Source organism: Panthera pardus, unplaced genomic scaffold, assembly GCF_024362965.1.
Source record: "Panthera pardus isolate Hobbes unplaced genomic scaffold, ASM2436296v1 HiC_scaffold_19, whole genome shotgun sequence".
Lineage (NCBI taxonomy): Eukaryota > Metazoa > Chordata > Mammalia > Carnivora > Felidae > Panthera > Panthera pardus.
The window spans coordinates 22051496-22157782 of NW_026526754.1; the positions used below are offsets into that span (position 1 = coordinate 22051496).

General features: G+C 59.1%; 1 protein-coding gene and 1 non-coding gene across 2 annotated transcripts; one reads left to right on the top strand and one right to left on the bottom strand.

The window, feature by feature from the left end:
• The first annotated feature begins 622 nt into the window (after positions 1-622).
• On the top strand, positions 623-58906 carry CRISPLD2 (cysteine rich secretory protein LCCL domain containing 2). The gene is made up of 15 exons (XM_053906715.1): positions 623-756; positions 14730-15044; positions 20303-20421; positions 23034-23166; positions 23504-23619; positions 25143-25243; positions 29297-29440; positions 30955-31015; positions 33637-33703; positions 34142-34272; positions 36017-36060; positions 38476-38548; positions 40161-40236; positions 45661-45794; positions 56454-58906. Exons 2-15 carry the CDS (start codon positions 14805-14807, stop codon positions 56506-56508), a joined length of 1494 nt encoding a protein of 497 aa, XP_053762690.1. The 5' UTR covers positions 623-756; positions 14730-14804; the 3' UTR covers positions 56509-58906.
• Positions 58907-89038: 30132 nt separating this feature from the next.
• LOC128778222 (U6 spliceosomal RNA) lies at positions 89039-89140 on the bottom strand. The gene has a single exon (XR_008423637.1). It is a non-coding gene; the product is annotated as a U6 spliceosomal RNA (small nuclear RNA).
• Between the last annotated feature and the right edge of the window lie 17147 nt (positions 89141-106287).

The following is a 106287-nucleotide window of genomic DNA, read 5'->3' on the forward strand; positions in this document are numbered from 1 at the left end:
CCAGTCTGGACCATCGCTTAACTGCCCCCATCCGGGACCATCTCTTGAGGCTTCCTTCCTTTCTTTATCTGCACACTGGGAATGTGCTTGTGTACGTGTGTGTGCGTGTGTGTGTCTGTGCGTGTGATGAGTGGAGTTTTCTACCACCGTGTGGAGGATGGGAGTAAATTCAGCAAATGTGTATTCTGTGCCACAGTTTACGGAGCCCACACCCTTCCCGGTTTTATTTGCTGCAAACCCGGGAGGTCACTTCCCTGTTCCCATTTTCCACTTGAACCACAGGGAGATGGGATTTGGTAAGTTTGCAAACTCCTGGTGGAAAGTGCTTGGCGCCTCGCCGGGCGCATAGTAAGCGCTCAGTGGAAACGGTACTTTCATGGTCGCAGTGAAGAAACTGCGCGCGTCCGCGTCCTGTCCTCCTCCGGCCAAGATCTCTGGTCGCCTGCTCCGGCCCCCCCACCCCGCCCGCCGGGATCGGCGCCTGCGGCTCTCTCCGGGAGGGACGGGCGGGGCCGGGGCGGGGCCGGGGCGGGGCCTCGGCTCCACGGCCCTATCAGCGCCGCTGGCCGCCGGGGGGGCGTGGCGCGAGGAGCCTACAAGAGGCGGCGCGCGGGGTCTCCGCGTCCACTACATCCCTCCGCTGCCCCCGGTGCGCGGCCTCTGCGACCAGCCCGCCGCGCCCACCGTGCCCGCCGTGTCCGCGCTGCTGCCGCTGCACGACACGGGAGACGCCGGTGATTGGGGAGCCCTGCGGAGGTAAGTGTGACTTCGCTTCCTCTCCTCTCCAAGCTGCGATCCGCTCCCGCCATCTCCGAGGAGGTGAAGGGGGCCCAGGGCAGACGCCGTCTCTTGGGGCTCACTCTGCGCAGGCACTGTGCTGCCTGCGGCTCGGAACCGGGCTCGGCCGGCCGAGTGGCCTTTCGCAGGTGGAGAAACTGAGGCTCAGCGAGGACAAGACGTTTGCCCCAGACCTCGCAGCCAGGAGGCGAGGGAGTCGGAGTCGGGACTCAAAGCCGGTCTGACGGTCTGACCGCATATTCGTGCTCCGGGACCCCCCCGGGTATTTAGTCTTGCCTCCCTTACGCAGTTCGCCAGCATCTGTTGCGTTCCTGTGTGCAGTGTGGGCGTCAGTAAACGCAAAGCTGATGGCGTGGATGCTGCAGGGGGTTGAATGTGTCGACCCACACGTGGATGGCCACGGTCATCCACCCGCCTGTGCGTTCTGCCCCGGTTTACAGGGCCACGCCCCTTTACGGTTTTATTTGCAACAAACCTGCCAGGTAGCCTTTCTCTTCCCGTATTTCAGATGAGGACACCGAGGGTCACAGGGGAAGTGGGTTTGTCCAGCTCCAGCCAGGGCTGGATGGAGCCCAGCTCTCCCTGCCTCCAAAGCTCCAGATGGAGGTGTCCAGGCGCGGGGCGCGTCAGAGTGCCTGCGGGTTTGGGAACACATGCGGGTGTCTCTTGGCCAGAGTGGGCATCTGCATACACTCCTGCTGGGGGAAGAGGCTCCTGACCTGAGCGCTGAGGGCTCGGCTCTGCGGTCCTGGGGAGACCCCCAGAGGGACAGTCAGAGCCTCCCTTGCCCAGGGCTCGGCTGGTGGACAAGCCAGAAAAGGCTTAGCTGGTGCCCACCCACTGAAGTCTAACTTGAGCTGGACGTCTTTTGGGCAAAAGGTGAGTTACTGCTCCGGACGAGAGAAGCGCCTGGGAGCCTGTGCAAATGCCCAGCTTGTCCTGCAAAGTGGGTTTGTGGACTTCCACCTTGAGCACTTGGGTGCCGTGTTCTGGCAGAATGACGTGACCCTGCCTTACCCCAGTGGGGTCTTCTAGGGTCACAATTGGCCAGGTTGAGAGCCGAGGGTCCAGCAGCACGCGGTGAGGGACACGCCTTCTCCAGATAGACCGAGAGGCCTCCTAAGACTCTTGGTATTTTGTGCACCTGATTTTCTGTTTCTGCCTCTGATCTGGCTGCTTCCACACGGGTGTGGCAGGTGGCAGGCCATGCCACCTCCCTGCATTTTCACCCCTGGCACACACCTGGGCAGGAGGCCTCTTGGTCCCCATTTCACAGATGAGTAAACCAAGGCTCGGAGAGGTAAAGGTTGTGCATCAGGACCCTTGGCTGGCTGGCTGGCTGGTTGGTTGGTTGCAGACGCTGTGCTCTTAACTGCTGGGTCCTGCCTCCTTGAAGACAGTTCTCTGCCCAGCCTCTAACTCTCCCTCTGGACCTGACCCAAGATGTCGTATTGTCCGAGAGGGTTCCAGGTGAAAACTGTCGGCAGAGTTAAGCCCAAGCCCCAAGTTCCCAGCGACACGCGCCCTGGGAGGAGAAAGAAGTCGATTTTGATTTTTTATTTTTTTTAACGGAGTCTCTCAAGATGTAGAAGTGGAACAGCAATGATGACATTTATAAGAATACCAGCAGCTGGTACCGAAACTTAGAATGAGCCAGATGTGCCCGGGGTTTTACATGGATGATCTCACTGCCTTCTTTATGAGGTGGGCACTGTCTTCCTTTTTACAAGAAGGAGACTGAGTCTCGGATGATTAAGGCATGTATACGACATGACGCAGCCAGGGCAGGGGACAGCTGGCCCCCCTCCTCCCCTCCCCCCCCCCCCCCCCCCGGCTGGGCCCCCCTCCAGATCCTGGAGGAAGGTGTTCATCCAGTGGCTAGCCTGCTTGCTGCGGCTGGTCAGGGCCTCTCATGCCGTGTGGGGTCGGGATCCCTGCCCGGGTTAAGGGTGGGCCTGGAGAGGGGCCGTCCTGACCCAGGGCTCGGGCTCCACTCTGCTGACGGGTACCGGTGTCGACGTGCGGAGAGCCCTGCTCTGAGACCCAGATCCGTGCTGGCTCCCAGAGCCCCCTCTCTGGACTTGGTAGCAGAGGGCCTGGAGCCTTGGCTCAAGTCCCACACTCCGCCCCTCCCTCAAAGACCCCTCGTTGGGTCTCTGGCCTTTTGTAGGCTGCGTTTGAAAACCGTCTCCCGGAGGCAGGACCCTCAAATGCTGACCTCTTCGGCCTGTGGGAGCTGGAACATTTCTTTTCTCTGTCACCAGTGTAATTTGCTACGTATGGGAGGTGCCTCTGCGTCTGCTTGCTCCAGACCTAGGAAGCTTTTTATTTTTTATTTTTTGTCAACTCACTGGTCTTTGATCAGTCCCAGATGTGCAAGCCCAGCATCACTCAACGGGGCTGATGGCTTGTCAAGCAAGGAAAATACAACACAGGCCCCATTTCATTTTACCTTCCGTTAACGGCGTTGAGTAGATGGTCAGACCTTCAGGGGACGGGGATTCCAAGCCTCTCATAAAGTCCTAAATGAAGCACGCTCTGTTCTGGAACAGGCAGGGTAGGACAGATCTGGGTGGTTGTTGGTAGGACTAGCCGTAACCTTTTTGTTTTTCTTTCTTTTTTTGAGAGGCAGAGAGACAGAGCACAAGCAGGGGAGGGGCAGAGAGAGAGAGGGAGACACAGAATCCAAAGCAGGCTCGCGGCTCTGAGCTGTCAGCAAAAAGCCCGACGCGGGGCTCGAACCCATGAGCTATGAGATCATGACCTGAGCTGAAGTCGGACGCTTAACCGACCGAGCCACCTAAGCACCCCTAAAATTTTTTAAAAACGTTTATTTATTTTTGAGAGAGAGAGAGAGAGACAGAGCGTGAGTGGGGGAGGGGCAGAGAGAGAGAGGGAGACACAGAATCGGAAGCGGGCTCCAGGCTCCGAGCCGTCAGCACAGAGCCCGACGCGGGGCTTGAACTCGGGAATGGCGAGATCATGACCTGAGCTGAAGTCGGATGCTTAACCGACTGAGCCACCCAGGCGCCCCCCCCCCCCCCATTTTAACCGTTTTAAAGTATACAGTCTAGCACGTTCAGCACATTCACGACCTTCTGCAGCCCCCACCTCTGTCCACTCCCAGAACGTTGTCATCAGCCCTGAAGGCGACCCCATAGCCACCATTAGCAGCTTCTCTCCATTTTCTGCTCCCGTGCCCCTGGCAGCCACCAATGTACTTTGTGTCTACGGATCTGCTTATTCTGGACATCTCCTGTAAACAGAACGATTTAACGTGTGGCGTTTCGTGACTGGCTTCATGCACTTAGCGTGATGCTTTCAAAGCTCGTCCATCTCACGGTGTGTGTCAGGCTCCATTCCTCTTAGTGGCTGAGTAATATTCCACTGCGTGGATGGACCACGTTTCATTTACCCATTCTCCCTTCTTGGCTTCCTTCTTGAAGAAGCGTCGACATAGGTCGTGTCGTTCCAGAATAGATCAGCGCCCTCCACGGTGGACACAGGGGAATCTGGCGTCTGGGTGTTTGGGGGGGACGTGTTGACATTCCACCCGGGGTCACAGCAGCAACTGGCAGAGAATCCTGTCTGAGACTTTGTGCCCCAGCCTGTGCAACTGTGGGTGTTTGTGGGCAGGCACCCCTTGTCAAGGCTGCAAGGACAGACGGTTTCTTGTGGTTCAGCCCCAAGGAGATTTCTCTTCTCGGATTGTCTCGGGTGCTGTGTCAGCTTAGACAAAACCACGGGATCCGGGGGAAAAAGAAATTCCTAATGCACATCATGCAACCTCTGGACCATCACTTAAAAAATATTATAAATGATGAAATCCCACATTTTCAATCCAGATTTCTGGACCGCGTCCCGTTGTGAGTGCAGAGAGGCGGTATCCCAGAAGGAAAAAAGAACAGAGCTTTCCAGTTCCTTTTTTTTTTTTTTTTTAAATGTTTATTTATTTTTGAGAGAGACAGAGACAGAATGCGAGTGGGTTAGGGGCAGAGAGAGAGGGAGACACAGAATCGGAAGCAGGCTCCAGGCTCTGAGCTGTGAGCACAGAGCCCGATGCCGGGCTGGAACTCACGAGCTGTGAGATCGTGACCTGAGCCCAAGTCGGACGCTCTACCGACTGAGCCCCCCAGGCGCCCCTAGACCTTTCCATTCTGTTTGTAGTCAGGTGGTCCTAGAAGCATTGAGCCTGCTCTGAAGTTCTCCTGGACTGGAAAGAGCCTTCTCTGATCTCTCTGGGATTGGGACCTTGCTGGCATCTGCTGGGACTGACTTGATCAGAGAGATCCTTCTGGAACAGACACAGGGAAAAGTGATAGCACCCCCGGCAGAGGGACCGTGTGTCTGTGGAAAGGCCTGGGGATGGGGAAGGCCAGGCACCTAGGGAAAATGGTGAGAGGTCTGGTGTGGCTTGAGAATCTAAGCATCAGGCCGGGTGGCCCGGTGTCTCCCTGCAGGCGGCCTGAGCTGTACTGAGTTTGGACTTCCTGCCACAGGCTGCAGGGCGTGCAGTTCGGAGCAGATCACTGTGAAATGGACAGTGTTCCCCAAAGTGGGGGGTGCCGTCCCTTCTGGTCCTCGAGGTGACTCAGCCTGTGCACAGACCCAGCAGCCAAGGCCGCCCATCCAGGAGCTGTCCTTTGCAGTCAGGGCGAATGTGGGTGATGCTGTCTGCCCCTAACGTCTGCCCAGCACCCTGCTCCCCTTTACGGCAAAGACAGAGCACCCCGGGCATCAACGCTTGGGGCTGGCGTTCATGCCCAGCTGGGAGGACCTTATTTTGTTCTGATTACGTTTTACTCCTCCCCTCCAGTCAAGGCAGAATTGATCGTGTTCTTTGGAGATGGTGGCGATCGAAAATTCCCTTTTACTGGTACATTTCTGCGAACCCTCCATGCGGGCCATCTCGAGGAAAAATACAAGATACGGCCCAGCGCGGGTAGCCGGTGGGAAGGTGGGCAGAGCTGGGGAACGGGGTTTGCCGAGGATTGGAGTTTGGGGAATGCTGAATTCGTTTAGGGTGGGGCACGGGATTGGAGACCGTTACAGTCTGGGGCAGCGGCTGTCAAAGTGGGGTCCCCCTCCAAGGCGGGGGAGCAGCCGTCCCTGGGAACTTGTTAGAAATGCAGATTCTCAGGCCCCACCCCGGGCTTCCTGCGTCAGCGGCTGGGGGGCGTGGGGCCAGCAATCTGTGTCTTAACGGTGCTCTCTGGTGCAGGCCTGAACGCGGGACCTCCCGCCCTAGAAAGCGGGTGAAGCCTGGCTCTGGGGCGCCAGCACAGAGGCCGGGTGGGGATGGCCGGCTAGTGGGGGTGGGTGGGGTGGAGCTGCGTGGAAGCTTCTGTTTCGGGGCCCGGTGCGACCGGAGGGAGCTCACAGGGCCAGACGGGAGGAAGAGCCCTTGGGGGCCAGTGCGGCCACCTCCCTGCAGGGTCCAGAGGCCCCCTTGGCAAGTTCTCGGCAGACTCCTAGCTTTTCTTCCGGAAGAAGGCTCGGCTTGGTGGCACTCATTGCTCTGGGGCCGGAGCTTCTGGCACCTTCCTTCAGGGCACATGTGGGGCCCTGTGTGCCCCGGAGCTTTCGAAGCACGGCTGGGTGTGAGCCCCACACGCCCCCTCTGAAACAATGAGCCGTTCCCTGGACGGCACTGAAAACGTGTCTGCATGTGTGTGTATCAGCCGCTGCCCTTCCCGCCCCCAGACCGGCTCCGACACAGCCCGTCTGTTCTCCTGGGGGGAAGCGCCTGGCCGCTGAAAACCCTGTTTATTCCCGGGAACCTTCAAGGCTCGGGCGTCACTGGCACCGAAGGTATTTTCAGCTTTGGCGTCGCTGGACAAAGTGCCCTCTCAGACTTGGGATGAACTGCGCCCTGTCTGTGAGAGTCTGTGTCTGGTCCAAGTGGGAGGCCCCGGCCGGCCGCCGGGTTTCATCCGGGCTCCACTCTGAAGGGCTGTCAGAGGCCAGGCCCTGGAGCGGCCCCTGCCCTGCGACCTCCCCCCCACCCCCCCACCCCGCCCTGCCCCGGGGGCAGCTGCCTCTCAGGCTTCCCTTGATCCATTCTTCAAACAGAAGCCAGAGCGATTTCAAACTTAAAAAAAAAAAAAGTTTCCTTAAAGTTTCACATAGCAGAGAGGAATGCACACCCCTTCGTGGGCTGTGCTGGGTGGGGGAGACTTTTCCCAGAGTGCTTGGGCTCGCCGCCCGCCCCAGGGCACAGCCTGACCAGCCCCAGGCCCCTCCCACGACCCCGCCCCCAGGGGCCACCGTTTCCGGACTTCTGATGCCTTAGGTTGGTCTTGCCTGGTTTTGAACTTGACGTGAACAGCACCGCTCCGCGACCCCCGTTTCCCCCCAGCTCCTCGGGCTTTGTGCCTGTCCTCGGTCATGCCGAGACGGTGACCGTCGCTGAGGCTTTGTCCCTGTGGTCCCTGCTGTGTGGCGTTCCCTTGTCTTGAGAGTTCAGCGGGACCTTGTCGTCCACCGCAGCCAGAGTGGCCCCGTCCCCTCCTGTGCCGAACGTTACCATCCCCATTTTCCAAGCTGTGTCCTCACGCCTTTCTTATCTGTCTGTTGTGATGTCTCCTCTGGTTCTCGAGGGCAGACTGCCTTGTGTGCCTCGACTATCCCAAGGACTCTGTGGCCACCTGAGGGCCTGCCCTGGGCCTTTCATCCGCAGGGCAGTGGGGAGATTCCACAGCCTGCTGCTGTAAGATTCTCGTGCCCGGTGTCTTTGAGCTTGGTCCAGAGCCGGGGGCTGTGACTCGCCCTCACAGATGTCACCCGACAGCAGTGAATCGTGTATGTCGGGCAGGAGGCTGGGCAGGTGCCCCGTAGCCTGCAGCAGAAATGATCTGAGATGCCTGAATTCACCCGGGAGGAGAAAGGAAAGACACGGTCAGATACCCCGGAGCCACTATTTTTCTCCTGTTCTTACCCTCTATCCTCTCTCCCTGGGAGAAATTCAGGGCCTCATTGTCCCCCGAGGAATCGAGACTCAGAGGTTGAGGGACCTTTTGGGCAGCACGGGGCTCTGCAGGGTGGAGTCACCATTCGAACCCGGGTCTCACCCCACGTCCACGCTTTTCCACGCTGCCCTCGGACGGTCCTTGCCTGCTTGTCCTTGGGGGCCGGAGGTTCCCTGCCGTTTATCTGAGGCTTTGCTAAATATTCGCGTGTGTACAAGAAGGCAGACGAGGGGCCCCAGGAGTCAAGGACAGGGGATTTTGAGAATATAGCATTTTATTGTCTACTCGCTTTAAAATGGCTCTTGGTTGACATTGAACACAACTGATTTTTAGTTCCTTTTTGCAAAATGAGTCCTCTCTTTGCCCAGGATTTTGTGTGTTCTCGGCATAGTGTTAAAAAGATGGAATGGGGTTTCTTGTAGGATCCTGTTGGCCCCTGGGTTGTGGACAGCCCAGGGCTGGGGGCAGGGCGGCTGCAGGGGACGGCACGGGCCTGCTCCCGCTGTGTCCAGCCCTGATCCTGTGGAGAAGAGTTTAAGAAAAACTGACTGGATCCTGCAGAGGACGAGACCCCCCCCCCCCCCCCGCTTTCCCCCCTCCACGGCCCGGGGTGTCTGGTACTCACCCAGACGCTCTTCCCTGGAGGTTCTGGCCAGTTCTGGGATTTGCCCCAGACACACCGGGGCATCCCTCCTCCCCACTCCCAGCCACCGCTCCATTCCTAGAATTTTGGGTGGTTTGTGGGTATGACTGGGACCTGCCCTTGGCCTTAGTCACATTTTGAGTTCTTTGTGCTTCTGAGAAAGAGCAGAGCCTGGGGGCCCCCGGGCCTGTCGGGTTAGCTGCTGTCCCGTTGGGCCGGTATGTCACTGAGTGAGTCCGGCTGGCACGGGGCCGGAGGCTAGAGGTGCCCTGCCGGGCGGGAGAGCCGCCCCCACGGCCAGGGTGGGCCAGAGACCAGGGCGCCACGGACGTTCTGTGTTGACTGCGAAGCAAGTTGCTCGTGTTGGAGCCTCCGGCCCCTCGCACATCAGACGGGGCCGACGACCGCGGTGATCCCATCGGCCTGGGGAGTACGGGGAGTGGGGGACCCGCCACCCTGCGCCGCCCCGTGCGCGCCCCCCAGCTGTTGGCTGCGGTACTTGGGATAACTGTTGGTGGGACAGTTAAGACCTGCTGGGGTGTGAGGGGGAACGAGGCTCAGCGCCAGCCGGCATCGTGCTGGAACCGGCTCGTGACGTTTTGTTAAATTTCCAGAAAGGTCGTGAGCCAGTTAAACACAGCCATCGTCAAACATCAAATTACGTAAACTTACAGTTAAATGAGTCCTATTGAAACGAGGCTAATCTTTACTGCACATCCCTGTTCCCTCTGCCCGTGAGGTTCTTGGTATCTGTCCCGTCTCTTTGATGGAAAGACCACGTGATGCTGTGCTAGCTTGAGACTTTCCAGAAATCCCATGTTCAGTGACCTCACACGGGCTGCTTGAAATTGGCCACAGTGGGAATGTTTATACCAAGGGAACTGGCAAACACTACTTATCAGGGTGAATTCTAAGAAAATGTTTTTTGATGTTTATTTTTGAGGGGGGGGGAGGGACAGAGCATGAATGGGGGAGGGGCAGAGAGGGAGGGAGACAGAGAATTCGAAGCGGGATCCAGGCTCCGAGCCGTCAGCACAGAGCCCGACGCGGGGCTTGAACCCACAGGCCGCGAGATCATGACCTGAGCCGAAGTCGGACGCTCAACCGACGGAGCCCCCAGGCGCCCCTGATTTTTTTTTTTTTTTTTTTTTTGAATGTTGGTTGTTAGACATTTATCCACACACGCTGGTTCCAGCCCTCAAGAAGCACACGGTCCAGCTGGAGAGGCAAATGGTACGAGCAGGCACAACACGACCACACGGGGTGATGAGGTCTAGGGCTCCCGCCGCTTCTTAACTCAGCGAAGGCTGGGCCCTGGAAGGGGGTGGAGCTTCGTGGCACTCCGGGCAACGTGACTGGGTCGTTGTCAATGGGAATGACCGTGTACCTATGTACAGGCAGTTCCCGGCCAGATAGTCAACATTAATGCCCCAGGCTGGGCTCATTTTAATTTTTAAAAGTTTAAAGTAGGCTCCACACCCAGCCCGGGGCCCGAACTCATGACCCCAGGATCAAGGGTCGCGGGCTCTACCGACTGAGCCAGCCAGGCCCCAGACCTGGCTCGTGATGGCTTGGAACCTGCTTACCCAGAAAGCCGGGAGAAAGTGGCCACGGCTCAAGGCACGTACTGAGTAAAGCGTGTTTCAAACTCGGGGGAGAGTTTTTGACCCCCACAAGCATCACATATGTAATGCAGTTTTCCAAAATCAGGTTTCGCGCATCAAGGCAGAGGCGGGGCTTTGAAATAGTGCAGTGAAGTCACGAAGAGAGAACAGTCTTACTCCATTCCCCATTATTAATCCCATCCTTCTAGAAACTTCCCCAAGCGATGCTCTGTGGCACATTGAGCATCATCGTCGTCATGATGATAGGGAACGGGTACGAGGCGCTCAGGTTCGTTGTCTCGTTCGTTGCTCAGCACACGGCTCGTCCCATGGCCCCAACCAGGCCAGGGGGGTGAAGCCCTGCTCATCAGCGAGCACTCAGGTGAGAGGCCGCCGCCTTCTGGAAGCCTCCTGGCGCGTCAGCACGTCCGCAGACCTGTCCGGCTTGCTCACCGCTGACTCGCCAGTGTCAGACAAGCCCCGTCGTTCCCCTCTGCCCCGTGGACGTGGCCTCTGGGGCCCCGAGAAGCTACATGCCCGGGCTGCGGGGGACGACCGAGAAGCCAGCGCCACGCGGAGTCCTTATACGGCTCTTCTGATCTCGTCGGGAGGAGGAGACCCACACATTCACTCCACAAATATTTATGGAGCTCCGACCTGTCTGATGTCGGCGGCTCAGCGGCGAATGAGCCCGACGGGTCCCGGGGTGTGTGATTCAGCAGTGACCCCTCAGCTGAGTCTTTACCGAAAGGGCAGACGTGAATGTGCCTGGCCTGGGCCAGGCGGGGCGGGGGGGGGGGGGGCAGGTCGGGGCCTTGGGATGAGTTGTGGGAACAGCATGTGCAGGAGGGAAGAGCTTGGCGCCTCTCGCGGCTGACTGCTGACAAGCCCAGCGCGGAGATTCATCTTCCTGGCAGGCTTTCCCAAACACGGCGGAGGCAGCGCCCGAGGGTGACGCACGGAATCCGGAGCAAGCCCTCTTTCTCTCACTGGCTCCCGAGAGGCGGGTTTGGGGGGGGCGGCCTTGCCCGGGAGGTGACCGTGAGGGCACCCCGTTGCTGGGTCGGGAACACAAGGGTCTGCTGATCCCCGACAGGTGCACAGAGCCCTGGCGGGGTGGCGTGTGGGTTTCAGGGCCCCTACCGCGGCCGCAGCCGTGTGTTGGGCCTGGGCCAGGCGGGGCGGGCCGCTTCTGACTTCAGCTCTGGTCACGATCTCGCGGTTCGCGAGTTCGAGCCCCAAGTGGGGCTCTGGGCTGACGGCTCTGAGCCTGGAGCCCGCTTCGGATTCTGTGTCTCCCTCTCTCTCTCTGCTCCTCCCCCACTCGCCCTCTGTCTCTCTCAAAAATAAATAAAAACATTAAGGGAAAAAAAAGGAAGTTCCCCCAAGCTTTCAGAAAGCTGGTTGTCACGGCTTGGCTCCCTCCCTAACTGGCTGCCTCACAGACACCCGGCAGGGTCTCCCGGACTCGGTTTTGCTTGCTGTAAAGGGGGGTGGGAAACCGCCACCTCCCTGACGGACTCCAGATGCATTTAAGAGCTCCGGGCAGTGTTGTGGGAATTTGATCCCTGCGACTTCCCTCTGCCAGGCTGGGGTCTTGCCGTCCGTCTCCCTCCCCACCTCCCCGCTGGCCTGACATCCGGTATGTTCTCGTGAGACCTCGGTGCCACTCTTACTTGTACCCTCACGGGCTTGGTTCTGTGACTGCGGCAAGGGAGAGCCGTAGCTTCCGGAGGGTGCTTCTGCTGGGCTGGGCAGCCGTCCCCAACGCGTGGCTCAAGCCGTGGGAACAGGCCAGGGATGACAGAATGGAGCAGAACTTTTCTAGAAACAAGGTTTGCCCTTAGCAACCCCAGGAGAATCAGGGGTCCGGATCAGAGAGCATCTGTCCGTGCCAGGGGGTCGGAGGTCAGCTTGGCACGGGGCCATCAAGGGCACATTGGCAGATGGGGCTTGGCTGGCCACCAGAGCTGGTGATGGAGGTGCATTTTGGTGAAGGGTCACCGTGATGTAAAGGTTTTAGTCCCCTGGGGGGTGACACATGGGCGCCTTCTCATGGCCAGGAACCACCGTCAGACCCAGAGGCCAGTGGAAAGAGGGTTGTGAGTTGAGGCTGGGCTGTCACGGGGCCTGTCCCTGGCAGGGTGGGGCCGGAAACTCCTCCAGGAAGCCCACCCTCGGGGGGAGGCAGGGCAGGGCAAGGGAAGGGCTGTGTCCCAAGCCCACGGTGTCTGCTCCCCTGTTGTATGACTTTGGGTACTTCCTGAAACCGCAGAGGCCTCAGTCTCCTCCCCTGTGAAATGGGCGCAGTAGAGCCCAAACCCCTGGCTCATCGGGTGGGTAAGACGAGTCGTCGAGGGGTAGGTCTCATCAGCGTCAGCCTCCTGGGTCGGTCGGGGAGCGCGCCTGTCACCGGGAAGCCGCAAGCAGCCTTGGACAGCGCATGTGTCTCGTTTGAAAAACCGGTTTAATTTTTTGATTGTGGGTGGGAGAGGGGCAGAAGCGTCGCGGCCCTCCCGTTGTGATTTGAGCTGTTGGGGCCGCGGAGGCCGGAGGCCGCGCACGGGCCCCGGGAAGTGGGGCTCGGCCTCCTGATTTACCGTGCCCCCCTTGCCTCCTTCCGTGCAGCGGCCGGCGGGAAATCAGGAACGGAATCCCCTTCATCCATTTATTGCCTGGTGCACACGTGCGAGGTTGCCACAGCGGCCGTGACCAGGCCTCACCGGCCAGCGGCTCCGACAACAGTTCTCGCGTTCTGGAGGCTCGGGGTCCGAGGCCCCGGTGTGGGCCGGGCGGGTTTCTCCCGAGGCCTCTCTCCGTGGCTGTCTGCTTCCTCATTCCTTCTCTTACGATGACAGCAGTCAGATTGGGTCAGGGTCCGCCTAGTGACCTCGTCTTAACTTCACGACCTCTTTAAAGCCCTGCCTCCAAGCACAGCCACACTCTGAGGTGCTGGGGGCCTCAGCCTGTGGGTCTGGGGACAGCGCCACAGCCCTGCTGTCCCTGTGGTTCCCCTGCAGCACAGGCTTTGCTGGAGCATCAGGACCCGGGCCTTGCCCCTCCCCAGTGGGGACCCCCAGGCCCCCCAGGCCCCCCGAGCTCCGGCAAGGCCCAAACACCTTCAGAACCAACAGTGCCCTGGGCATGCTGCCCACGAGGTGCTGTGAGTGGCCCAACCTGGGGCAAGTCTGCGTCTCCCGGGCACGGATTCTCATGGGGGCCAGGCAGAGAAGGACCAGCCTATGAGCTCTGGGCACAGGAGGCCCCATTCTTTTTTTTTTTTTTCTTTTTCTTTAACGTGTATTTATTTTTGAGAGATAGAGTGTCAGCAGGGGAGGGGCAGAGAGAGAGGGAGACACCGAATGCGAAGCGGGCTCCGGGCTGCGAGCTGTCAGCGCAGAGCCTGATGCAGGGGTTGAGGTCATGAACCGTGAGATCCTGACCTGAGCCAAAGTCGGACGCTCCACCGACTGAGCCACCCAGGCGCCCCGCTACAACTTACTTATCTAACCCAACGTCATATTTGGGATTTGTTTATGCTGACGCTCACACGGCCCTGGGTCGTTCCTTTTGCCCTGCTGTGTGATCCTGGGGCCCAGTGCCCCACGGTGTGTTTACCTGTCCCCGTGCGGGAGTCATTTGAGTGGGGCCCCCGGGTGATTTGACCCTACCCGGGGCTTCGGGCGAGTCACGGTTGATTCATACGAGAGATTCACGCCTCGCGCCTGCGGGGGCGCCCTGGCCCTCGAGCTGCTGGGGCGCACAGACCCTGTGCGGTCGTGATGCTCGGTGGGCCCTCTGTGACGTCAGTCTCTGCTCTCACTCCGTCTTCGATGGCAGTTCAGGGTCAGCATCTTGGCATCTCTGTCAGCCGGCCTTCTGCAGCTGGGAAATGTTCATATATGGTGACGCCACTAACCCGGGAGAGAGGTCGGGACCCCGGGGGTCTACGTTACTGGACTGACGTGCCATCCGGTCTCCGGGGCTCTGCCCCAGAGGGAACTCCCCGGGAGGGAAAGATCCAGAGAGAGCCGGGCCTCCCTGCCGGATGGCGGCTATTTCTGTCTGCAGCAAGGCTCGGTCAGGACCCTGGAGAGTTTCCAGGGTCAGAGTGGGAACTGCCCCGTTCCCATGGCTCCTGGGTTCCAGGCTGTGCCTCCCGTCCCTCCCTGCCCCCTGCGTCGTGCCCCTGGCAGACCCAGCCAACCCGATGGGTGAGAACTGGTTACTGCTCATGTCGGGGGAGACCAGAGGAGGTTTGAGGCAAGGGCGGAGCCTCTCGGGGCCCGGGGCGGGTCGGCGTCCCTCATGCTGTCCGCCCCGCCGGGGGCGACTGTGGGTTTCCTCGCCTCTGTCCCCAGCCCGAGTGGGAGCTCCCTGAGGCGACGCACAGGGTCCTCTCCATCTTTGCGTCCCGGGGTCTGGCGCAGAGATAGATGCCCAGTAAAGGTCCCGGTCACTGACCGACTCTGCCCGGTGAGCGAACACACACCCTCCAGCCCTGCCTTGTCCTCTCGGACCCGACGACAAGCCAGGACGAGGATCACGGTCTGTGGGGGGGCGGGGATCCTTGGCTACTGAGCCTCCGCGAGCCTCGGTTTTCACGTCTGCAGGGTGGGGCGAGCGATGGCCGTCCCGCTCTCTGCCCCGTTCGAGCCCGCGCTGTCGCCGGTCTCATACTGACTGATGTCCCTGTCGCCCTCCGCTTCCCTTCAGAGCTCTCGCGCCCCAGCACCGCCTCGGGAGCCCAGCCCGCCTCGTCGCCCCGGTGCCCGCGGCCTGCCTGGCGCCATGAGCTGCGTCCTGAACGGCGTCGTGCCCTTGGGGCTGCTGCTGCTGGTCTGCGGGGCCCAGGGCTTCCTCCTGCCCAACGTCACCCACTTGAAGGAGCTGCTCGGTAAATACCAGCAGGACAAGCCCCACTCCCGGGTCCGGAGGGCCATTCCCAGGTCGGACAAGGAGGAGATCCTCATGCTTCACAACAAGCTGCGGGGCCAGGTGCACCCCCCGGCCTCCAACATGGAGTACATGGTAAGCGCCGCACTCCCGCGGGGGGGCCTGGGCTGCACCTGCTCTTGTCCCGAGGGCGGGGGCGGGGACAGGCTCGGGGTCTCCTGGCGAGAGAGCTCCCCCCCCACCCCCCGCCTCCATCCTTCGCACCCAGACAGCGCTCGTGAGTTCCCCGTGAAGCAGCCCGGCCTGGGTCCCGCCCGTGGCTCCCCGCTGGCCCGTCCTCGAGGCCGTCTAAGGGCTGGGCTTTGGTGAGCCCAGTCCCAGCTCCACTGCCTCCTTGCGTGTGGCCGTGATGTGTCCCCAGCCAGTGGGAGCCTCGGCCTCCACTTCGAGAGTCCCTCCTCTCACGGCTCTGGGACGGCGTGATGACGTCACGTAAAGTGCGGGCCACAGGTGCTCACCCCGGGGCCCTGGTCACTGGTGTCACGCCGCAGCTTGGTCCCCGGCCGGTCTCGGGCCACCCTGCTCTGTCAGAGCAGCAGCGGGGGGCCGAGTCCGTGAGGGATGGGGTGTCTGTTGGTGAGGGGCTGGCAGACGGGGGACAGTGGAGGGTCCCCCGTGACCCTGGGGAAATCCGACACGGAGGAGTAGAAGGTTAGCCGGCTCTCCCGAGTCCGTGCCTCCAGCCCTGCCTCCCCGCCCGCCTCTCCATTCCTGCCCGCACCGCTTCCGGTCGCCCCAGCCCCATCAAGTAGCTGCTGCTGTCCTCCCATTTCACAGAGTAGGAAACTGAGGCCCCAGGTCAGAGCTGGTCGTGGCAGAACCGACTGCGGGACCCAGGCTCAAAGCCACCTCTCCGCACTCCGTTTAAACCCTGGCACCCGCACGGCCCCTGCCGGCATCCACGGCCTCTCCAGCATTTTCCATCCTCTGTGCCTGTCCCCTGACACCTCAACTAGCCCTGGGGCTTTTCACCTCCCATGTGGCCCCCGCTGGCCCATCCTGAACCCTGCTTCCTTTTACCTTCCTGACTTTCACGAGGTTTGTCTCCTGCCCAGAAGCCTCCAGGCCCCTGTGTGCCCAGGGTGGAGCCCACGTGCTCAGGCCTGGCACTCGGGGCCTCTGATCAGGAGCTCCTCTGTCCTGAGAGGCCATTCGGGGTCCCCCGAAGATGCTGCAGGCCCTCCGTCCCCCAGGAGTCTGGTCCCCACCTCATGCCTTATCCCGTCGTAAGCAACTGTCGCTCAGTACCCGGCTCGTCTCCCTCCCCTGGACTTCACCGTCCCTTTTCATGGTGCCTTGTGCCGTGACGTAGGAGGCCCTCGTGGTCAGGGATCATCCCGTGTGCCTGCAAACCCCTCATCGTCACCGTCTGTGCCCTCCCGAGGTGGCCCAACCCCGGCTAGAGGGCACATGAAAGGCTAGCCGTGTGGGCAGAGCACCCCCGAGCACGGCTGTCCTCTGGGAGTTTGTTACGAAACCATTTCTGTCTTCCCTCAAGAAAACCACCCAGGCATTTACTCGGAAGGGGTTGTGCTAATCTTTGTTTTGTTTTGTTTTGAGAGAGAGGGAGTGAGCCAGGGAGGGGCAGAGAGAGGGAGAGAGAGAATCCCAAGCAGACTCCACGCCGTCGGCACAGAGGCCGACACAGGGCTCGAACTCACAAACTGAGATCACGAGCTGAGCCAAAGCCAACAGTCGGACACTTGAACGGCTGAGCCGCCCGGGCGCCCCGGGGTTTGTGCTAATCTTAGGAGGAAGAGTGGGCACCCTTTCAAAATGCCGATGTATGAGACAGCTGATGCAGACCTTTTTAGGGTTAAAGCCGTCGAGAATTAGAGCGGATTTCTTTGTGGCTTTGGGTGTGGACTCTTCCCCCATCCTTCCCAGGACCTGGTGGTTTGGCCTTGGTCCCTGTGGGGAAGGGACACTCTCTACCTCTCTGGATAGGTCCGTCTTCCTCCCGTGCCCCTCCCCACCCCAGGGCCCTGTGTGGTGCCCGCCAGGGAGCAGAGAATTTTCCTTGGCCTGAAGCTTGACTGAGCCCCAAACCCCCGGGATCCCGTCTGCTTCCTGCCTCCTTTTGGGAATAGGCTAGGTTTATGCTGGTCTTTTCGTCACTGCCCCGTGCTTGCCCAGGGGCCTTGTGGGAGATTCGGCGCAAGTGAGCAGGGCTTAGCTACACAGCAGGGAGGGTCCCAGTGCAGCCTGGAACGGGCCTGCGTGTTTTCGTGTTTGTTTACTCGCATGACTTCAGGATTGGAGCTGGGGTCTGGGTCCTTGGGTCTACACGGCCTTTCAGGGAAGCTGAGCCTTCACGGGTGTGGTCGGGGCCACCTCTGAGCAGGGCCACGAGGCAGGGAAGGAGGCACGAGTCCCAGTCTCTCCCCGGTGCTGCCCCTCTGTGCATCCTGCTTCCACACAAGCAAGAGGCAATAATTCGAGAAAACGTCTTGAAAATCTAGCTTCTGGCTCAGCCTTGCCTGCCGGGGCTTTGAGCTGCGGTCCCTTGAAATAGCCTCAGCATTGAAAGGTGGTTTTGTTTTTATTTATTTATTTTGAGAGAGAGAGAGAGAGAGAGAGAGCGGGTTGGGGGGAGGGGCAGAGATGGGATCGGGGGAGGAGAGAACCCCAAGCAGGCTCCATGCTGTCAGCACAGAGCCTGACGCGGGGCTCACGAACTGTGAGACCTTGACCTGAGCCGAGATCCAGAGTCCGATGCTTAACCGACTGAGCCAACCAGGTGCCCCGGAAGGTGGATTTTCAATCTCCAAAGAGTTCAGGCACCCTCTTTTGAGGTTTTATAAGTGGACAGGCTCCGGAGCCAGCCTTCCTGGCTTGGTAGCTGTGTGACTTCAGGCAGATTAGTTAGCCTCTCTGTGTGAACGTTTCCTGGCCTGCACTACGGGGACAGTAAAAGTCCCCTTTTCCTAGGGTGGTTGAGAAGAGTCAATGAGATGATGCACGAGTACTAAATATGTGTTGACATATCGTTGCTGTTATCAATTTAGTAGCTATTATTACTTTAGTGGAGCAGGACTGGCACTTGGTGACAGTGTGCAGAGCAAGTGTGAGACCCCCCATCCCCAACCTTGGACGCCAGTTAAAGCTGGGCTGGTAAAGTTGTAACTTCCCGCTGTGTGACCTTAGGCAAGTTACCTAACCTCTCTTAGCGTCAAGGTTTTTTTTTTTTTTTTGGTCTGCAGCAATGGGAAAATCAAACCTACCCCAAGGGCTACTGGTGACAATCAAATAAGAAAATGGTGCTGATACTGTTCCCTGGCAAGTGCACTGCCCCGGGCGGGGGCAGGGTAGGTGCCTGAGAAAGTGAATTTCCTTAATGCTCCTGTAGTGTTTACTGAGAGCCACCTCGCACCTCACCTGGGGGCTGGATGCCTGCTCGTTCAGCCTCCCCCCAAATCCTATACCAGCAGGCACCACCAGCCCCCCTACGAGATGGGGAAACAGAGGCACAGAGAGGTGAAGCCACTCGTCCACGGTCACACAGCCAGCAAGGGGCGGCGCGGGGCCCCACACCCAGGTTCACGCAACACGAACACTCTCCCCGGTGCCCTCACGGCCCTGTTCCTTCCGTCTTTCTTCTGCCAGTCACCCCTTTGGGGGGTAAAGAGTATTCACCTGTGTCCTTCCTTCGGCGAGACGTGGACTGGTCGTCGGGGCTCGTCTTCAGCTGGGAAAGCACAGGCTGAGCGGGGGGTGAGGGGCAAGGTGGGGACTGGAGGGGACCCGTGAGGGCTGGAGTGAGCGGGGGGCCGGGCCCGCCCTGCCTGCGTTCACCCAGGCACGCGTGCATCATGCCGGGGCGACAGTCGTGGCCTGCGACACCGCCGTGGCAGGGGGGCACTGAGCAGTAGAGGGTGTCGCACACGGTCACAGCCTTGACTGCCAGCCCTGCGCCCCTCTGTTCGGGAAGCATCGTTCTGAGGCCCTACTACGTGCCGGGCACGGCCGGAGCCGAGGGGCGGTTGGGAGGTGAAGGGCAGGCCCCGGGAGGAGGCCTCGGATGCAGGGGCGGGGAGGGCTGGGTCCCCGTTTGGCCGCGGCCTGCTGCAGACCACGTGTGGAGTCTGCCTGTCTGCAGCCAGAATTTCAGACGCCTTTGACCCCCGAGGTCTGCCAGGCATGGCCTCGCCCTCCCCGCACGCCTCCCCGCTGAGTTGTAGAAGATGTTATGGCCCCGGACCAAAGGCACACAGGGTTCACGCTGCTCAGAATAAACAGCTTCTGAGAAGCTTCTGAGAAACCCCTCAGGGCGGGGTCCGCGCCTGCACAGGCTCTGCCCTGCCCCCCTGGGCTCCGGGAAGGACCTTAGCCAGCCGGCCGCTTCCAGAGAGGTCTCGGTGCGAGCTGCCACCCGTCCCCACTGTGTCCCCCCCCCCCCCACCCGGCGCATGGTGTCTGTTCCTTCCCGGAGCATTGGGTGGTCCACTGCTTGGAGAAGGAGTCACCACCTTGGTTCCGTAGTGTGTTTGGGGGGGGGTGACCCGTAAATCCAGACATCATGGTACGCTACACGGGGCGTCTCATGGTGGGAGCGGGGGCTCAGATCTGCTAAGGAAAGGGCATCAGCAGGCAGGTCACCCGCCCGAAGGCGGGCCCGTCCCCTGTTGACTGCGTGTGGCCTCTGCGATGTCAGCTCCCGTCCCCCTTCGGGCCGTGCCTGGGCGTTGGAGAAGGACCCCAGGCAGAAGTGGCACAGCGCTCGGTGGGCACTAAAGGCAGGGCGCTGTCGGCAACAGAGGAGTCTGACGTCTGAATGCCCCTGGCTGTTCGGGACTCTGTGTCACTGAGGCTGGAAAGAGGTGGCAGGGCGGGAGGCCGGGGAGGCGCTCAGCTTGGCGGGGGTTCCGTACCGGGGTCCCGCAGCCTCGCGTTCCCGGCCACGTCCCGGGGCTCTGGCCGACGGTCTTTCAGTGATCACCTCTGTGTGCCAGGGGCTGGGGCTCTGCAGAGAGGGGACAGCCCCTGCCTGCCCCGCAGGCCGCTGTATCTGCCCGATGGCGGGGACGAGGCCAACGGCAGTTGGCAGAGGCCGGGAGGCCGTGCCACGGGCTTGCCCAGCGTCCCCGGCAAGTCCGAGCCCGGGCGGGAGCTGTGAGGACGGCTGGAGGCCCAGCTTCTCTGGGCTCCTGGCTGACCTGCTGCTCTCCCCTTGCCGGCTCAGGAACCCGTCCGACGTGTGCACAGAACCCGGTGTCCAAGGGGCTGAGCCCCGGCCCGCGGCTCCACCTGGGGCCCAAGTGGGGGTGTCGCCGCAGGCTCGGTCCTGACACCGTGCCTGACCCTGGCCTCCCCCGTGCCCCCTCCCCCTGCAGACCTGGGACGAGGAGCTGGAGAGGTCGGCCGCGGCGTGGGCTCACGAGTGCATCTGGGAGCACGGGCCCACCGGTCTGCTGGTGTCCCTTGGGCAGAACCTGGCCGTCCACTGGGGCAGGTAAGAGCCGCCGCGGTCCCGCCCTCACTTGTGAACTGGCCGCCACGGTCCATTGTCACGTCCAGCCTGCTCGGCGGTCCAGACGCCGATCGCCAGGCTCGGGCTTTCTGGAGCCGGACTCTTCCGTTCCGTGTCCTTGAAAGGATTCCTGAGGGAGCCGGCTGGGTGAGCTGGGAACGTGGGGACGTTGCTTGCAGGGACAGGCCAGAGTGTCTTCTCCGCCCTCGGATGTCTGAGTCCTGCTCATTCTCCAGGGCCAGCCAGGCTCCACCTCGCGAGCGGCTGCCCTCCTCCTCCCCTCCTCGTCCGGGGCAGACCGGGTCTCACGGCCAAGGCCCCCTTGCCTGGAGGAGGCTCTTGACAGTGGTCTGTTACGTGTCGCCCCTGGCCTCCCCAGGGTCAGCTGGGCGCACGGCCGAGCCCCTGCCCGGCTGATGGCTGGTTTCCTTAGAGGACGGGGCGGGGGTGGGGGGGCGGGGGACGTGTCTTCTGGGCCAGCGCAGACCCGCTGCCCAGCCGGGCGATGTCCTCCAGGCCCGGACCCAGAGCCAGCCAGGGGCTCAGGGCCCCCTTGGGCTTTGCCTCTACCGTTGACAAGTTGGACTGGACTTGAAGCGTCCCCTCGAAGGACGGGTCGGGGTTGGCCCGACTTGCAGCCCAGATGGCTCCCGGCTCTCGCGTTCAGCGTGGCCACGAGCAGTACCCTTCCCTTAAGCCACGCGCTCTCCTGGGACGGAATCGGAGCAGGTGTCATGAGGGGCCCAGACACGTGACTTCACGGAAGCGAATTCACACTTTTTTTTTTTGTCCTTGGGTGAATTCTGCTTTTGATAAAATCTGTCCTCCGATCGCACGAAAAGACAACGTCGACAGGGAGGAAGCCCTTCATCCCACGGCCCCGGCTCAGCCGCCCGCACTTGACTCTGGCGTAGCATCTGGCTGTGGGCCGGCATATTTTTACACAGTCGAGGCGGTGGCCAGGACAGCCTTTCATCCTTTTTCCTCCCTCCTCAGACGACGTCAGGCAGGTTTTCTCTTCCGTAGCCGTCCCGGCTGTCGTCGCAAAGGCTGCCTTCGGGCCGCCCAGCGGACAGGCCCAGAGTGAGCCCCTCCATCCTGGGACCTAGCCTCCGCCGTAGCTGCATCAGGCCCCCTGGGAGGTGTGACAGTGCAGAGGGCGCAAAGGTCTCGCCCCTCCTGGGTGCGTCGTGCCCACCTGCCTTCCCAAAGAGCCCCTCGTTCTCCGGGACCCCGCGGCAGCCCGGCCGTGGCGCTCCGGGGAAACGGGCGGGCCAGAGTGTCCCTTCGCTCCGTGGCTGTGTGGCCGCGGGCGTCTTTTCCTACGCGGGCCCTCGGGAGAGAGGCCGTTTCCCCGGCCACGTCGCTGACCGCCACCATTCGCTGTGGGTTCTGACAGTGTTCCAAGACCTCCAACTGCCCGCTCACCGCGGCGCTCGTGGACGCGGCCAGACCCCTCTTGCCTTTCCTCTTTATCGAACCCGCTTTGTTTACAGTTGCTGGTGACGGTGACTGGGGATTTACATCCAGTTTATTTTCTCTCCCGGTCAGGAGAAAATGATGCCAACCCAGCGGACGGAGCAGTGGCCAGCAAGGGTGATGACCGGGTGGGGACAGGCGTGCCCTCCCCCCGGGGGCAAGGGAGGGCTCGGGTGATAAAACCCTAAACAGGAAGTTCCCCAAAGGGTCTGCCCACGTGACTGCAGAGCTCTACCTGCCGGTTCCTGCGTCTTGAATTCCTCTTCCGCCTCGTATCTGACTCCTGGGGTCCCCGGCAGGAGTGCGGCCAGCCGTGACCGCGTGGAAACGAGAGCCTCCGGGCTCTTGTTTGGGGGTGTCAGGGACCCGCGCCCCCCCCGGAGCCAGCCATCTCCCGGCTTTCAGACCTTCCCCGCCGCTGCGGAGGTCCTATCTGGGCCTTACCCGTACAGTTACCCACTGTTGTTCTCTGCCCTGACCTTAAACGGACTCAGCGCCTGAAATCAACTTGTGTTGTTGCTTTACTTTTTTAATTTTTATTTTTTAAGTTTATTTATTTTTGACAAAGACAGAGTGCGAGCATGTGCGGGCGAGGGGCAGAGAACGAGGGAGACACAGAACGGGAAGCAGGCTCCAGGCTCCGTGCCGTCAGCCCCAGAGCCCGACGCGGGGCCCGAACTCACGAACTGTGAGATCATGACCCCGGGCCGAAGTCGGAGGCTTAACCGGCTGAGCCACCCCGGCGCCCCGTCAACCTTTGTTTTAAGCGGCATCTGGGACATGTGGGGCTCATGTGGGGCCACGTATATTTTCCCAAATGGTACACTTGATTGTAACGTAAAGAATGGCTCGCTGGGGGCCGGGCGGACGTTTCCTGCACACATAGGTGGCATGTGGGCCCCCCAGGGACTCTCCTGGCGCCCAGGGGGACCCCGGGGGTACCCTTGCGAGGGCAGCCCTTGCACGTTGGGGTTCTCGGCAGTGATACAGGCGCCGGGCGGGATCTGCGGCCCTTTGCCCGGAGCCTCCCCTCCTCCCGCCTGCCCGTGCGTGGTGGCGCTCTGTCTGCTGGGGGTGCGGGGGCCGGGACGTGACAGGCTGGTCTGCCCCCGCAGGTACCGTTCTCCCGGCTTCCACGTGCAGTCCTGGTACGACGAGGTGAAGCACTACACGTACCCCTACCCCCACGAGTGCGACCCCTGGTGCCCGGAGAGGTGCTCCGGGCCCATGTGTACCCACTACACGCAGGTAACGCTCCAGGCGCCGGCTGCCCCCTCAGCCCGGCGCCCCCCGAACCCCTTCACTCACCTGGCCGCGCAGGACGGCCACCCAGCCGGGAGACTGTGCGCTCTCGTTGCCGCAACTGTTTTCTCTGACGTGGCATTAACTCCAGGTGTCGCCGGCGGGCCGGGCTGGTGTTTGTGACCCGAGTACGGAAGCTGAGGGACCTTCAGGGGGTTGGGGGAAGAAAAATCTGGTCCTTCCCCGCTCCACATCATACCCCTTTAGCACCAGCAGCCTGTAGATCGAGGTCACGTCGTGTTGGCTCGTCCTTAACTCTGACACACGGCTGTCCTCTTTTCAGATAGTCTGGGCCGCCACCAACAAGGTCGGCTGTGCTGTGAACACCTGCCAGAGGATGAACGTGTGGGGAGACGTTTGGGAGAACGCGGTCTACCTCGTGTGCAATTACTCTCCAAAGTAAGAACGCGTGACGTGGCCGGCCATGGAGGACCCAGCTAAAATCGGCTTGAGTGGTGAAGTCTCTTCACGGGTTCACATAACGACACACCTAGCGATCGGTGCATCCGGTGTAGCTGAAAAGCGCCGCAGTATCGGCGAAGACTCAAGCTCTTTCTGTCTCCCGGCTGTGCTGTCCTAGCCTCTTGGTTCCAAGATGGCTGCAGAGCACCAGCCATCACATCCCCCCCAAACTAAAGGGAAGAGAATGGTAGAAAAGGGCTTTCTCTTAGGCCTTCCTCACCCCCGGCCCACTTTCTCACGTCATTGGCCAGAACCGGGCCACTCACAGACGAGGGGGGCGCAAGATTTCCCCAGTTGGCTTTAACCAGTGAAATTGCCCTAACTGGCTTGGCCGGTCATCTGGGACCGTCCGAGCAAATAGGAAGTGGGAATAGCTGTTGACCGGGCAACCAGTGGGGTGTGCCATGGCAATACTCTCTTTTTTTCTTCTCTAAAAATACACAGCGGACAGCATTCTAGCAAACGAAGTCACGCTAGACCTGGTTTTCGCATTTTTACGCTTCCCCTGCTGGGAAGGAACGCGTGGCACCTCTGTGCGGCAGCCCCCTTCTTCCTCACGCCATGCTGATACCGTCGGCGTGCCACTGGTCCCTTCACTCATTCACCCCCTTTGCCCCTCACATACGTGCCGAATCTCAGAGCACGACCTTCCCAGCGGAGAGCCCGCGGTTTGCACGCTGGCCACGGGGCTGGCCGCCACCCTCGCACCGAGCCGCGCACACGGTGTGCCCTTGGCGCGTGCTTGCCCCGTGACCGAATGCAATACAAATGACCTCACTTATTTGGTTTGGGCCGGGAGTGGCCGCGAGGAGGCGGCATGGGGCGGGGGGCGGGGGGCAGCATCGCGAAGGTCGGGAAGAAAATAGCCACTCTGGGTGAAAGCATCTGGCACGCCCGTGCCGGCCGCGTCTCAGCAGCCCGCAGGCATGAGGGCCGGCCGATTAGGTCATCGCTGGGGGGAGGCGCAGGCCTGACAAAGACCAGTGATGGGCCCACGATGGTGGGACACCCCCCCCCAACCCCGGCCCGGTGGCAGGTGGCGGGTGAGGGATAATTCCATTTGGCTGTTGGTGTAAAAAAAAAATCCGCCAGAAGATCTTAGCAGGGAAAAGTGCTGCCTGTTTTTGGTTCCGGCTGGGTTTTTTTCTGTTGTTTTTTCCCCAAAAGGAAAAACGTCTGTATGGTACACGCTAGTCTTTTTTTTTTTTTTTTTTAATAATTGAGAGACCTTTATTTTTAATATTCCGTGTTCATGATCTGTCACATGTGTCACATGATCTGACACACTGACGTGACAGAACACGACTGGGATTCTTCTAGAATTTTCTAGACTCTTTGCAGCTGCCCAGAAGCCTACGCCCTCCTTCCTCCCCCGGACAGCCTGGGGGAGGGGAGAGGGGGGCGCCCCAGGCCCTGGGGTGGCGGGCCCCCCCCCGATGGTGTTTCTGGTCTGTCCGCAGGGGGAACTGGATTGGAGAAGCCCCCTACAAAACCGGCCGGCCCTGCTCTGAGTGCCCGCCCAGCTACGGAGGCGGCTGCAGGAACAACTTGTGTTACCGAGGTAGGTCGTGACCCCCGGGAGCGCCTTTCTGCTCCCATCCGGGATACGACATGCAGACCTGGCCGGACGGAGGTCCAGCGGGGTCGTTGCCACGAGCAGTGGTGTGTGTGTGTGTGTGTGTGTGTGTGTGTGTGTGTGTGTGTGTGTGTGTGTCTTCCCAGGGGAATAGCTGATGCCACGGGGCTTACAGCGGGGGCATTGGCTGTCATCCGGCGGGGCCGGGGAAGACAGCCTCCTGAGCAGGTGGCCCCTGAGGAGGGAGATGCAGCCTCGGGGCGAGAACAGGAAGCAGAGAACACACTTGTGCCTGGAGCTGTGAGGACCGTGTGGTCATGAGCCCGGGAGAGAGAAAGGCTGCAAACTGCGGTTTCTCCCGCTGGCCCGTCCCTCTTCTCTGTCTTCGGGGCTCCACACCCTTGTCTTTAGGGAAACCCCCCTGGGTGTCCCCGTTCGGAGTCCTGCACTCACGAGCCCCGCACACCGGCTTTGAGAATAGCCCGCCCGCCGCATTCCAGCAGTGGGACCCTGGGCAGGCTGCCTCCCCTCCCTGAGCCTCAGTCTCCCTGCCTGAAAGCGGGGGTCACGGCGGTACGAGAAAGCGGGCGGGGGCTGGCACTCGGGCCCGTCCGGCCTTCCCCGTGTCCCTGGCAGGCAGGGCCTGTGGCCGCACTCCCGTCACCCCAGCAGGGGTGAGTCCCCCATCGGATCCCGAGGGCTGATTTGGGGAGCGTGAGGGAGGGACGCTCTTGGCCTCTTGGCTCTCCCGCTGTTCTTTGTGGAAACCTGATCTCATCACAGGGCTGTTCTCAGAGCACGTCTGAGAGGGGCGCCAGGGGCCCAAGCCACAGCCGCCTGGGCTGGGGGGGGGCATCTGTGCTGTCACTGGCGGTGCGTGCTCTGGCGTACCGCTGGCTTTCTTTCTTTATGCCTCAGTTTCCCCAGCTGTAACAGCGACAGACTCCTTCTGTGGCGGTTTGCCGGGAGGAAGCAGAGAGAGGGACGGGAGCTCCTTCCCGCCAGCCGCCGACACATGATGCTCGGCGAACGGGCCCTTTACCCCTCGGAGAAGTAGCGGGCAGGTGTGGTGGCACTCCCTACCTTGCGTGGGGTCCGACCTGGCACATACCTTCTCCTTCCTGGAGACACGGCTCTGGCGTCCCACCTCCTCCAGGGAGGCTTCCCTGATGACACAGGCAGTGCACCTGCTTCTCCAGTCTTACTGTACGGGGACCCCTCGTGAACCCTGGTCACCTGTTGTTACAGCTGCCCGTTCACCCTGGGGCCTCCAGGGTCCTGTAGCAGATGTGTTCTGAACACATATGTCCCCGGTACCCCCAGAGGGTCATTTTCAAAGAGCAAACGCACACAAAGTCACCTTAGATGCTCGGTTACCCACCCAATGAAGCCTTTGTACTCGTTTCTTTATTTTTGGTGGAAGACGCCCAACTTCCCTTGGCAGGACTCGCCGTTTCCACAGCCAACCACGCAGAAAGTCTCCTCTAAAGCAGCTTATCTGCGTAAGCTACTTAATAAGCGTTTATTGAGGGTGCCTGGCAAGGCCTTGACCTATAATGGCAGATGGAGCAGGGATAAAGATAGACTGTGAGAGAAGTTTCCGCCCCTCCAGCCTGAAACCGGGACCCTGAGTGGCGACCGAGGACATGGGCTTCACGGAAGGACAGTGTGACCCTCAGCTGTGTGAGCTTGGGCGGGTAGCTTAGCCTCTCTGAGCCTCGGTTTTCCTGTCTGTGAAATGGGGCTGATCGTGCCTCCTGGGGAGACGGGACCGCACACCGAGGAAGGGCCGAGCCGGTGGGCGGTCACACGGTTTGTGTTCAGAAGACGTTAGCCGTGAGCTCTGTCCCTACCTACAGAGGAAGCCGCGGGAGGACGTAGGCCCAGCCGTGCGCCCTGAACCCCCAGGGCTGGACAGCGTGCACCGTAACCTTGCAGTGAACTTGGGCACGGAATTTCCCCAGTCCTGTGCTGCTGTACGCGGGGCACCTTAATTAGGATGTGCTCAAATACAGCCTCTCCTCTTTTCATGTGTGCGTCTGAGGGCGAGGACTGTCTGCCCATTTGCTTAAATAGCGAGGCCTCAAATGCTTCGGATGCTCTAGCAAACTATATTCGGCTGAATAAAGCCACGATTATGAGGTATAAAAATCCTACAGGCCAGTGGAAGAAACCCCGGCTCATTCCCGAGATAGCTCTGGCTTTCGGTTGAAGGGCCAACCTGAATAGCGACATTGACGGGAACTGCGGCCAGACGCAGAGGCAAACCCGGGGTCTTTGTAAAAAGCCGTCATAGCTTTTGGCTACAAGTGGCGAATTCCAGAATTCCCATCTTGAATGTCTCTGAACTCAGCCGGGACTTACTTACTTTCTTTCTTTCTTTCTTTCTTTCTTTCTTTCTTTCTTTCTTTCTTTCTTTCTTTCTTTCTTTCTTTCCCTCTTTTTCCCCCCAAGAACGCAAGGACACACTTCTTCTAAGACTTAGCTCATCCTTCATTCAGCAGATTTTTTTGGGCAAAATTGTGCCAAGAGCCGGATGTCCGTTGTGGGGTGGGGGCGGAAACAGGCTGGCTCGCTCCTGGCCCCAGGGAGTTTCCAGGTGGTGGTGACATCGCACCCGTGAACAGAGCTCTGATTAGGATAGCACCCCGGCTCTGGACCTAAATCCGCACCCCCCCCCCCCTTAAATCCCACCCGCTCTCCTCGCCTGAGGGACCGGCCAGGGACACAGGTGCAGAGCACCCCAGCCTTGAAAAGCAGGGGACACTTTGCCCCTCGTTTGCACGCTTGTTTTGCTTAGCTCCGAGACACTTGGTTCTCCCTTTGGAGAAGCGAGGTCGCTGTTCCTCAGGAATGAGGCGAGGGGGTTCGTGAGCGCTGGCCAGGACTTGAATTTCAATCTGGTGCCACAGAGAGGCCGGGGAGGCCCCGAATGTCATCGTCACTGGGCGGCGGGGGGTGGGGGGTGGCTCTAAGGCAGCAGTTTCCAGCTCCGGTCCACGGACGCCCCTGGGGGACGGGTGTGCACGCTGTGAAGGTGGGAGGGCTTCCCCGGCAAAGGCACGCACGCATCAGTCGGCCCTTGACCAGGCCGCTCGAGGAAATAAAACTGGCAAGACTTTTCCGCGCCTCGGCTGGAGTTCACCGTCTGGGACCGTGGCACCGTGGCGGCCTGAGGGTGGCTCTGAGGAGTGGCTGGCAGTTGTCTTTCAGGATGCAACCTCGGAGGTGCACCTGATACTTTGGAGAAATGGAATTTGTGTGGCCAGTGAGCGTGTTTGAAAACTCGGGGGTCGTGGTCGAGGTTGGAGAAGCGACGGCAGCGGGGTGACGTAGTAACTCTGCGTTTAACCCGGAGTTGGGCTATCTCAACCCAGCTTCGGCTTTGAATGTGAAAAAGCTGGCCGTGAGCGCCGGGCAGGGAAGCTTCGGTGCCCGAAAGCCGCGGTTGAGCAGGGACTCACAGGCGAGCGGAAGGGAGCAGATCCTGCCGGCGGCCGGGCACAGCGCGGTCCGAGGACAGCGACGCGGGGCCCCGTGCGCCACGGTGGGCGCACAGACGAGGAAGGCCCCTCCCCCCAGGGAGAGCCCCGGGGGCCACAGGGAGCTCAGGGGAGACCGTGCCAGCTTGGGCTCGGACGGGGAGGCGGCCCCCCGAAGCCGCGCCCTCGGGCAGGTGGTGGCGAGCGGGAGGAGGTAGGACAAGGAACCAGTGTGACCAAGGGGTGCGGGCACCGGGGTTCGCACCTCTGGTCGGGGCTGCCCCCGGGTCCAAAGCAAACACGGCGAGCAGAGCGCCGGCCGCCTCGCCTGGGCGGGTGGGATGCCCCCTGGCCGGCTCGGTGCTGCCGTGGAACGTTCTCTCTGCTGCTGAAGTGAGTCTTTGTGAAAGCGAACCGCAAGCTGGTTCGGTTTCCCGGTTGCCGTTTCCGTGCGCGCACCCCCCGCCCCCCGCCACCCCCGCCCCTGCCACCCCGCAAAGTGCATTTTTGTGGCATCCTCTGTGTTGTCTGTCTCGCCCCCGCCCCCGCCGTGAAGAAGAGACTTTCGTCCCCAAACCCGAAACGGACGAGATGAACGAGGTGGAGGTGGCTCCCGTCCCGGAAGAGAAGCACGTCTGGGTCCAGCCGAGGGTGACCAGACCCACGAAGCCCAAGAAAGCGGCCGCGGTGAACTACATGAGTGAGTGGGGGCCGCCTCTGCGGGGGGGGCGGGGGGGCCAGGAGGGGCGCCGCGGGGCGGGGAGGGCTCCGAGCGGGCAGACAGTGGGGACACAGGGCGGGTCTGGGTGCAAACGCGCCGCCCCGAGGCGTTTTCCAAAAAGGATACTTTTAAGTCATTCCCAAAGCAAGCGTTATGGGAGCGGCGCTTGGGGGGCCTTTCCCACCAGGCAGGTATTTCGAGGTCAGGCCTTGCCCTTTCAGCGGGGGGCCTGGGCTGAAACTGGGTCCCCCTGGAGGTGCCGGCAGGGTGGGCATCCGGGCCCGGCTCTGGTGGCTCAGACCCTCGCTGGCCCCTGCGAGACTTGGTTTGCTCATCCATAAAAGGGGACAGTAAGGCCCATGTGGGGTTGCTTTGAGCATCCTTTGCAGTAATGGGGGCCACCCAGTGTCAGCTCTGAGGTCATCACCGCAGTGCCACCCGCGCTCCCCCCCAAGGCTCCTGGAAGTCCCCAAATGCAGGGTATTGTCAGGCTTTCCCCTCTCCTGCCCCTCGATGCACTCAGCTCTCAGGTCTGCCCCCTCTCTGCCCTCACCGGCCCTGGCTGGAGCTCAGTGCTCCATTTCCCCAAGGTAGCGCCTTTCCTGAAGGTTCGGGGCTCCGGAGGGGTGTTTTCTCATGAGCACAACACAGGCCTGGGCCGTCCACTCATGGTTCTCTGCTTCCTCCTAAGCCGGTTCCATTAAGAAAATGATAATTTAACATTACAAAATAAACGTCTTTTTTTCTTTTAAATAAGAGAGACAAATCAACAAACAAGATTTTTTTAAATGTTTATCCACTTTTGAGAGAGAGAGAGAGAGAGAGAGAGAGTGTGAGACCAGGAGAGGGGCAGAAAGAAAGGGAGAGACAGAGAATCCCAAGCAGGCTCCACGCTGCCAGCGCAGGGCCTGACGTGGGGCTCGAAACTCACACACCGTGAGATCGTGACCTGAGCCGAAATCAAGAGTCAGATGCTTAACCGACTGAGCCACCCGGGCGCCCAAATAATAAGTCTTTTTGACAAACTCTGACCCCACGCCAGGATTCTGACGTGTCCCTGTAAGACAGACAAGAAGGTAATGCTCGACAGAAGTTGTCTTGGCTGGAGAAGGCCTGTAAGTCCCACCCTCCAGAACCTTCTGGGGCTTCAGGGCGCTTGGTGCGTATCAGCCCCCCCCCTCCAAAGCCACATGCACGTTCTCAGTTAACGCTGACAGAAACAGCACCCAAGGTCCTATCCCCACTATCCGTATGCAGACACACCCTCACGGAGGGGAAGGAACATATCCAAGGTCACACTGCTTCTCTAAAGGGGCAGGTCGAGGATTCGAACCTCACAGCTGAAGCATGCAGCCAGTGGGCACTGCTCCTGCTCAGGTTGTGGCACGGATTCCAGAATGTTCCAGAAAGTTCTTCGGAGTGGGGGGTGGTGTCTGTTAACTCAGACCCATCCCCCTGCTTCTGTGACGTGTATTTCCGCACTTCTCTCCTAGCCCAAGTTGTCAGCTGTGACACCAAGATGAAGGACAAGTGCAAAGGGTCCACGTGCAACAGGTAAGGCCCGGCTGCACCCCTCTCCGGCCGACGCCTGCACCCCCTTCGAAGCGTGTGCCGCGGTCACGGGCCACGTCGTGATCAGTGCGTTGCCGGCCAGCCGGGCCGAGCTGGGTAGAGACTCGGGGGAAAATGCCCTCCTCTACTCTTAGCACAACGCTTGTGCCGGGTCGAGCGGGATGCTAGGCAGGCTCGTTCCCCGTCATAGGCTAGACCGGCCGTGGCGTCTCAGAGCTCCCTCCGACTGCCACCGTTTACTGCCTGGACCCGAGCTTCTCGGCCTCGGCACTCCTGACGTTTAGGCCCAGATCATTCTCTGGGGCGGGGCTGTTCTGTGCACTGGAGGGCGTCGAGCAGCATCCTGGCCTCACCCCCCTGGATGCCAGGAGCACCCCCACCCCCAACTGGGATGCCTAAAAATGGCCCCAGAAACTGCCCCACGTTCCCTGAGGGCTAAAATCAGTTGATAGCCTTTGACCAAGGAGCTGGCCCAGGCTCCCACCGGGTGTCCTCCCACCTGGACGAATATTCCAGTGAAGTGTTTCATGTCTCGTGGGGAGGACGGGCCCGAGTGACGGATGCTCTGGGTCCTTGGTCCAAAGCGAATCCCCAGGCTGTAGATGTGCCAGGAGCAGAGCTCGTGCATGGCCGGGGCTCCATTCCACCTGCTGCGCGAAGGGGGTCTGGGGTGGCCCGGGTCCCGCGCAGAGCAGGGGAGGGCGGGGGCCGTGGGAGGACACGCGTGAGCCGGCGCTGTTGGCCGCGGGCAGATCCAGCTGCACGGCTGTGAAACCCGAGTCCGTGGTGGAGCCCCCCCGCCTCGTCCCCCTGTGGCTCCCGGCGACCGTTCCTCTGAACGCAAATCGTGCTGTTTAGTGCACACACCAGAAGGTAGCAGATCCTGCTTCGTACCCTGGCGACTCGGAATTCGGTGTGCCAGGAGGACGCTTTGCTCGGACTTTGGCAGGAGCGTTAGGAAGTGGCCCCGGGGCATCCCAGGGCGAGGTGGCTCGAGGGCCAGCGGGTGCCGAAGACGTCAAAGCAGTCGGGTTGTCGGCAGATGAGCAAATGCGGCAACCACGGGTGCCGGAATGACCCGGGCACGGTGTCAGGGCACGTTTGCGTGGCCCTGGGGCCCAGGAGTCCCTTCGCGGTGGCGTGCTTTTCTGTACCGCGAGCTCGTGAGGAGAACATCACACCAGAGTCGTCAGTGGGAAAAAAATGACGAGGCTGGAGAACATCCGTCAGATAGCCTCGAGAACGTTCCAGAGTCGGGGGTCGATGGGACCCTCTGCAAGCAGGGAGAAGGCAGGGGTCCGGCCACACGAAGGCCACTAGAGGCCTCTGATCAGGAACTACGACTCCCCCCGCCTGCAAACACAAGAGCCTCCACGGTTCGCCTCCTGGAAGTCAGCCCATCCCCTGGCTCATCAGTTTTCTGTCCACGGTGCTTGTACAATCATAGTATTGACCGGGCCTCCCCCCGCCTCCCCCGACTTTAAAAAGCATTCACGTGTATCGTCAGTAATTCAGGAAAACACCACCAGCACCAGAGTTTAGAGAAAAAACTAAAGATTCCCCGCCTTTCCGCGATATCCGTAGAGATTTGATGTAGCTTCCCTTCCGGTCTTTTTTCTGGGCACCGGGGAGGCTCCCACAGCTAACGCCCCTCATGTGCTACTGTTTTCATTTAAGATTTTCCGAAGTCACATGTTTTCCAAAACCCTCATTTCTCGCGGATGCATCACACCCTAACGTACGACCGCACAAAAATGTGTTAGGCCGTCCCTCCGACGGTGCCGGCTTCTTCCTGGTCTTTCAACGATCCCAGACCTTTGGTGCAGTACGGGAACCTGACTTTCCGACTTCTGGCCTGGGTTACGCGCTTACAAGGAAAACTTAAGAATTGAAGGATAGGCATTTTTAAGGCTTTCTGGAAAGGTGCATTTTCCTGGGCAAGAACACCATCGTTGAATTTTATCCTATCTAAAAAGAAAAAAAAAAAAAAAAAAAAAACCCTTGGAATCTGACACCTAGAAAGAGGCTTGTCCTTTCCATTTGCACCTTCTGTGATGACTGATGTTTGAGGATTTTGGTTTTGGTGCCTTTGAAACCACTTGGTGGTGAATTGTCTATCGGTTGGTGTCTCTGCCTTTGACATGAATCTTTTTATTATTTTTTTTAATGTTTATTTTTGAGAGAGAGAGAGAGACAGAGTGTGAGCGGGGCAGGGGCAGAGAGAGAGGGAGACACAGACTCAGAAGCAGGCTCCAGGCTCCGAGCCGTCGGCACAGAGCCCGACGCGGGGCTCGAACCCACGAACTGCGAGATCGTGACCTGAGCCGAAGTCGGACGCCTCATCGACGGAGACACCCAGGCGCCCCCTCCCTATAGCATGAACGTTAAACACATGAAAACGAGGTCAAATTGAATCCACGATGGTGTTCCCGTGACTATGAACTTCACCTGGGCTGCCGTGACTCCCTTGAAAACATTCGGAGCCTGCTTCTCTCTGGTGTCCGTGATAGAACTTCCGGGGGAGAAGAACCCCGCTGAATTCCCGGTGGGACCTCATCCGCACGCGTTCACCTGTGGGAATCATTTGCTTTCTTCTCCATCAGGTACCAGTGCCCAGCGGGCTGCCTGGGCAGCAAGGCGCAGGTGTTCGGAACTCTCTTTTACGAAAGCGTAAGTGGCCCGGGTGGGCTCCCAGCGCGTTTGGAACGGAGGTTGCGGGTTTGGGCCCGACGAGACTTGTTTCCTTCCACCCCCTCCGTCCCAGAGCTGATGTGCGCCTGTCTCCGGGCTCACAGACTAGTGAAGCCACTTTTGGGACCCGGGGTGGACCCTCGTGAAGGTCGGTCTCCATGTTAGACCGAGCGTTAATATGCCTCACTGCGTGGGGGAGAAAAGGGCCGTTTGTCCCCGTTCTCAGTTCGTAAAGCACCTCGGATGGGTTTTCTCAGATAAGCAACCCCAGGAGCGAAGACGGGTTGTGGGGAAAGGCGGGAGTTAGGCCCGACGTTTTGGCTTTTTGTGGCTTGGGGACAAAACCTTGGGCATCTCTAAAGCAGACTGGACAAAGGTGAATTCAGACGAACTTACCGTCTCCCTCCCCGCCCCCAGTCATCCAGCATATGCCGGGCCGCCATTCACTACGGGATCCTGGACGCCAAAGGTGGCCTGGTGGACGTCACCAGGAACGGGAAGGTCCCCTTCTTCGTCAGGTCTGAGAGAAACGGCGTGGAGTCTTTGAGGTAACTGTCCTGTGCTCAGGATTCCTTAACGCTTTTCTTTCTTTTTTTTTTTTTTTCCTGGTTATGGAAGTATTGTCGAAATTTTGAAAAGTACCGAACGATATGAAGACGCAGGGAAACAGACTGTCACGGTGAACTCGAACTTGAACGCCGTAGCTCAGACATCACCCCGTAGGCGGTTCACCACCTCTCACCCGCGTGGGTTTTTCTGGGCGTGTGTTTAAGTGTTTAATTCGGCTGAGTTTCAACTCCTGCTTTTCCTCCCATCCTTGGGTTTAGAGGCTGACTCTTGACAGACCTGGTGCCCCCACCCCTGCTCTGTGACCTTGGGCGGGTGTCTTCATCCCTTCTGGGTGACAGCGTCTCGCTGGGGAAACAGGGCCACGGTAGGACCCGGCTGGTCCACACGGGTGCAGGCAGCCAGTTTTTTAAACGATGCAGCTCTCCCACGGTCGCTAGGAAAGATCTGTCGCCCCTGGAAAGGCCCCTCGCGCCCGGGAGTCCCCTCCCCCCATCCAGGACACCTAGAGCCTGGCCCAGCAGGGACACCGGGGCCCCTGCCCCAGCTCCCTGCGTCCCTGGGCCACGGTGCCTCGCATCAGGAGAGCCTCCCTGCGTCAGGGCCCGTCCCGCCTCTGCAGCCAGGGTCACAGCGGCCAAAGCGCCTGTGTGTGTTCCAGGGGGTTCCACGCAGAACATTTCAAAAACCGCATGAGTCATTCCCCTTTGAAAGGTCTGGTTCTTCAAGAGGGCTCGCAAGTTTCCCTCTTCGCCTTAGCTGGGGTCTCAGGGGCCACGTCACCATGAGAGTGAGGATGTCTAAACAGAAGCACAGAATGCGTTCGCGGAGGCCCGGTGACCTAACGCCGGCCTCCGTGCCAGGCTCAGCGGGGGCACCGAGGGCGCCGTGGGCCGGCCGGGTCCGGGCCCCGCGTGGCCCGCACAGCTTGTCCCGGAGCCGCGTCGGGGCCCTCCCGGCGGCCAGCTTTGCGTCTGGAGGGCAGTTCTTTGCGTCCCAGGGAGTCTGCCAACCTCGACACAAAGCGAACGGAAGCTTTATTTTCTCCAACCTCTAACTGAAACATAGTTATTTCCTGCTGGCGGAGTGTTGGTCCCAAACGGGAGTAGGGGTGAGGCGTCTGCAAACGTCTGCCGTCACGACCCCGAAAAGACAGTGGTTGGAAGACAGTTTCTGCTTCGAGTGCATTCGCAAGGAAGCACAGCTCTTACCCAAAGGCAGATTCCTTTTTTTCCCCATGTTTATTCATTTTTGAGGGAGAGCGTGAGCAGGGGAGGGGCAGAGAGAGAGAGTGGGGGACAGAGGATCCCACGCGGGCTTCCCGCTAACAGCAAGCGGGCCAGATGCAGGGGTTGAACCCACAGACCCCGAGATCATGACCTGAACTGAAGTCGAGGCTCAGCCGACCGAGCCACCCAGGGGCCCCACACATTTCTTTTGATGCTTTGGCAGTGATCCCCCCAGTAACTGATTTCCCGTTAACCTTTTAAGTTTACGGTCTGCATTTTAAAGTCACCATTCTGAGCAGGACACCAGCCTGCCAGAGGGGCTCTTGGCACAAAGTAGGTTGACAAACCCCCCTCGAGAATGTTCTAAGGGCTTTCCAGCTGATGGGAAACGAGTAGGGAAACACAGAGTTGAGTCCAAAATAAGACAAACGTGGGAGCAACCCTGCACGTTTACAAACAATTCTGTTTGCATTGAACCTCCTGTTTTCTTCTCCAGCAAGTACAAGCCTTCCAGCTCGTTCATGGTGTCCAAAGTAAAAGGTAAGCTGGCCGGTCTTTTTTATTTTAGTTTACTTTTAATGTTTATTTTGAGAAAGAGGGAGTGTATGAGGGGGGAAGGGTGGAAAGAGAGAGGGAGACCCGCAATCCGAAGCGGGCTCCAGGCTCCGAGCGGTCAGCGCAGAGCCCGACGCGGGGCTCGAACCCACGAACCGCGAGATCGTGACCTGAGCCGAAGTCGGACGCTCAACCGACTGAGCCACCCAGGCGCCCCCTGGCCAGTCTTTTTTTTTTTTTTTTTTAACGTGACCGTAATACGCAGGTGATCTTGGGTTTCCCTGGAGATGTCATTCTCCTGAGCTGTTGACTTAATGTGAATTCTGCCTCTTAACGCTGCGATCCTCAGCATCGTAAAGGGTTTTTAAAGAGGTTCCTGATAATGCTGATTCTTTAACTAGTTTCTAAACGTATCTGCACCTGGCATCGGCCCTAAATCGCTAAACGGGTGACACAGGCCCGGGGGTTCCCAGCTGAATGTCACAGAAGTCCTAATGCCTGGGTCTGGAGCAGCCAATAGGTCGTAGAAGGAGAGTCTGTTTCTGTTGGTTGGTGATGGTGGGTGGAGTATTGAGTAGGATTCTGCAGCCTTGTTCTGGGCTCCTCAGAAAACAGGCCTCAATAGATTAGTAATGTCTGCCCTGAACGACAGAGGGGAAACTTGACGAAGCACGCCGCCCGTCCGTGCCCTCCCCGGCCTCGCTGTCTAATCCCGTCTACGGCACGTTCACTTGGCGGGGGAGGGCGTACCCCTGGGGGGCGTCCTGCGGGCACAAGCGGAGCCGTGGGTTCTGGTTGTGCAGAAAGAGCGCTTGACTGGGACGGTCTCAGGGGAGGCGAGATGTAGGGGCGCCCCGCCCGGCACCTTCCTCGGGAAGCTGGCCCGACAGCCCCTTCCTTTGGGAAAGCAGTTCTTGGCTTGTCACGGGCCCTGGATGCGAGAATATCTCATTAGATGTCTTTATAAGAACACATAGCGGCTTTTCTCCTTCTTACAAAATAATGCCTATTCATTCCAGATAATTTAAAAATACAAAGGCGATTAAAAAAAAAAAAAGGATTTGACCAGACTCCACCACTTACAGATAACATTGTGAACGTTTTGGTGGATATTTCTGAAGGTGTTTTCCCTGCGATTAGGAGTATATGCCCTGGTAATACATTGATACACTTTCAAAAATTGAAACAGTATTACATGTTTGGTAACCTGATTTTTCTCTTCAAATAATACTGTATCAGGAAGATACTTCTGTGCCTTTAAGTGGTGTTCTAAACCCAATTAAAAAAAATATTTTAATTATTTTTTTAATGCTTTTATTTATTTTTGAGGCAGAGAGAGACAGAGCATGAGCAGGGGAGGGGCAGAGAGAGAGAGGGACACACAGAATCCAAAGCAGGCTCCAAACTATGAGTTGTTGGCACAGAGCCCGACGCGGGGCTCGAACTCGCAGACCGCGAGATCATGACCTGAGCCGAAGTCGGACGCTTAACCGACTGAGCCACGCAGGCGCCCCATGAACCCAGTGTTAATGACCTCATCTGCCTGCCATGATACTGGCCATGATAGTGGCCCCTGGTGTAGTGAACCAGTCCCCTTTGTTGGATTGCTACATCGATCCCCGACCCACCCAAACGATAGGCTGGACCACGGGTTGGCGACCTACCACCCTCAGGGGCGAATCCTGCCTGCCCTCTGTCTTTGTAAATAAAGTTTTATTGGCACACAGCCACGCGCATTCGTTTACACGTCCTCTTGTCGCTGGTTTCTGCCATAACAGCAGAGTTGAGTGGTTGCAACGTAGTCCACAGGGCCCCCAAAGCCAGAAATATTTGCCCTCTGGCCCTTTCGGAAGAGTTAGCCGAGCCCCAGACTAGCTGAAGACACGCAGTCAGAGACTACAGGTGGGCCGTATCAGAGCCCCTTTTTGCCTCTGTTGTTTAAACCCACGTGACCTTGAAGATCGCTAGACGGGGAATCAGAAGCCTGGCCTCCCACCGTGTCCCGTGCAGACCCAGGGTTGTCTCTTGGCCTTTGGGCCTCTGTTTCCAACTCTGTATAATTGGAATAATACCTACCGTGAAGAGAAGGAAGGTGAACAGCTTCAGAATAGAAAAGCAAATGAAAGGTATCGTGGGTCCGACGGAGGAACGATCGAGGGTGGTCACACTCTTGTGCTGTAGCCACGCTCAGGCCACGGGGCTTCTCAGCCCTTGAGGGGCCCGAGGTGAGGTGCCAGCATTGCTGGGGCCGGGCACCTGTGGGCTTCCCATCCCACCTCTGTCCGAAGGCCCAGTGGGCCTCTTGGACCCGGTTGTCCAGCAGCCCATTTCATAGGCGGGTAGCCCGAGACCCCGGCTTGCGAGCGACCTGACCGTTTCCCATCGCGTTCCCGTCCCCAGTGCAGGACTTGGACTGTTACACCACCGTTGCTCAGCTCTGCCCGTTCGAGAAGCCGGGGACCCACTGCCCAAGGTGAGACTGTCTAGCGTCTGGTTTTGCCAACACAGGGGCCGAGAGAAGGCGGCGTCATGTTGCGTCGGGGGTCATCGCGTGGGGCTTCTTTCACTCTGCGTAATGCTTTCGAGACTCACCTGCGCTCCTGAGCACGTCGGTGGTTCCTTCTTCACGGTGGTTTCCACTCTTAGGACCTAGAGGTCCTAATAGGTCCTAGTAGGACCACTATTCTTAGGACCACACTTAGGTTTTACGTGCGCTGCCTAAACCTTCTCCGGCTGATTTTTGGAGGGTGATGCTTCGTGGCAAAACGATGGGTTCCCGGTAACACTTCCTTCTGAAGCACCTGTTAGGTCCTCTCGGGAGCTGTGAACACTTCTCCCTCCGTGAGACGGACCTTAAAACTAACATGTGGAGACCCCCAAGGTGTGAGCAGGGAAGAGCCCCAGGAGGCTGCTGGTGAGGGGCACACCCTGGACGGGGACCCCCCCCCCCCACTCCACCCCTCTGCTGTTCACGCTCCCCTCGGGGCCCTCTCACTGGCCCCCACTGGCCCTCCGCCGCGAAGCTGATCCCCTTTGAATGTTCCAAGGATCACGACCTTTTATTAACTATTAAATAGTAAACCCAAATATTAAAGAGAAGCACAAGGAAGTTATTTCGGAAAGAACAAATGAACAAAAAGAAAAGCTTGACACGGTACAAGTATAGAAAACAGAGGTTGCTGGCCTGCCGTTCTAGAGAAAGTCAGAAAGAATTTTCGTTCCCACGTTCTGTTTTCTTTTTTTTAAATCTCACACGTATATGCTCTCGGTCCACTCCTGTCCCCTCCCTCCCTCAGGACTGTTTTAACTTCCCAGTCCCTTTGTCTGCCTTTCTTGCCTCCCGGGATCCTGCCTGCCTTGGGGCCAGATGGCTTCCGGACGCCATCTTGGTTTCCTGGTCCCTGGGTTCCAGCAACATGGCATATACTGTTGTAGATAAAGGCAAAAAAAAAAAAAAAACCCTTTTCTTAGGTGGGGCTCATGCTTTTCCCTGGTCTGAATCTCTCACACCAGCTGGGGCCCACCCATTTCCAGTTTGAGGTGCTCTCCTAATCCTCTAGGCCCACAGCAGGGATGTGGTTGACTGACACAGTGGTGATCTAACCTCTTCCGCCTCGGGTTATCAGCGCCCCCTCTCTGTAATAGTCTGACTCATTGAGGTGAGGGCCCTCCACCCTTTCCGCCCTCGTGCAGGGAAATGGCCTTTAAAAAAGTCTATTGAGTATAATCTCGGTGATGTACTCCCAGTATGAGTTGGCCAACCCCCGAGAATGGGAGGTACGACCTCCGACAAGCCCATATTCCCATCTCTCACATATTTACTTTCTTTCACCTTGTTTCTGTGGGCCTCTTTTGGTACGGACTTTTAAAATTCCCTGTGCACGATTTAAGAAGAGGGAAGATATCTTTACCACCACTAGGGTACGAGAGGTATATCTTTTTTTTCTCAAAGAGTGTACACTAGGGTAGTTTCCTTTCCCATCCAAGTAGTTAACCCTTGACGCTCCAAGAGGGAAGGCCAGCCGCTTCTCGGGAACTGTTTTCTGCTGGCCGTGACCATCGCACAAACGTGTCTTGTTTTCCAGAGTTCATTGTCCGGCACACTGCAAAGACGAGCCGTCCTACTGGGCTCCCGTGTTTGGAACTAACATCTACGCAGACGTGAGTATGCTGGTGTTTTCAGGGACCACCTCTCGAAGCACGCTAAGCCCTCGGAAATCACGTTCCAAAGTCTGGATGCCAGAAACCCGAGATCTCATTCCTGTGTCTCTAGCTGACTTTAGACCACAGCATTTCTTTCTGCAACCGTTGCCCTCGTTTCCCAGTTCATAGCGACTACTTCCGCTCGTGTATGTTCACGAATACAGATGCAGGCGTACCTCGTCTTACGCACATGTTTTCATAGTTCGGTCGATTGACTCCCGCTTCCCCGTTGATGTGCATTTGTAATGCTCCGGCTTTCCTGTATCACGTACTTCATTTCCGGATATTTAACACCTTTCCGGCTCTCCTGACGCATTAATAGAACTGGTCCACTCTCCTCACGGTATTTCTTTTTGGCTACGTACCCGCCTAGCCAAAAACACCGGAGGAAATACAAATGACACTAATTTACTACTTGCTGATGACCACTCTTATTACACCGGAGTCTGTTCTTCTGTATTTTCCTTACTGACTTTAACAAGGAAGCTTCAGCCTGAGTTTTCTTAGCGAATCCTCCAGAACGTGGTCTGTTTCCTCCAGTTGCCCGGGGTTCAGGGACATGGCGTCCCGAGAGATGGGAATGTGGTCACAGCCTTGCCCAATAGGCTGTGTGATCTTCTTGCCAAGTTGCTTACCTCTGTGTAGAAGGAGCCAGCTGGGATTTTTCTAGTCCAAGGAATCTTCGAGATCTAAAAATCTCATGATTAGATCAGCGTTGCTTATCCCCGGCTAACATTTTTACTCAACTTTTGTCCATTTTCATTTTAATTGTTCTCTCCCGCCCACCACCATCGTCTTTGCCTCCACCTGCTGATTTGTTCCAGATTCCTGTAAGTGTGAGGTCACGAAGTCCTGTAAAGTCAAACCAACCTTCATGGCTCACCCTTTTTTTTTTCCTATCTTTTTGTCCTTTCCTCTTCAAATGAGTTTTTTTTTTTTTTCTTCTCAGAAGCCATTAAGCCAAAACTGAGTTTTGAAAGTTTAATGAAGGAGTAAAATAATGTGTATCAATTGTTACAGTGAATGTTTGAGCCACAGTCTGCTATTAAAAGACAGAGACTTTGGTTTTAAAATGATTGAAAAGTAAAGGGATAGGGCCAAGTGATTCCAGCCAAATGCAGAGAAACAATGAAGCAGGAGTGACAATATTGCTGTCTGATACAGTGGAATTTAAGGTTAAACGTACTGAGTGGGACACCACAATTCACTGCACGGTGGCACAAAAGGTATAATTTATGAAGATCGGATTTATGAGATCAAATCTGTATGCGCCAAACAACATAGCAGCTGAACATATAAAGTTGTTTTTTGAAGGTTAGAACTGCAAGGAGAACTTGATGGAAATTAACACTATAAAGCTATCTTTTGTTGTTTTAGGTTCTTTAAAAACACCATTTCTAAGTATTGGTGTCCCCATCTTACAGGACAGCTTTAGGCTGTCCCAAAATCACACAGCTGACACAGGCCAAGGTGAGGTGCCAGGAAGGTCTTGCTTCAGGCTCTGTCCTTTCCCCACTCTCTTGTGCCTTGCTTGAATGCACCTGCACTCATAATTACACTGATGTGAACAGGCACGTGGGTGAAGAGCCCTATGGAGTGTTTACCTTGTTCACTAGGTTTTTGAGCTTTTGGAACAACCACAGTGCTCCAAACGGAGCTCGGCACATAAATGATTGTTCAGTGAATGTTTGTTGAAGGAATAAATAAGTGATGGTGTGGGATTAGTCGATGTTTAGATGTTAAGCTGTTCAGAAACTGAAAGAAGGAAAGAAAAAAGGGGAAAAGAGAGGAACAGGGTGGGGAGACGGGGAGAGGAGATTGGCCGAGTAAGGAGAGAAGAAAGAAAGCTCCATCCATTTTAGAGGTTCTTTGTTGGCCTCGGTTTCTAGGTCACTCTGTATTCTGGGAAATGATGATGCCTTTTTGGAACATGTCTGTTTAGCTAAGAGATTTATTTTGGGAGAGTTGTCTCCAGATCTTCGAAGGGCCTAATAGTGCCGCCGTTTCCGCCTGCTCGCCTCGCTTTGCGGTGAGCTGCAGGCAGGAGAGACATCGGGGTGTAGCCCAAAGAGCACAGTCCGGGTCAAGGTGCGAGTTTACGAGTCGGTTGTGAGATGGCGGGCAAGCCTTTCCCCCACCCTGGACCTCAGTTTCTTATCTCGTCTTCCCGTCTCCCTCGGTGGCTGGATATGTCCTCACACTTGGGCACGAACGCATCAGAATTCCCCGGAGGGCTTGTGCAAACAGACTTCCGGGCCCTACCCCAGCGTTTCTGACTCCGAATCTGGCGGAGAGCCAGAGAATCTGCATTTTGAGTAAGTTCCCAGATGATGCCGATGCTTCTGGCCGATAGCCCTTGCAGGCTCTTATTGTCCCGTGAAAAATAGTGTCCCGCTTGCCGGCTCCGAGGGGGTCCCCCGCTCTGCTGTTGGCCAGCTGCGGGCTGCTGGGCAAATCATTTAACCTCCCGGGGCCTCTCTCTGTGAAGAGAGAGTCACACCTCCCACGGAGGATAATTGAGAGACGTCTCCATTTCCGCGTGTGAAACACAACGGGGCCTGTGTGGTGCACGCTCCAAACTGTTACCCACGATGACCCCCACTTGGCCGTCGAGAAGGATCGGGCTGTCGGTGTGAGGCTCTCACATTCCCGGCCGAGGGCTCGGTGTTGTCACGACTGGCGTCCAGAAATCAGGGCCCGGGAGGCAAAGGGCCGTCACGGAGGGCACAAAAGCAACGTGCAGGGCCTCTTGGGAGCGTTGAGCCTGGAGGACGCGCCTCCGCGGGCTGGGACTGCGGGAGGCGGGATCGGGGCCCCACATCTGGCAACTCGGGCAGCGTAGCGAGCGGCGGGCCCGCTCTGCCCGGCGGTCAGAACAGTAAGCGTGTTGGTACTCACGGTTGGCCAGCGGTCGGGACCCGAGTGGCTCCACAGGTGATTGCTGGGTCCCAGGCACCGTGCAGACAGGGGGCCCTGGGAGACAGCAAAGCCCAGACCCACCCTCCCGCCGGGTGACAGGCACCTGGCGGTGTTCATGGAGCTGGGACACGGTGGGCAGCGGCCTCGCCTCCGCTCCCCGCACCGCACGCGATCGCACAACGCCCCGGCCCCCTGGTGGCTCTCAACACGCACAGGGTCTGCCGGCTAAGCCCCCGTGACGGCCACGGCCACGGGTCACTAGGTCACGAGCGAAGGCAGCACCGGAGTCAGCCCCCTGACCCGTGGGCATCGGTTTGACTTTCTGTCTCTGAGCGGCTCCGTCAGCCTGGCCGAACGTTCTCAGACGTCCCTGGGGCCGTTCTCCCGCGGACTCTCTTTTCTGAAGGCTTGCAGATCCTCACAAGTCAGGGGCCTCATCAGTGGAAGCTTTATTGGTATCAGGGGGCGATTAGAAGCCGCACGGGTTTCTGGCTGTTAGGACGTGCCCGCAGGCTTAATAACTTCGTGGCCTAAAAGGAACACACACTTACCCGCTTACGGGCTGGAGGCCAGGAGCCCGGTACTGGTCTCGCCAGGGTCAAGCCACCAGCAGAAATTCGTTCCTTCCGGAAGCTCCAGGGCCGCCTGTGGTTCTCTGGCCTTTCCCACTTTCTAGAGGCCGCCCACGGCCCCTGCTTGGGCCGCCGCCTCCTGGCTCTGTCCCTCCTGCCTCCCCTCTCGTGAGGACCCTTGTGATGACTGTGGACCCATCGGTAACACAGGCTCGTCTCCGCACGGGGCCCTTAAGTTAGTCACCTCTGCGGGGGCCTTCGGCCACGCGTGAGGTCACGTCCTCACGGGCCCTGGGGATGGGGGCGTGGGCGTCTCTGGAGGCCGTGGCTCCGCGGACCCCAGAAGCACAGACTTCGCGCTCCGCCGGGCCTCAGCTGGAATCTCTACGGAGCCACTAGCTGCCCGCGTGGCCCTGGCCCAGTTCTCGGATCTCCCCAAACCCACGCTTCCCGGCCTGTGAAGCGGGGATAGTGGCGGTTATGCGTCTCACTGGAAGCGTAAACGAGATAAGAGCCAAAGGGCCTGGGGCACGGTCAGCCCAGAGTCCGCGTTCGCCCTGCTGACCGCGGGGCGGGGGGGGGCTGTGCGCCCCACAGACGGATCTGGGTACAGGTGTGTGAGGCCCCGGCCACACGTGCGAGCCACCTGACCGGTGTGGAAGATGCTGGGTCTGGGGCTCCCCCCACAGCAGCTGAATGTGGTGGTGGGGGGGGGGGGAGTCCCGTCCCGTCCCGTCCCGTCCCGCCCCGTCCCCTGCACAAACGCCGTAGGCGACAATGAGCTACAGTGAAGAGGGACACCCACTCCGAGGCCAGGGTTGGATTTTATCGCGGGCTGCACAGCATCACAGAGATGGCGGGAGCGCGTCCCCTACTTAGCTGTTCACCTCCAGTGTGGCTCGTGTCACCTGGCCCTCGTCTGGGACGATCCTGAATCGGCCGGTCAGGGTGAGCGAGTAGCAGCCCTCCCCCCCCACCCCCACCCCATGAATGTGTCCAGCTTGAGAAATGTCGATTCATTAGCCTCAGACGACTCCATCCCGAGGACCATTCTTCTACTGATTAAGTAAAGGCCCTAAGGAAAGTTCAGCTCAAGGGTTTGTTACCCAGGAATTGGACTACTTGATAACCTGGGAAAATACCACGCCGTGCCCTTGCTTCAAAGCCAGCGGCTGCCTTGGCCCCTAGAATAAGCCTCAACTCCCCCCGGGCTCCCCACGGCCCCTCATGATGGGCCCTGCTCACCCCTCTCACCTGTCCTGCCACATTCCACCCGACCCTCTGTATTCCAGCCTCCCCGGCCCTCTTTCTGTTTCTTGGACATGACGAGGTCACTCAAAGGCCCCAGGGCCTTTGCACAAGCTGCTCCCTCTGCCTGGGTGGCTCTGCTCAGAGTTGTTCCCAGGCTGTGGCCGACTCTTTTTTGCCGTCCAAATCTGAGCTCAAGTACCACACCGAGAGCAGTCGAACCCCTGATTGACTCTCCTACAAGAGCCCTTCCAACCCCAGCCACTTTGTCTCCCGATCTGGCTTTATTTCCTTCGGAGGCAGAGTTGCTATTTTGCGTATTTGTTACTTGTCGGTCTCCCTCAACTCCCTGAAGGCAGAGTCTTTATTTTCCCTGCGGAACTTTTCTGCATCTAGCTCAGTGCCTGGCACGTAGTAGGTGCTCAGGAAAGACTTGCCGTACGAAGGAACGAATGAATGACGCCGGGTCTCTCTGGAGAGACCCCCGGGGGAATCAAGGAGGCGATGGTTGTTTCTTAGCCGTAACTTGATCAGCGCCCTCCCCCACCCCCAACCAGGCCACCAAGTGCTGGCCGATGGCATTAGGGCCTCACCCACGAGCACAACATTCTCGATGTTGATCGCGGCTCTTCTGTGCTTCCAGACTTCAAGCATCTGTAAGACGGCTGTGCACGCGGGAGTCATCGGGCACGAGAGCGGGGGTTACGTGGATGTGATGCCCGTGGACAAAAAGAAGGCCTACGTGGGCTCGCTCAGGAACGGAGTGCAGTCTGAAAGGTAGGGCTGCGTCTTCTGGCTCTCGACACCCAAGGCCAGCCAAGGGCATTCCCACCAGAATTCCCTGCCTTTCTGTTTTAAAAACAAGAACTTTCTCTGACGAAAGCTCAGAAGCACCCGGGAGACGCGGTGGGGCTTTTTCTGGGCACGGAGGAGCGTGCGTCGTCCCCCGCGGAACAAGTGGGGGCAGATCGTGGTGACGCGGTGGTCCTCTATAGCGAGGTGACAGTATAGTAACTTACGGAAGGAGGAGCCCAGGGTCTGGCATCCAGTAGACTAGGCTCTGCCGCTCGCCAGCTCTGTGACCGTGAGCCGCCACCCCATTTCCTGGTGCCTCAGTTTCCTCACCCGTGACGGGGGAACCAAACTGCTCCTGGCCTCGCACGGTTGCTGGCGGATGAATCCAGTGCCCGTCTGAGAGCGACGACCCCTCAGTAGGTCATGGAGGCCGCTCCCAAACCCGCTCCCGGTGTCCCTGCGGGCGAGGCCACACGGCTGCGTCCGGTGAGCGCACCGTGCCCCCCTTCCCGGTTGGACAGTTCAGCGCTTTGCCCAGGGGCTGATCGTCACCGTGGTAAGCAGCCTTGCAGGGGACGTTTGCACCTGCCACGATCGTTTACTTCAGTTGCTGGAGCAAACGTCAAAGGCTTTGGGTATGCCTTTCCGGAACATTCTTCACAAGGCTGCCGGACCGGTTTCTGGCCCGTGCCGCTCCTTCTCACCTGTGCCCTGCTGTCCGTGGAAGCAAGTCCCAGGCTTCACAGCCCGGGGACCCAGGCCCCAGTCCTGGGGCCTCCTCTTAAGAGCCCCGTGAGGTCACACAAGGCACCAGCCTTTCTCAGACCACCCAGGGGCAGATCCCCATCAGGGGTGTATTTGTTCTTAGTGCTGCGGGGGGGGGGGGGGCTCAAAGCACAGACATTTCTATCCTCAAAGTTCAGGAGGCTGGAGGTCCGCGAGCCACATGTGGGTGGGGGGCTTCCTTCTGGGGCCTCTCGCCTGTTGTGTAGACGGCCGACTCTGTGTCCTCACGCGGCCCTCCCTCTGTGCGAATCTGCGTCCTAATCTCCTCTAAGGTCGCGGTCTGATTGGATCAGGGTCCACCCTCGTGACCTCACTCTTACTTTAGTTACCCCTTTGAAGACCCTCTCTCCAAATACGGTCACCTTCTGAGACGTTGGGGGTTGGGACTTAAACATAGGAATCGGGGCGGGGGGCACAATGGAGCCCATAACAGAGGGGAATGCTGACATTTTATATTTGAGGGGGCCTTCTTTTTTTAAAAAAATATTTTTTAATGTTTATTTTTGAGAGAGAGACAGACAGACAGCGCAAGCAAGGGAGGGGCAGAGAGAGAGGGAGACACAGAATCCGAAGCAGGCTCCAGCTCCGAGCTCCAGAGCCCAACACGGGGCTCGAACCCACAGACCGCGAGATCGTGACCTGAGCCAGAGTCAGATGCTTAACTGACTGAGCCACCCAGGCGCCCAGAGGGGGCCTTCTTTTGAAAAAGAGTATAAAATCTAGAACGTAAAAGTTGCCGGGAACCTTGAAGCCTCGGCTTTCGTGGCTCCAAGGAGCTCGGTGCCCGTGCCGGCCTCCCGGCCTCGCGGCCTGCTGGGGAGTCTCAGCTGTACGTGGAGACGCGGCAGAATCGCATCCAGACCCCCAGGGGCCCCGCGGTAACCCTGCCCTTAGCCCGGAACCACCAGAGCTAACAGCCTTGGCATCTTCTTGAGCCTGGGCCACCTTTTTTGGGAAAAGCCTAATGAAGGGAAATTCCATTGGTTTTAATGGGAGGGAAACAAGGCAGTGATTAGGTGGAATTTCCTGGGCAGGCAGGAAAGAAATCCCGGGACACCGCTCTGCTGAGCTCTGTTCCCCTCAAAGAGGACACGGTCTTGCTGAGAAGTGTGGTGACCGGCCCGCGTGCCCTCTGCCCGGCTCACCCCTGAGCAGCTCGGCGGCCCCCCGAGGGCGGCCGCAACGGCTTCACGTGGGTGGGTGTCTGGGGACGGCAGGGGACTGGGACGGGTCCCCAAAGTGGCTTCTTCCCTGCTGTAACCAACCCCACCCCGGGAAACCCGTCATTTTTTCTCTCTTCCTGGGGGACCCGCCAGGGTTGCTGCCGTCATTATAAATACCTTCTAGGCAGCCCTTCCCAGGCCCCGAAGTGCCTGACGGCCGCTGGGCTGTTCAGAAGGTTCTAGTGAGTTTCTAGGCAAATGCAGAGTTGAGATCCTGCTCCCCTTCCTCCTCGGATGCGCTCTTGTGACTCAATTTCCCCACCTGTAAAGGGGAAGGTGATAGTACCTACCCCCTGGGGTAGTGGTAAGACGGGGGGGAGGGTCTCAGACCGGCCCCCCAGACCAGCAGGATCTAAATCAGCAGGGAGCTTGCTGGAAAAGCGGATTCTTGAGCCCGCCCCCCCCCCCCCCCCCCGCCAGTCCTGCTGAGTCCAAAGCTCCGGGAGTGGGCTGGGCACTCTGTGTGGACACGGCCTCCAGGGGTCTTGGCGCACGCGGGACGATGACGTGAGGCAGCCGGTCGTGTCCCCGGCACACGCCGTGCGGGATTCCGATCGTTTGTGGTTAAACTTCATTCTTTCGCTGCGTTTTCATGGGGCGCCAGGACCAGGGCTGGGGTCCCGGGATCCCGGGGCCCCGGGGCAGCGAGATGACAGGGTCCACCCTGCACGCAGGCAAGAGGCAAGGCCGGGCAGGCACGCGGGGCCCGATGGTGTTTGGGACCCTGCTCCCCCTGCCCGCCAGCTGGGCGTCCTCGGGTGGGCGTCTCCCTGGGCTTCGGTCCCTCCTGTGTCACGCGGTTGTGGTGAGGTTGTGTGTGCCGAGCACTTCCCGGTGGCTCACCGTGAGTGCCCGGTGAAGCTGGCGGCCCTCGTCGCCACGGCAACTTACAAGGTCATTGCACACCTCGAGGCGTTGTGGTTCTCGCACGCATGCAAGAGCCTCCGTGCACTGTCTTTCAGGACTGGAGGGAGAGCACCGCCCAGGAACCCTTCCTTCCCTCCTTACACCCATCTTTCCGGTGTGCCCTCCCCTGTCACCTGGCGAGCCCGCACCGTGTCCCAGGCACGGGGACCCAGCAGGGAGCACATGGCCTGATCTCTGCCCCTGTGGGACTTGTCATCTAGAGGGGGCACAGATGACCAGAGAAATGGCAACAGAAGTAGGGCACCGGGCATCACTATTACGGAGGGAGGCTCGGGAGGCTGAGCACATCCAGCAGGGCCCCGTCTCGCTATCTGGAGGCCCCTTCTCGGTGGCATGGCTCCTTCCAGGCCCCCCCGCCCCTGCCCCTTGTCTCGATGGGACTTCAGCAACCTTCTGCACAGACCCGTGACTGAGAAGTCTCCGCGGAGCCTGTTCCCATTAGGGACCGTGGGAACCAAGCCTGGGCCCAGAGGGTGGCTCTGTCCCAAACGCCTGCTGGGAGCCCAGAGCGGTCACGGTGGGTCCCCAAGGGAGTTGTGGCTGCTGGACCCTCGGGGACCTGTTCACAGCAAACTTCCTTGGAAACGTAGGGAATCCTCCAGAAAAACAAACAAAAGCCTCCTGAACAGAATTCTCAGCACACGGGCCAAAGGTGATTCTGCTGTAAAGTGAAGTGACTTGGGTTTCAGTGGTGGGTTTTTTTCTTGTTTTTTTCTAAAAGAGGATTTCCGGAAAGTTTTGAAAGAGGTGTCTGTAGAACCGGGACGTCGTAAGAGGACAGGCATCTTCGGTCTCGACACACGTGTCCGTGAAGGTTAGCGGAGGAAAGGAAAGGTTATCAGGAAGAGCTTTTGACGTTAGAACTGGGCTTTGCCCGAATATTCGCGGGAAGAAGCCGGACATCTGGGTGAATATCCGTTCAGGAGTTTTTCCTAGACCGGGACCATTTTGAAAAGGCAGGTTTCACAAGGAGAGATTGGGAAATACACCAACAATGACAGATAATGTTCTTGGTCACTTGTTGTCAACAGACACGCCCCGTGTGTGTCTGTGGCATCTGTGTGGACAGACCTGCATCCGAAGGTGGACGGTCCGTGTAGCAGCTTCTGTGGGCCGGGCACTGTCCTCCCGGGGCCCGTCTGGCACGCCCTTCAGGCCACACGGGTTCTAAAGTTTCTAGTAGACGCAGTAAAAAGGAACAGGAGGAGATATTTAGGGTATGTGGGATTTAAGCTGGTAAGTCAAAATATTAGCGTGTATAATAGGAAGTTACGAAAGAATACGCATTCTCTTTTTCAAATAAGACCTTGGGGTCCACTGTGTATTGTACACATAGAACACCCCCCCGGTTCGGGCGAGCCACAAGTGCTCCGTGGCCACCGTGACTGGCGGCCGCCATATGGGGCACCCCAGCTCCGGACTCTCAAGGGTTGGGTGTCCGAAAATCTCTCCGTGCGCCCAGAAGCTGAGCCGGAACCACGAAGCTGTTGCTTCCAGATGGGATGAGCTCTGCCCTCTCCCCCACGCCAGCTTGGGCCAAGGCCGGGCGTCGGGCTCCCTCTGCTCGCAAACCGGTGGGTTTTCCCCTCCCACCTTCTAAGGGCTGTACACACATTGGCACACCTGATTCCCCCAAGAGCCCCACGATGGGGGGACCCCAGGAATCCTCACTTTATAAAGAAAGGGAGGCACAGAGAGGTTAAGTGATTCGTGCGAGGTGAGCCAGAGCCACGACTCGAACCCAGGCCGCCTACCCCAGCGCCCACGCTCTTTACCAGTACGCGTGACGCCCCACTGTAGACAGGAGGGGCCGGGTGAGCCTTTAGTGCCCGGGTACGCTTGTTTGTAACTTTAAAAGTATTTATTAGAAAAGAAGTACATACTTATTTAAAGAAGTCTAGGGAGTAGAAAGTAAGGGTTCCCTGCAGGTGCCCAACGGTTAACCTCCGTGAATTGCCCCTTTATAGCCTTTCAGGGCATCCTGCCCCTCCCCCAGCCTCCCCCCCATACAGACGACGCACATGAAAATCAAAATGAAGCTCGTATTACACCGAGATATTTTTACATTTCACGGAAGACGGTTCCCTGGAGTCGATGCTTTCGTGCGGCTAATGCGTTCATCACCGTGCGCGTACCCGCCAGGTGCCAGGCACTGATGGGGAAACCCCTCCCCTGATGGGAGAACGGGGTTTAAACTCGGGAGGAAGGACGGTATTTGCAGCTCGGGGCCATCGAGCTCCTGCTGGGTGCGCGCCCCGACCCGGCACTTGCGCTGGACAGACTCACGTCCTCTGCCCAACGTCCCCAAGGAAAGGGCGCGTTCACACACCCTGTGCGGAAAGCAGGCTCAGCGAAGTGGGTCAGCCAAGGTCCTGCGGGTGAGATCTGCACTCTGACTCTTGAAATCTCCTGAGAGATCAGTAAACAGGTGAGACTCTGGGAGAATAGGCTTCACCTCCTTGAAACAAACAAAATACACACACGTATACACACGCGTGCATTTATACATAATTAGTACGCGTGTGTGCACACACACGTAGGAATGATATTTCTTAATAATAAAAAAGAAATCGCACGCTTAAAAGCCGGAAGGACAGTCAAGAGTTCCTTTCCCGCAGTCCTCGTGACGCTGGGTCCCGTGCGTCCGCGGAGCGAGCTGCCAGCTCGTGGGCGAGCCCACGGTCTCTCCGGGGACAGGCCGCCCCGAATCACCTGCTGTGCCGTCATGCAGTCTGTGTGTGTGACCAAGCGGCCATCGGTCCCTCCCGGAGTGGCCTTCACCGGCGGCTCCAGGATGCAGCCCTGTGTTCGCGGCTCCTCGTGGGGCTGCAGCCTCCCCTCCCAAGGGGCTCCCCGCGCCCCAGCCCCCCACCGCGACCTGGGGTGGGCCAGTGTCACCCTCGGAGAAAGCAGGGCCACAGCCTGATTGCTTAGGGTGACGGTTAGGAGAGGGTCCCGGGGTCTCCACCCTCTTGGGTCCACATCCTGGTGGCACCTGGACCAGGTGTTCAATTTGGGACAAATCGCGTCATCTCGCCGAGCCTGGGATCGCTTTCCGTAAGTGGCGAGAACCTTGGAGATCTCGTGGGGTGGCTGCAAGGGCCACGGGCGCTAAGATTGCGTAAGGACCGCGGTGGCATTGTCGGGTCGTGCAGCTGGGCGGGGCCGCGGGCTCACGCGGGGGGGGGGGGGGTCGGGGTGAGTGGCCACCAGAAGGCTGCAGACCGCTAACCGGGGCTGAGTTGTCACCCCCTGAGGCCGCAGACCCTGGACGCTTCCCAGGGCGCCCTGGTCACGGCTCCACCAACAGCTGAGGCTCTTGGAGCGCTGAGTCAGCCCGAGGGGCCCCCGAGGCTTCTCCCGCCAATTCTGGTTCTCCCCAGCTCTGCAAGGGCCTTGCGTGTTGGCTTTCTCTTCCTTCCTTCCTTCCTGTTCTTCTTTGCAAAATAAAATTGGGCCTCCGGAAATAATTTCCATTTCAAAATGGTTTTAAGAAATCAGTGTTACGAGGGCGCCCGGGTGGCTCAGTCACTTTAGCCTCGGACTCTTGGCTGCCCCTCAGGTCGTGATCTCGCGGTCCGTGGGTTCAAGGCCCGCGGCGGGCTCTGCGCGGACAGCTCAGGGTCTGCTTGGGACTCTCTCTCTCCTTCTCTCTCTGCCCCTCCCCTGCTTGCACATGCTTGCACTCTCAAAGAGGTAAGCGTTAGAAAAAAAATGTTCTAACGAATCTTAAGAAATTAAAATCTTAAAATCATTTGCTCAAAGTGTCTTAAAGTTAAGAAATTACCTCCGGAAATCCCAGTCCCAGAAACAACCACTGTGAACATTCTGGTGTGTTTCCTTCCAGATTTTTTTCTGCTCGCAAGCACCTTATTTTTTTTTTGTTTTCGTTTTTGTTTTTACCTAGAAGGGATCAGACCCCCTGTATTGTCAGGCTAATGGTCTTTTCCAGCGAGCCACAGCTGGTGAAGGTGCTTCCAAGCCACGTCCGATGTGGCCACGCCGTCATCCACGTGATGGCTCTGCACTGTCCCCCTGTGTGGACAGACCACCGCTTCTAACCCAGCCGACGGACGTCCGGCCTGCTTCCTGTGCTCTCTGCTGTGATAAACAACCCAGCAGAGAACATCTTTGCACAAGCCCGTGTGCTTTCCTGACAGTGTCGTAAGGCAACTTCCCTTCAGTGGGCTGGTCACGGCAGCACATCGGCCCCTGGTGACGTGGGCCCCCAGCGGCCTCCAGGGCGGCCGGGACGAACCCCCCTCCCCTTACCTCGCAGGGTCACAGCTGATGCAACCCCCGCCTGTCCGTCCGCCCTCTCGACGCCTTGTTCCTCCTCGTTACCCATCACGCGCTGGCTTCTCCGTTCCGGGGACGCCCTGAGACCAGGGCTGTCGGACCCATTCTCACCCGACCCCGGACCCCCGGCTGCCGTGTTTTCCCGTTCGTGTGTGTGGCGGGGGCGGGGGGGGGGGGTCTCCTTGTCGCTCAGCCCAACGCACAGATGCCGCCTCCCCGACCGGGGCTTCTCCACCCCTGCGTCTACAGCTGCTGCCTCCCCACGCTGCTCTGTCCCGTGTCCCTGCGTCCCTCACCCCTGCCCTCCTCTGATCCCGTATCCCCGGGGGGTTTTCCCCAAGGACCCGTCGCTCTCTGGGATTATCTCTTACGCCTACGTAGCCGTTTAGCCCCCACCACCAGCCTAGGCTCCGTGAAAGCGAGAACCCCACCCGCCCCGTTAACCCCGTGTGCCCAGCACGCGGCCCGTGCCTGGCACACAGTAGGTGTTCAGCTTCACGCTGGCCGGATGAACAAATTCAGAAAGGGGTTCACAACCCGTTGAGGGATTCCTAAAACCCCTTTTCTGAACATTGCCCGGAGTTGCTGTGCCACGGGCGCTCCCTTCTGTGTCTGGGCGTCCCAGGGAGTCCAGAGAGGATCGAGGGCGAGGTGTGGAGCCGGAGGGCGGGCAGGCTGGTTTACGGTCCATCAGTCACACCCACGCTTCAGACCCGCACAGCCGCCCACAGGCCGGCAGGACTGGAGCTCAGTGAGCGTTTGGGGCGTGAACAGATGGGGAGCCACCCAGAGGCTTTTTCGAGGAGCCCAAACCTGGAGGGACTCTTGGCCTGAGACAGCGGCCGAGCCCCACGCTTGTGGTGCCGACACCCCGGGCGACGGCCGCGCGCTGGTCTGATGTGTTAAGAAACACACGTCCCGTTCGGCGGGCCTGCCCTCGCCCCCGACGTGGGCGGGCTGCTCGACGGGGATGCTTGGGGGGGGTCGGCAAGTCCCGCGGGCACCTTGGGTGCTTGGCCAGATGACCTCCTGAAGGGCCCCCCCCGTCCCTGGGTCGTTTGGGGCCCTGTGACGCGGAGAACCCCCCGCCCCGTTCGCAAAACGTACAGTAGTAAGTCAGAGACACGAGCCCTGGTATTTTCCCCAGCGTGGCTCGCCCGCCGTGAGGAATGGCCGAGAGCCTTGCGGCCCTGGGTGGTTCTTCCGGACTGTTCATCTGGGCAGAGGATCTGGGGAAGTCTCGCAGCCCAGAGGCCTGAGGAGGGCCCTGGAATCTGAGCTTTCCAGAAACCAGCAGGGCAGCCGGGGTAACCGCGGCCCCGGCACGGCCACTGTCCCCCTCCGCCGTCGGGGGGAGCTGCTGGCACGGAGGCCGGCGGCCCCCATTCTGCTCCGTCTGGACTGCCTGGCTTTGCCTCGCAGCCCCATCTCGCCAAGTGCTCCCATCGGATGCCCGTTCCAGAAGTTCAGCCCCGGGGTAGCCAAGAGCACGAAGCTGCCATGAGGCGAGGGGAAAACGGGCAGGAATTCCGAGCGGCCTGCTTCCCGAGGACCGCCGCCCTGGCCGAGAAGTCTGAGAGCGCAGGGGCCCTTCGGTCCCGCAGTTTCCAACCCGGGCCCCTCTCAGCGGGAGGGGAGACCCCCCCCACAGGAAGTCACGGCGACGTCACGGCCGGGCCGTTCCTCCTCTGCTCAGACTCATTCACGGGGACGAGCAAAATGCAAATGAAAGCTCCGTTTGGACGCCCCTCCCTACTTGTGAATGGCCCAGAACCAGAAGCCGGATCCCACGCGCCGCTGGCCAGCCGGTGGGCTGAACGGGCCGCCGGGCGTGTTGTTGACGGGACTGGTCGGTCGCTGGAACCTTCCGTCGGGCAAGCCGCCCGGCTCGCACAAGCGCGTGTCCTGCGATCCAGCCGTTGTGCTCCTCGGGGCTGATCCACGGGTGCCCTCAGACCCGTGCAGAAAGTCCCGTGCCCCCCGTGGCACCGTTGACAGGAGCGGAGTATGAGGGGACCTACTAAGTGTCCGTGAACAGGGACCCGGTCAGCTGCCGCTTCACTACAACCGACTACTATGCAGCCGCCTACGAAGCCGTGAGACGGCAGGTGCTGGTGACACCGTGGGGACCCTGCCGGCCCCTCACGTGCGGCGGGGGGCGGGGGGGGGGTCACGTCCGGCGGTGCGGCTGCTTTGGGAAACCGTCTGGCGGCTATCTAAAAAAGAGCCGTCACGTAACGTGTGACCCCGCAGGTGCGGCTCCTAGCCGTCTGTCCCCGAGAATCGGCCGACACGTGTCCTTACGGACACGTCATCGACAGACGTTCGCAGCAGCGTTCCGTCCTGGGAGCCCGAAGCGGACGGGGTGTAAATGCCCCTCACCCGGGGGATGGTGTGAAGAAAATGTGGCCCGTCCCCCGAATGGCGCGTGACGCAGCCCTAACGAGGGATGAAGCAGGGACCAGGCCACCACGGGGGATGAGCCCAGAAACACCAACCCGCGCGAGACGAGCCAGCGGCACGAGGCCCCGTCGTGTGTGATTCCGTTTACGCGAAGTGTCCGGGACGGGCCAGTCTATACGCATGGAAGCTGGCAGGGCCTGTGGGAGGGGAACTGATCCAAACTGGGCGCGGGGTGGTGTTTTCTCGGGGGTGTTTGTGGAGGGGATTCCACAACCCGTGAAATCACTAAAAATCACTGGGTTGCACACCGAAAAGGGGTCAGTTTGGTGGCTTTGTTAACGATCGGCAGCGCTGTTTTGTTTTTGTTTCTGTTGAAAGCTTTCAGTTAGCTGCTGGGATTTAACCCCTGCCTCGAGAGGGTGGCTGTTGCCAGATGCGCGACCTGGGGCGGCTGCGTGACCTCGGGGGAGTCCCGCTTCTCTCTCGCTGCCTCAGCCTCCTCGCCTGCACACCAGGGTCACTCACGCAGCCCCCGGGGAAGAAGGCCAAAGGCGCGTACGAGACCGTGCAGCGTCCGAGCCTAGCCCGTGTGCTGTTTTCGTCACGGCGGCTCAGGCGTCCTCGTCACGATGCTGTCCTGCCGATCGGTCAACCAGACGGCCACCGGTCGAGCCGGCGGGGGGTAGCCGACGCCAGGCAGCGGTCTCGGAGGGTGCGCTCGGTTCAGACAGACTGGGGCCGGCGACTCCCGGAGTTCAAGGCGAATGAGTTAGCGGCCCCGCCTGACCTAGATTCCCCCCCCCCCGGGCCGCCTTGCGGAAAGAGTGGAGCCTGCCAGCTGTTCCTGGCAGGGGCACGCTGTGTTTCCAGCCGTTGCGGGCAAGTGTCCCTGGGCCACGATGCTTCCACCCTGGGGCCAGGGGACACCCAGCTCCCCCTTCCCGGCTGCCTGAAAGACGCCCTCCAGACCTTGCGGTAATGTGGCCTCTGCCTTCTTTTTCAGCCTGAGGACCCCTCGCGACGGAAAGGCCTTCCGGATCTTTGCCGTCAGGCAGTGAATTCCCAGCGCCGGGGAGAAGGGGGCGTCTTCGAGAGGGCTTCAGGGTTTTGCTTTTTATTTTTATTTTGTCACTTGGGGGGGGGGGTGGGCTGGGGATATAGAGAGGCGGGAAACTTCCTTTCAATGGCGTTCAGTGTCACACCCTTTGTGCCTTTGTCTGAAACCACACGGAGAAACGGCGCCCTCGGGGTCCCGGCCGGACGGCTGGTGACTGGCCCCTCTGCAGGGACAGTCGCCCAGGTGCTCCTTCCCGGTGCTCTTTGGTGGGAGGGTGGGGGGGGGCGTGGGGAAGGTTCCAGGCCTGCGGACGTGGCAGGACCCGGAGCTCACGCCGGGAGGCAGGCGGGGGCGGGAAGGGGCTTACGGAGCATCCAAAGGGTTTCAGGAAGGGAGTGGAAGGTGGTTATTTAAAAACTTTGAAAACACAGTCCGTCCCCACCAGTGGAGGAAAATGGGCTTAATGTTTGCTGGTCAGACAAATGGGCTGGAACGAGGGGCCGGGGACGTGAGGCCCGGGCTCGGCCCTGGTCCCCGTCCTCGCCGGCACCCTGCCTCGCACAGGCTGGTTCTGCGGACGGCAGGGCTGGCTTCTTTAGGGTTCCGCAGTGACCCCAGAGATTTATCTCGTCTTCGTCCTTCCCTGTGTCCGCGTGGCCCGTCTGTTTGCTGCCGTGACCTTTGGTCTCCTTGAGGACAAATGAACCAGGATCCTTTCTTTGCCCCCTCCCCCCCCCACCCCACCCCCCACCCCCGCAGCCCTCGCCCCAGCCCAGACTGGTTTATGCACGATGTTTCCCACCGGGGTCTTTGCTTTGCGAGCAGTTCTGTCGGCAGCCCCACTTTTTAATTTTTTTTTTTTTTTTTAAACAAAACTCTTAGCGCCCGTCGGTCCCACTGTTTCGTTGCTGCCTTGAAAAAGTGGCAGTCAGATGTGCAGAGTCCCCATCCGTGGGATGACCCAGTTTTGAGCAGCGGGAGGAATGGATTCCTCAGTGCATTCCTCGCCGAGGTTAGCAGCTCTGGGAAGGGGGGGCCGTGTGTGGTTACGAAACGGTCCTGCGGCATAACAGCAAAAGCGACAGTAACACTCTAGAAGGATTTCTCTTCCTGTTTTTGTGGAACGGCTCTTGCCAGACGTTCCTCCGGCTCTGAGGAGCGTGGGGCTCTCTGGTTTCCACTTTACAAAAGTCCTTCACAAGCCCAGACCAAAAACCCACAGGGAAAGAAAACACCCTTTGGTAAATAGCGTTGCTCCGCAGAAGATGACGATCTCCCCGCCCCCCCCCCCGCCCAGGCCGGCCGGCAGGTCACCTCTGGGAACACCGGTTTCAAATCCGATCTCAACTGGCCGTCAAAATATTGGAAAGGCCAAGGGACCAGCAGATGGGTTTTTTTGTTTTGTCGGGGTTTTTTTTAAAGCAAAGCTGGGATGGTCTGGACAAGGAAGCCTCCCCCGGGGAAGGAAGTCCCAGGTTGCTGAGTGCATCCCGACTAAATTCACAGACTGGAGGTGAATGGCTTCCCTCCGGCCGGAGGGAGTTGGTGAGAGCCGTGAAACTCTTCGCACGCTGAGCTGAGAGCAGAAGAATTTGGTCAGCCTGTCAGTGACGGGTCTCGTTACAGCCCAAGATCTGGGTACTTGGAAACTTCTGGATTCTAAGGGTTGTGCTGCTGGACTTCCGCTTCATCAGACTCTGCTCTGTGACCGGCCTTTGGCGGCTGTGGCTTTGCCGGGGCTCCGGGCTTGTTAGAAGTCGAGGTGGCCCGCGGGTGTCCCGGGGGGCTGGCCGTGAAGGCGTCCCACCCAAGGGAGAGTCTGAAACTTCCAGAGCGAGTCCAGCCCATCATCTGGGGGCTCGTTTGGGTTCCCGAATGTCTCATGAACCGGCCCGTCTAACAGGATAGACAGATCCCCCCTCTCCCCCGTCCCCCCGAACCAGAACTCGTCCCTCCCGTGCTCATAAACGTTTTGAAACTGGAACCATTTTCCTTCTGAAGATGGAAACAGGCCTACAAAGGCAAGGCCCCTGTAGTCACAGACCATCTCTAACTTCGCGTGTTAGCAGGACCCGTTGCCCCCGTGGGCACTTGACCCACAAAAAGATGACGAATCAGGCCAGCGGTGTTTCAGGGTCTGACCCTGCCCCCCAAACGAAAAGGTTCTCGTTTCCTGCAGATTTTTGCCCCCCACTGTGTTCTGATTTTTTTTTTTATATTGTCTGTAGGCTCACTCAGCCCGCAGCTTACATGTGTGCTTTTTTCTATGAAAAATGATGTATTTTACTACTTCCTGTGTACAAAAAGTTTATTGTAAATTGTGTGTGTGTGTGCTTTGCACGAACGGGGACCACGTTGCTGTCGTTTTGTCGTTTCAATAAACCTGGTTTGATTTCTAACGTGTCTCTGTGTCGTGTCTCTCGTCGGGCAAATCCGAACAGTCCGTGACATCAAACGTTTGGAAACCACCTCGGAGGCGCCTCGCGACTGTGTTTACACCACGCGTGTGACACACGGGCGCGGGGGGGGTGCCAGTCCCTGCGGTATTTTCTGGAGCCCCGGGGAGACCCCCACCTGACAAGCGGCAAGAGGGGTGTGCCTTAAAGGGTGCAGACCGTGCATGGGTGGGGGGAGGGGGGGTTGCCAAAATGCAGCTTCTGGCCCAGCGGGTCTGGGCGGGGGCCCGGGCGCCTGCACGTTTCACGACCTCCCGGTGAGGCACACCCTGCTCGCCCCCGGAGCTTATGCTGTGTGTCAGCCGTTCGTCCGCTCGGGCGGCCCCAACCGAGCACCACGGACCCGGGGGCTCAGACGACAGAGATTTATTTTCTCCCGGTTCTGGAGGCTGCACGTTCACGGTCAAGGCGTCCGCAGGGCTGGGAAGCCGGCCACCTTCCCCCGTTTCTTGTCTCTGTGCGTGCATCCCTCGTGCTGCTGCTTGCTTGCTTTCCTTTTATTTAAAAAATTTAAAAATGTTTATTTACTTTGGAGACGCAGACAGAGCACAAGTTGGGGAGGGGCAGAGACAGAGGGAGACACAGAATCGGAAGCGGGCTCCAGGCTCCGAGCCGTCAGCCCAGAGCCCGACGCGGGGCTCGAACCCACGGACCGCGAGATCGTGACCTGAGCCGAAGCCAGAGGCTCGACGAGGGGGCCACCGAGGTGCCCCTGGCGCTTCTTCCTAGAGGGACACCAGTCCTATCGGACGAGAGCCCTACCCTTATGATCCCATTTAACCTGAATTAACGAACTCCTTAGAGGTCCCGTCTCCGGGTACAGTCACATTGGGAGTCAGGGCTTCAACATGTGGACTTGGGGAGCGAGGGTGGGACACCAGCCCCTTTCGGTGACATCGCAGCCGAGTGTCCCCACGCGTCCCAATACGCGGCAGTCGCGGGAGGCTTTCGGGGGCTTGGCTGCTCTTTTCGTCCACCGTCCACGCTTCTGCCTCTGTGTGCTCAGTCACCTCTGTTTATGTTCTTTTCATTGAGGGTGGGATAGCTTTCCTCCGTAATGAGTATATTTAGGCTGTTAAAATGTCGATTTGATTAAAAATATCACACGAGCGCTTGTGCGACGGGAGCGCACAACTCACGGAGACTGGACAGCGGCCGGTGTCGGGGCGAACGCTGGTTCCTGACGAGTGCCAGGTCAAGTCCGTAGAAGTGCCCTGATGGCGGTTCTCACAGGCCACCGGGAAGCTTCCTCCCCCCGCACCCCCGCCCTAGATCTGCAGCCCCTTCCTCCTGCATCCAGAAGTCCTGATGTCCCGGGACACCTCAGTCCTGTGCTGTCCCCAAACCTCCGCATGTCAAAGCTGCAGCATCGGCTGGGGAAGGCGGTGGCCGCGAGGAGGGGGCCGGCTTCCTCCTCATAGAAGTGACCGGAGACGGAGGCAGAATAGCGTGAGTCCGTGCTGACTGTCGTGGGGGCTCAGCACCAGGCGACACGGCGGCAGAGAGCACGCACCGGGGAGTCCCTGGGCCGTCCCCACCTCTTACGGGCACCGGGACCTCAGACAAGCCACTCTGCTTCCTCGGGCCTCACGGCGATCACCGGTGCCCAGGGGGGAAGTCAGATGATTCCTGGGGGCTCCTGGCGGACATCCCTACAAATCCTCACCCCTCCTCGGTGCCCAGGACGGCCCCCCCCCCTCCCTCCCCCCCCCCCCCCACGCCGTCCCCATGCTCAGGGCTTGAGACACGTCGCTGAGCGGGACTGGAAGGGCCTTCTTCCCACGATGTTCGTCTCATCAGGGAAGAAACCGTTCCCGGTGTCACCCACTGGGGCTGTTCTAAGTCCCCTTCCCCATAAACAGGCCACGTGCCCACTCCTAGGCTTGTCCCAAGCAGCCACTGGAAGAACGGGAAGGCTCCCTAAGAGCAGAGCGAGGGCCCAGGGGGCCTCGGAGGCTGTTTCGAACACGTGCAGACTTGCTTCCGTAGCGGGGGGCACAAAGAGTTACGAGTCAGGACCCAGATGTGCGTGAGTTCGAATCCCAGCTCCACTCCGCCGGCTGTGGGAGGCTGGGAAAGTTCCTGAAGCTCTCTGAGCATCACGGCCTCCTGCGTAAAAGGGCGATGGTCACGGTGTCTGTTCCCCTGGGTGGTTATGTGGACTTGGTGGGGCCACACTTGAGATGTGCTCACACCTGGCGTGTACACATAATTGCTCTGTCGCTCCACAGGGAGAGCTAATGCCCAGGGGTGTGGGCCCCAGGGAGACAGATCCCTACCTAATTGGCAGGCCTGCCCAAAGATGAAAGGGCTCCCGTGGAGAGGGAGTGAGCTCCCTGTCCCTAGAAGAAGGCAAGCAGAAGCTGGAAGAATCTCGGACCGGAATGACCACAAGTCCCCTTCCCTGGTTCTGGCTGCTGGCAGAGACCTGCCCTTCCCGACGCTGCCCTGCCCAGAGCACCCTGAGGACCCGGGGGACGGTGACGTGGGGCCACGAAATCCTGAGAGCATGACAGCTTCGTTCTAAAAGAAGGAAAGAACGATAGCCTCGTGGCTCTGTAGGGGGTCCGAGAGCCATCATGTCGCGTGGGGTCCCTTCCGTCGGTCACCTGTCCACTTTCCAGTGTTTCACACCAAACCGAAACCTGTCCGGAACGGCCAGTGGGGCTTAAAAACTCGTCCGGATCCTTAAGGGGCACCCGGGTGGCTCAGTCGGTTAAGCGTCTGATTCTTGGTCTCATCTCAGGTCATGGTCCCGTGGTTCGTGGGTTCGAGCCCCCCGTGCTGAGCGCGGAGTCTGCTTGGGATTCGCTCTCTCCCTCTCTCTCTGCCCTCCCCGGCTCGTGCGCGCTGTCTCTCAAAATAAATAGATAAGCTTAACAAAAAGTTTAAGTGTATCGTGCTGCTCCCTCCGTCGGCACCTGGCCTGGCTCTGAGGTGGGGGGAGAGATGTCTCCGTGTGCCCTGTGGCTGTCACCACGAGGGACGGGGATGGGCCGGCCCGGCAGCAAGCAGCCTGCTTTCACCTCCTTACGCCATGGCGGCCGCGGTCTCCAGGGGGTTTCCTCCCCGTCCCACCGCCCCCAACACCCCCCTGACACGGCAAGGCGGCAAAGGAATTCACCTACGTAGGTGCCCCTATGTGCCGGGTCCGGGCTGGGCTCCAAATAGATGCTGCCGTTTAACAAGGTCATCCTGAAATCATTGTCGCGCTATATGCTGACTCATCGGGACGTACATGTTAAAAAACAAAAAATAAAATTAAAAAAAAAAAGTAGACGGTCAGTCTGCGAGCCGTAGTTCCCTGGCCCCTTCTCTCGAGTGTGGACGTTGCAAACCGGTTCCTGTGCGTGTCTGGTAATTTTAGGTTGTATCTCGACATTGTGCTAACACACCAGGGAGACTAGACTGTTCTGCTTTGAGCGGGAAATTCACTTGGCCTGGACTCAAATTCTGACACTGCACGGCCTGCAGCCGAGATCGTTTGGATTTTGCCGGCCTTCGCTGCTCTGGGCTTTTGCGCAGTTCAAGGGTCAGCGGAGACTCGGACACGCCCCCGCTGCAGTGCTCTCCTTTCTGGGGGTCCCCCCCCCTACTTTCTGGGTCCTCTGGTTCTAAGACCTCAGGTTCTTAGCAGTTGATGATACAGTGGCAGCCCCCGCCCTCCCGGCTTCGGCCTCGGGGAACGGAGGCCCCGGAGGGACAGCCCAAGGAACAAGAGGGTGAATTTTGGCTTTTAAGTTTCCGGCCAGGCTTGGCGTCTGTTTTCTCAGCTCTTTATTTCGACATCATTTCGGACGTGCAGAGCGGTTGCGAGAATGGAACCAGAAGTCCCATACACCCTCCGCCCACACCCTCCAGATCACTAACCTGGGGAGACGTGTGTTGAGACCGTGTAGACGCCCCATTCCCCCTGAAACCCTCGGTGGCTGGTTTTAGCCCTCGGAGATCCTTCTTGCCCGAAACGAGTATCCCGGGGCCGTTGTCAGATGGTAACTTGCCCGACGGAAACTTCTGTGATCACACTGTGCCCTCCACCTTTGTTGGTTGGCAAGATGCTGGCCCATCCCCTTCCTCGTTTCTTCCCACGCACACACGTGTTGGGTTTTGTGTCTTATAAGGACTTTCTACGTGATATGCATGCCTTACACGCACACACACGCACACACACCCCGGGACGGCTCGCCGAGTCCTCTTTCGTGCCTCCTACACAACGCCCTCCTATCATTTCCTCCTTCGCTGTTCGCTCACCCCCGGCTGCGGCGGTGGCGGGGGGTGGGGGGGCGCCTTCCAGCTGGCTTCTCCGTGATCCTGACATGGTCCTATCCGTTTTGGCACAACTTTCTGGCACGACAAGATGTTCCCGGCTCGTCTTGTACTCTCCTCGCCCCGGCCCTGGATCAGCCGTTTTCTCCAAGGAGCCCTAGTTCCTTTCAGCGGGGATTGTATGTAAATAGACAGGAAAGTCTCTGGCGGAGAACACAGATGGAAGGACGCTCGCGTTGCAAAAGCCAAAACCTCACGGAACACACAGAATGTGGGAGAATCTGGCCCGTCTCCCCGGGCTCTCCGGAGGAGAGGGGAAGAGAACCCTAAAGCCAGGTTCCGGCCATCGTCTGGGGGGCTCCCCAGGCCGTGAGGCAGAGCCCCCCTCCCCTGGAGAGACTTCCAGCATCTGATGCTCGCTTCCCAGACTCCCTTGCAGCGAGGGTGCACCCAAGCGTCCTGTTCCCCTGGCCTTGAACTGGGAGCCCCTGATGCAAGGAAGCTGGTGTCCAGAGACCTCTCTCAGGGGAACGGTGGGGGCTCCTGGGGGTTCATTGTTTATCTGCAAGTCAAATTGAACTGGGTCTCCTGTGTCTTACGTGGCAACCGCGGGCCTGGGGCTGACGGGAGAGTCCAGGCCCCCGCCCGGGGCCACAAGCCCACACTCAGCCACCCAGCAGGCGGGTGCCACCAGACCGGTTCTGTGCCGTGACCTTGGGCGTCGTTTCCCGGCTGCAGAACCTTCCCGCCTGGTCCGCCCGCCCTCCCTGAGGCCCTGTGGGATCCTCAGTGTCCTTGTGACAAGTCCCTCTTCTGTGCACAGGCGCGCAGGGCACCAGGAAGGGCCAGCTGTGACCACCTCTTGTGCCGGAGCCAGGTGGGGGCCCTTCCAGAACTTGCAGAATTCCCCAGCCTGTAGCCAGACCATCCACCCACCATGTTTCCTTCTTTCCTTCCTTCATCTATCCATCCATCCATCTTTCTTCCTTCCTTTCTTTCTTTCTGTCTTTCTTTCTTTTTCTGTTTCTTTCCCTTCCTTCCTTTTCTTTTTCTTTCTTTCTTTCTTTCTTTCTTTCTTTCTTTCTTTCTTTCTGTCTTTCTTTTTCTGTTTCTTTCCCTTCCTTCCTTTTCTTTCTTTCTTTCTTTCTTTCTTTCTTTCTTTCTTTCTTTCTGTCTTTCTTTTTCTGTTTCTTTCCCTTCCTTTTCTTTCTTTCTTTCTTTCTTTCTTTCTTTCTTTCTTTCTTCTTTTCTGTTTCTTTCCCTTCCTTCCTTCCTTTTTCTCTTTCTTTCTTTCTTTCTTTTTCTGTTTCTTTCCCTTCCTTCCTTTCTTTTTCTTTCTTTCTTTCTCTTTCTTTCTTTCTTTTTCTTTTTCTGTTTCTTTCCCTTCCTTACTTCCTTTCTCTTTCTTTCTTTCTCTTTCTTTCTTTCTTTCTTCTTTTTTTCTGTTTCTTTCCCTTCCTTCCTTCCTTCCTTCTTCTTTCTTTCTTTCTTTCTTTCTTTCTTTCTTTCTTTCTTTCTTCTTTTCTGTTTCTTTCCCTTCCTTCCTTTCTTTTTCTTTCTTTCTCTTTCTCTTTCTTTCTTTCTTTCTTTCTTTCTTTTTTCCCTTCCTTCCTTCCTTGCTTCCTTCCTTCCTCCCTCCTTTTCTTCCTCCTTCCCTTCCTTCCTTCCTCACGTTTCTTCTTCCTCACGAGCTCGCGAGGCAGGTGTGGACACCACGTTTCCAGACGAGGAAGCCGAGGCCCACTGAGGCCAGGCGCCTCGCCAGCCGCGGCCGCGGGCCCACCCCAGGCCGCCGTCCCCGCAGAGACTTCCTGTCAAGCTTCCTTCCAGCCGGACTTGCGCTGGCTCGCCTGCACATTCTGTGGGACTTTGAAAATCAAGATGGAAATTACCAGGCCCTCCTATCTGCCTGCAGCCCTCCGCCCTCCCTGTCCGGCTTGGCCTGGAAACGGCCCGCTCTGGCCAAATGGGTCAGTGGAGACAGAAGCATTTGCTGATGGGTGTGGACGCTCGTGAACTTGGTCTTACCCCCAAACAAGCTGGTGCTGTTATGCAGGGGTGTGTGCGGGCCCAGGTGTATAGGGACAACAGTCAAGACCCCGAGCGGCCCCAGGCCAAGGCCTGGGGGCACCGTCCCGCCCTGGCCGAGCCGGTGGCCGGGAGCAGGCCTGAGGGTCGAGAACCACCCACCGTCCACTCCCGCAGGAGGCTGGCGGAGCCTCGAGACGTCTGATCCCAAACGGAAAACTGAAACCACCATCCTCAGTCACTGCAGACATTTGTCGCCGGACAAGGACGCACATAAACAGCTTAATTGGAACCATACCACTGCCCTCCTCCCTCGCTCCTTCCCCGGGGCCTCCCCGCTCGCCCGGGGACGGCGGCAAACAGGCCACTAAGTCACAGCACAGGGCCCACTTGCTTCTCTTCACCGGGTCGAGCCTGCCGGGCCTCCACGGTCTTCACGACAGCCCCGCGTCACGGGAGCGGCCGTGCCCACCTGCCCAGGAGGAAACCGAGGCGTGAGTTCCAACGTTCGGCCGAGGACGCGCAGACAAGAGGCGGAAGCCAGGTCCTGGCCAGGCTCCGCACAGACCCGGCCGCCCTCGGTGACCGAGGAGGGAGTGCTGGGGACGCTCACGCAGTGCCGCGTCCCAGCTCAGCCTGCCGCGTGGGGTGTGCCCAGCCTCAGTGCTCCCCTCGGAGTGCCAGCGGGGCAGCCACCTGCCTCGGAGACTCGTCACACGGCCGGTAGGCGCCTGAGCGGGGCTTCACCCCCGCGCGGCGTGGCCGCGACTCGGTTTCCCCCGCTGTCTCAAATCTCGGTGCTTCCGCTTCCTGGGGATGCTCTCCCCACGCCCTCACTCTTGTGCCGTCAGCCCTCCTCCCCCCGGACTTTTCTCGCCCCAGGACCATCGGATGGGGGTGGGGTAACCGAAGGGTCAGCAGCCCGTGGGTTAGAGCCCCGGCGTGGACCTTCTAGCTGCGTGACCTTGGGCCAGCTCCCTAAACTTAACCTCTCTGTGCCTCCGTTTCCTTATCGGCACCGGGGGGGCAGTCACGGTACCTGTCTCCCAGGGGGGGTGACAGGGACTCCCTGAGACTGTGCAGAAGGTGCTCACGACAGCACGCGGCACTTGGCTGTTGCCCATGGGCTCCTTACGAATAGTGACGTCTCAGTCCTCGGAGCGATCCCACGGGGGGGGGGTGCCCGTGTCGCCCCCATTCCACGTGACACAGAGAGGGTAAGCGGCTCGCCCACGGTCGCCCAGCCTGGAAGGGACAGCCCTGGGATTTGAGCCTCAGCAGGCAGGTGGGGAAGCATGCCCCTCGCCGCTGGGCCGGGCCACCCTCACCCTCGCACGCGCCACAGCCACAGGCCGGAGCCACGTGGCAGGACACGGGTGCCGACCGGACGTGGGGGCATCCGTTTCGTAACGCGCTTAATTCTCCAAACTTGGCTCGGAACGGCTGTCCCGGTTCCCAGCTCGCGGGTCCAAACGAGAAACACGCTCTTCAAAAACAACAAGTCGAGAGAGGCAAAGGCTCCGGATTAGGGGGACGAGAGACCCGGCTTAGCCACAGCAAGCGGGCCCAGGTGCGGGGACGGCCGTAGAGCGCTTGGGTGGGGGCAGCCGCGACACGGGCTGGGTGTCGGGCGACCGTATTTTCACGGGGAACCAAAGACGCCGTCCTGCCCTGGTGGTCGTGTGTCCCCGACCCGGGTCGTGCTGCGGTAGGTCAGAGTCCTGTTGGTAGGAAGTCCACACGGAGGCGTTTCAGAACAGGAAGGACCCGTGTGTCGCTGTAGTGTCTCTCTCTCTCTCACACACACACACATACACACACACACACACACACACACACACACACACACGTTTCTGCAGGTTTGCAATTACACCAAGATAAAAAGGTACAAAGTATAATGACTAGAAAAGAAAACCCGGTGCCGTCACGAGTGCAGTCTGGACGTCTCGCTCAGGCACAGACGTCCCCAACACAGACACCTGTGCCTTCTCAGCCGAGTGGCCGCAGGACATCCTCACGCTCGGGTGGGCGGCCCTGAGGTGCCCCAGGTGCCCCAGACACCCTCCCCTCCCCCCCCCCCCCGCCAGCTCCAACGGGGACAAAAGCACCTGTGTGTGTCGGGCACCAGAGTTGACCCGTGGTCAAAGACGCAGACTCACCCCTGCCCTCCGAGGACCCGCAGACACAGGAGAAGGACGGAGAGACTCCAAAGCAGAGGTGCGGGTGCTGAGGGGCCCCCGGCCCCCGTCTGGAGCAGGCTGGGAGCTGGGAAGGCTTCCAGGCGGGAATAGTTTGTGCAGGAGGAGAGGAAAAGCTAGGGGAGGCGGGGAGGGGGTGCGTGTTTCCCAGCAAGTCTGTGCGGTGGGTAGAGTTAGCCCTTTTTATAGGTGGAAAAACCGACTCTGAGTGTGTAACTCGCTTGCCTGTGGCCTCGGGGCTGGGACGGCAGTCCTGGGGTTCACACCCAAACACCACCACCGCCACCCCGTAAGAAAGAGGGGTGACATCTACCGGGGGATGGGACCCACTGGTGCCCACAGCGGGGTGGGGAGAGGACCCAGGGCCCCGCCCTTAACCTTAACCTGCCCCCTGGGCTCTAGTCCTCCCCGCCCCAGCCGCTCGGACCGCCCGGGAGGGGGCGCACGGCAGGTGCAGGCGAGCGGGTAGGGAATCGGGCGGGGGCAGGCCCACTCTGCCACCTACAAGCCCTGGGTCTGGAGTGTAAGCCTCCAGAGCTTTGTCTCCAGAACAGACACGAAGAGGGCCCGGAGCGTTGGCTCCCCTTTGCAGCGACAGCGGGGCGATGCCGAGCAGAGCCGTGATCCTTCCGAGGCTCGGACGCTTCGTCGTTCTCCCCACTTGCGGCCCAGATGCTGTGGCACGAGGTCCCCATCTCCCTGCTTGGCCACCTGCTTTCCTTCCAGACTGTGCGGGTTTCTCCTGTCGCTGGTAACAAACCCCACCACCTGCTGCTCGGTAAGAGGAGGATTGTTTTTCTAACCAAAAGGACACCAATCGCAGCAGGAAACCCTGAGGTGTCCACAGCGATGGGTCCCGGCTTGGGATCGCCTCACTCTCTCCACGTGCCACCCACAGTGGCCTCTTCCTGCGTCATTTCTGCGTCGGCCCCGGGGCCTCGGGACCTAACCCCAAAGTTCTAGCCAAGGAGAGGGGGGTTAGAGGTAGGAGGCTGGCCACGGGAAGAGTCTGGCATTTTCTCTTCCGGGCTGGACCTGTGGCCTCGGGCTCCCCCGGCAGCTGTCCTTCAGCATGGCCCCAGGCAGAGTCAGCTCTGCACACGTGTGCGCACACACACGCACACACACATATACACACACACACTGGCCCCTGGTGGCTCACTCCTCCATAATGGCAGGCCGCGATTGGTGTCGTCACGGGACAGACCACGGCATCTCCAAACCACGAGCAAGGGGAAGGGACAGCAGGATGGGGTCCTTTGGTACCTTCCCACGCCCAGGAGGCGGGGAGGTGCCCACAACCCCGCCGGGGTTCAGGGGCTCGCGGTCTCTAGTCTCCCCTTCTTGCCGAGCTCCAGAATATCGTGCGCTGGATGCTGTGACGAGGGAAGAACCACGCATGGAAACGCACGTATATTTGGTGAAATCTGTGCCGCCGACGGAGGTCCTGGTTTAGTTTTTTCCCCTGAGAGTTACTGGCTGGGTGGGGCAGGGAGAGGGGCTCCCGGCGCAGGGACGCGGTGGCTCTCGGTTAGGCCTCACCCCTGTCCGCCGGGGTATGCCAGCCGGGCTCAGCCCTCCCCACCCGGAGCTTCCCCGGAGGAGCCGTCTGCTCCCGTGTTCGATCCGGCTCCGCGGACTGCCTCCTGAGCTCCCCAAGTTCATTGTTGAATTTAGCTTCCCTGTTACACTTTCTCCCTTTCTCTCAAAGACACCTGCAAAGCAAACCACGGCTTGAGGGGGGAGGCGTTTTCCTGCAGCCCCGGGGCTTCTCAAAACATAAGAGGCGTCCCCTCCCCCGGCTCCCGAGGCCGGGAGACGAGCTGGGTTTCGTTTCCTTTCTGGCCCCGAGAAGACAGGATCCGCGTAGGGAAGAACCACTTTGCAGAAGCCCCCGGCACGGATGCCATCGGGTTGTTCGGGAAGGACGGAAGACGGCTGGGGTCCTTTGAAAGCGCGAGCCTCAGGGAAGGGGCACGGCGGGGTGGTGCCCTGACGTTCGGGAACCATCTGGGGAAGAGAACCATCAGGGGAGAGGCGCCGCCCTGCTCCCGAAACGTGCGGGAAGGGCCGTGCCTCCCGGTAGTGAGAGCGGGTCGCCCTCTGCCTCTGCGCGGGCAAGCCTCTGAGCCTTTGGGGTCTGGGTTCCGCGACGCATGGGACTTGGGGCTGAGCTCCCGCTCCGGGAGCCCAGAACTCCCGCGTGGGAGGCGACTGCCCTTCCTCAAAGAAACTTAGCGGACAGAGTTCTTCCGCTTTGACCGAAGAGCAACAGTAGTGGTCACTGGGGCTCAGGTCGCGCTCTCGAGGTCCGTGAGTTCGAGCCCCGCGTCGGGCTCTGGGCTGACGGCTCGGAGCCCGGAGCCCACTTCCGAATCTGTGCCTCCCTCTCTCTCCGCCCCTCCCCCGCTCACGCTCTGTCTCTCTCGGTCTCTCAAAAAGCCGCCACGGCGATCCTAGTAACCGCGACAGTGGCGGTAAGGGCATGCCTCCGTTCACCCAGCATCGCTGGGCACCTACTATGCGCCAAGCCCTACACGGAGCACCGTGGGCGACGGGACAGAACCGACGCCCCGCCCGCATAGAGCTCCCATTGCCTTCTTCTGCGCTTCTGTCCTTGACAGCATGAGCGCCCTGGGGGGCGGGGAGGGGGTGTCGAGGGGCTGAGGAGTAAGAGAAGGTTCTTGTCGCCAGGCCCGGGGTCCAGGTGCCACCGCAGTGCCTCCTGGCCCGGAGTGTGGAGCACTGTTTGTCCTTGGCTCCGAGCTAAGCCATCGTCCAAACTTCCCCGCTGAACCGGTTACATAAGTGTTCCCCGAGGCCTGGAATCTTCCAGATGGCCCCGCGGCCCACCCTACCAGCTGCTCCCAGGATGTCGGCCCTGGCCACGGGCCCGGGCCCGGAATTCCTGGAGCAGGCTGATAGGGAGCAGCTGCTAGAACCCTGGGGAGGCCAAGCGTGCTGAGTGCGCACATCGGCGCGGCAGCGGCCTCTGTGTGCCCCCGGCCCTCCCCTAGAGCAGCTGCACCCCGGGGTGGAGCTGGGTCCCTGTGACCCCGGACATCTGGGCCCGCAGCACACGCCAGCCTCGAGGAAGGCATGTCGATGGCCTCCCCTCCTGTTTGCCTTGGACACGTTCCTGACGCCTCTTGTGTGATGGGGTTCTTCCAACCTGTCCTCAGGTCACCCTCACGGCCGCATCCAGGGACCGCCGGTCCCCAGACCTCCGGCCCCATCGGAAACCCCGGAGAGCTGGTTTGAAATGCCCGTTCCAGGGGCCCCGCCCTGGGAGGCCGGTGCCATCGGTCTGGGAGCGGGTGCAGGGATCTTGATCTTTGACAAAGGCCCCAGGCAGTTGCGACGCCAGCCCTCCCCCGGCCACACTTGGGGAAACACCGACACGGGTGGGATATTCTCCTCTTCCCTGCCATGCGACCCATCCACAAGGGGGACCTCTGTTTTCTCTCTCTCTCTGGATAGAAATTCCCGTAGTTAGACATGTATAGATACACTGATATGTGTTACGTGAGTTTCCTGTGGCTGCCATTACAAATGCTCACCAGCCATGTCACTTAAAAACCACAAAAGAACACTCTCCCTCTCTGCGGAGGCCAGAGGTCCAGATCAGGGTGTCACAGGGTCGCCTCCCCTGAAGGTTCTGAGGGACGGTCCTTCCTGCCTCTTCCAGCTCCTGGGGGCTCCAGGCGTCCCTTGGCTGTGGCCACATGGTTCAGTTTCTGCCTCTGTCGTCACACGGCGTCTCCTCTGACCGTGCTGACTCCTTGCCTGTGTCTCATAAAGACGCGTGTCCTTGGGTTTAGGGCCCGCTCAGATGATCCAGGATGATCTCATTTGAGATCCTTAGCTTAATTACGATGACAAAGAGCATGTTGCCAAATCTGGCCACAGTCACAGGCTCAGGAGGTTAGGACGTGGGCACATCTTTCTACGGGCCCTTCTCTCTCTCTCTCTCTCTCTCTCTATATATATATATACACACACAGACTGCAAATTCTCTCACACGTTGGCCCTCAAACAGAAGGAGGGGTACCTGAGCTCCGTTCCACCCCCGGGCTGGAGCCTCCGGCCATGTCCCTGCCCCCCCTCTTCAGACTGGATGGGCTTGAACTACAGTCAGGAAAGTGGTTTAGCAAATGGCGGGTTTTCCTTCAGGACCACACCTTCCAGCTGGTGTCTGCCTATCAGCACCTACAGCCGTCACCCTCCCTGTCTCCCTCCCTCCCCGGCCTCTCCTCCTGCTCCCCCTGCCCCCCCCCCCCAGGAAAGCTCATCACATCCCTGCCTTCAGGCACCATTGACATGCCAGGTTGTCCCGCGTCCCAGGGTCAGAGGAGAAGGCTGCTCGGGGGGGGGGGGGGGGGGGGGGAGGGGGGGGCATCTGGAGGGACACCCGGGCCCCTTGCTTCGCTGCTGCATATGCAGCACAGAACCGCCGGGGAGCTTTCCTGCTCTGCCGCGATGAGCTGTGGGCTGGAGGCAGAAATCTCCCGGGAGCGGACAGTCAAGGCTGGAACTTACAAAAGTACAAATGACTGCTAGCAGATCAGCTGGCAAGAAGGAGCAAGTGTGGAGGAGCCTGGCCTCCGGGTCCCCAGGGCAGGGACCCCAGCCTCAGCCAGCAGCCACGGGGTGCCTCCCCGAGGAGGTGGTGCAGAACTGCCCGCCACCAGGGGGCAGCAGAGCACCAGGGATCGGTTTAGAAATCTAGATCCAGGGGTCCCGATTCATACCCCGGTAAGTGGCAATACCCCTCCCCTCCCCCCGTCTAGGGAGCCCCTGTCCTTCATTCCAAATAAGTGTGTTCCTTAGCGTATAGAACACCAGGCAGAGGTCCAGAAAGGTCCGCAAGTGAGGCAGGAATGATTTCGCACCCACGGTTTTGCCCACGCAGAGGCCCAAGCATCTTACTCATTGTTCAAAGAAGGTTCCTGCGCGGGGCGCCTGGGTGGCCCCATCGGTTGAGCGACCGACTTCGGGTCAGGTCACGATCTCATGGTTTGTGAGTTCGAGCCCCACGTCGGGCTCTGTGCTGACAGCTCGGAGCCTGGAGCCCGCTTCGGATTCTGTGTCTCCCTCTCTCTGCCCCTCCCCCACTCATGCTCCGTCTCTGACATAAATAAACATTGAAAAAAATAAATTAAAAAAAACCCCAAAAAACAAAGAAGGTCCCTGCGGACCAGCCCCAGTACTGCAGACGTTCTCCAAGTGGGGAGCCCCGGGGAACCCCGGGCCCGCAGCACCAGCCTCACCTAGGGGCTTGTTGGAAAGGCAGATTCTCGGGCCCCACCCCAGACCGACAGACAGCCTCAGAATCTCTGGGGGGCTGTGCCTGGTCACTTGGGTTTTAACAAGCCTTCTGGGGATTCTCGGGGCGCCGCTCCGCGTTGGGAACTACCCCTTGTGATGAGTCAGGCAAGACGGGAGCAGTGATTGATTTCCAGACACGTGTCGATGTGGCTCTAAGGAAGAAAAGGAAGAACACGGAAGGGGCAGTGTGCTCCCGGGGGGCTGGTCTAGAGCAGGGCATCCCCCTCTGTGGGCCTCTGTCCTCGCCGGGCCAGGTGGTGGTTTACCCTGCTGGATGGATGAGTCAGTCACGGTCGCACCGCGTCGTGACCCAGCTGGAATGATTTCCAGGAGGAGGAATTAGCCCGTGGCCTCAGGGTTAGCGGTTCTCTACAACGAGCATGGATGTGGCTAAAAAGGAGCCACGGGGCCTTTGCCAGGCGCCAGAATAGCGGCCACCCATCGGGAGGCCACAGGGAGGGAGGGCTCAGATCCCCGCTGCACGCTCACACGAGCTGGGCCACCCTGCTCAGTGACTCAACCTCTCTGATTCCTCCCTTCCCGTCCCTGAACAGTGGGGACGGTAACAGCGCCCACGGCCACATAAGCAGGATGCATCCAAGAGAAACGAACGCTTAGGTTCACGTAGGAACCTGTCTGCGGATGCGCTCGGCCCCTGTTCACAGCAGCCAGAGAGGGAAAACCACCAAACTTGTGCCCGCGACGATGAGTAAGCAAAATGGGGTCCGTCCTGCGATGGAATAGTTCATGGGCCACGGGTGCACGCTATGTGGGCTCACCCTGACAGCTGCGTGAGAGAAGCCGGTCACGAAGACCGTGTAGTGTATGATCCCGTGGCTCTGAAACATCCAGAAGAGGCACATTCACAGGGACAGCAGATTCGTGGGGGGCCAGGGCTGGTGAGGGTAGAAGGATTGAAGGGGAAGCCTGAGGGTCCAGGGTGATGGAATGTTCTAGAATTGTATTGACAGCATATTGAATATGCCGAAAACTACTGACTTGTACCCGTTCAGTGGCTGAACTGTGTCAGGGGTGGATAAGATCTCATAAGAGCTGTTAAAAAAACGAAACAAAACAAACCATGTTTTTGCCCAGGAGATGCCCTAAAGCTATTTTTGTTGTTAATGGGGGGGGGGGGTAACCTATGAACTTTAAAATTTTTCCCAAATTGGTAAGCAAACACGTTTAGGAAAGGTACCTGAGCTCAATTCCATCTCCAAGTTGGGGACCCTTGCCCCTTGTTCAAGGTCAGGCCCCCATAACAGCAAAGCCAACCCCATCAAATCGTGGCTTGTTTTCAAAGGCTGCAGACTTTCCGGGTTGGATTTTGTCTGTAAACACACCGGGCAGACCTCGAGATGGGTTAAGCCCCTAGGATCTTCAGGGCCTTGGGGCTAACTTTTCATCAGAAAAATCCCGGCGGCTCCAGGCCCCCCGGGAGGCAAGGTCCAGATCCACAGCTGTCCTTGAAGGCGGCCGCCAGGGAGGCCTGCCCAGACCTTATCTCCAGAAGGAAATGTCCCCACCCTGCTCCAAATGTTTGTCCAGAAGGAGAGGGCCCAAGCAGAGACACAGCGGGCCAGAGGGAAAGTCACCAGGGAAGGGGGTGGGGGGGGCGGCTCCTGCCACATGGGCTGAAGGAGTCTGCAGCCCTGTCTCCTCTCCTGCTGAGGCCCTCCCATGGCCTCCCATCACCCTCCCACACCCTTCAGGGTCAGGGGGCACCCCCAGGGCCTGCCCCTATCTGCCAGTACAGACTCTTTAGCCCCGCTCCCCACACCCCTGGGCCTTTGCATGGGCTATGGTGGGAAGGCTCCACCAGGTCCCGGCTGCATGCCCTTGGGCAGGTCACTCCCTCCGGGCCTCCGTCCCCACTGTCAGCCGGCTGCTTGGGAGAAACCCACTGCGTTGAAGCAGGCCCAGGTCAGACTCCGAGGCTCAGGGGGGAGCGGGTGCTCTGACTGGCGGCTCCTTCTCCAGACTCGGCCTGCTGGCCGCCCACTCATCCTTCCAGCCGCAGCTCCCCTCCCGCCCTCCCTCCAGAACCTTCCAGAATGCCCAGGCACCGCAGGGCTCCCGAGCTCATCTGTGATAGTCTGGGGGCCTGTTTGGAGGGCTGAGCTCCCCGCGTGGCCCCCTACTCCGCGCGTCTGCAGGCCCCGCCTCCCCGGCCTCGCGGGCTGCAGGCCGTCTACGAAGGACCGTGTTCAACGGAGTGAGTTTCCAAGATGCTGTCTCTGCCAGTATCTCATTGGGCCTTCACCCGCACCCGGAGGCAGGAAACAGGCTGTTGTTCCAGTGTAGGGATGAGAAACAGCCTCAGGGGACGTGGCTGGAGGCCGGCCGCCTCCTCCTCAGCTTCCTGGGGTTCCTTTCAAGGAACAAAGCGGCCAGGCCCAGCCAGGGCAAGAGGCCACGCGCCCTTTGGCCGCGGAGAGCCTGTCCCTGCGGCTCGGGCCGTGTCTTTGCTGATGCATCAGTCCTGGCCCCGGAGCAGGCGGCCAGCCAGAGCCCGGCTGCCTCCCCACCCAGCCCGAGGCCCCGTGTGCCAGCTCTGTATCCTGCCCCCGCAGGAGAAGAGGGACATGGTCCTAGGGGACCCTGAGGACCACCCTGCTGGAAGCAAACGTGGACAAGCTGCTTAGGCCGGCGAGAGGATGTGGTTTTGTGCAGCCAGCTCCTGCGACCGCCCAGAATGGGCAACGGAGTGGTCTAGAGACTGGGGCCGGGCCAGACCTGGATGCAAACCCCGGCTCGTCTGTGTCCCTGCAAGGTGACCTCGGGAAAGCCCTGACCCTCCCCCGACGTCCCTCCCCAAAACAGGGGCAAGGGGAGTGTGGTAACACCCTTACCGTGAAGGACAGTCACGAAGGGAAGTGCCAGGCACCGTGCTGGATGCGTGCGTCCTTCGTTAGGTTACTTCTTTGTGAAACCTTTGCTCGCTTGTAAAATTCCCGAGAAGTCCTCGAGGAAGAGGCAGAGCGAGGGAACGCTGCATTTTCGGGGTCGGGAGGATTGGGGGTTCCTGTCTGGGGGAAGGTGTAGACGGCCGGGTGCTGCCGGATGGGGCTGGGGGGGGATGATGAGAGGGGCTTAGGGGGCCCTGGGGGGACACTGAGAGCGAGCCGCTCCGGACGGCTGAGCCTCTCCTGCCAGGGAACAGGGAGACGCGAGCGTCGAGCGCTGGGGCAGTGGGCACAGGGGCAGGTGGGCGTCCCCTCTGTCCAAGGCGGCCGCAGGAAGGACTGACTGTTCCCCTGAGCAACTTGCGGAGCCCCCGCGGGGCCTCGGGACTTGTCTGGGGGACGCGTTACTGTCACTGGCCGTCGGCGGGAGAAGCCAAGTCTGTGTTGGTGGGGTAAAAACCGCGTGCTGAGGCCGGCAGGGCCCTCCTAGCCCTGGACCACCTCCCTCTGGACGATGAGAGGAATACTGTCTGTCTTGTTTAAGCCAGCGTACCGGGGGCCTCTTTGTCACAGCAGACAACGCTGTGGGTACACTGTGCCCTAACTAAGACACACGGACTTACGAATGTACCTGAGAGGCTCCCTCGCTTCTCACACCGCGGGTGGCCCCGAGGGCCTCTGCCTCCTCTCTGTGACACGAGCTTCTGGAAGCTACGGGCAAGATCATCAACCCTTCCTGACTCCGGCAGAGAGGGGAGACGTTGCCAAATGCTCGCTGCATGCTCGAAGCCCTGGCCACAGGCCATTGGCATCACCCGGGAGCTGGTCAGACGTGCTCACACCTTCTGCGTCGGCCTCTGCACGTAACGACCCTCGGCTGGGAGCTCTGATCTCAGCTCCTCAGAGCTTTGTGTCTGCCCTGTGCTGAGTCCCTAGGGGTGTCCCCTGGGCTCCCCACGAGGGAAGTGGGAAGCAGGAGGGTCTCGGTTCCCCACCTCTGCTTTACAGAAGGCAAAAGCACACCGTTTGCTTTATTCGACAAGGTTCTGCAGGTTGATTTGCTAAAGGGGAGGAATGTGGAAATCCTGGTCCTGGGCCGTGTCCCCTCTAATGACCAGGGATCGGGGGAGGCTCCGGGGCTCGATGCAGCAGGACAGCTGAGAGAAGCATCAGAGTCCCAAGCGTTTCTCAGGCGTCCACATTGGACAGCACCCCCACGTCCTCTGGAGCAGGCAACCTCCGTGGGTGGAAAGGTCTGGAGTCTCGTCGCCCGGTGCCTTTGAGACTTTTCTTTCTATGAGTTTCATTCAAGTGTTCAGTGGGTAAATGTTTACTCTGTGCCAGGCACTGTTCTGTGCATTGGGAACAGTGCACTGCTCAGACCCAACAAACTTGTCTCGTGGAGGTTCCGTTTTCCTCCGTGCGTGTCCGGGAGAGAGACTTCAAGGCAAAGGGACGAGCCGGTGCAAAGGTCCTGAGGTCAGAGGGATCGGGAGAGCTTGTGGAACACGGCGGCTGCCTGGAGTGCTGTGACTAGTCAGTAAGGGGACGCGGCTGGAAGGATGGGGGGTGGGGCAGTCACAGGTTCATGGGGTGGGGGGTGGGGGTGCGGTACTGATCTGATGTAGCAGATTTGCTGGATTTACTTCCCACAGAGGCAAGTAAGCCCTCTGAACTCGCCATTGTGGTTCATGCCAACCGCCTGTTGCCTGAAGTGCCCTGTCTGAGACATTCTTTGGCCGCAGGAGCAAGTTCAGCATGCATCAGGGGCCCCCGAAAAGCCCGAGGGTCGGGTGACCAACTTGTGCCAACTTTGCCCAGGTCACTCCCGTCTTTAGCACTCAAAGTCCCAGAGAACCCGGGAGATGCCTTAGTCCCAGGCAGACTGGAATGGTCGGTCACCCTCGGAGGAGTTAATGTCCCGTGAGCGGCCCTCTAGCAAAGGACAAGCAGGAGTATATCATCCCCAGCTCCCTGCCTCTCAGGCAGGACGCTCCAAGTCGTCCCCTGGGGTCCCCAGCAGGCTGCCCACTCGGGACCTCACTCCTCATTGTGTTGCCCCTGATCTGTCCCCTTCTACATTCCCTCATAAACTACTCGTACCAAATCCTTGTCTCAGGCTCTGTATCCGGAGGGCCCGACCTCAAACACCAGGCAGAGGGGCTCATGAATATTGCGGGGAGACTAAGCCACCCACGGGAGCTGCCCCTGTCCTGTGGGGAAGGGTCTTGGAACCTGGGGGCTGTCCCTGTCCTGAGTCCCCTCCAGACCCACGCTAAGCTTGGCCTCGAGTCAGAGCGCACGTGACAGCTGAGAAGCCGGAGCCGCGGGGTGCTTCCCCGGACGCTGAGGTCACGTAGGCTGCTCTGCCCGTTGGCCTCCCCAACGGCCCCTCAGCAGCCCCTCCCCAGCGTCGCCTAGGGTGAGCGGCCTTTGTCCTCAGGCAGGGGCGGGGTGATTGCCGGGAACCTCTGGGCCTGGAGGCAGCTCCCGGGCTCTCGGAGGCCCAGTCAGCATCTCTGTGCTGACTCTGGCCGGCGTGCTCAGCCACGGCTTGGTTTGGAGCCCAGGGGCTGCCACCGGCCTGCTGACCTGGCCTGCCCTTGTGCCTCTGTCCTTCGCTTGGCTGCGCCGGGGCTGACCTTGAATCCCTCTCCTGACCCCGGCCCCGGCCTGTCTCCCTATTGCCCAGATGTGCCGGTGGACCGGAGCAGGGCAGCCCGCGGCCCCTTCCCCACACTCGTGGCAAAACCCGAGCTTTCCGACCGCCCCAACCCCGGTCCGCGATGCTGGTGGCCTTTCCCGCCCTGACGATCCTTCCAGAAACCCCTTCCCCAACACCTGAGTTGCATCCTGCCTTAATGTCCGCTCGTGGAAAGTTCTTCGTTCTCCGAGATTTTTCTTTTTTTCTTTTTTATCCTGGCTGTGCAGAGTGATTCAGTCACGAGGTCAGCAAACCTAAAGGAGGTGCCTTTCCTTCCAGATTGGAAAGATTCGTTTAGATTCAGAAGGCGACTGTGCGCCCTTGGAACCAATGGGTCCCTCTTATCCTTCCTGGAGCCTCACTTGTTTTGTTTTCTGTCGTAAGTCTCTTCCGTGTCCCAAACTGGGATCCAGGTGTTAACCCGTTCTCTTTGGGGCCCTTGCAGTAGGAACCGACGTATTAGAGCCCAGGGAGGGGGAGTCAGTCCTCGGTGGTTCGAAGGGGTTGTTTTTCGAGTAATGACCATGACCGTTTCTAAGTGTTCGCCGTGTACCATATCCAATCTCAGTGATGTTCTCAGCCTCCCTGTGAGGTGCTCCAACTGCTGTCCCCATTTCAGAATTGAGGAGACAGACGCTCAGAAAGCCTAAGTCACTTGCCCAAAGACACACAGCAGAACTTGGACCTAGATCTCCGAGGGAGGGCCAGAGGGGCCCCGGCTGACTCACTGTGGAGTGTCTAACGATTGCTTTTGGAATCAGCATGTATTTCACTCGTCTGTCTTCTTGTGGGTTTTGTTTCTCCAAATCAAAACCATTTGTTGTTGTTTTTAATTTCGCTGGGTCCGAGTAGGACCTCCCCAACGCCGGAGGAGATGTCTTTCCAGAATAAATGGAAACCATGTACACAATCGTCGTCAAATGCTTTAGCAGGAAATAAATCATATAGAATAACGCTTGAAAAGCTGAAATCAATCTGTGTGGGCAGCTGGTTTAACCCCAAAATTGGTTCCAGCCTTTAAAAAAGAAAAACCCGTTCCTCTCTTTTTTCTGTGAATTTCAGCTTTTTTTTTTTTTTTTTTCTTGCGCAAATTTTCCAGACCTGGCTTTCTGAGATGGTGGTGATGAGTCAGCCATTCTGCTTATCTAAATGCTAATAAGGGCCACCCTGATACTCAGTGTGTTCCTTCAGGCAAACCCACCAAGGTGGCCCCGAGGGGTGTCCAGACGTGAGCACTTAAGAGTGGCCAGTGGCCACGGATGGGGCCATCCACCCGGGGAGCTCTGCCAAGCCCTTTCCTGTTGGGGGGGTCCCTAGCCAGACCTCCTAAATCCTCAACGCCCGGGAATCTGCATTTTTTAAATATTTATTTTGAGAGAGAGAGATCGATCGATCAGGGGAGGAGCGGAGAGAGAAACACCCAGAGAATCCCGAGCAGGCCCCGCACTGACATCGCAGAGCCCGGCACGGGGCTCGAACTCACAAACCATGAGATCGTGACCTGAGCCGAAATCAAGACTAGGACACTTAACTGACTGAGACACCCAGGCGGCCCCGGGGAATCTGCATTTTGAGGCACACCCCACTTTGGACCGGCCGCTCCCCCGAAGGAAGCCTGGGCAGACAGAATTCTCCACCACGGTTCCTGGAGCACAGACGGGGACCTGAGGCCTCAGCCTAAGGGTCACGCGGGGAAACAGTTCCCCAGAATGATGTCGGGTTCCAGCACCCCCTGCCCGGCCCGGCCCCCTGGGCGGCCACGCCTCCCCCGGGGGAACGTCGGTCCCCTTGGGAACAGGGGAGCAGCTCAGAAGCCGCAGAGGGTTTTTCTGTGACCACCTTCTCGGTCCCCATCACATCGACAAGTAGCTTCGGTGCCGTTGTGGTTCTCCTTCCAAACACTGAAAACGCATCTAAGAAAAGTGAGGAATTCTGTCATCCGCGTGTCTCTGGGCACATTTGCAGCAGGAGAAGCACATGTGTTTCTGGGGTTTCCAGTGACCTATCCGTTCGTTCAACACACCCGAGCGTCTGCCCCTTACAAAGCTTGGCGTGGACGCGATCCAGGAGCCATGCCCTGCCCGGCCTGGGGCTGACAGCCGGGGGACTGACCAGTGACGGGTTATTTAACCAGGGCCTCCGAGAGCTTACAACGGGCCGTGAGCCAGTTTGGGGAGACGGGAGTGTTTCCCTGAGAGCTGAAGGGGGCGGCGGTGGGGCGGGGAGGGGGCTGGGCCGGCCTTCCCGACAGGGAAGGGGCTCGAGGTGTATTAGGATGTGAAGCCGGCTGAGGGTCTGGAGAGAAGGCCTCAGATGAGGCCTCACGCACCAGCATGAAGGTTCCAGAACACTATGCCCATCCTCCTCGGGTTGGATAGGATCCAAGTGAGATCTGCCTCTCGGCTGTCCCTCTGGCCATCGGATGTGACGTTCCTCAGGTGCCCTGGCCCCTGTCGGCTCGGACCCACTCCCGAGTTAGCAGAGGACCGTCAGCGGAGACTGGGGAGTAGGGCAACGTTTTCTAGATGTCCAGGGCAGATCCGGGCATGGCTTCTAAGAAGGACCGTTTGGCTTTCTCAGGTTTACAAACAGCAGGATAAGGTTTCCCTCCTTTCCCTTGTGAGGCCTGCGTGTGAGATGCCAGGGGCCAGGGAGTGCCCACCCTGCCGTCCCCATGGCTCCCGGTGGGGCCCCTCCCGGCCTGGCCTTTGAGGATGTGGGGCTTGCTCTGACGGCTGTCCTCGCTCGTCTAGATCCGTCCTGCACCCTCTGTGTCCTGGGGCCCACCTGTAGGGGCCAGCTGCCCTCAGGGTACTGTAGGGTTTGGCCAGTGGGAGACATCACCAGGAGCTGGAGGAGATAAGTGGGTATTTACTCCTGTAGTTTCCTCCCCGGGGGTCTCGGGCTGTCCGTGTCCCACACCTGCAGGTCTGGGCCCTGCCTATAGACCTTCCAGGGGGGCTGATGGGTCCCTCCTGCTGCCCTCTCCAGGCACCTGCCTCCCCTGTCCCCCCGGGGAACAGATGGCTACCGGCAGCCCCCTCAGTTATCCTGTTGTGGGCGTGCCCACCGGGACCCGCTCTGTCCAGCCCCTGTCCTGGGAGGTGGCTTTCCCCCCTGAGGTACTGAAGCCAAACCCAGGGAAGTCCTGGTCAGTGACCACCTGCTCGCACCCTGCAGCCCCAGCAAGAGTCTGGAGCCCACAGCTGAGGCTCCAGCTGAGCTGTAAGTTCCCAAACCCTGGGGCCATTTTAAGACCGGACCCTTCTGGAACGTATTGGGATCACATGCATGTGACCCACCCAAACTGCCCCTGAACTGAACCGTCTCCCCCACCCCCCAATAAATGGGGAGAATCGTCATGATACCAGACAGGTGTCGGCAGGACGGGGGTTAGATAAAGCTTGGCCGGCACCCCAGGCGTATCACGGTCATGTAAAGGTAATGACTGATAATCACCGGGGTCGCCCCGCGCACGTCTCCACAGCGCTCTCTGGCGGGCAGCCCATTCCACAGAAGGAAGAGTCGAGGCAGAGGGAGGTCGGGTGACTTGACCCCCAGATAAACTGCTAGTGAGGGCCAGCCTTGGCCGCAGGTCTGTCTGACCCTGAGCCCAAGCGTGTAACCCCGCGACACACCCCAGACCTTGCCACGGGATTACCACTGCCCACCCGCCCGCCTTCTTAGGTGGGGACTCAGGTTCACACGGTCGTGAATATTGCCTGGGCTGCTAACATCCCAGGCTCGGTATCGACTAAAGTATTGTCCACTCCGATCCCCAAACATCTCTCTAAATCTTGGGTATCTTCCGTAGCATTTCTGCTCCCTGTTCAGGGGGTAAAGGAGCGGGTTCTGTCCAGCGCCCAAGTGCCCGGGTTCCAGCCCCCAGGGCGAGTCCCGCATACACGAGGCAGGTTCTGCTCAGCTGGGCCAAGCACAGGGGATTCTGGGACACGCCTCTGACGTGAGCACAGCTCCCCAGCAACCCACAGACCCCCACGCCCCCCCGCCCCGTGCCACCCGGCACAGACACGTTCACCAGTCTGTCGCCAGGCTGAGCCGAGACGCCAGCCGCTCCGACGTGGGGGCTCGGCCCCCGGAATGTGGTGGGGAGGCCCGGTTTCAGATGACAAGACATGTCGCCTGTTTCCCCAGATGGATGTGGAACGTGCCCTCCCTCTGACTCACTCAGGGGCAGACGCTCCCATGCGCGGCACCCCCACGAGGGCCCCCCCGCCCCCAGCACCGCAGACTCAACATACAAACAGCTCATTACTCTTCTTCCAGAAGCTGCTGGTGGACTTTGTGCGCTGGACCCTGACAGTCCTCACTGCCTGCCCCGTCCTCCAGAATCCGGGGCACCCCTCTCCTCCCCTCTCTTTGCTAGAATCCGGGGCACCCCTCTCCTCTCCTCTCCTTGCTAGAATCCGGGGCACCCCTCTCCTCTCCTCTCCTTGCTAGAATCCGGGGCACCCCTCTCCTCTCCTCTCCTCTCCTCTCCTCTCCTCTCCTCTCCTTGCTAGAATCCGGGGCACCCCTCTCCTCTCCTCTCTTTGCTAGAATCCGGGGCACCCCTCTCCTCTCCTCTCCTCTCCTCTCCTCTCCTCTCCTCTCCTCTCCTTTCCTTGCTAGAATCCGGGGCACCCCTCTCCTCTCCTCTCTTTGCTAGAATCCGGGGCACCCCTCTCCTCCCCGTGCTCGTTCCGGTGGTGCCCCCATCCAAGATCTCTGCACACCCACGTTCCTTCCCTGGCCTTCCCTCTGCCCGCATCCCTACCCCCTAGACCGCACAGCTCCGACTGGTCTCCCCGTTGCCCAGGTTTGCCCAACGCGGGGCTTTTGTTTTGTGTTCCAAAGCGATTTCCCGAGGCAAACTCACCTCACGTACCATTAGCCGTCCGGAAGTGACACGGCCGCTGGCATCCAGTGAACTTAACGACGTCGTACGACCTTCTGCTCTACCTACTTCCAAAACGTGTCCCTCCCTTCGAAGTAAGGCCCCTCCTCCCCCCCACCCCCCGGGCCCCGTCTCTGGATTTTTCTATCCTGGACGTTTCGTACACATGGAATCACACTCGACGTGACCCCTCGCGTCTGGCGTCTTTCCCTCGGCGTGAGGTTTTCCAGGTGGATCCGTGTCGTAGCATGTGTCGGCCCTTCGTTCCTTTTTAGGACAAAATGGAATTCCGTCGCACGGCTAGACCACACTTGGTTAGTCCATCATCGGTTGCCGGCCACTGGGGCTGTTGGCCAGCTTTCCCTGATGTGATTGGTGCTGCTGGGAACATCCGTGTACGAGCACTTGAGTCCCTGATTGCACTGCCCTGGGTATATACCTAGGAGGGGGATGTCTGGGTCACGAGGTGACCTTGTGTATAATCTCTGAGGAGCTCGTGTCCGTCCGCACGTTCTTTGACCTTTAAAGGTGGAGGCTAATTCCCCTCCCTTCAGCAGGGGCCAGACTCGCTAAGTCTCACTTCTCATCGATGGGACGTGGCGAAAGTGATGCCATCCCACCTCCTTCTCCCTCTCTTGGGTCATTTGCTCTGGGGGAAGCCAGCCGTCATGCCGGAAGGACACTCGAGCAGCCTGTGGAGAGCCCGTGTGGAGAGAAACTTGGGGCCTCCCTCCAACGGCCAGCACCAACGTGGCGGCCGTGAGTGGATCCTCTGTCTGCCATCAAGCCTGCGTGTTGGCCCCAAGAAACCCAAGCCAGAACTGTCCCTCTGAGCCGTTCCCAAGTACCGGGGCCACAGAAACGATGAGCGATCATAAATGTTTACAGATAACTGTTGGGGGGTGATTTGTTACACAGCAATAGCTAGCTAATACACCCGTCCACCCATGCATTCCTCCCACAGCGGCTAGAATGGAGGAAGCACCCATGCTGCATGCATAGAAGCAAAAAGAAGGAATGAGTGAATAAATGAAGAAGAAGAGACGCTCTCTTCGAAGGAAAGCGTCTCCCAGGCAACCACGTATCTGCCAACTAAGACATCTGCCTCCAAATAAATGCACTACGAATGCTGGTTTTGGGTCATCCATGGATGCTGAAAACCTCGCGGGGGACAATGTCTGGAGGAACGGGACATTCATAGTCTCAAAGTATTTCCCCACAGATTATTTATAATTTACAAAGGGGGAAATGGTAACTTTTCCGTGGAGACAACAAGCAGACACAAGCCTATTCAAGCGGTCCAAACTGACATCAGCAACCTCCAGGCCACCCACGCCAGCCTGGCAGGTGGGAGCCGAGTCCGGTGGCCCCCACGTGGCTCCGCAGAGCGCGCTCCCAGCCGAGCAGGGCAGCCCCACCCCGACCCGGGCAGAGGCACCAGCTCTGGGTCCAGGAGCACCGGCCACACAGCATATGGTCATTCTACAAACGGGCCCTGTTCCAGGACGGGCTGTGAGTCTTCTGGTGATCGCTTCTGTATTTATGTTGCACATTTGGGGCGAGCATGCTCATTCCCAGATTCAACTACCTCCATCTGTTTGTCATCGTAGGAGGAAGAGAAATCCAACATATCTTGGACCAAAGGCACAGTGATTTTCTGTTCACGAGAGAGAAGCTTTCTGTGAGCCTCCCGCTTTATAGGGAACTTACAAACTGATTTTGAGGAATCGGTTTTTTTCCTGGGGCTAATACACTTTCGAATTTGTGTGTTTTAAAAAAAATTTGTTCAACGTTTATTTATTTTTGAGACAGAGAGAGACAGCGTGAGCGGGGGAGGGGTGGAGAGAGAGGGAGACACAGAATCGGAAGCAGGCTCCAGGCTCTGAGCCTGGAGGCTCAGAACCCATGGCTCGAACCCATGAACTGCGAGATCGTGACCTGAGCGGGAGTCGGACGCTCAACCGACTGAGCCCCCCAGGCACCCCCAATTTACGTTTTAAAAAACACTAACGTCATCAATATTGGACCAAACCAACGTCACGTCTCTGGAGAGGATGCGGTCAGAGGGACATAACTTCCCTGGCATTCCTTGGCATTCCTTCCCTGGCTTGACCGTGGTCAAGCAAGACAATGTCCTCGTCCTCGAGACCTGTACACCCAAGGAGTTTTAAACCGCTTCATCGACGTAGGAGCGACGTTCAGAGAGCTACCCGTGTTTAGCGTGTGCCCCTTGATGGGTTTGGAGATGAAGACACGTCCGCGAAACCGTCGCCACGATCTGTGCCGCAGGCCGCCCATCGCCTCCGAAGGTTTCATCCATTCATTCATTCATTCATTCAGAGTGAGCACACTTAGCGAGGGACCCACCCTCCCAGCACGCTGTTGGGCGCACACGTCTAACTGTGGGCTCTGTGCTGTGCCGCAGGTCTGTGGGACTTGCTCATCTTACAGAACGGAGCCCACGCGCCCTTGGACCACTCCCTCCGCCCCTGTGAGTTGGAGCGTCGGATTCGTCGGATTCGTGGTCTCGGGCAGGGTGTCCTTCCTTCAGGCTGTGTCCCAGTCGGTGCTGTGCATTTGCGCCCTTCCTGTTGGGGGGACGTCTGGGCTGCTTCTGTCACACGGATGCGTGGGTAAAAGACGGAGAAGACGTCTTTTATGTCGGAGAAGACGTAACCACTGAGAGGGCAGACCCATCTGTTTCCCCACCCAAGTCCCCAGAACGGAGAGCAGCGTCACACGGGAAGTGGACACTCATGGCTCGTCCTTGGGTCAGAGACGTAGAACCCAGAAGCGGTGGCACAAGGGGAAGTTTCTGCAACAGTCCAGAGAAGGAACTGGGTGAGTTGAGCCTTCTTGTAGTTCCTCAGACTTGTCGGGCACACCGGCGCCCCAGGACCTTTGCACCTGCTGTGCCCGCTCCCCGGAATGCCCTTCCCCGGTGATCTTACTTCCTCAGCACCCTCTGTGAGACCTTCCTTCCCGGGCTGCCCCAGCTGAGAGTTCTGCAGCCGCCCCCCTGCCCCCCACCACACTGCGCGTCCCTCCCCTATTTATTTGTTCCCCAGAGCGCTTTCTGAAGCTTATTTTTATTTATTTGTTTTATCGTCCCTCTCTCCCACTAAAATGCAACCTCCACAAAGGCAGGATTTTTTTGTTCTCTTCAGTCACTCCCAAATCCCCAGTGCCTCGCAGAGTATCTGGGACATAGTAGGCATTTAATAAATATCTGGCAAAATAAAAAAAAAAAAACAGGAAGAGGGGGAGGGAAAGGAAAGAAGAAAGGAACGGAGGGAAGGGAATAATCAGCAATCTCCCCTCCTCCTAGGCCAAAGCTTCCGCAGCCCCGCTTGGGGACCCCGCAAGTCCCCCCAGCTTCCAAGTGCCACGTAGGAGCTGGTCTCCGATTGGGGTCAGCCCACGCTCGGCCCGAGGCCGTTGGCCAGGGAGAGACCTGGCCTCTCCCCAAGGATGGAGTCTTCTCAAAGGCGATTGACATTTCCACTTAAAAAGACACTGTCCGGCCCGAAGAGGCTCATTGCACACTTCCTGCCTGCGGCTTACTCAGCTGTGGCCTGGGCCGGGCCAGCTCTGGCTTTTCATCCCCCTGGAGCATCCAGAAGATCCCCCGCTCCAGGCAGTTTGGGCTGCCCACGGCCCACCTGCCATCTGTGAGCCCCTTCCTGCAGGCAGCCCGCCGCTCTCCTCTCACCCGCTAGAGGCAGAGTGCGCGTCCAGGCTGCCGGGCAGATCCGGCGTGGGACCCGCAGAGCCGGGCTTAGTGGATGGTCCCAGCCAGAGGCTGGGGCTCTGTCTCGATCTTATTTGGGTTCTGTCTCGTCTTGGCCAGAAAGGACTGTGGCTGCTTTAACCCCGTGGATGGGCCCTCACACCGACGAGGACTCATTTCATGACTTACTCATTCACTAAAGTGATACTTACTGTGTACCGACTGTGTGCCGAGCACCATTCTAGGGGCTAGGAGTGTCCACGCACGTGCGTGTGTGTGTGTGTGTGTGTGTGCGCGCGCGCGTGTGTGTTCGATACGTTTCTATGGGAGGAGCAGGTGGTGGGTCACACTCGTCGTGAGTAGCCGGCCGGCCAGGCCACCAGGAGGCTCAAACAAGGTGAGCTGTGACCTGGGTGGACTGTGTCCCCACGTGGTCACCCCGGAAAAACTACTTTGGGACGAGCCCTGCTCCCAGCAGCCTCCACCCTGAAAGCTGTGTGGGTGTCAGAGCACTAGGGGTGAGCCGGTGAGGTTTTGCCCAAGTACCCGCCAGGCCAACACAGTGTGGTAGAGAGTGCAGCTCCCGGGGCTGCCCCCCCACCTGGGAGGAGCCAGGGGTGGGCAGTCGATGGGACCAGAGACAGCAGGAACGGAAATCCAGAGCAGGGACGGGGAGCCCAGTGCTGTTCCCCATCCTGCTCTGCTTTTCACTAACAGAAGGAGGCCTCGGGCTGCTTCAAGAATCTTCTGAGCCCGGGGAGCGCCTGGGGGGCTCAGTCAGTTAAGCGTCCGACTTCGGCTCAGGTCACGATCTCACGGTTTGTGAGTTCGAGCCCCGCGTCGGGCTCTGTGCCGACAGCCCGGAGCCTGGAGCCTGTTTCGGATGCTGTGTCTCCCTCTCTCTCTGCCCCTCCCCCACTCGCTCTGTCTCTCTCAAAAATAGACGTTAAAAAATTTTTAAAAAAGAGAGTCTGTTTCTTGGTTTGTTTCTTTGTTCCTTAAATTCTACATATGAGTGAAATCATATGATACCTGCCTTCCTCTTACTCGTCTCGCTTAGCATTATCCTCTGTAGCTCTGTCCGTGTCGTAGCCAATGGCAAGAGTTCATTCTTTTTTATGGCTGAATAATATTCCATTGTATATGTGCCACATCTTCCTTATCCATTCATCTATCTGCCCATGGACACCTGGGCTGCTTCCATAACGCTGATATAAATATAGGGGTTCACGTATCCCTTTGAATTAGTGTTTTTGTATTTTGGAAGTAAATATCCAGTAGTGAAATTACTGGATTGCAGGGTAGTTCTATTTTTAATTTTTTTGAAGACCCTCCATACTCTTTCCCAGAGTGGCTGCACCAGTTTGCATTCCCACGAAGAGTGCACGAGGGGTCTTTGTCTCCACATCCTCGCCCACGCCTGATGTTTCCTGTGGTTGTTGTTGTTGTTGATTTTAGCCATTCTGACAGGTGTGAGGTGAGATCTCACTGTGGTTTTGAGTTGCCTTTCCCTGACGATGAGCGATGTTGAGCATCTTTCCCTGTGTCTGTTGACCACCTGGGTGTCTTCTTTGGAGAAATGCCTGTTCATGCCTTCTGCCCATTTTTTTTTTTTGACGTACATTTTTTTTAAATTTTATTTTAAAAATTTTTTCAATTTACATCCAGATTAGTTAGCCTATAGTGCAACAATGATTTCAGGAGTAGATTCCTTAGTGCCCCTTCCTCATTTAGCCCATCCCCCCTCCCGGAACCCTCAGTGTGTTCTCCATATTTATGAGTCCCTTCTGTTTCGTCCCCCTCCCTGTTTTTATATTATTTTTGTTTCCCTTCCCTTATGTTCATCTGCTTTGTCTCTTGAAGCCCTCTGCCCATTTTTTAATTGGATTATTTGCTTTTTTGAGTGTTGAGTTGTAGCAGTTCTTTATACATTTGGGACACTAAGCCTTTGTCAGATATGTCGTTTGCAAATATCTTCTTCCGTTCCGGAGGCTGTCTTTTAGCTTTGTGGATTGTTTAAAACTCTGGAACGCTTCGCAAATCTGTGTGTCATCGCTGAACAGGGGCCGTGTTGTCTTCTCTGTACTGTTCCAGTTTTAGCGGACATTTGTCATGCAGCTTTCATGTGACACTTAGCAAAAGAGCTGTTGTTGACTCATCTCCACGTAGACATAACACTCTCGGGCACGCCTAACGCCGCAGAAACCAACGAGTTGCGGAAGACCCTAAACGTCTTCACTTTCAGACGCTGGCTCTTCCACGTCACCTCTGCACTCAGACTGATCGCGGTCCCCGTTCTCTGCGCCACCAAGGGCGTGGTGACGGCCGCCCTTCTTAGGAGAGTCCACGTGTCAGGACTAAAGCTTTAAACCCACTTCACAATCATGACATGGTGCAACGACGAGAGACCCCTGCATACAAGATGCACCCCTGCCTGCAGAGATGCTGAATGGGGGGGTGGGGGGTGGGGGGAGTTCGGGACACACGGTGGTCGCACAGCCCAGCCCGCGACACCTGCGTCACGACCACCACCTGTGGGACAGTGATGTACAACGTGTAAACCAACTCAGAGATGTTAAGAGTGTGGACTGTGCCTCTCAGGTTGGAGGAGATGTGGCCTCTCGTTCCCAAGGGGAGGGAAGCGGAGGGCCTGGTCCTCCCGGCTGCAGCTGGCTTTGCGCAAGGCCTCGCACCTGCAGGGCTGTGGAAGCAAACCCGGCTGGCCCCGGGCCAGTGAGAAGGAAGCGTGGAACTATGGGAGATGAAGGGTCAGGTTTGAAAGAAACAGAAACTGCTGCACTGGGTCTGAACTGGTGAACTGCGACTTTCTCGTACTTCAAAAAGGGGAACAGGCATTTGAATGAAGTGAATGAGAGGGGCTCGCCTCCCCATTGAACGTCTTCGGCCGTGAGTGAAGAGGGTGAGGGGAAATCAGCCTGGAGAAGCCGAGCCGTGATCACGTGCTTCTCGTGGTTCGGGGACAAGATTTAGGGTGTCGACGTGGAACCAGGCGGGTTCCGTTTACTGCCCTGATGGTCAGGTTCCCCATCGGCCACCCAGTGGGGTGAGCGCTGGGCAGTCAGCCCGCCCACGCCACTCTCCTCACCATTCCAGAGCCACCGTGGGGCTCCAGGGCCCCGTGGATGGGACCTGCTCGGGTCCGACGACTCTCCTCTGCGCCCAGCTTCCGTTTTCTGGAACAGGGGCTGCTGTCTGAAGCCGACGGCTTTGGGTTTCTGGGCCCCGTCTCCCAGGGCCGGGTAAAGCCCAGAACGTCGGAAGGGATCGCCGGGCCGTGCACCACGGCCAGGGCCACTGCTAGCTCACAGCTGGGTTTCAGCCCCCGATGCCCCGGCCAGGTGTGTTTGTTCAGTGCACAGACTACACAGCCATAGGAGTGCAGTGGTGGCCTTGGTCAGCAGAGGTTACGTCTTGGGAACAAGCAGCGTCATCCTGCATTCGCTGAACAAGTATTTACCAAGCTCCTGATGCCCATGCCAAGCACGGTGCCACACACATCAGGTCCAACAGGATGGCCAGAGGCGGCCAACAGATATTCTCTCGCTCACGCAGATTGATTGGTGATGCCTGCCTGGAGAGCTGTGATCCATCTGTGATGTCTGCCATGGCCATGGTTCTGTTTGCCAGCTTGTCCGGTGGAGGCACGGACTGGGGGGAGAGACAGCCCAGAACAATTGATTCGCGGCTCTGACCCAGTATTACGATTCACGTGTGGCCAGCTACTGTTTTGAGACATTTGTTTCTGCTGAATTTTTCTCGATGGGTCTCCCCCTTCCCCTCCCCGATTCAGGCAGCAGCAAGGCTAGCCTCACTGTCAGGGGAGGGCCTTCCCAGCGTGGCTTCCCAGCATCCCAACCCCACGAAGAAGGCAGGGCTGAAGCCAGGACAGGGGGCTGGCAGGAAAGGACCGGGGCGACCCCCACACGAAAGAGATTCAAATGCCACCCCAGGGCCACCAAGCTGCACACCCCCTGCCAGGCCCCCGTGTCCCCTACGTCCAAGAAATGACACTCTCATTGTGAAATTTCAGGCCGAGTGGGAAAATGTATCTCGTGAGTACAAGATGGAGGAAGGATGGCCCTTCTCTGAACCATCAACTTAATTCTTGTATTAAATACACATCCAGCCATTACTTTGTGAAGCTCATAGAAAAATGATGTCCTGATATAAATCTATCGATTTATCTGTTACTAGCTAATTAACGGCTGCCAGAGGTGGTGGATTCATCAGGACTGGCTGTGTTGGGGCTCGTAACACGCACCCCCTGAATCCCGGTGGTCCGACCGGGTGGGCGCCCCGGAGAGCCGCCTCCAGAAGCGTTTGGCGGCTGGCACCAGCGCCCCCTGCAGGCAGCTTTCTAGCGGTGCGCAAAGCTGCACGGGCCTCGTAGGGGCCTGGGGCGTCCGGGGACGGGACGAGGTGAGCTGGGGGTCTAGCTGGGAAGACAGAATTTGCGACAGAATTGCACGTGCAGGTGCCGCCGAGGAGGGCAGGGTCCCGGCGCTGCCACTCAGGGCCACGCAAGCTCATCGGGGTGTTTGCACGGCCTGCTGTCGGAGGGCAAAAGTACAGGATGCCTGGGAGCCCAGTGGGCGAGCGAATGAGGAGCGGAATAGCCTTCTGACAAGTGGGCGGGCGGGGGTGGGGGCGACAGAAGCCCCGCGGCCGCAGGAAATGTCATCTTTTGCGGGAACTGCGAGACAGAGACAGCCGTTATTGCTGGAGCAGAGCGCGAAGGTGAGAAGAAGCCAGGAGGGGCAGTGGCTACATCGGCATGGCCCGGTAAGCCGGATTTACGAATCGGGGCTTTCTCCTAAGGGCGGCGGGGAGCCCCGGAAGGTTTCAGACGGGGAGTGGTGATGTGGCATTGGACAGTGCCCTCTGGTGGCGGCCTGAGGAATGGCGTCTTCGATGCTCCTGGGCGGCCCCAGGCCGTAGGAACCGCGGCCGGAGTTCTAAGCCTTCCTTGCAGAGTCCGGAGACACAGTCCTTCTGGGACGCCCGCCCTGTTGATACTGGTGGACACAGCTCACAGGGGCCAGCCTCCCGAGGCATGCCACCAAGCCAGGCTCTTCCAGGACACGCCAGAAGGACCCGACTGCTGCCTGCAGCAGATACAGGCAATGGGAGGTCCGCCTGGCCCGGGTTTCCTCCAGAGGGGCCCGGTCTGGGTCTGACTTCAGACAGGGAAGGGAGGGGTCCTGATCACCGTCCCTTTAGTCATCTCCGACCTTTGATCTCAGACCTCAGATGAGTCTGTGCGAGTGCTCAGCCAGCCAGTGAGGAGGGACGGGACGACGGCGAGTCTAATCCTCCGCATTACCGGAGGCAGATAAGCCCCCAGCAGCCAGAAGACGGGAGATCCGGCGGCCGCACCCACACCCTCCCTTGTGTGCTTGGGACCCGTCTCCGCCTGAGCCCGCAAATGCTTATCACGAACGGCAGGCCAGGTTCAGTCTGGCTCAGGGAAGCTCTGCAGAGCACAGCCCCGAGCTGGAGACTCTCGGCAGCTGTTTTTTTCATTTTTTCCCTGTGTTTCAGACAGGATGAATCGAGCCAACCAGACTTTTTGGAAAGAGGGATGCGATGTTTTTCCGCCCCCATTTGCAGAAAGTAACACCCTTGCCCAGTATAACACGCCAGAGGGATGGTCAGGAACCCCGCGTTCCTGTCACCCACACCCCGTTTCCGTCCCGGTTAGCAGCAACTTCTGTCCTTCCGGAGAGACCAGGCACGCTGGGGCAAACATATCACCTGTTTCTGCAGCAAATTTGCTCCCGTGGATACGCTCTGTCGCTTGCTGGCTGCTGGCTTTACTTCTCCGGGGGGGGAGGAATGGTATAAAGCGGGTCAGAGATTTTCTTTTGGGGGGCCCCCCCATCAGCACGCCTTCTGCTGTCACAACCAGCCATGAAATGCGGCTTGGGCCCGGGCAGGAGATCAGCTCAGCTCTGAGCTTCAAAGTAACTTCCTGCGGTTTTCTCAAGTCCTTAGTCGGTGGTCTTGAAGGTCGGGTGTCCAAATGCACGTGACGACGCTTCTGGAGCTCCTAGACCCGGGTGTTCTCCCGTAAAGTGCCACCCTGGGGAAGACTGGCCTCCGCGTGAATCGGAGGGGTGGCTGCAGGGCGGGTGCATCCCAGGCAGGAAGGAAGTGCTGGGGGGGGGGGGATCAAGAGAGGCAGGTGGGAGGGGTGGAGGCCCGCGTGGCAATCGGGGTCCAGCCCGGGAAACACGCTCCTCCGAGCACTTCCACAGAGCAAACCGAACGCGGGGAGCTGGTCGTGTGGGCCACGGAGGGCTGCGCTGTGACCGGAGCTCGGCTGCGCCTGACGTGACCTCCAGGTCTGGGAGGAAGGGACAGGCGTGCCGGGGTCTGGGAGGGAGCAGGAGCCACGGAGGAGACCCTCGGCCACCAGAGAGGTAGCCGCGAGGGAGGAGGGGCACCCCGCTTCTCCAGTGCCCATGCTGGCCTCATTCTGGGAACCCGGGAAACACAGGCACTGGGGACCCTGTGACACGGGATGGAGGCCGTTGGTGGGGACCGGGAAGGAGCCTGACAGAAGGGCCTGCTTCCCACAGCTTGTGTGCGGCGTGTTGGGTTCGAGAAGTTCTGGGGGCCCCAGTGGGGAGAGCGGAATATGGCCCAGGGGCCAGGTGGGCGCGCTCGTGGCGGGAGAGGCGCACGGTGACCCTGCTGGAGGGTCACAGGACAGCCAAGCCGGGGAGGGATCCAAGTAGTATCGGGGTTCAGAGTCCCACGGCTCAGACAACGAAACACAAGCGACAGGACACCAGTGGGGCGCTAAGGGCGCCAGAGCCCTGCCATGAGAGCCTGAGTTCAGTTTGCGCGGATTTCATGACAGGTCAGAGCGGAAAGTGTGCTTCCCGAGAGCCAATGTGACTTCAATTATGTGTAAATTAACTTGATTGTGTGCACATATTACAGTTGACAAGAACCAGAGCAAAGAATGGTTCACTCGCGTTTGCACCTCCGAACGCCCGTCCGGGGATTTCGACAACCCTCTTCGATGGCCGAGAGACGCCCGCTGCCGCCACAGCCTCTGCCCTCTCCCGGGTCACACGCCGCTCGGTGGTGCCTCAGCACCTCATCCTCGTTCTGCTTGCAGGTCCTTGTTGGGGGAGGAATCACTTCTTACTGGAGTGGACTTGAAACCCGATCCCCAGTTTGCAGAAGCCTGGGGCGCCAACCCGATCCCCAGTTTGGGGCAGCCTGGGGGGCTAATCAGATCCCCCAATCTGGGGAAGCCTGGGGCGCCAACCCGATCCCCAGTTTGGAGAAGCCTGGGGCAGTAACTGGATCCCCGTTTGGAGAAGCCTGGGGCACCAACCCGATCCCCAGTTTGGAGAAGCCTGGGGCAGTAACTGGATCCCCGTTTGGAGAAGCCTGGGGCGCCAACCGGATCCCCAGTTTGGGGCAGCCTGGGGTGCCAGTTAAGGACACGCTAGCTGCTATAACAAGCTGGCCTCCACATTTCAGTGGCTTCGCACACCCGGAGTTTGTTTTCCGCTCAGTAGCACCAAGCAGGCGTAAGGTGGGTGGCTTTTCCAGCAGGGGGACTCAGGGACCAGGCTGTTCCTGTCTGTGGCTGCGCCACCCACCAGCCGCCCTCTGCTCCCAGCTGGCAGGTAGGGCAGAGCCAGGAGGGGCAGGTGTGGGAGGCTTTTACGAGCAGCTCGGCTTCCACCTGCACTCAGTCACATGGCCGCACCTGACTGCAAGGGATGCTGGGAGAGGTGGAAGGAGGAAGAGGAAAGGGGGTGGTGGACAGCCAGCCGATCGCCCCCGCACACGGAGGCCCCGAGATTGCCTGCGCGACACCGTTAGGCATCCCCCGGCGGACGAACACGCCAACCTCACTGCAGCGCCCCCTGCGCCACGCTGCCGGGAATTGCGCGGCCTGAGAAGCCCACTCCTCCCCTCGCTCAGCGAACCTCGGCTGCAGCGCCTGAGAAGACGTGCGTCCCGCCCCCCAACCCCCCACCCACGCGGGGTGGGGGGGGGGGTTTCCGTGTCCCTGGAACCAACAGACCCGGGAAGAAACTGCAGAACTGGGGAGCGGTGTCAGAAATGCACCCAGCGCCCCCGTGCCGCAGGGAGTCGCCTCAGAGCCGCGGCTCAAGGCCCACAGCGGAGGAGGCCCCTCGAGAAAGATCTCCACGAAGCTCGAGAAAGATCTGCCCGCGGCTCCGCCCCTCACCGCTGCCGGCCCGGCCCGCCTCTCCGCAGGAACCGGGTTCTCTGCGCTGCAGCTTTCGTGCAGGTGGGTTGCTCATGCGCGTGGTCGTGACATCGGTCTGCAGGAGGGTTTCTCAGGCCTCCTGGCCATCGGGGCCGGATAATTCCTGGCGGTGCGCGTGTGTGCGGCGGGGGCAGGTGCTGCCTTCCGTGCAGTAGGATGCTTAGCGGCCTCCGTCTGCTAGAATCCGTTAGGGTCCCCCCCCCCCCCCCCCCCCGTCTGAGCTGCGACAACCCAAACCTCTCCAGACCTTGCCAAGGGTCCCCTGGGCGGCAAAGGCAGCCCCATTTGGGGACCGCCAGTCTAGAGCCCCGGTTCTCACACCTGATGACGCATTTGGATCACCTGGGAGGCTACAGAACCGCACCAGCCCAGACCCAGGTGTGGGTCTGAAATAAATGACCGCGTACGTCCGCAAAAGACCACAGGCTCAGGTTCCTACCAGCTTGGTGGGTAATAGCTGGTAACTGGGAGCAACCCCAGGGCCCGTCAACAGAATAGATGAACCAATTATGATCTCTTCGCACGGTGGAATGATATCCATAGAGAAGGAAAAAAACCAACGACCTGCGGGAATCTCACTGATGGTGAGCGGAGAGAAAGCAGCCTCCTGTCGGAGCCCACGCCGTATGATCCCGTGTATATGAGGCTCTACAACAGGCACAACTAATCTGTTCGGGCAGCGGTGGGGAGAGCGAGTTATGTCCAGGGTGCGTTCCGGGGATGCTGGGGATGTTCTGTGGTGGCCTACAGAGTGACGTGTGGGTACGTGTGCCCGGGGTCGTGCGCTGATGATTTGCGCCTCTGGCCGAATGTAAGCCCTTCCTTGTGTTGGTTTGCTGTGATCGCTGTAGGAAAATACGATCAACCTGGGGGTGTGAGAGAACTGCATTTATTCTCTCTCGGTTCTGGAAGCCGGAACTGTGAAATCAAGGTGTCGAGGCCCTGCTCCCTCCGAAGGCTCTCGGGGAGGATCCTTCCTCTTCTCTTCCGGCTTCTGGTGGCTGACAGCTGTCCTCGGCTTGTGGCCACGTCCCTCCCATCTCTGCTTCTGTGGTCGCATCTCCCTCTGCCTCCCTATAGGGACACAAGTGATCGCTCTCGGGCCCACCTAATGATCCGGGATCGTTGACGCATCTCAAGATCCTTAGTCGTATCTGGAAACTCTTTGCCATGGAAGCTAATGTGTGTAGGTTCCAGGGATTAGGACCTGGTGTCTTTGGGGACCATTAATCATCCTGCCACATACCTAAGTTAAAAAGGAATTTAAAGAATTACCCGAGGGATGGCCCCACCCCATACCAACTGACCCAGAATGTCTGCTGTGACACAGCGGTCCTGGGAGGCAGGGTCCCGGGGGGCCGTGGCTGCGGAGCACAGGGAATGTGCCTTTCTGGTCCATCACTTTATCAGCAGCACAAAGTTGACTTGACGAACTTACCAAACGCTGAGTGAGCGAATGCACGAAGGAGTACAGATCTGTTTTTTTACTTATAACACTTCTGACACCAAATGAATGGGTTTTCCAGCTCACCGTGGACACCGGCTGGGTGTCCTAAACTTAATTCGATCCTGACGCTACCTGGAGTCCCCATAGTGTAAGGCTCAGACCCCCAAGACTGCCCCACTTCGGATGCCAGTCACAAGCAGGGGGTCCCCAGGTCCCCCACACTTCTGTCCGACTTGGCTGCACTTTGAGGGTTCCCCCCACCCCCTCCTCAGCTGGATCAGCTCATAGGGAAATGTTACTTCCATTTACTGGTTTATTATAAAGGACGCAAATGAACAGCCAGGTGAAGAGGTGCACAGGGCGAGGTCCAGAAGGACGAGCTGTCCCATGGAGATTGGGGGGTGCCACCCTCCCGGCACATGGGTGCATTCACCAAGCCGGAGGCTCTCCAAACCCCTTCATTCAGAGTGTTTATACAGGTTCCGTTAGGAAGGCATGACGGGAGTAGTCACCGGCCGCTGGTGACTGACTCAGTTTCCATCCCCTCTCCCTTGCCTGGAGCTTGGGGGTAGGGCTGCAAATTCCAGCCTTCTCATTACCCAGCCACAAGGGTCACCTCATTAGCATAGACTCAGGTGTGATTGAAGCAGTCTCCTTAGGGATAAGCAAAGATGCCCGTATGAAGAAGTTACTAGGGTTTTAGGAGAGCTCTTATGCCCGGAAGCTGGAACGAAAACCACATAGATTTCTTTGAAAAAAAAAAAAATTTGTTAATGTTTTATTTATTTTTGAGACAGAGAGAGACAGAGCATGAGCAGGGGAGGGGCAGAGAGAGAGGGAGACACAGAAGCCAAAACAGGCTCCTGGCTCTGAGCCGTCAGCACAGAGCCCGACCTGGGGCTTGAACTCACAGACCGTGAGATCATGACCTGAGCTGGAGTCGGCCGCATAACCGACTGAGCCACCCAGGCGCCCCGACCACGTAGATTTCTTATCACCGTAGAGAGTGTTGCCACCGGAGACTGGAACGATGTAAAGTGATGAGACTCAGCCTCCAGCCCCAGCCCTGCCCCTTAGCAGCTGAGTGGCCATGACCCAGTCCCCTCCCCTGTCCCACCCATACCCTCCTCAGGAAAGCGGGGACACCAGCACCGTGGGGCGAACTCACGGGATGATGTCTGTCCCCGCAACCTGTTTGAAATCCAAAACAAACGCATTTAATCCACGCGGAAACGGCCGACACCGAGCCCGTTGGTAAATACTGTGTTGGTAAATCAAGGTCAAGGGATGCAGGGCGTTAGGCGGGTGGGATTTGTGTGCCTGGCTGCGTGTTGGCCTAAGACACGCTCCCTGCGAACGTGCCGGGCTTGCGAGACGGCTGAGCAGTCCTTGAAGGCAATGGGGACGGAGCCCCAAAGAATCTAGGCGGGGATGCTTTAGGCCCTCTTGACAAGGAGGGCTGGAAAACCCTTTCCAAGTTGATGATGACGTCCTAAACCAAGTTCGCTTTGCCTGCATGCCACGTAGCTTGACGCGGAAAAACCAACAAAAGAAAATCAGCAGCAAGACAACAAAAGCCCCATTCTGGAGAGTGTGGGGTCCGATGGCCTTTCCGCAAGAAGCCAGGCTTGGGCTTGGGCTTTCAGGCAGGTTTGTGAGGGAAGAAAAGGGCCTGGTCCCATGGAAATTTCCTAGTAGGGTTTATTTGGAAGCGAAGGTTTGGCAGCCCTGACCCAGTCTCCTTGGCTAGACAGAGCCTCTTTGGAGAGAGTCAAAAACAACAGAAGGATGGAGATAGTTCTTGAATGAGCTGGTGTTAGTGGAATCCTCTGCCTCCGAAAAGAACTGCCCGAGCCCAGGCCCGGCTTCCCTCGCTCGATGGAATTCAGCTCCACTCACCTGTGGTCAGCAAAACAACCCCCCCCCTCCCCGCCAGACGTCCTTGCCCCAATTCCCGGAACCCGTGAGTATGTGACCTCACACGGCAAAAGGGACTTTGCAGACGCGACTGGGTTTGGGAGCTTGTGATACGGAGGTCGTCCTGGGTGGCCCAGATGGGCCCAAGGTAACCACTGAGTCCTAAAATTCCAGAACCTTTCCAGCTGGGATCAGGGAAAGAGAAGAAGGCTCGGGAAGATACTTGCTGGCTGTGAATACCCCTGCAAGGGCCAGGAGCCCAGGAAAACACCCAGCTACAAGCTAGAAAGGCAGGGAGTGGGGTGGTCCCCTGGAGCCCCCGAAAGGAACCCGGCCCTGCTGACACCTTGATTGAGCCCAGGGAGACCTGTGCTCAACTTCTGACCTCCAGGATGCGGACAGTCTGTGTGGTTTCAGCTGCTACGTTGGCAGAAACTGGTTCCAGAAGCAATAGAAAATCGAAACATCACCTTTCCCAGGCACCTACTGTGTGCCTGCTTGCTGGGAGGAGGTCCCTAATCCTCTCGACCACTCAGGCCTTGCAGCTCGTGATCGTGTCACCGTGGAGGAAGCTGATGCTCAGTGACGTGACCTCCAGAGGCCCAAGCGGGGAGTCCAGCCGCCCTGAGCCCCCGGCGGCTCCCAGGCAGGATGGGCGTGCGAGGGTGACATTTTCTTCCTGGCTGCCGCTGTAAAGCTGTGAGGAATGCCGCCCTGGTTCCCGTGTGTGGAGATTTTTCTGCCAGACACCATCCTGGTGGATAAAGGCTACGAGGTTCCTGCTGGCAGGATGGGAGGCAAGGCCCCTGGCCCATCGTGTAGACACTGACTGCTGGCTGTGTGACCTCAGGCTGGTCCCCAAACCTCTCTGGGCAGTGTGTTATTTGGGCTGGTAAACACCCCGTGCGGGGCCAGCCTCCAGGGAGCGTGTGAGCCAATCCGGTCCCGGTCCAGGGGACTGGCCGGGCTGGTGCTGCCGTGGGGTCTGTGCACATGGCCTGGAAGTCACACGGGGCCCTCTCGACAAGGTCAAGCCATTCTGCGATCCGATAGGCAAAGGCACCTATTTCTTTCTGCCGGGAGTTCCTGCTCTCACCGCCCATCCTTGACTCGGCCTGGGTGCGGGGCTGGCGCTGGGATGCTGGGCTCCGTCCCCGGGTCACGGCCCAGCCCTGGCCTGGCTTTGCCAGCGGGCAGCTGGCTGACCTCTGGCCGGCCGCCCCCGGAAGGGAAACACGCGGAACGTACGTTTGTGAGAGCAGGTGGGACAGCCCAGGGGTCCCCGGCTGTGCCTGGCTATCCCCCCTCCCCCCAAATGGCCAGGAGGACCGTCAGCACGAGAAGGACGTGTCCTTCAGAAAGACAGGTTACCCCCAAACCTGTGAGTGACCTGATTTGGAAATAGGGTCTTTGCAGATGTCCGGGGGAATGGGGTCGTGCTGGATTAGGGTGGGCCTCGATCCAGTGACCGGGGTCCTTGTGAGAAGAGTGGAACTTAGACAGACACACCGGGAGGAGGGCAAGTGACACTGGAGGTGGAGGTGGAGGTTGGAGTGACAGGTCGGTAAGCCCAGGGATGCCAGGACTGCTGGGGGCGCCCGAAGCCGGGGCAGCGAGCGAGCGTCCCTGAGAGAGAGGGCCACCCGCCCGCGCCTTGACCTTAGACCCCCCGCCTCCAGAACCGCGCCTCCGCTGGGCTAAGCTCCCAGCTGGTGGCCCTTTGTTACAACAGCCCCGGGACCTGCCCGCGCCCACTGCCGCTGTCACCCTCCGGTCACCGCTCAGACGGACGCGAGAGAACGTGCTGGTCTCCTCCCATCTGAACACGTCCAAGGGCAAGGCTGGCCTCTGTCCACAGCTTACGGGCTTCCTCCATTGTTGGGGGCTAAGCTGCTCTTTTCTGAAGGGAAGGCGGCCGGCGACACCCCGTTTCCCAGATGGAAAAACCAAGGCTCTCGGGGGGCTCCTCACGCCCACGCCGTCGCTCAGCTCTCCACAACCGCATCTCCCGCTGCCCGCCCGGGTCAGCCTCCTTCCCGCCCAGATGTTGGACCGAGTCCTCGGAGTTCCCGGCAGAGGGGAGAGGTCAAGAAATTTCCGAGCTCAAATGAGGACAGCCGCCTGGCTCTGTGACCTGCTTCGTGGAGAGCCTGGGAGGCGACTGTGGGGCAGCGAGCTGGTCGGTGACTCCAGCCCGGGCAGCGCGACCCGTTTCCCTGAGCTCACACCGCCCTCGGCCCTGTCGAAACAGAAGCGGGCTCCGTCCAGGCCTGAGGTTGTGGCCGCTGGACTCCTGGAGCCCGACTGGTCAGCCCAGCCCAAGCCGCACCGCCACTGAGAGCCACCAGAAGCCACAGGAGCCTCCCCACCCAGGTGACCTCTCCTGCACTGTGCAGGCCCTGTTGTCTGCTGGGCACCCACAGTGGCGCCCGTCCTGGAGCGGGGGGTCAGACCGGGCACGGCCTTCCGTCCCCAGAACAGGCCAGGCACACACCGCCTGCCGGGAAGGCTCCGTGGGCCCCGTGCGTGTGGGCGGGGTGCTGTTCCCGCAGAGCCACGGGGGCTGGGAGGGCGACCGCCAGATGACCGCCTTCCAGCCCTGGAACCCTGTATTTCAGAAGGGGACAGCAAGGCCCCTAGAGGGGGAGTGACCGGCAGAAGGTCTGGCCGGTCTGGCAGGGAGGCAGGCGTGTCCCACGGGACACGCACGTGGGGCACAGAAAGTTGGGGTGCAAGGCAGAGTGTAGGCCCCTGGGGCGTGAGATGGGAGGTGGCTCGGGGCCGGGGGGCGTCGTGGGCCATTCTGGGAGTGGGACCTCTCTGGAAACAGGAGCGGGCTGCAGCTGGGGCTGACGGCTATACTAGGGGACCGGCTGGTCCCTGGTGGCAAAACAGACCTCCCGAAACTGGTAACCAGCTGGCTGTCCCCCCCTGAGGGCACCTCTGTCATTCTGACGTCTCGGGCCCCTACCCCCTGATGCCTCATTTTCTGGGGTCACACGTTCAGATGCTGGGTGTTCAAAATGCAGCCCAAGGGCCAGCCACTTCCCCCCACCTGCACCTGCCTCCGCCTGGCCCGAGCCACGTCTCCTCTCGCCCGGACCTCACCGGGGGCTCCCCGCTGCTGTCCCTGTGCCCCCCCCCACCGCCCCTACGTTCCATCCCAGTGCGGCAGGTCAGGGGGTGTTCCTTTGCCTCCCCAGCTTAGAAGGCTCCGAGGCTTTCCGTCTGTGTCGGGGTGAACAGCTGGCCCGACCATTCGTGGCCACCTGTAACACGTGACCTTATTTGGAAATAGAGTCTTAGCAGATGTCAAGTTTAGAGGTGGTCATACTAGGGTGGGGTAGGCCCTGGTGCAAAGATGTGGGGTCCCTGTAGGAAGAGGAAATTTGGTGGCCTGGGGCCACCAAGAACCGATCGTCCCCTGGAGCCGTGAGAGGGAGCTCTGCTCCTGCTTCATCTCGGGCTCGCGGCCACCAGAGCTGTGAGAGAACACGTCCTTTGCTTCAGGACCCCCAGTTCTTGGTCCTTTGTCACAGCAGCCCCCAGAAGATGAAGGCAGCGGCCAAACATGGCTCAGAAACACCGCACCCTCCCTCTGCCTGCAGTGCCCATCGTATGGCAAAGGCCCTGAGAAGTCCCGCAGGGAAGAACAGGTTCCACTCTCCCGTCACCCGTGATCATTCGCTCCCCAAAAGCATCTCGCCCGCCCTTTAACTTGCCCTCTCAGGCGATAACGCTTTGGGAAGTGTTGGACTCGAAAATCCCTAAGGTCCGCTCCAGACTGAAAATCCTGTGGCTTCTGGAACGGGAAGCCGAGCCCCACGACATAAATAGAAATTTGTATGCCTCATTAGGTGCTATTTTTAAAAGCAGCCAGCATGCCGTCCCATTTTGGGGGCAGCACAGCCAGCCTGTGGGAGAAAATTGTTCTAGTCGAGCAGTCAGATACGAACTCCACTGACCACGCGGGGCCCTCCGTCTGAGGCCCACGGATGCGTGAAGGAGGATAATTACGTCGCGCGGGGTTATTTCCTTGGGCTGTGTTTTCTCGAAGCGGAGCTGCCGAGTCAAAGACCTCGTGTTTTTGAAGTCATTGGATTCGCAGCGTCGAGCCGGCTCTCCAAGAAGTGGTACACGTTTAAACTCCCACCAGCACAGACTGGAGGAGCCCATCCCCCACTCTTCCGTGCCAGCGCTGGGCATTGCCACCCTTGACACCTTGAAATTGTCCCGTGTGTCTTGACCACAGGAGTCAGCAAGAGTGTCTGATGGGTCATCTGAGTCTCTACTGAATTGTGTCCAGAACAGCCTGCCCGCTAGCCCATCCCCACCAACGGGGGATTCTTGCCGGTGGCCGGGCATTGGTGCCCTGAGGTCAGGCCAACCTTTTCAGAGGAAGCAGCAAACCTCACTCAGGTTTGGCCCCAAACACCGAACTCTGAGAGAGAGAGAGACGATTCGGTGTCATAGGATCGTTCCCCAGGGGCAGAGCTGGGTAGAGAAAAGAGGTCAGCGTTTGGGGTCTGGAGAACACGGGGTTTGTCTCGGTCTGGCCCCTTTCTAGCTCCGTGAGCTTGGGCCACACACGTGACCTCCTTGTGCCTCCGTTCTGTCACCTTTGATGTGGGATGATGACGCCCCCAGCCTCTCCGAGCTGTGGAGGATTACGTTATTTCTTCGTCGTGAGATGGGCTTTGTGGATGTGACCCTAGTACGAGCTGGGGTTCCAGATAGCACAGTCTGGGTGGCATTGCAGGCAAGTGTGATCCACAAGGAAGCTATAGTACTTACAATGCCCTAGAAACATTAAGGGGATCTACTTGAAAAAAAAAATTTAATGTTTATTTTTGAGAGTGAGCGAGCAAGCAGGGGAGGGGCGGGGGTGGGGGCGGGACGGGGAGGGGTTGGGACAGAGGATCCGAAGCGGGCTGTGTGCTGACAGCAGAGTGCCCGATGCAGGCCTTGAACTCACAAACCGTGAGATCATGACCTGAGCTGAGGTCAGACGCTTCACTGACTGAGCCCCTAAGGGAATCTACTTCTTAACCCACCATTAGGGTTCCCAAATCCTGTGGCTGCTTCTCCACGACTCCCTTACCCCCCCCGCAGCGACCCCAGACCTCACCCCCCAAATCCAGCTTTCGTGTTTGGCCTTGCACCCCCTCCCCGGCCTCAACCCTGCTCGATGATGAACATAGGCCTCCTCTCCCCGGTTTTGCTGGTTTTCCCATCGCTTTTCTCTAGGGTCCGGAGTCTCCACAATAAGGGGGAGAACCCTCACCTGGGTTCTCCTGCCTCTGTAGGTCCTGGTTCCCTCTATTTCCCCCCAGTTCTGCCTAAAACCTGGAACCAGCCTGGGAACAACAGAACTCCGGAAGGCAGGGAGGAGGAGGAAGCTGAGTGGGCGAAGACATCTAATGGGGGGGGGGGGGGGACCCATCGTGTAGATGTGTTTGTGCGTGTGCATCATCTTACGAGCTCCTGGCTCCCCTTTGCTTCTCTTTTAGCCGAAGCCCTTTGACATCCTCAGTCTCCCTTTAGTGAACGGGTTCCTCCCCGCCACTGTCCCCAAAGGAGCGGTGAGGGGGGCAGATCATGACCTGGACTTTGGGGCCAATATAGCGGCCCCAGCCTCAGGAGGCGCCAAGGCTGGGGGAATGGCTTTGAGGACGGTCGGGTGGGTCTGCTCGGGGACTGGCTCTTTGTCCAGCCCCTTCCCTGCCATTGCCAAGGGCTTGGTCCCCAGCCTTGGTTCTTATACAGAGTGTGTGCAAACACAACGTGGCCACGGGGTCACCTCGTTCCCCCTTGTCCTCATGCTCCACGCCGGCATCCCGGAGAGAGCCAGGCCGTGGGTCGTGTTTCCCGCCTCCCCCTGAACCTCAGCTCACCACCCAGCATCCCCAGCACGCACGGCTCCTGTGGTCCCTTCCAGCCCCGACAGGAGGGTGGGGAAGAGCCGGAGAGATGTGGTCAGCGGGTCAGCCGGGCTTCCGCTTAGGAACCGTGTGGCGTCACGCAAGATGCTGAATCTCTCAAAGCCTCAGCTTCCTCGTCTGCAAAATGGGCGTGACTGCAGAGCTGGGTGGACCTAGAAACGGTTCGTTGTGCTTAGATGTGGCGTTGATGACGACAGATGTGAATTTCCCCATCCGTTCGTCCCCTGGCTGCGTACCGGGCATCGTTGCCTCTCCGTTCACCCCTGGCTCTGTGCTGGGGTCCTGCCCACCCCTGGAAGATACCAGGACCAGTGGAGGCCAGTGTGGTGGCCGCCAACACCGCACCCATCGGCCACAACCAGTGGGCTTACGTGCTGTGCCAAGCATAGGGGCCCGCGGGCCCAGAGGAAGGGCCAAGACCCTGGGAAGGCTTCCTGGAGGAGGTGACATCTGATCTAGGCCTTAAACAATGAGAAGGGGCCATTCACTTTTTCATTCATTCAATTAATAGGCATCTCCCCCCTGTCCGTGAGGTACAAATGCCGTCAGGCACTGGTCCTGGGAGGTTAGAGGCCAGGAAACCAGAGGACATCTCTGCCCTCCCTCTCCCATCCAGCATGGGGCCCAGGGCTCGGCCAGGCTGGGTGTGGGAGCGCGGGCAGGGCTGGCCCACACCCGAGGGTCACGGTGGCAGAGGGCCGGGGGCCTCCGTCCCCACGTAGGTATGGCAGCCGTGAGGTGCAACCCTGGGAAGCAGGGAACAAGGTGGGGGTCTCTGCGTGGGTGTGGAATGATCCCCAAGATACACCATCGAGTGAAAACCAGCCACGTGCCCGACAGTTGTGTGGCCGTCGCGTAACGCACGCGTGCACACAGACACGGGCGTGAATGTCCGGGCAGGGACCGGCCAGGACGTCACTCTGTGGCCAGCCGTGTGGGCCCGTGCTCCCGGAGAGGATGCCAGCTGCTAGCGTGAGTGGCCCTCGGGGCTGCAGGGAGCCAGCAGTCTCGGTGGGGTGGGGACAGGGGCTGGGCTCCCGGGGGGCAGACGCGTGTCGAGGCGGGGGGCGGAGCTGTGACCCGGGCTACGACGCGGATGGCCTCTGAAGACGCGCCCCGTGAAGGGAGGCGACCGTACTTGTGCGACCCCGTCTATGAGAAGCGTCCGGCAGGCGCAAACCCACAGAGGCAAAGCGGATGGGTGGTCCCCCGCGGGGGAGGAGTGGCGCGGCAGCTGACGGGCGCGGGGCTTCCCGGGGTGGGGGTGCCCAACGCTCGGGGGGCACGGGATGCCACTCGACTGCTGACTTTAAAACGGTTAGTTTTATGTCATGCGAGCTTCGCTTCGATACGTTGCTGCCTCAGTCGGCAGAGCATGCGACCTGATCTCGGGGTCGTGAGTTCGAGCCCCACACTGTGCACAGAGCTCACTTTAAAAAATAAAAATAAAAACAATTCAAATGCTGTCCTGGGCACGTGTGCATTTAGGGGAGCGGCTGCCAGCTGGGTTGGCCAGGTAGGAACCGGGACCCAGGGCAGCCGTGACTCTGCATTTCCAGGCGAGCTCTCCTGATCTGTACGCGTGAGACTCACTCAAGGTATTTTACCAAAGCCCCGGGGCCACATCCGGGTCAAGCACCAGCCCGCAGCGTCTCCCGCAGCCGGGGGCAGAGTGCC

What these genes read in the sequence shown, in the direction of transcription:
- CRISPLD2 (XM_053906715.1), top strand. Translation starts at nt 14,805, where the DNA reads ATGAGCTGCGTCCTGAACGGCGTCGTGCCCTTGGGGCTGCTGCTGCTG. An exon ending in CATGGTGTCCAAAGTAAAAG is followed by an intron (nt 36,061 to 38,475) that starts GTAAGCTGGCCG and finishes TCCCGTCCCCAG; the next exon opens with TGCAGGACTTGGACTGTTAC. An exon ending in GAACTAACATCTACGCAGAC is followed by an intron (nt 40,237 to 45,660) that starts GTGAGTATGCTG and finishes CTGTGCTTCCAG; the next exon opens with ACTTCAAGCATCTGTAAGAC.